Genomic DNA, 144,179 nt, shown 5'->3' with positions numbered 1-144,179 from the left:
TTTGGCTTGTTGGCAATGGCATTGTCTTGTATTACAGTTGTTAAAGCGAATCACTTGTAACAACATTAACATTTCTGGAGTGAAACGATGGCCCACAAAATCAGCTGACCAGACTGCATCCCATGAACTGATTTGGTAAATCCATTTCTGGAACTGTACACACCACTTAAATCAAAAGACTCATATATGCTTTGATGTCTTTCTCAGTTAGCTCCTTCCAATTGTCTTTGTAAGTCTCCCCTCCAAGTGGGTCAAGTTTACCACTATGGTTTTGATTGACTCAGTCAACAACAGTTCAAAGCAGGATTTGATGTCATCAGTCCAGGACAGGGAACATTTTGTAGGCCCCATGATCATCCTGATAATAGTTTCAGCTGAAAGCCTACCTAGATTCTCAGGTGGGTATAGGTTTCCATGCTTTGACTAGAATTCAAGAGCAGCCTCAGATTGGCTCTTCATCACTGGATTCCTCTTCATCAGTCATATCTTGGTCTGGATTATTTTCTATGCCATCTTGAGCTTCTGACACTTCCTCATCTCGTCCAGTTTCCTGGCCTCTCTCCTCTTCATCAGAGTGGTGATCAAATACATAATCAAGAGGCACACTTAGGGTATATTGACCTGCTATTATGCTGCCACACAGTGGCCTGTGAGCAAGGCCTCAAAAAAGCATAATACACAAAAGCTACAAGAAAAGTTTAAATTCACTGAAACAATGTTGCAGCTGTCTGTGAGAACTGCCAACACATACATATATACTAACATCAACTGATTTAAGGTTAAAGTATCATAGAAGGAAGAGAATCATCATCAAAAACACACGTTTTGTACACATTTGCACATCTAGTGACTGTATTAGATTCAGCTGCAGAAGAGAGCAGTGAGTGTGTATCCATAAAGTTTAGCCCCTAAATCCAAATAAAATGTGTGTACCTATTACACAGCAGGTGCTTTTCATTAAAAAAAAAGGAAGTTAGGCATTATTGTGTGTTAAAGCTTTTGTAAATAAGGCATGCTTCTCTTTTCCTCATCGCACCTGCTTACTGTCTGACCCAGCTCCTGGCCTTTCTGCCCCCACCTGCAGAGAGTGTGTCAAACAGACATCTGAGTTTCGTTCTGGGTCACTCCTCCCGATGAGACTGTGGGTCACAGGCATGTAAAAATGAAAAGGCCCTGGCATGTGTGTGGTGTAAACGCACCCTAATAACTCATTTTGCTGACACATAAGGACTTGAGTATGAAGATCAAATTTTTCAGTGCATATTTTAGTTCTCATACTGTGATGACCTTTGTTTGTGTTTTTCTGGTATTAGCCAAAACTGCAGTAATTGCAGAGAAATTGAATGGATTTGTTATACTATTAATCTTATTGAGCTGCACCTCTGTGAATCATTAAATATAAAATATAGGAATGTCTTTATATGTGTGGTGAGGTAAAGCTGTTTGTTTCTAGCCAAAGTAAGAGCTCTTTGTTTCTCTTAATTAATTAATTTAATACCTTTCAAATTAGTTTGTTTATTGATTTATTTATTTTCAGCTGTTGGGGTCAAAATTAAAACCAGCCACTTGAGGGCAGTAAAAAGAAAAATGTCACACAACAGTTTGAAAACAGATGTATGACCAGATGAAACACCAGTCTTAACCAGCTCCTGGGTTTGACTGTTTAGTTTCTAATTTTTAAAATATTTTCACAGGCTTGACTGTCCCCTTGTATGTCTCTTGTTTAGTATTGTAGCTCTTTAGCTTCAGCTTTAGTCTTCAGGTTCGATAAAAACATGGGTTTACTGTGCCAGTAATCTTCATCCTTTTGTTGTTGGATATGTTATCATAAAAATAACAATTAAAGCCACATTTTCTTTGAATTACTACCATGTGGTTGTACCTTATACTCAGAGGGAGGAGATTTCAGAGGGCCGGTTAAGGCCCAAAGTCACTCACATTTTCCCATGAGCCCCCAAAATTCCATCAAGACCAAAATACTTTTCCTGTATAGACAACACAGGACATACCTCTGGAGAGGATGAAGGGTTTGGTGGACAAAGCTTTCTTTCAGTGCTCAAGCTGAGAAACCAGGTGAAGGGAGAGAAGTTGGTCATTTGATTCCCACCCTTGGTTTTGTCATGGGAAAGTGGAAGAAATGAACAGTGTTGCCAAGACTTAGACAAAGAAAGAGGGAGGGAATGGTGTCAACAGGTTACGTGAGAAAGGGAAAAAGAGAGCGATAAGTGAAAGGTAGTTGCGTGGTCTTGAAATCAACGATAAATGAACAAAGAAAGAGGAGTGAGAGTGTATGAGACAGTGAAGGGGCTGCCGCTGCGGTTCGGGGCAAATGAGGAAAAATGCAGAGGGGGTGAGTGGAAAAAGAGAAGGGAAGCTTAAAGCACAAAAAAGTTGAGGAAAGGGTAAGATGTATTTGCCTCATCTTCTTACACTTCAAGTTTCTCTTTTAGCTAGACAGCTCAGTTTAACAGCCATGACGTTGGTAAATGCATACCACATAGCTTATTGGTTGAAATAGTCCACTCCACTGATTCAAATAATTCTGCGAAATTACATTTAAAACAAAACTTGTGGGCAGCATTCGATGATGTTAGAAGCATAAAAAACTCCACCATGCTGGATGAAGAGGTGTCAGATGACATTTTAACCACATTTATGGCACAGTAATCTGATTCAAGATTCAAGATTCAAAGCGTTTATTGCCATGTGTACAAGTATTTCTCTGTACAATGAAATTCTTTCTCTGATGTCCACACGCAGATGCTGGTTAATATGTTGTTACATCCCCACGAGGAGTGTGTGTGGGGACTGGTAACAAATAGGTCCAGAACGGAATGAAAGGAAAACAGAGACAGAGGTATTTAGTAAATAAAATAGTTTTTATTATAGATCATCTTAACATAAAGAGCCAGCAACGGCGTTTTTCCAATAACACTAGAAAAAGAAAAAACAACAAAGAACACAACAACCAAACAAAAAACTCCACACCACGAGGAGGCACTTCCAGGGGCCCACAGGTCCACCCTGTCACTAGCAGCAGCTAGCTTTACTGCTGCTGAGTCTCACAAGCCCACACTACTCACATGAAGCAGCTCCCCACTGCTTCCACAACTCCACACCATAGGACCTCTTCCGACATCTAGGACATAATATGTAGACACCAGAGAAAACCACCCTCTCTCATCCAGTTCATCCTTAGCTTATATGACCTCAGAGAAGTTATTGCTGACTGGGCCCAGGTGGTAAATGAGGCCAATGAACAGCATTGTGTCCCCTGTGTCCTGGGGAGAGAGAAGAGTGAGAGAGAGACACAGGGGTGGAGCAAGGGAGGAGGAGGTGGAGAGAGACCACACCCCCACAAGGGAATTTCAAGAAGAGGCCCTAGCCTCTTCAAGAAGAGGCCCTAACATATGTACCAATAGATAAGTATTCTGATGGAAAGCATCTACGGGCCATGCCTTACTGTACATGGTTTCTTAATTATCCACCAATGCCTTCATGTGTTACAACAAGCGTTTCTGCTCTGACAAGATATATGTCACCGCATTGTCCCGCATTATCGCTTAAATTTTTTCAGTAAATGAAATGTAGGTGTCCTCAACTAGAAGTGCACATTCCATTAAGGAAAAAGCCCTATAAATTAAAAAATCCCCATGTTCTTCCAATGGAAACTTTCAGTCTAGTATCCTTTTTTCCCCATGATGATATGTTGTGCAGATGTTGAGAAAATCTCTTTCCATCAAAGAATAACAGCAGCGACGGAAGTCCCCCAGGAGAGATTCACGTACTAAAACTTGCTAAAATGCACAGACACCCAAACACGTGAGCACCTTAATGTGAGTGTGCATACAAGCACAAAACGTATTTCTTTATGTTTCAGAACATTGTGCCAACATAACATAAGATTTCAAGGTTGAACTAATGATTCTTTTAAAGCATTCTTTCGCCATTGTTGTGGAAAAAAACAACGGGGACAATGCTTCAGACCAAGTTTTACAAATTTACCAGAGAGTTCATCAAATTGAAACAGTGAGGAGTGACTGACTTTTTAGCAACTTCAGCCACATGTTGGGTCTTACATTTCCCATAACAACCACCAGCATCCTGTCTTCAGATCCTCCCTGCCCCCTGCCTGTATGTTCATGTCCTTTAAACACAACACCTCCAATGTGTCTCCATGCTGCCAGTTAACTCTTACATAACTGTATTAGGGTTTCAGTTAATATATAATATACATTTTATATTAGAGAGGAAATGTTATTTTACTCTAGATGCACAAAGGACAAACTGTTTTCACACAGTGAGTAGTGCTCTTCTTCATATATAATTAATTAACACTTATTTGTTTTATGCATAGATTAGGAAGATTGGTTAAACGCAGCAATCATGGTGAAGTGAGTTCAGATCTCACGTATGCCATGGTTTTGCATTTATCCCTCCACCTTTGTCCAATGTGGCCAAACTGACTCCTTTAAAACTTCAAAAAAATCGCATATATGAGACAGCTATTCATGAAAAGCTTCTCAGTGGTATGCTATGCAATGCATGCCTTTAAGTGAATTTTAATAGAACTTAATCTTCTCGAGCTGCCGGTGACTGGAAAGTTCACCATAAAAATTACAGATGGAGTCAATTTTAGGATCCTCTTTTCCAGTAGTCAGCGGGAAATCAGAGCTTTGCTTTCATGCTCATAAGCTGAGCAACAGTTTTACTGAGAAGAAAATTCCTGAGCTTCCCTTTAGTCACTTTGTTGAAATGTTTGTAGTTTACCCTCAATAGACATTTGTTACCTTTTATACTACAATAACAGGGAATTTAGGTGTGCAAACTTTCAGTTCCATGGTTTTTGGGAAACACTTGAATGCTCGTTTGCCTTCATTTCTGTGATTTTTATTTTTTTCGTCTGGTATTTAATGACATCTTAAGAAATGCAATACAACACTGTGATGAAACAAGGTTTTTGATTTTATGAACAATTTATCAGGGAAAGATACAGAGAGTATTTTATATGAATTTACCCTTAAGATACATCAGTATTGGTAAAACTCCAGGAATTCTAAGAGCTGCAGGAATCCCTTTGAGTGTTTTCCACTCTTGGCTAACGTTCAAGCTTTTCCATGATGTCACTGCAGGCTTCAAGATATAGAGAGGATCCTTTGTTTTCTAAAGATCTGCTCTCCTAAAGCAAGAAGAGAAAAATATGTGAGGAGGCTTAGTGGGGGAGTAGAAAAGGCAAGCATCTATCAAAGAACATAGTATCACACTTTCATTTTTTTTCTTTTTTTATCTGACCTGTGCTGAATAAATCCTCAAATATCTCTTCGTTCTTTCACTGTTGGTTATCTGTTTATTTGTTTTTTGCCAGTTTAATTTTATCAGACAGCGGAATTGATTTAAATTAGGTTGAGAGCAAAGTGGCACTGCTGTGATATTTGCAAACATTTAGGTGAATGGAAATAAAAGGTGCTGGCAACTAGGAAGCACCTCTAAATGCTCACCACGTGATGAACACCTTTGCAACAATGTGTGGGACAGATGTCCGTCTGTGGCACGGGACGTGGATTAGAGCACTGCAATGATCTTTTTTAAACACTTCAATCCTTTCCCTCAAGAAAAAATAGTAACAAGTCTTAAAAGGAAAAGATGCTGTGCTGTAGGTCTCAGGCACATATTTACAGAGGAATAATCACAGGCTGTGTTGCTGGCATGAAGCTGGCTGTAAATCTCAACCCGATCTAATGCTAATGAGGTTTTGTATAAAGACACTGAGCACCGGTTATTTGTTATGTACAGCCTTTAATTGTTTTCAGTTGTAAACTTTGGATCCGGGTTTACAAGATCTGTCCAAGTTCCTGTCTTCACCTGGCTGCTTTTGTACACACTGCCATAACAGTAGCAAAGTATTACCTCTGTGCAAGCACTGGCATAGATAGACTGACTGTGGAGTGGGAGATTGCAGGTAGATGGTGTGGGTCTGATGTTTCACAAAGGTATCGCTTTCAAACATCACACAGGAACAGAGAGACAGATAGCTAGCATTTTCATTATTTCCCCTCTTAGATCCATATTAACCCATGTGTTAACTGAGTATTCTTCAAAAGTGACTATATAACCCTCTACTTCACACAGAACACCCCCGGATATTTTCAAAGTGTAAATACTTGTAACTCATAATTAATGGCCTATGTGGGGAATATCTTCAGATATTAATCTTCCCTACACTGCACCGCCTTTAGTCGTCTTTGCTCTGAACACATGGTGTATTAATCAAATAATGCCCTCCTTTTCAGAGAGAGGAGGTTGATAGAAAGAGGGTGGAGTATTAAAGTGATAAAGCACATCGTTGCTTCATATTGTAATGTCGTCAAACACTGTTTGAATGAGTATGGTACACTTAAAACTGCAAGTGAATAAATGTATGTGCTTCCGCAAAGAACAAAGTTTAATCAGTATGAAAATTCAATGAACATCTTTTCATGGCCTTGGCAATCACTGACTCTCAACTCAACTGAACACCAGCGGGAAGTTTTGGAAGGATGTCAGCTCTCTCCACCACCATAATCAAAACCTTAAAAATATGGGAATGTACCTTAGAAGAATGGTGAAGAACTGCATAGCAATGGGAATTTATGACAAGAAAAATTGAAGCTGTTCTGTTTTTTAAGACACTAAATTTAGCTTTTTTTATTTTCGTATGTTATATCTTTAATTGATCATCCTGCTTGTATTTTAAAGTGAAAACCCAATGACTTTCTCTTGGGTGTTTAAGTGGAGTTTGTTAAGTTAAAGAAAGGTAATTATAAGGCAACTACTTGTTTAAAACTGCTTGTGGACCAGTTTTCAATCATTTAAATGTATTAAGGTATGCATTTAAATACGCTCTATCCTGAATTTCCTATCATTCAGTGTTAGCCACATATACAGCTTTTCAAATTTGAGGATCATTTGATGCTTCTGGTAAATTCATTATAAACTGAGGAAATACTATAGTTTTTTTCTTCTGCCACACAAAGTATTATAAAACCCGTTGGACTTCGTAAAAACAAAACAAAACATAATTACAAGGCTGAAAACAAGGCTATTTTTCTCAAACAAGTTTGAAGAAAGTTAACAATTTAGGCACTAACAGTGTGTGCATGTACTGGTTCACAAGAGTTTGGGTACTAAGTTTGTACTTAGGACCACTTGTCATTGTTTGCTTATACTGATTTGCTTTTCTTGCTTTTCTCTTCATACATGTTTGGAGTCATAGAGAAGTACTTTACAAGATAAACTACAGTTCAGAGAAATCCCCCAAAAACACAAGTTTAACTTTGAGTCTCAGAAACATCACAATCTTGCAACTCCCACAATTTTTGTTACTTCTAACATGTTACCTGGTTGCTACCTTATTGTTAATACATGCTTTCTAATCCCCTTTTTCTGTTTTCAACATGGATTTCTCTTTCTCTTTTTTCTAAAAACTGGGACAAATATCTTTCCACACAGAGCCATCATAAAGTTGGCCCAGGTACTATTCTGGTATGAGAATAGCTATAGACACAGAGGTTGTGTAGATCATTCAGGAAGTTAATTTTGGAGAACTTCCATGAGGCGTTCTGGAAAGATTCACCACCAGTCAAATCAAATTAGAAGCTCCAGATTTGTGAGTGTTTGCAGCTGAATGAGATTCACCCCGTATGACTTGTCTCTTGGTGTGCATTTACAGTCTTTTCTCAGCTTAGAACAGTTTCAGTAAAAGGAGATCATCATGTCTGAGTGTACTTAGAAGTTTCTAACACTAGGGGTCTGTCTTAGGATTTGCTGAATGAGAGCGAAATTGCTCAGTAAACAAACCCACAATTAGAACACCCCTTGGTTCCAAATTAAGCTCACCTCATCAAGCACTGGCAGGGCAAGTAGCTAATCTAGCACCCATGACTCCATCAGTGCAGCTTGGAAGTGGGAAGCAGATTTAATGACTCTTTAAACTTACAATGGAGACTTACATTGAGATTATCCCTTTTCTCTCTTCTCTCTCCTTGCTCTGTTTCTGTTGTTTGTTTGTTTTTTGCCAGCTTATATTTTGAAAAACGGTGCAAACATGTATTAAGGAAATATAAAGGCTACTAAAAAAAGAAAATAAATAACAAGAAAAATTCTAAAGATTAGTGGGAATGTATTTGATCAGGACTGACACCTGATCTATATACACTTTTCAGCTACACTTCACTTTGTTTCAAAATGAAATACTGAACTATATTTACTTTGTAATTTACAATTCACTTTAATATTTCCCATACAAAAGATAAAATATGTACTATAAATTATGTGAGCAAAGGCTTTGGAATTCTGCAGGTCAAATTTTCATTATTTTCACTGATTTGGTTTATGACCCAAGCAGATAAATCAATTCCATCATCATCAGCTGTACATTGTTGCTTGGAGCTAAAAGCAAATGATATCAGGCTAAACTAGGCCTTAACACCAGCAGCCTCATTTGACGTTGGTAAATATGGAGCTGCTCAAAGCTAACCGCTGTAGACTTTTAGTCTTATTAGAGCATCCAGGATATAGAGAGTATAAGTGACATTTGACCTGCTGACACTATTATGGAAACTGAATTTGAAGACTGCACATTTATAGCTGCACCTAATTTCATGACTACGAACCAATATTTAACAAAACATTTCACCCAAAAAATTTAAATCCAACCTTTTGATACTGTAGAGAAGATAAATGGAGTTATAACTAAGTTTTGTGTGGTGGTAAATTGCGAACACTGCTGGCCCAAAATGCTGAATTTCACAATGCTTTTCTTTAAACCTACAAAGCATACTTCTTCCACCACAGCAATTCTCATGTCAAAGATTAAAAGCACCAGAATTAATGCTGGCACAATCAAAGCCTCGTGAATACTTCAATAGGTCAAGCCAAAACACAAAACTTTACAGAACCTTTTTATGAGAGAGCTCATTTCGCGCTGAGGTTGTTGTGCAAAACTTCACAGTCACTTATCAATTTTCAACTCATCATAACTTCCGTGTTGTTAGAAGCGCAATAAAACATTGCAATAAAAGTGGTCTGTCAGTTAGTTGTATTTGCTGCTTTATTGAGTGTGATCAAGCTTCAGCCAAATGTCTGGAGCCAAACTTAAGCCCGGACGATTATTAAGTGTATGTGTAGCACACATCTAGAGCTTGTCAAACAAAACCACCCAATATAAGGAAATGTGGGTGACAGCAACTTCTGTTAAACAGCTGCAGCTATAAGACACTGATGTGACATCAAGTTTTCAATTTTACTGACAATATGAGGGGCTGAAGAGTCCACTTGTCACATTTTTCAAAGCAGTAAGAGCTTTCTATGAAACCATTTTTTCCTTGCTGACAAACAGAACATTACTTCTTCAATATGTCCTATATATAAAAGCAGAAGATTCTTTGTATGTACATCACTTTTTTGTGTGTGCAAGTGCCCTTTTCCGTCATTTCAATCTCTTAGAAAGCCCTCAATCTTCGAATCTTATTTTAGCTTTTTCTCCTCGCAAACTTTTCTTAGAGACTGAACAAAGTGCCCACATTTCTCACCCACTTACACCTAAACAGGAACTTTGAAAGTATAGCCTGTAACTTTGTGTGTATATGTATGTGTGTCACGTGTGCATCTCCCTCCGCAAATGTAGTAGCACATGGGTGTGCGTTTGCTTCATAGTTTACGCGTATATGTGATTTTCTATGTTATATTTGTTCCAAAGTATCAATTTGGTGAGCAGGGCTTGACTTGGTGGCCAGTAATAAGCTTCTATTCCCGTTCTGCCTGTGCAGTGGTGTTCACCACAGGCAACTATGTGGCTAGCCGCCCATGGCACCACAAGGGGAGCCATGGATTTGACTGATATGAGTCAACTGCAACTCTCAGACACAGGGCCACAAAGGGGTGCATCAGGTTGTCAAGCTTCAAAGCAAATTTTGGTTTTAAGTGGAGGTGGTTTTAAGTTAAAGACATATCTTTCACAAACTTTAATGACATAATATGACGTTACTGAACAGAGATCCATGGGGTTCATAGAGGGCAAGTCTAGTGTAATATCATCCTCGATTAGATCAGACACTGAATAAGCTGGGAATTTAGATTTTGTTTTTCAAAGCTTCTTTAGAGTAAGTAATATATTTAAGTGGTGAGGGAAACATAGCCAGAAAGATAAGTAATGTAGATAGGAGTATTGGGAGGCTATGCATATGGCAAAGAGAGAGGTGTCAGAGACAAAGGCTTATAGTGAGTCGTATGTGAGGCTGGACGTTAAAAACTTGTATCTATTGGCTAGGGAGAGAGATTGAGCTTGAATTTTTGTGCAGCAAGTTAGAGTGATTAAGAATTGAGATGGAAATGTGCTAATGTGTGAAGAAAGTGCGTTGAGAAGGTGGAAAGAGTACATTGAGGAGCTAATAAATAAAGAAAATGAGAGAGATGACAGTTAGTGAGTCAGGAAGCACAGAGAACTAATAAGAGGAAGAAGGGAACTGTCCAGATGACCTGTGGAGGTATGGAAATGTCTATAAGAGGGCAGTGAATGTTTTAAAGGTATTGTTTAATACAGTCTTGGAGAGTGAGAGGAGGCCTGAAGAATGAAGAAGTGTAGTGGTACCGATTTTTAAGAACACCCTTGTTCTTAAAAATCGGTACCACTACACTTCTTCATTGTGCAGAGTTGAAGTAACTACTGGGAGATGAAGTTGATGAGCCATACCACAAAGATATGGAAAATAGCTGTTGAAACTATATTAGGAAAAGAGGTGATAATCAATGAGCAGCAGTATGATTTCATGGAGAGAAAGAGCACTACAGGTGCACAAAAGAGATGAAAAAGAGAGTGTAGTCAGGGTAGAGTGGGTGGAGATGAGTGTCAGGGGTGATTTGTGACAGAAGGATAGGAACAAGAGTCAAAATAGAAGCTTTATAAGATTGTAGTAATATCGAATATGATGTGTGGTTTGGAGATGGTGATGCTGAAAAAATATCAGAGGCAGAAGTGGAGGTGGCAGAGCTGAAGATGTTAAGGTTTTTTTTTACTTGGAGTAGCCAGAATGGACAGGATTAGAAATGAGTACAACAGAGGGACAGCTCAGGTTGGCGTTTTGGAGACAATGTTGAAGAGCCAAGGCTGAGATAGTTTGAACATGTGCAGAGTAGGGATAGTGGATACACTGGACAAAAGATGTTGAATATGCAGCTGCCAGGCAGGAGGAAATGTATACGATCACAGAGATGATTCATAGATGTAGTGAAAGGGAACGTTGCAGGGGGCTGGTGTGACAGGGGAAGATGCTGGGTGTAGGGTGAGATAGAGGCTGATGATTTGTTGTGGCAACCCATTAAAGGGACCAGCCAAAAGAATAAGATGAACCAAGTATGTTTTCCTTGCTGAAAAACAGAACATTATTTCTTCAATATGTCCTATATATGAAAGCAGAGGATTCCTTTGTATGCACATGCATGTTACTGAGCTTTGACTGTCTGAAGATAGATTGAAAGTAGTCCTGATATTGGAATATTGAACATGGTATTAGTCTTTTTATGAATAAGAGAAATATACTAACTATGACATGATCCTACCAACATGGATCATTTCTGCTGATAGTTATTGGAAGTTCCCAGTGAACCAGAGTGAGAGGAAACCTGAGGAATGAAGAAGTGTACTGATCCCAATTTTTAGGAGAGAGTATGCTGTACTGAATGACAGATTTGTTACAATAAACACATGCGGTTTACGTCAAGTCAGATACACATACATATCCTGGAGTTGTAAATGCTCACTAGAACATCAAATCCATGACCAAAAGTACTGTTAGACAAATTCACACATTATTGCAAAACTTTTTAGGATTAAAATATTGAACTAAAAAAAAAAGATCCTCAAAGGAAATCTAGCATTGGTTGATAAGGTGTTCAGAGGTTCTGTCATGGGATGTTTTTTATGAGTAACAAAATGAAAAGTGATCTAATAATTCAGAAAATATCAGCATTCGTTGTTGTATTGATCAGTTGCAGAGCTGTTGCTTAAATTTTATCTGCTTATTAAACTGTGTCATGTCATCAAAATTTCTCATAACCTACAAAACTTTGGATTATGTTTTTCTTTCTCAGTTTCACCAAACTGGGTCATCACAATAGTTACAGTATATCTTCAACGTGGATCCCATCCTTGCATTTTTGTGGCCTGCATAACTGATAGGAAGTATGAAAACAGTGGAAAAATGCTACCTGAATCATAGTGGAAGAAGGCTTTGGAAACAATGACAGTCCTGTTGGGAGGAGTGATTCCACATGTGGGAGTGAGTTCTCGCTCTGGTTAAATGATTCCAGACATGTTGCTTTTCTTATCAGATTGACTTGGATTCACAGGGAGCAAGCCAGCACGTGCAGGAGTATATCAAAAAATATACAGAAGCATGAATGCTCCCATCTCACCCACCCTCTACACAGAAAGATACATCAGATATAGCATAAGAATAATCAAACATACACCCAGCTGTTCTGTCCCTTCTGCTCAAAGTATAAGTACCTCCTCTGGAAAAGCGCTGGATGAGCATCACTCAAATATCTTCATACTGGTCTTTTATGTCATTGTATGTCCACCCAGCAGCCTTCTGCTCTTAAACCAATGAGTTGGCATTCTTAGACAGCCAGATGTTGTTGATGTGTTGAATAAAAACATGAAAAATCTTATTTGAAGTGGCTTAAAGTCAAACAGAGTTTTTGCATATAACTGAGTACATGACAGCGGTTAGTGGTAGCAACAAATCCAGTGAGAATTATGTCTAAAACCTGCAGTTTGCCTTAGCTCTGGGACATTTTAGCATTTTTGTGCTCGTTCTGGTATTTCCACTAGCTAATTTCCAAGCACTAAGCAGGAGGTAGACAAAGTTACTAAAGTATTTAGTAGTTAAATTAGAACTGGTTTAGGGCGTACGTATACAGAACCATGTGGTTTTAAGAGTTTCTGTATTAGAGTAGCTATCTGTACTGTACATCCACTATCATGGTTTGAGATTGCTCTGTACTCCTTACTCATTTTCATAAACTTATAAAATACTTATATTCAAGTTTTGCATTAATTAGTTTCAGGTTTTGTATTCTCTAGCGCATCTGAGTTTGTTATTTCTGGTTCTTATGTTAGTTCCCTTTCATATCCAGTATGTTCCTAGTCTCGTCTCTATGTCTTGTCATCAGAGATCATCCCTGTGTTTTTCGAGCTCTTCTGTCTAAGTCGCTCAGTGTGTGTGTGTGTGTTACTTCCTGTTTTATTTTGATAGTCTCCTGTCTCAAGCCAAGTCGAGGTAAGTCAAGTGGCTTTATTGTCATTTCAACCATGTGCAGTGGTACACTACACAGTGAAGCAAGACAGCGTTCCTCCAAGACCATGATGCTACATAAAACAGACAATCAACACAGGACTACATAAAGTGCAAGAACAACAACAGCAACAGAACAATGCAGACACAAGGCAGTGCAGACACAGTGCAATAAAAAAGTATCTGTGTTATTATGCAGTTATTCAGTTTGTATTATGTCCTGTTATTGTTTAGTTTTGTATTTACCTTCTAGTTTTTATGCCTTCCTTCAGTTGTGAATTTGAGTTTAGTTCCATTTTGGTAAATCCTGCAGTCCACACCCTTTTTACCAAACACCTGCTTACATGACAATACCAAACTGTAGTACAGTATAGTTTTATTTGAGCTGCTTTGAAATAACAGTTGTTCAATTTCTGAATTATGAGAAATGAAGCTAATGCACAAGTTCAAGAAGCAAGATGTATAAATACTCACCTGCCTGCTTTCCTGGGTGTTAGGGTGCATGAAACCATCTTCCCATGCTGTCAGTCTTCATGCTGACATCATTACTCTAGTCCAATCGTCTTCTTGCCTGTATTCTTTGAGCCAATCACACTTTCTGTGTTTGAAAGAAACTTAGAACATAAATAGCCAACATTACAACAAAGAAAAACTACATTTAAATACTAACAGAGGTTAAGGCTTAGACATTATGTCCAAAACATAATCCAAATGAATGCTGGGTCTATGTGTGTAAGGAGACTGCTTTTTGTTAACTTGTTCACTGCTTTACTTGTAAAAGTGATGCAGCATTTACTCATATATTGGCAACATCCCCATTATTGGAAACATTTAGCAATAAACGTGTAAATGTTAATTACTTAAGTTCAGTTATTTTTTTGACTGCAATTTTGTTTAAATAATACGTATAAAATAAATACTGTATCAGCAATATAGAGTTATGCTCAAGTGAAATAAAAACGAAACTTTTAATAAACTGATGGAAAACTCGTATGGTTCCTCTGCTCCCCACTCTTCCACTCCAGTTTTTAAGAATACAGAATTTTGATTGGCTTGTTAAAGAAGCTTGTGGATGGACGCACAATATTCAGCAGATTACAGGCACTGTGGAAACAGAGCTACATCCAGCTGGCAAGTTCTTTAACCCAAAACCACTATGATGGAAATCACCCAATGAATACACTGTGGGAGGTGACCGTGGAAAGTAGAAAGCTACTGCCGCTACTGCTTTTACCTTTTCCACTATAACTGTCTCTCTAAATATAATTAACAATCAGGATGGAGGAAATATATTAATAAAAAAAATATTGCTGTAAAGATGGATGACTTTGATGAAGGCTATCTTCCAAAATTACTCATCGACCAAATTTTATGGTATTTTCCTCCAGCCATGTATTGTTATAGTGCCATCAGTGGAAGATGTAGTCAGTGGAAACAAATGGCCCATTCATATTTTCAGCATTGTGGATGATATGAGTGATCTACTCTATAATCTGCTTCATTTGTTTTTCCATAATTGTAACCACAGTTGTCTCTTCGGCCCTCAGTGGAAGTATACACTGGTGAAGGCAAGGGCTTAGGCCAGTGTGGTTTGCGCTTTAGCCACTTCTTACTTTGAGGTACAGTGACATTGTATCTTGGCCACAAATTCATTCAGTGCTTCACATTTGAATCTTTTTGGTTTGATGGTGCAGCATTTAGCTATCTATGTGTATGACAAGGTTTTTTCATCAAAAAGGCCAAGAATAAAAGAACACCACTGAACTGATTCCAGAAACAGTAAGATTAGTAAAAGAAACCTGCAAAAAAAATGGGAGCATTATTTCAGCAATTTAATCCTTAATTTGCAACATTTTCCTAACACAATTATAGTTGGACAACCCTTCAAAATGTGACTAAGCAGAAAGAAATGCGGTCCAGTGTGTGCAACTTGGAAGCCAAAATCCCGATTTAAATTCTTGATACTTAAATTGCTCGTTTAGAGGTCAGATTCAAGTCTTGACTTCTGCTGTAATCCACATTTTTTGTACTTTTTTATTCATATTCAACTTCTTTTTCACATGTACTTGTATTTTGGGTGCTCAAATGTGTACTGGCAAAGATATCAACATGACTTACATGTAAAAATAAATAAAACAGCATGTGACAATTACATTTATTAGTCATGACAATAATAATTAGGCAGTGTTTGAAGTTGCATAAAAGATAATTAAAGAGACTAGTGAGAATGCCAGCCGGAGCTGCAAATACGTAATTACAACACAAAGCTCCTTAAGAGTTACTCAATTACAAGTTTATTGTATTTCCTTTTATGTTACTCTCCATTCAGTGAATAATCTAAGCACCTGGAACCTTGATCAAATCCTGAAGTTGTTTGATAAATAAACCACATTTTGAGACAGTTTAAATGCTGTTAATTTAGCAGACAAAGCTCTATAACTTATTTCTGTGCTTTGTTCTTGTTTATTTAGACAATAAAAATTATTCAGTCATAAGAAAAAACATACGAAGCTAGGGAAAGTGTTCAGCTTTATTTGAGAACACAGCTGGAACCCCAGTTGTTACTGGTTTCATTCCCAGGATTGAGTCCTGCAATGTCAAATTCTTTTCTAAGAACTTATGAGCATGCATCCAGAAACCTGCGACTGCTAAAAACCAAGTTAAAATGAATCATCAGGATGCAGTTCAGCACACAGCTGGGTTCAGTAAATGCCTATATGTATTTGAGTGCAAGTTTTATCTTAAAAAGTTGATGGCTGGTTGGAAAAGGAGTTTCCCTAGCGTCTGATTTTATGACTGGAAACCTACGTATGTACTCACTCATTAAGATGTCAGAGGGGATATACCTGCTGCAATAAAAAGCCAGCAGGCAAGCTTAGTCACTAATCTGTGAGAAACAAACTCTAACTCCAGCATCAAATCAAATCAAATCAAATCACTTTTTATTGTCACATCACATGTGCAGGCACACTGGCACAGCACATGCGAGTGAAATTCTTGTGTGCGAGCCCCACAAGCAACAGAGATGTGCAAACACAACAACACAAACGAGCAAAATACAAGAATGGCCAACCTGAAACTAATAAATATATGTACAATATATAATAGTGTATGCATTTCTGGATGTGTATACTAAATATTTTCCTACGTGTGTGTGTGTGTGTGTGTGTGTGTGTGTGTGTGTGTGTGTGTGTGTGTGTGTGTACACATTTTTACAAATTAAATAGTAAAAAAATAAAATAAAATAATAATAATAATAATAATAATAATAAAATATATAAAATATACAGAGTTGAATATGTGCAAAACAAGTGGCATTTATATACAGTGTGGAGTGCATTAAGTAGTATAAGAGCAGCCTTCAGCCAAACAATAGATAGAGTAGACCTCTAACACTTGCTTTGGGCTATCATGCTGTTTTTTTTTGTTGTTGTTGTTTTTGAAGGGGAGGGTCAAGTGCATAACAGAAAAGAATTGATATTTCTGGGCACTTTTGCATTTTCTTTTGGTGCTGTTTGGAATTGGCCACTTATATTTTCAGGGCTGGACCAATCTTTATCTTTCTAGGTGTAGGAATAGCTGTGATGTTTAATATTAGCAATTATGCTACAGTAAACACCTTAATGCAAATATACAGAATTGGTAAATATATATACACATGTGATATGTACAACAGATTTGTAATGAATTCTAAAGAGAGCACAAATAAACTGAAAACTGTAAACAAAAACGTTACAGTGCATTGATGCTGTTTTTTTATAAATGTACCAAATACTTACTAGTATAACTTTAAAGAATGCTGAATGTTGCTGATCTGCTGTTATATGCTTTGAAAGATTTATAGTGTATTCCCAGACCCCATCCCTCTCTAAAGACTGATCTACAATTGCAGACTGTTTATGAGAATAGTCTCAATCAAAACAGCTGCTATTGTAGAAATGTCAGAGTGAAACTGAATTCTGTAAATAAAAGTTTTAAGCAAAGGATCAAAGATGACTCGGAGATTTATGTTTGATCACAACAAACAAAAGTAATGAGAAACATTCATGGCCTATGAAAACAGCGACTCTAAGTGCTCCAAATCCAAAGAGATTCATGATTTCAAGCGTCTTCGTTGCACAAGCCATGTATGCACATGTGCCAAGTTCCCAGCAATGTCATTATTTTTGGCTCTTATTTCTTTTACTTTATTTCTCTTGTCTTTTCTCATCTTTTGCAGCATCGTTTCAGTTATTTTTGAGTGTGTCATTGGTTGTAGAAGTTTAAAAAGCCAAAAGTCAGTTGTTGCTAAATGAGCTAAGCGTTCATATTTTTATTTTATTTCCCTTGAAGTATAATAAAAAGACATGACTTAGCAGTACAGTAGGGTTTTTTTTCCCATTGCCAAGCTACGATTATCAGCCTCTACATTCAGTGTCAGCCAGTTCCTCTCCTCTATCACTTTTTACTGCTGTCAGCCAGAGAAAGGCCTCCAGGAGACTTTTACTCATGAAATGTGAGCCACTTCAGGCATGTTTAGATTATTGCAGACCTCTCCACTTAACTAGCCATAACACTCTGTTGACTGCTGAAAGCAGCAAAAGCATTCATCACATTTAGTTGACAAGAAACATGAAAATAGGATGGCCTCTGTAAATATCGAGTAAACTTGTAGGTTGACTTCTGCAATAACTGGATAAGTCTAGAGTGCAACCCTTTTATCATGGTTTTTCCCTTTATACAGTAGATTATGATGCACATTTAATATGAGCTGCAAAAGGGTCAGTTTTACCGTCTCAGCAACTATGACTGATATTTTGCACAGTCTGTTTGTGGTTCCCGGTGGGTGATTACATTTTTTGCATAACACAACCAGCATTGTCTTATGTAGTAAAATTTCCTACATTCACTAGATTGGTACAAAAATGCACTTACACACACATGAAAGCCAATATGTAAATGACACTGGTGTCCCACAGAGAATTCCTCTTTGCTATCAGAGAAACTGTTATTTTAGCCGTTCTTCTGTGTGGTAATCATCCAGAAATCTGAAGCTTTATTTTTAAGCATCATGTTTCTTCTCACAGTACTCCTGTACATTATCACCATGCAACTACAGCATAAAATTGCAACCTCAGCGTTTCTGCAGTAGACTTTTAAAATATTATTTTCGATTTGTACAGATGTTATGATCAGTATTGCTGATCTCCTTTTTAAAAGGTTTGCAGTAAGAGACACTATTAGCCTGTAATGACTTTGCAGTTTAAAATAGGTAACTTTACAACATTGGAAACTGAAAGTACACCTTCCCACAACTTGACAATCTCCCACTAGGTGAAGCCATCTGAATGCCACATGAAATTATAACAAACATGCTCAGACAAACATACATTCCACTGAGTGGTTATGTGGTTTTCAGCATCTAGCATGCGTCCCTCACCACCCCCATCCAGCCAAAGAGGGCTTTCTAGCTGGATAATTTGTAGCAATGAGAGGCTTGACGTTACATCGACTTAGTCTGGTAGAGAAAATCTAAGATTGCTTCGTTCTTATTGCAGGTCATGGCTTACTTATGAAGGGAACTGTGATTCAAAGCCTCCTTGTCGCTCCAGGTGAAGTAACTCTGGGTACTCACTGAAGTTCTCCATGACATTTCCAGGACAGCACAAGATGTTTCATGCCTCCAAAGTGAAATTTGACTGTATGAAAGTATGTTAGGCCCTATTTAAATTGCTTTGTCATTAGATATCTGTATGTTTATAATCAAATGAACAGTAAGAAAAAAGTAGGTCATGGGGGGTTATTAGTGAGAAGGATTCCTTGGCCACTTTGGCTAGAAGTTACAGACTAGACCACAGAGAGCTTTCATAAGAAAATAGTTCCAGAGAAAACTATAAACACTGCAATGTGTGAATTTGCTGTGCTACAAACTAAATTCCTTTCACAGCCATCGTTTGGTAGAATTTCGGTTATATATCTTCTATTAAATCTACCTGTAGCTTCACAATGGTTCCAGTAACTTATAGGCTCTACATGATGTCTTACATCTTATCTAATTTTTTTATTGACCCAAATTACCTTGTAAGTTCCATCAACCTAGTAGCTGCAAATATTTTTGTGATTAGTTAACAAAAATGTGAAATTACATCAAATAATCTACTGTATTTGACAACTTAATGTGATTCTGTAGAGGTAACAATAAAAATAAAGTGCTCTGATTTAGGCTAAAATTATACATAAAATCACAATGGCATGTCAGAACACACTGCGATGCACATAGAGCAGCATGTGGAATGTAGAAATGTTTGAGTTGATTTTTGAGAAAATGTATGCCATATCAAACTGCTAATGGTCATTTTATTGCAGTGTGTCATGGAGAGAACTTTGGCCCACGCCTTGGTTTCCTCACTTCTTCAGGCTGAGAACCCGTGAAAAAGGAGTTATTTTTCAGCAGTGCAGGAGCCTTTGCAAATCACGTGTCCTGATCCTTCAGTGTGTGGGTCTAAAGTTTTATACTTTATTAGTGAAGGTGTTGACAAACTTTGTGTTACCATAACTGGTACCACCCCATTTTGCATCATTTAAAAAGCGCATCTCATATGACTGTTTTTGTGGTCTTCATTATCTGCAAACCAGTTATGTGGAAATAACATTTTCCATCTTTAGTGTATGTTAGAGATTGCCCTCCAGTGCACACTGCCAGTGTTGGTTCACCGATTTTTCCAACATTACAGAGATGGTTTGATCTGTGTCTCTAATATTCCAAGCATCTCTAATAAAAGTGATGTTAATTTTTTTGCAGTGTATTTTGCAGTCGCTGAAATGTACATTTCTTCAAAAACATCTAAAATGTGTATTTGAAATAGCTTTGATTCTTAGACTAGAACTCACTGGCTGAATATCTACTCAGAGCGGCGTCTTTCCAATCCTATCTGTTTCTGGAAAGCAGAAAGAATAATTTGAGTTTGAAACTTGAAAGTACTCTGATTAAAAGCTGCTTTTGATAGAAAAACAAAGCCACAGGGGAACATTTTCAAGACATTTTTGTTTTTATAGCTGCGTTGGGCTGAACCATGCATAGAGCAGAGACTTATTATAGAATAATTATACAATGTCATCTTGGTACACACTGGTAGCAAATGCATCAGTTGTAATAATATGGTTCCAGCTACAAAGAGGCAGCTCCAAGGCTAGGCCTTTCTGAAAATTGTAGACTGCCCAAGAAACTAGAACATATAAGGAGCAACTGGACGTCTCTCAGTACATTTTGTCGGCTGGCTGAGCCAGTCTGTTTGAAAAGCGAAGCTGAAGACATTAGTTTTGGTTGTACATGTTTTCAGTTCCAGTGGAGGGCTACACGAATTAAATCAAACATTTTGGGCTAGAGTCCCAGGAAGCAACATGAACAAGAGGTTAGAACATTCTCCACCAAACAAGTTGAAAGAAAAAAACAAGAGGAAAAAAAGGGCCAGCCATCTGCCTGAAACAAATATGCATAGCCTAGCAGGCTGCTTTCAAATAGGTTTTCTACTGCTGAGCAAGCACAAGGTCACAAGGCTATCAAGCTGGGTTATATTAAAATACAGTTAGGTTCATACATATATATATATATATATATATATATATATATATATATATATATATATATATATATATATATATATATATATATATATATATATATATATATATGGACACTGGAGCAAGGTTTTTTTGGGTTTCTTTTTTACCTGCTTACTTAAACAAATTCCAGTTATAGTTATATAAAGGACATGGAAATTATGTGTAGTCTCTCAGCTTTCATTTTCTACAGTATCCACATTTAAACTGGATGAAGGGTTTAGCAGTTTCACCTCCCTAACATGTGCCACCCTCTTTTTAAAGGGACCAAAAGTAAATAACTCAGAGGCTATTTCCTGGGCAGGTGTGGGCAATTCCTCCATTATGTCATTATCAATTAAGCAGATAAAAGGCCTGTAGTTAATTTGAGGTTTGGTAGTTGCATTTGGATTATTTTTCCATAAACAGACAACATGCAGTCTAAAAGGCTCCCCTTGTGAAACAAGCCATCCTTAAGCTGTAAAAACAGAAAAAGCCCATCCGAGAAATTTCTACAATAGTAAGAATGGCAAAATTTACAGATTGTTACATCCTGAGAAAGAAAAAAAGCACTGCTGAACTCAGCAACACAAAAAAAGACTAGATGTCAATGGAAGACAACAGTGGTGGATGATCGCAGAATAATTTCAATGGCGACCCCCCTTCAACACAGCCAACCCAGTGAACAACACTCTCCATATCGATATCCAAGTCTACCATAAAGTGAAGACTGCATGAACAGAAGAGGTCGAATTAATTCTGAGGTGTTCAGAGACATACTGTCTGCTCAAATCCAGCTAAATGCTGCCAAATTGATTGGGTGGCATTTCATAATCTAGATGGACACTGACCCAAAACATACATACAAAGCAATCCACGAGTTTATTAAAGCAAAGGAGTGAAATATTCTTGAATGGTCAAGTATTAATCCAACTGATGATGCATTTTACTTGTTGAAGACTAAACTTTGGAGTGAAAGGCCCACACACATACAGCAGCTGAAAGCTGCTGCAGTAAAGGCCTAAAAAAAAGGTAAAAACCCAGAATCTGGCAATGTCCATGAGTTCAAGACTTCAGGCAAGATGTCATTGCCCGCAAAGGATTTTCAAGTATTAGAAATGAACATTTTATTTCCAGTTATTTCATTTGTCCAATCCATTTTATGCTATAATTAGCCACAGACCTAATTCAGTCAAATGTGACTGAATTAGGTCTGTGGCTGTTTATATTTCTTTACTGCTTATATTTCATTCTTGTAGGATAAGATTTACATTTTATGAAGGCTATTTCTAAGAATTTTCTTATTTTTTCATTCTTTAATTGATGGTTTATTTACTTTCTTGTACATTGTGCATTGGCACTTTGTTGCAATGTGCTTCTGACGGCTTGACTGAGATATGGCAGAGTGATTTATCATGAAGTTTGTTATTACTGTTCAGAACTACATCAGGTGCATGTTTGATACATACTTTTAATATTAAATTCTGTTTCATATTTCCCGGAGCTTAATGACACTGTTGATTTTTTGACTTTCAGAGAAGTCAGCAAGGCTTTTTTCTTTTTTCATAAAATATTTCAGCATCAACTAGGCAGGCATGAAAATTTAACTGAACCTTTAGGTACCTCCATAGATTTGATATTTTTTTATCGCAGTTTATTGTTTTGGTAATTGAAGGATTGCCATGGAATTTGGCACAGTAATTCCTGGGAACGTGAGGAAGAACTGGAATGATGTTACTAACCTTCCCATTTTTTAATTGTGCCTTTTAAAAGAACTACAATGGTGGTAGTGTTGGCTTAGGGAACATCTTAAATGCAATGCACATTCAAACACAGGATCCAGAAGGCCATTCCATGTATGGATAGATGAATACTTTTTTAGGATCCAGAAGACAGGGGTCAGTGTAGAGTGTACAGGTATGTGAATTACCCACAATTCCTTTTTTGCAAGAACAAAAAAGGCAGATGAGTCTGATCCAGAGGGAAAGCTCTTTGGCTGATAGGATGAAACTACTTGAAACCGAAAGAGATGATGTTGGCACAGGCAGCTTGCAAAATAACACAGACAAGCGCATTAGAGAGCCTGATTAGTGCAACCATAGACAACAAACTGGCAGAGAATAGTTGTTTGAGATGGTCTTTAAGTGCTGTTGAGTTATGATTAGATGAAAAACAGGTGCATCAGCTAAAGAGCAGAAAAACAGGTGGATCCAACAGCAGGCATAATCCAGGGTGGAACCTGCCCACTCCCACCTGAGAGGAAAGGAAAGATCAAATATATGAGCAGAGAGGGCTCTTTGCCTTGATCGATGTTAAAAAAAGGTTGAACAAGGTTTAAAAAAAGCAACCAGTCGTGAAAGACAACAAATAGATTTTTTTTTTAAATCCCATGTTTGTGGGACCTATTATCAGACCACTATTCCTGCAACCTAGAGTTTAGAAAACAAGCAAAAACACGAACATGCAAAAATGGTATGTGACCTCATTTTGAAAGGAATTTTAGTTGTGCTGCAATTGCTTTCTGCAGTTTTAATCCTAATTCCAGAAATACATTAACTAAATTTGGTCACAACTGCAAATCCTGTGCAAAGCCATCTCTTCCCAGAACACTAAACATTCTCAGCCAATAGCTCTACTTCCTACATTGTGATAAGTAAATATTTGTGCTGACAAATATTATAAAATGTGGTTTCTTCAAGAATGGTTTCCATTGTACTGTTAAATCTGTCTGGCACACAAGAAAAAACAAATCAGGAGGGGAACTATAGTTTCCACCTGTGCTCCCATTCCTTGTTCCAGTCATCGTTTGCCATTAATTATCAGGCAGCAGGGGGAAAAAAACCCGAAAGAAAATCTAAGTGCTCTGGAGGAAACTCCTGGAGTCTGGAAAATATTCCATTTTGGCCACAGAAGCTTTTATATTAACCATTGGCCCATGCTGGAGCTATTCATACTCTTTTCACATTCTTTTGCTTTCAGGAAACGTCTAAAATAACAGCTCCACCCCACAGCTTCATTTGCATTTAGTGCCTCCACTTCTGTATCTCCTCTATCATTAATATAAGCTCTTTTCTTTCAGGTTAAAATTTAGGAAATGAGGGAATTCTCCTTATTTGCCGCTTTTTTTCTTCTTTTTTTCCATAACTCCATAAAGCACAGTCTTTAAGGATAGATGCTACTGAGACTGTCGGGCTGTAGTATCTCTAGGGCATGTACTGTCTTCTATAATTAGTTTGCACTGGGATGTAGTGATGCTCTACGTGCTGCTGTTTAGACCTCATCCAAAGCACAAGGGGCGGGCCCAGAGACAACTTTCCCAACTGGTGATTTGATGAAGGAAGGATTTTCCAGTGTCAGTATCTCAGAGCCGGTTCAGGTTCAGTGTTGCGGCGTTAGTCCAGCCTCCTCACGGTGCACAACTCTCAGGGAACGGAGTGGCTTGCGCTTTTTTCATGAAAGCCCTTTGCCACCAGTGCGAGAGCTGGGCTAAAGGGGAATCGGATCTGAAGGGCCCAGTCTGGCTGTAAGAAGCATCCTTGTACTTTCCCACATGGCGCTGTAGTATAAGCACATTTTTGTGGACTGTCGACGGGATCAAATTGTAAAGAAAGTCGCCCGTTTTCCGTATAGCTGGGGGCGCTCACCATGGAGATGCAAAGATGGACCACCAGGTGGAAAACGAAAAGGTGGCTATGGGATTCAACGCTAATCGTTACGGTCACAGTTATTTTAATTCTCCAGGCTGCCAATGTTAGAGCAGGTAAGATGCTGTTCCTATACACCTCAGTCACTGTGCCGGGTCTAGGGCATCCCTGACAGTTTGAAAGCGCCTCATGCTGGCAGGCAGCCCAGATGCCAGTAGGCTTAGTCGGTAGCTATAAACGGTCTCAGCTTTCATTTCAATTAATGCCCGGTGTCATCACTTAAACTCACCTTAACTCAGTTTATATACATTTTTAGTTGCCAAGTAAACATTTTCCATCTCGTTGCCTGTTTTGTTATTTGTTTGTTTTTGTCAACGATATTATTTAAAAAACGTAAATACATTTATCAGAAGTATCATAAGAATTCCAAAGATTCTTCTTTTCATAAATGCTGACACCAAAATGAAGCTGTATCATGTGACTTTCCAACATATTCAAGATTTCAGAATCTTTAAGGTGGTCTTCCCGGTCACATGTGTCTGAACTTTGTATAATTATCTAAAGCTACATATAGAGAGTTATATAGTTTTGAAACGACTTTAAAGTCATCTAAAGCTATATATCATTCAAGAGCGCAAGTGCTATAGAGTTGATTCTTGGCACACATAGGCGAAGATGTCCCTTTCCTCTGAGTATGTGAGTGAGTGATGGATGCCATCCAGGTGTGGTCAGAGAGGGCTCTTAAATCCTTCTTCAGACAAAATAAACTGCAGGTTTTACGCAGAAATTTTACGCTCGACTTTAGGTAGTAATGACCAGGAGCCCACGGATAATGCTTTAAGTTTTTACAGCATAAATATGTAGCAAGAGTCCAATGCTTTAATCAAATCCACAAAATGGTTTAAATGTGGTGGAAAACTTTGGTTCTTTTGATTGAAAAGTTGTAGCCTACCATGTTTATTTCACAGTCTGACAGCTGTCAACGGAGTTTACAGTAGCACAGTATAATTTTAAACATATAGGTTTTGTGATGGGTTTTGTAAGTTTATATAATAACTGGGCACGAGACTGTGGAAATCTGGGAGGGAGACTCATATTCTGGCCTGAAGGATCACCATCTTTCCACATTATCTGGGCTCCTAGTCCAAGGAGGGGGGAAAAGAAGAGGGAGGGGAGGGAGGTGGAAAAAAGAAAGGAGTATTTTTCTTTGTTTTGAAAATACATATGTGGGTCATAAAAACGATGAAATTGAAGATCAAATGAAATCACATAGGTATTCATAGTGAACTGTGGCTTTTGCCAAGATAAATTTGTGTGTGTTTCAGAACTATGCATCTGTTTGGGTAGACTTATTTAAACACTTGTATTATTTTGATACCAGATATGTGATTATTGATCCTTTCAGATGGCGACAGAAAATAAAAATGTGTCTTAAGTGGCTATGCTAATCAGAAGATGATATATTGTAACACGTAATTTTGGCTAATTTATGCTAACAGGACAAGCCCACCACTGTCTAAATCCATCATCATTCATCATTGTTTTTTGTGTACTGTGATACACAACAAAGTGATTCAGCAGAGGGAAAATTGCAGAGAAGCAAAATGAAAAGATTATGAAAGCAAATATCTAAGTGGCACAGCTTTCGCACTGCCCATCTTCCTTCATTCTGACAGATATTTAAACTTACCATAATTGCATGATGTGCTAGCAAACATTTACAGGGTTTCCAGTGTACACTAATTGCTGCCTATGCTGCCAACTCTCAGTAGATGGCAGCGACACGAAAAAGACCGACAAGTCATCCCAAGATGCCGCTGCATGACCACAGAGCCACAAAAGACATTAAGTCAGAATGTCACAGATTAAGTTAATCACAAGTCTAAACTTAAACATCAAAATGTATTGCTCTGAGAAGTGTTGGGATGAGGAGAGTTGGACATTTTGCCAAAAAAAATGTATTTCATAGTGTTAGAGTCTGCTGGTTAAAATGCTTTAATGAATGTAACAGAGGTTTTTCATGTTACTGCACGCTTTATTGCCTGAGGAAGAATCACCAAAGTTTGTCATGTTAGTAGATCGTTAACATGGCAGATAGTATATCACAGGTCCCAGACAGCAAATAAGAAGATCTGTCATTAAAAATCATAGAGACCGACAAATTACCCCTCAGACTAGACTGTGGAGAGTCTGAAACTGCGTTGGTACCTTTAGCACGAGAGAACTGTCTTCTCTCTCTTGTGGTTTTACATCCTTATCATTAGAATATGGTTTATTTCTTTTTAGGGTGGAAAGATGGGAATCTTTTTTCAGTATACGCTATGTTGGCTCGACCTCCTTGGCAGGATGAAGCTGTGCCCACTCATTTGGGATCTTTAATGGTTTTGGGATATTGCCTGTTTTTCAGGGCTTCTGTGAAAGAATGGTTGTGGAAGGAAAGGAGCTGAAAAGTTTGGGGGAGGACAGGGGGGTGATGGGATGCTGGTGGGTGGGTCTGTGGGGGGTTCCTGGCCAATTCAGCACATCTGGAATATATGAGGCCTTGAGGTATGCAGTAATGCAGAAAGGCATTCTGAAACTCACAAAGAGACCTTTAGTCCAAGCTTGACTTTTTTCAAGAACCAGTAGCTCTGTACTTGGGACAATACTCAGAAGAGCTACAGACTGTATTGCTTTTTATGAGGCATTTTTTGTGAGGTTTAAAACCTGGCAGTCAGTTCCTCTCTTCTTTTTTTTTTAAGTCTGTCTGTGTTTGAGTCAGAAGTCGCTCCGTCTGTTAAACAGCTTTTTGTGCAGTGTCAGCAAAAAAAAAAAAAAGCCTTAAAAAATAGATTCTTAGTAGAGCAGCTTGCCTAACACATGCTCAACAAATGAAATTCAAGAATTGTGCACTGTGGCACCAGATTATCTGGAGCAATATCAGCATAAATGCCTCGAGGAGCAGATCTGGAAAGCTTCGCGTGATCTAAAATTTCAGACCCGACCCCTGAGCATGAGCGGGTTGATTCTCCACTCAAGTTGTTATTTTTCTGGTCACGGGAGAAGTAGCTACAGGGATGGGGCCTTCTCACTTTAGTCTCGTGTATGTTTTAGTTGGGGGGGGGGGGGGGGGGGCTACAGGGAGTGGTGCCAGTATAAAAAGCCATAATGGTTTCAGCATGTCAACTTATAGCACCACCCATTAGACCTTTTCTTGGTTCCTAAAAGTGAACAGGAGCTGCTACATCAGCACTTCCTGTCTTTTTGTGCCACATGACTAAAAAAATGGAAAATGTACAGCTGAATATTTATATAATAATTCCTTCAGCATTATGTTTTTATGTTTTGAGAAAAGACAATCTAAAGGTATGGTGAAAGGCCAATTCAAATTAGGCTGTGGTTTGCCTAAAAAACCCCCAAAAAAACCCCCCAAATGGTTGTTTTTATGAAACTTTACATTAAAGTTATTGAAATATGATGTATGTGTGATTTTGATCTTTACTTCATATGTTTTAACCAAATTTCCCTCCCATGTCATAGAGTTTAGCTGAGTAGTGTAAGTTCAATGAGGAGACTTTCGGCACTGTAAACTTCATGAAAGGCTTTTGTCTGATCCCCTTTAATAATTTTCCCACAAAGTTTTCTTGCCAGTATCAAACACATTAATCTAGGCTTTTTTCCTGGCAAGGGAGAGTTCCCTTTAAGCCTATTATCTCCCTTTCTTTAAAGTCCTTCTGGTCCCTGTGAGATTTTAAGCTGACCATTCAGACATTGTTTATCATTACTGGGCCTTTGAAGACTCATTCACTCACTCATCCTTGACTCATTCAAAAGACAAATGTGTTGTGTGATATCTGGACACAGTTGTCCTGGTTTTTATTTCTGTGGTTTCTGTAGCTGTTAAAGGAAAGTATATACTTGGTTTGTAATGGCGGTTGAACTGCGCTGAACCCAAGTTTAAAGGAGACCTATTTTGCTTATTTCAACCTATGCGCTTTTATTCATAGAGTCTACCAACTATCATTGCATGATTCACAATTTGCTTAATTTATTCAGTATCTGAAACAATCTGTTTGAGCTCCCTTATACTTCCTTAGACCAGCTCTTCTTCGTCTGATTGGTTGGCCCTTCCAAGGTGTGTTCAGCAGAAGTTTGGGGCATCTGTGCTAACAGCAAAAAACTGTGCACCTGAAATGACCATATTAGGCAAATCTGCCCAGAGTAGAAAGAAACCCGTATGAAATGGAGCTCCTGGAAGGTTGTGCTTTTGGCTCATAGGGATTACTTGCAAATACCTCATTGTAACACCCACTATAACAATACACACAAGACCGAAAATAAGCAAAAGCACGATAGTCCCCATTGAAAATTAAATATCCACTTTTAATGTTTCATCAAGATTTGGTTAAAAACATGTTTCTCGCCAATACTGCAGAACATTTGTAGCGCTCAAGTTTTAATTTGTCTCAGTAAACTAACATTTACTATGCAGAGATTATATAACATTTGGTGTGCGTCATTAAAAAAGCTAAATTATGGGAAGTGTTTGATATTTAAATTTTTGTGAAATGCTTGTATATTATTAGCAACTAAAATTTCAAACGTAGCGCTAACAAACAAAAATCAATCAAAGCTTTATTATTGACTTCTTATATAAAGCCAGGCTATGTAACTTTTGAAAGAAAACGACATATTTAGGACTGAAACATTAAAGCTGTTCCACTACTTTCGGGGGTTTTGTTGTTGCTGTTATGGTATTACCAGTAGCTTGTGGTAGCTCATATTTATGTTAGCTAATATTACCTTCAAATAGCTTCTGTGTAACTGGTTGGCACCTGCATTTGAAATTTGAGCTGTCCATTACTAGCACAAGATTGATGAAGTCAGGGTGTGATGGTAAGGGTAATATTAGCTTTTTGTAGATACGACTTAAGTTTTGTGTGTCAGTCTAAAATACACTATGTAAGCCAGCCTTAAAAACACATATCGTTGTTTTAAAACGGTCAGAAAGTAATGTTGCAGTATTGAATGTCTGTAAAATGAATAGACTGCATTGGTGATTGCTGATAGGCCTACACATTTCTTCCATTTACTTTCCCATGCAAGACAGCACTCATAATTATCTTTGAATGCTGACTTATTCTTACTGTATATTTTTCAGCAAATGCAGCCTCGGGCAGATATGCATTAATCAACAAATTACGTTCTTCTGGACGTCAACCCTTCCGTATATACACAAACCTTAAAGATAGACTATTAGGCTACCTAAATCCCCTGTAATTACAGTGTAACTAATGATGTGCCTCAAGATAGGGTTTTAAGAAGAAAAACTGTTTGAGAAGGAGACATGCAAAAAAAAGACTAGGTTGGAGTAAGCGTTTGATAATTGGAGGAGAGAGAGCAAATGGGAAATAGTTTTTATAGCTGTTCTGTGCAGTTTCACCTCTGACTTTCAGATCCATTGATAGAAAAGAGCTTAGTAGTGTTAAGAAGCTTGTAAAGCTACCCCTTGCTGTGTTCTCCTTATTCCAAAGACCCTGTGATCAGCAGCAATGATTTTTACCATCCCATAGATGCTGTGGCTTTTAGCTGTGGGGGTAACCGGGGAGGTAAGGAGGGGGGCAATTATGTCTGCTGGTTCCTAACATTTTTATTGCTCCTCTGCCAAGGCAGCTCATAAAGCAACAACTGGTTGAACTGACAGGTTTGGCCAAGAAAAAGCTTGAAAAAGCAAGGGGTGTAATGAGTGTAAATGCTGATTTATCATCAAAATGCCAAGTTGGATTAGACTTTCTGTTAACTATGCTTATAGTGTACTGTAAAGTTACATGCAACATAGACACTAAAAACATAATAAAATAAAAATTAAATTAATCAATAAATCAGCTCAGCTTTCATTTTGTTCAACTGGTATTTTATTTAACTACTTATATTTACATAGCAGCAGCACTTAGTATAGGTTTAGCAATTGGCGATATGGTCATTCAGACTGAGGACTCACTTATTCACTCAACTTTTAAGAGTTGCAACTTTGTAACAGTATCTCATTTACAGGGCTTCTCATCATGGAAGTAGTTTTATTTACAACTACTAAAATTTACAACTGTACATGAAAATCTGACATAAATTTTGAGTCTTAATAAAGTAATGATTTTATTTTTTGTGGTGGCAAAAATTGTGTTTTAGTGCATTACTAATTGTTGTATAAGAAAAATTGTTGATGATTTTTATCAATTCATTGTTCTCTCTCTCTACAGCTGAACCCGTGGATGTACTGAAGGTGCTGGACTTTCAGAGCTCTCCTGAAGGAATAAGGAAAACAGCAGGCTTCTGCACAGTGCGGAGAGGATCCAAACCCGACGTAGCTTATCGAGTGGGAAAAAGGACTCAGCTCAGTGCTCCGACTAAGCAGCTTTTCCCAGGTAAACTCCTCACTTCTCAGTATTTACACTGGAACTGAAACAGTAGTACAATAGTAGGTCTTCCATAAAGCAGATAAACAAACAAACACTCCCAATTTTAAATGCTAGAGACCATAGAATGATTATAAAATGAGTCTTGAGGATTACACAAGTTGTTGAGAACTTTATTTATTGATCACATATGTTTGTGGTAGTGTGGAATATGCACTTTAATTTGACTGTTTTTACATAATTTGACCAGTTCATTTCAGATATTAGTAATGGAAATTGCCATCATATTGCATAAAAACTTAAGCACTTAAAATAGCCTTCCTGTAAGATAAGCTACAACTAACATTGTACAACAATACTAGAAACTTTGTGAGGCTTTCTAGACAACTGCTAATATATCCATTGTAAAATTATTGCAATTGAAGGCATCAGGTGATGTAAAGTGTAATGTTAATGTTAAGTAAGGTTGAGTAAGTAAGGTTGATTTAAAAAGTTTTGGTGCTTTTAGGTCAAAGACATTGTAATTCTGACTCAATTTGGGGGTGAAACGTTGCCAAATTAGCAGTTTTTAGAATTCATCCAACGTGGAAAATAAATGAATGTATTATGGAACTTCATCCAATGCTGGCATAGAGATTTTAGCTGAGAAAAAAGTGTTAGGGTGGCAGATATCGGTGAAGCTATGGTGCTTGCATGGCTGCTCAAGCCAATTGTTGTTTGGATTAAAGTATGATGATTAAGTTTTATTTTCTTGAACCACTGAATAATAAAGTTTTAAAAAAGAGTTAAAGATGATTGTATTTCACAAAAAATAACAAAGAATGATTTGATAAATGACTCATAAAATCCTTTAGTGTTAAAGTCTGTCATTTAAAATCCAGTGCAGACTTTCCAGAATCATTTTCTAGAGGATGGCAATGAATTTCAGTTTGCTCCAAGAACCCATAGGGGATGGTAATCTACAATGGTGCGTGTAAACACATGGCTAAAGTAAGCGGAGCAGCACCAGATTTTTGTTATTTGATATTTTGGTAAAACTGACAAATCTGTTACAAAAAAAACAACAAAAGCATGTCTATTGTTTTGTACACTGATCTTGTCCAACAAAGTGTCTTTCCTCAAGTTTAATTGCTGGCAGATGTGGATGCTCAGTCTGTGGTTAAGGTAGTGAAATTTAGAAGGGTTTTTCATATTGTACTGTATGTGCATTTGGAGTGTGTTGCCCTTCTGTTTTTGAGAGGCCACATTTATTTTATTAGGCTGTTTTTGAGAACTTAATCCATATTTATTTTATTAGGAAGTAGATTTTAAACAAAACTCGGCAAATCCCAATTTCAGTAATCAATTGCAGAGAACAAAACCTATTATCTACTAACAGAAGCAAATTTGCCAAATGTCAAATTTTTAGTTGATTTTTTAAGTCTGAAATATTAGAAAATCATGGTGTTCCTGTAAAACATAGGGCAACCTATGGGAGAGAGAAGACAAAATGTATTCACATGCAGGAGTGACCTATAAAAGTATGGAGAGTGATAAGGGGAAGCGGAAATGCTCAGTGTATCATAGGAAGTTCCCCAGCAGCCTGAGCTTATAGCAGCAAAACTAATATGTGTGTTCTAGTTTCCCCATCTGCAGGTTTGCTAGGCCTCTCTTGGGTCTGAGTGGCATAAATGTTGTCATCAGTTGGTGAACAGGAAGCTCTAAGCAGACATCCATGTGCCTGCCACTTTTTGTAACCATGTGGACTTGTTCAAAGAGACTTTACAATGCACCAACCTACACCCTGTCACAGGGAAGTGAAAGGAGTCAGATAGGAATGAATCTGGGCTAGGGCCACGGTGTCTGTTTCCACAATAGAGTATCTTCAATGAAGGGATCGTTCACCTGATTTAGACCTAACTATATCCTTTATCAAAAAGCAAAATTTAAACTGACTTTCAGAAGTAGAAAGGAAGTCTGTTTTTCAAACCCAAACTGGAAGCTTGGTGCAGGAGAACCATATGTTGAAGCATCTGCCTCCCAATCTACCTTTTGCAAGCTTGAGGAACCACAAGTAGAGCTGCACACTGAGACCTCTGGTTTTAACAGGGAGGCAGTGAGGAGAAGCTAATCTGGAAAAAAAATATGAGATCTCTTTCTAGTCCCCCAAATTATAATATACCACTGCTGCTTGCATGGCTGCTCAAACAAATCATGCCTCCCTTTGCGGCCTGTTATTCATTTACTACTAGGGCAAAGTTTAGAAATGGTCCCCAGTTGCTTACTTACTCAAAATGGACTTCCAGCAAAGTGAGAGAAATTTATTAAGGATTCATTGCTGTGAAATGAAATGTCCCAGTCAGTGCAGTGTGTGTTACTCTTTTTGAATCTGGCTACATTTCAAAGAGCAAAAAGAAAGACTAAAATGCAGTAATTGAAGGAATTAGAAAATAAGCCTGTGTAATTTTTGGCTTAACTGGACAGCATGCTCATGTTCACTAATGGAAACTTGAGTAATATAAGTGAGCCTGAGAGGTGAGGTGTTGGAGGTGTCATGAAGTAAAGTGTCAAAATGTCCTCAGTCAGAATAATTGGACTTTTATTTGGCTAGTATTAGTTATTTTTTCATTGAACCAAACTATTATGTTCACAAAAATATGACATTTGTTTGAGTTGCTGTATTTATAGCCCTTATAAAGTTAATACGGCTGCATCACCACTACCAAGGCCTTTCAGGACATGCCAAGGTTTCGTTTAACTTCCCCAGTAAAACGGACTCGCGTCCAGTAGTCTAGACTTTGTGGGTTAATCTGAGGAGAGAAAGTTGGAGCAAAAGCAGTTCTCTCTACTAATTACAATACAATTGCCCTAGTTATAACATCAGAAGAAGGTTTGTAAGACAGGGCACAAGGTAAAAGGAAGTCTCCAGTAGCACAAATGCTTCTTAAGGGAGGACAGTTTGAAAGTTTTTAATTATTACAAGCAAAATACACACTCTGTGCCCGTGAGCAAGTAAAAACGCTGACATGTTTGTTAATTTATCATGTCCTTCTGTTTATGTTCATTATATCATTGTACACAGTGAGATGGCAAAAAGAAGTGTTGATAAACACCAAACAAATGAAATAATAAAGTTCCCATAAGAGATATTTTTTATCAAACTATTAAATCTATCTTGGTTCTGCTATGTAGCTTTCATGTCTGCTGTTTTATCGTTACATTGCTCTTAATCAGAATATTGGTGTAAAACATGTTCATTTCAGCAATTTTAGGACTATATAAACTCTATATTCATCTTTACTAATGTGACAGCCCAATATTTCTCTTACGTGTTCCACCTTTAGGGGGGGTATTCCCAGAGGATTTCTCTATAGTGTTTACCATCAAGCCCAAGGCTGGCCTCCAGTCCTTCCTGCTTTCTGTGTACAACCAGCAAGGCGTGCAGCAGCTTGGAGTAGAGGTGGGCCGTTCCCCTATCTTCCAATATGAGGACCAGCATGGCAAGCCTGTCCCAGACGAGTACCCTTTGTTCCGTTCCGTCAAACTTTCTGATGGCAAGTAAGTGACGGAGCGCTTTAACACACTAGAAGAGAAAATGTAGATGAAAGACTTTTGTGTCCCCTAAATAGTACATTTTCTATGCCACGTGCAGTTATCCCATTATCTCAGCAATATCTCAAAATCTGGAGTTTGTTTGTTATGGAAATTGTGAGGTTAGCTCACAAGCAGCACATTTAGGGTAATTTTTTCTATTTTAAAAGATTCAGGTTATATTTTGTGCTAAGCAGAACCGCTCTGTTAGTATTTTCTCAGGCACTCAGTGCATACTTAACTCTTCCAGCCTGGTAAACTGACACGCAGCTCTGCACATTTATTATCATCATATGTTGTTCAGTCATTAACACCATATGGAACAACTCAGACAGTAATGGCAAATAAATTGCTGGCAACAATTTAATGACAGCCTTTCTAAATTATTTACAGCTACACTGCAATACACTGATATGCAGTAAAGGACAGGATTCTCATAGCTGTCCAATGAAGCTGAAACAAATCATTGTTAAAAGTTGCCAGCAATCTTTCATATAAATGCCAACAGAAATGCCTTGCAGCGATTTCATGAGTTGTTCTTTGTTGGTGATAAATAGTGAAAATATACAGCTCAATCAATGTGGATCCATTCATAGGACTAGTCCAACTAGTTTGAAAATACTCACATGCTCTTCTGGCAAAAACTGAAGAATACTTTCATAGTTAACAAAAAAACAACTTTTGCATGTACTTCTTGGAAATTTATGCATAGCTCTCCAGATGCCACAGGGCAAATAGCACTGTGCCAGTGCAAGCTGGTACATTGATGCCAGGCTAGCTGTTTTATCCTTCTACACATTAGACTAAGTTAAGCTAAGCTACATACGCTCATTGGCCACTTTGTTCAGTGGACCAGCTCAACTGCTTTTGAACTTCAGCTAATCCTGATAAGCTGTTGAAGTTTAAAATAAGCATAAGAATGGAGAAAAAAGGCAATTTAAGTGACTTTGAGTGTGGTTGTAGGTACCAGGTGGGCTGGTTTGAATATTTTAGCAACTGTTGATCTAGTGGTATTTCCCTATATACAATAATCTATAGGGTTTACAGAGAATGGCCTTTGATCTGATTGGAAGCAGCAGCATCATTTACAAGTGTTGTTGCTGACCATGAGTATCCCTTTATGATCAATGTGTATGCATCTTCCGATGGCTGCTTCTAGCAGGATAGTGTGTCACATCACAAAGTTCAAATAATCTCAAATGATTTCTTGAACAAGTGAATAAGTTCACTGTACTGACCTAAAGATCTTAGTCCGATAGAGCATGTTTGGGATGTAGTGAAATGTGAGATACATATGATGGATGCTGTCCTAGCAATATGGACCAAAATCTCTGTTTTCAGTACCTTGTCAAATTTGTGCCTCAAAAGAATTAAGGCAGTTTTGAAGGCAAACGGAGGTCTAAACCAGTACTAGCTTGATCTAGCTAATAAGTCCTGTGACTGTATTTACCAGTATAATCATATAGAGCTTCATATCCAACTCCAGATGTGATAGCAAATACTGGTAAGCGTTTCCACTTCCTAAACTAAATGTTAACTATTCCCTTAGCCGTGGACTGAAGCAGTTTTCCTAAAACTCAGAGGGTCATTGTTGTATTTCTGATGTCCTTCTTTGTTAAACAGATGGCATCGTGTAGCTATCAGTGTGGAGAAGAAGAGCGTTACCATCATTGTGGACTGTAAGAAAAAGGTGACAAGACCACTCGCCAGAAGTGACCATGCCATTATCAGCACAGAGGGCATCACAGTCTTTGGCACCCGAATCCTAGATGAAGAGGTCTTTGAGGTATGACGGCCATATTGAATATCTTCTCACCTGAAGTATTTTCTCTGTGTGGTTGGTGGTGTTTATGTTGTGAAATTATTTTAAAGACCGTTGTCAAATTTGGGACTAATTTGTTTTACAGCAAGCTAGGTGATAAGACAAGAGAAACTTATACCATGTGGTGTGTGAATAGCTGCAAGCCTGTTGCAGTCATATTGTTGCTTTATTGCTTTCCTAGGCTGCATCTGGGCAGAAGACTTGAATACAGTTTTTTTTAGAGTATGATCATTTTTATGGAGTTATGGGTGTACAAAGTTTGCAAAGATTCAGTGCTATACAGGTAAAAACCTGCTTACACATAATTGCAATAGGAATGTCTTACATATGTGTAATGCAGACATTCACCAATAGATTGCATTCATTAAGCCTTGAAACTATTACAGAAAACTGACCTAGATGCCAACAATTTCTCTTTTCTGTTTAAGCTTAATTGCACGCACATTGTGAGTATTATTCTCAATGATTTCCATTTAACACTGTGACAGTTGTAGTTTGTAATACTTAGAGTCCAAAAGCTTTAAGGCCAGACATTTTATTTGCCTTTCATTCTGTGTGCATATATATAATAGGGAATTTTATTGGCCAGAACAACAATATTGGCTTTGTATACTTGGCAAGAGCCATAGGCAATGTTATTATGAAGGCTACTTGCACAGTGTGCTACTCAATGTGTTTTTTTTTTTCTCTCAGCACTAATTTGATTTGGATATTTAACTACAAAGGAAATAAAGGGGTCTGTTCGATGTCGACTGCCTAAACTATATTATGTTTTTTTATGAATTAATTGTGTCACAATTGATCAGTAACTGTGAGAAGCAGAATCAAAATTAAGAGGACAGTGATAAAATGGTTCTGGGAACTGGTAACTTTGTGCTCAGCAGCAGATGTGAAATAAATGATGGCATGAAACGCATTAGGCTTGCTTGGAGGCTAGCTGAATGTAGAATGCTTGCTAAGTTCGGCAGTCAGCAAAAAGTTTGCTTCTAGGTCAGAGATGCCTTTCCACAGTGAAACCACTTGAAATTGTGATGTTGCTTCTCTTCACTTATATGTTTTTTCCCCATGTAGATTTACAGCTTTATTTTTATGCATATGTCATTAACTATAATGAAATAAATTAGTTTTAGGTCATAATGAATGAATGAATTCCAAAGTGATTTCTGGTTAATATAATTAAGGTGAATAAGATTAAAGGGGATAAAGTGAAAACTTACCACAGTCATTCTTTTCTGTTTTTAAGTCTGATTTAATAGTTCTCATTTGGCTTGCGTGAGTGTTCTTTGTTTCAAAATACAATAAGCTAAATGATATTAAATTACAGAGCAATGTAGGATGCGCTCTTTGTAAAACCTAGAAAGAAGAAAATGATTCCTTGTGTTCCAAGACGTTTTTTATGATTTGCAAGGTGTTTTTGATCAGTGCATCACACAGTAAGCTCCAGCTAGAATTGTATCTTAAGCTGTAATTATTTCCACTTCAAGTGTAATAACACAAGACGTGTTGATTTTAAAATTGCTACTTGTGGGCAAGCTGCACTGTTTTTGGAAAAAATTCTTACTGGCCACAAAGTTGTTTGTTAGCATATTCTTATAGATAAAAGCCTGTTTGAAAGTATATGAAAGCCATGTGCTATGTTTAGAGTTTGCTCATTAAGTTATGCATTGGGATTCTTTGTAAATTTACAGCTGTTATAGGCATATCACAGAATACCTTGTAGGCTGCGGAAACTTTCCGGACTATCTCGATAAATGTATTGTGAAAATTTAAAACAGCTTTGCAATCAGCAGACCAGTTCTTTCATAGTCTTTTATATATAAAATGTACTCATGTTAAAAATTTGTGGAGGTACACCAAAAATGATGTTTTCACTCTAAAATGTTGAATTCATTTCAGTTGGATTTCTATCTGACTTGATTACATAGCTGGTGGAGAAGACATTGTGTTTTTTTAAAAAATGCTTTCAGTCTAAGAGGTGCCTGATAACATTCATGCCTGTATACTGAATACAGAGCTATGAGTCATTCACCTTAGTGTAGCGTGACGGCTGGGAGTAAGAGTTACGCCTGACTTGCTTTGAAGTTTTAAAGGATGCCTACCAAATCCTCTAAAGCTTCAGATATAGATAAATTCATTAATTAACTTTCTCGAAGTTGCTCCACGTGTTTTAAATAGATCATTTGTTCATAAAGAAACAGAATGTAATTTGTTTCCATTTATTTAAAGTTCTATTAAGCTATGGTGTCCACGTTTTGGTCTCACACTCACAAAAAGTGGACACCATAGACTTAGTTTACTTAGTTTACCTGCAGCAAACCTTCAGATAGGTTAACAGATTTGATAATGTGCAATTCTAAGAAACAATCTTCTTAGACTGAACAGTCTTCTTCAATCTAAAATACTAATTGTGGCTGGTGAGCAAAAAAAGCTTGTGTTTATGTGTAATTACACTATGATGCTTTCTCATTCCAGTTGCTGTGAGTAGGTTACCTTACTGCAGTAGATTGCATAAGCAGGTGTCAAAGCTGGAAGCGCACCGAAGAGTGAACACTAGGGGAAAATATGATCAGTGTGTGCTTAGTCTTGGCTAGGATTGTACAGCTGTTTAAGAGATATGCTCACTGACCGGTTCTCCAAATGCCTTTCCCCCCCTCTTTCTTCTTTGAAATAAAAGCCACAAGATATTCAAAGTAAAATCATCTCCTCTTCTTGTTTTTACGCAAATCGACTTTTCAGACTTTAAAGGATTCTTTGTTTGTGCCAGATGTCTGTCTCTGTGTTTACGTTTGTGTTGTTTTGTGCGAAAAAGTGTGAGCGTCCATGTGTGTACGTCGGAGAGAGAGAGGCGGAGATGGTTTGTGTATGTGTCTGTCATTGCTGCACAGGGACAGTGTTTCATTCCAAAACACTGTCCCTCAAGCAGGACAGTCCTTGGCAGGGGAATATAACAAGAGTCTGATGTGCTCTTAGCCTTAAAGTGAATCATTGTTTATGATTGGCTTGAGAGAAGTTGAGCGCTGTGAGTGTTTCTCATCTGCCTCAGTCATTTTCACCCTCTAATATCTGTCACAAAATGTTTTGGTAAAGATTGTGTAATAGGAATGTTCGTATTTAATGTCAAGGTTGATGAGAATGTCATCAGTCACTGCTTATGTTTTTTGTTCACTGTGATTTGTAAATGAGAACATTTTTGTTCTGTAGCATTTTCCCTATAAATTAGCCCTAGTTACATATATAATTGCATATAGTTCAGTCCCACCATTTGTTACCTTTGTATTTTGAGCAAAGTAATAAAAAAGAACTGCCTGATAGAAAAGAGCAGATCAAGGAAAAAGTGACAGAGAAAGAAGTGAGGAAAGTGTGGGCAGACAGGCAAACAGATGGTTCAAATAGTTCAACAGTTTTGTGAGCTACTGGCAGGCCAAATGTTTTAATATTTGAAGGGTGCAAGACATTTGTATGCCCCCAGTGCTTGAGAAGAAACGTTATCCCTGCGCTGACCACAGTGGCTGCATTTGATGAAATACTGTAAGAAATCTGGAGAGTATTATACACTTTTCCTCCTTTGTGCTACTTGGTTAATTGTTGTACTTGTACAGTTTTGAAATTCCATTTGTGTATTGGCTCTTTCAAGATGTATTCCCTCCCCAGAGTTTGGAAAAATAGGTGTTGCATATGATCAGTATGCCAAGCTTGTTCAGAGGTATGTGTGAGAAGTTAAGTAAAGAAAATACTCGAGTGAATTACTGTGAGAAAAAATAAAATAATTATATGCAGTGTCTATTTAAAATGCTTTTTTTAATTTAAAAAGCTAAAACATCTGCAATAACACCTATGCACGATGGACATGGTGCCCTCAGAGGTTCACCTGCTGTTTTATTGAAGTTTTATTTATTTTATTCTACAAAGTAATTCCAGTGAAAAGTTTTATTGGCTCAGTGAAATATTTGGAGCACCCCAAATTTTATGTTAAGTAAGGCTAGCTGTTAGCTTACATAGTGTTTTCATAACTATGTGTTCTCTGTGTATTAATTTTCCCTCCACAAGTTAAAACTACCTGGTATACCTGTCCACAGGCAGTAACATTTAGTGCCATATTTACCTACTTAGTTGCTGTCATAGAGGAAACTATGGATCATGTCTTAGCACGCTTACAAGGTCAAGTCTTTTTGTGTAAGTGATTGAGCATATGGTGGCAAATTCCGTTTTCTTGGTCAGTCATTCTCAATCCCAAAGACAAAGAAAAATAACCTGTCGTTATATTGACTAATCAGAACAGATACCAGACTACATCACACTACATTCACATCTTTATAGGACAGGTCTTTTTCTCTGGCAATAACTCATAAATTAAGTTGAATTAAGTCTATGTTTTAGGATTGCAGTTCATTCTAGTTTTCATATTTTTAAATACTTTAAATACAAACAGATTTCTCTTAGAAACTGTGGACATCCACCTTGAATTTAATATCCTGCACAGCCTGACTCGATGTCATTTTATTTAACCAATTGCAGATATACACAGTCTGCAGGAACAAAAATCAAGGCAGTATTACGGTTAAGAGTAAAAGTCTTCACAGTCTTAAAAATATATGTGAAATGAGAATGAATAATGTCTAAAAGGATGCACAATGAAATTAAATAAATAATGAATGTTGAGACTTATGGATGAAGAAATGTGTGCTAATTATCAAATATCATCACAATCAACACCATACCTGTGTTAAAAACAACGTGCTTTATGAAAAAAGACAAGATATTATACAAAAGAGTAACAGTTTAAAACTTCAAAGCAGGGTAAAGCATTAACATAAACAATTAAAAACAAAAAAGATTTCTGAGGCAACATAAAAGGGGCACACTGATTAAAAACATTTTAAATAATGCAGCTAATATTACAACTAATTGATACAAACCCATACAATAAATCTGAGGTTTAAAAGGGACTGGAAAGAGGCCAATCTTTAGCAGGAGATAATTCAAGATGTATCTGTAGCACCAAACTTTATGGGGAAATATAGGTGGGTGTCATCTGCATAGCAAAGAAAGTCAGTTTTAAGGGCTAACATTTCTAGGAAAAGTAAATATTTCATAACAAAAAAAAGTAAGGATGGGTTTTATAGATAAGAAACAAACCGTCCGCCTGCATGTAATTTTCCATGTGCAGTTCTTTTTCCTTGTTAGCAAGGGCGACTACTTGCAGCAGATGTTAGAATTCCCTGGTCATAGACCCAAGGACATCTAAGAGTGTCTGTCTTCTGTTTTATCCCTCTTTGCTTAAAATCAAATGTGAAATGTGCACATTTAAGAAACAAAACAGCCCACATTTATTTTCCTTACTCTTGTGTAAATATTTAGTGAATTAAATGGTTTTCCTGTGCATTAAAGATAAATTTGCAGAGCTTTTCTTTGATTAGTGGCTCATCCTTTTTATGTCCTGCTCTTTGGTTAAAGTTTGCTGTGAAAGCAGGAGATGACAGTTAACATGTATCGAGGCTGTTGTTTTACACACATGCACATTGTCCGCGGATCCATTCATTGATTTATTCTAGTGTGGCTTAGACAGATGATTCATCCCATTATGTCCATGCCAACTCTGAGGAGATCCACACCATTGCTGTGGATCATTCCTATAACTCTGAGGAAGAACTAAAAAATGCCAGAGAGCTGTGCAATGCAATACAGACACTAACATCAACAAATGCACCAAGATGAAGACAAGGAATAAATCCAGGGTGGGGTAGAGCAGGAGGGCAAGGAATGAGAAGCTGATTGTGGAATTTGGGGGTGACTGAATCACTGTCAGGCTTCATAAATGGGCCAAGTGTGTGTGGTCTTTTGAAAATCCCTGGGTGACATTTTTGGACTCGTGCATATTTTCTTGTTATAGTAAATATATTGTTGCCTTGTCCAGTGCCAAACTATGCTTAAGTGAAGGAACTGGAAAAGCATGAAATTGAAAAGTTACTGTCTACTCATAGAAGAAAGAGGAAACAGAAAGAAGTTCTGCTAAAATCAGTATGTCTGTGTTATTAACGGTTCTATCTTCTACCATTGAGTTTGGATACATTTGTAGTAAATTATAAAAAGAACAAGCAAGCAGCTAGAGTATTAGTTTGAGGGGGGACTTGTCATTGTAGCTTTTGTTGTTCCTTTCAGTCAGTGTTACAGCAGGTGCAGGTAATCTCTTTCTTTCCTATTGCTTTACCAACATTTACCACCAGCACCTTCTTTCTCTAGACAGGTTATAGTCTTTACATGGAAAATCTATGTATGCATATGGAAAGATGGATTTTCAAATGAGTCATAGGCAAACATAATTATGATAATTGTAGAATAAATGGCACATATGCCATTAACATCCTTTCATTAAGCCATATGTCAAATTTATTTACGTATGTTAGTTGTTGTTGTTTTGGTTGTTTAATAGGCTGTTGAAATATACTGGTCACATATGATGGGAGCACAGGGCGGTTAGTCTCTAATGTGTTCCAGAGATCTAAGCTTATACAGATGTTGCCTCTTGTAATTTAATGCAACCCTGTTTGTGGCCTCTCTTCACCTTCATGCAGCACTCAGGTTATGTTCCTTGTTTGTTTGTCCACTGAATTTCTTAGTCCACGTGGATTCTGAAAAAGTCAGCTGAGGTGCCCATATGGTAGATGGGTATAGATAGAATGCTTCATATCAGTAGTAAAGCAGTTCCTGGTTTAGAAATTCCTTCGGAGACGATCATGGAAAAAGAGCCTTTGGCTGATGAAACAGTTGGGAGCGGGGATCTAATTTCCTTTTCCAAAAGCTCATGAAAAACAGACAGCCTTAGATAAGTACAGGCCTTGGTTATTTATCTGCTGTGTAAGGGGACTTGCCGTCCCTCACGGCTGAGTTGGGGAGGAACTGTACAATAGCTCTTTTTAAAAGCTTACAGACTCCCCTAAAGCCTTAATTAATAGTCAAGAGACTACTGCCTCTGGTACTGCACAACATCTGCCTTGTTGTTTTATTGTCACATTTTATTATCACTGTGCTGGTGTAAAGCTGAAGAAATAGGTGTATGCTACATGGGCGTTAACATTTGGTTTCTATTTGTAATTGTGGGGGAAAAAAGACAAGAGAAAGAAACGTTAGTGGTGTCTGCAAAGAAGACTCTCTGAAAGATTTGACATTAAATTTGTTTTTCTTTCCTTTTTTTCAATAAGCTTTATGTGATTGACAAAAACAAATGACTGAAAGAAAAGGGATTATTGATTGAAAAGGTCCAAGATGTAATCCTGCAATGGGAAATGTGAAAAGCAAAATCTTAAATGCAAACCCCATGGAACATTAATTTATTTAAATTCTCTTCTGTGCTGTTTAGAGACCTGGACAATACAGTTAAACTTAGTGGGCTGGATTCTGGATTAAATGAAGATAGATTAGGCTACTGTGCTAAGCTTTTTGTTTCCAGCTGCAGATGGGAAGTGGTCTGTTCAGCTCTTTTTCATGCCCCTGACTAGCTTCTACTCAGCAGTGTCTGAGGCTTCCTGGTATTGGAGCTATTTGCCAAACCAAACTAGAAAAAAGCTGCTTTCGCAGAAACTACACTGAACTAAATAGCACTACTGACCAACTCATATAGTATTGTGAATTAACAATCAACAGAACGTTTATGTTGAGGGATACGCAGAATAAAAAAAAAAGTCTGGTAATTGAATTTGCAGCAGGGAAACGTGCATCCTAATTCGTGACTCTGTCATCTTAAAACTTTGTTGACTTGTCTTTCGCTGAAAGTCTTCTTCTCCTCCATTTCCAGGGTGACATCCAGCAGCTGCTGATAGTGGCAGACCCCAGGGCAGCCTATGACTACTGTGAACACTACAGCCCCGACTGTGAAACCCCCAACCATCAAGACACCCCACAGGCTCAGGAACCTGAGTATGAGGTCAGTACTGGGGTAGCTTTAGAAACAGAGATCAGGTGGGAGCACTATCTCCTGCTTAACTGAAGCAAAAAAGAAAAAGAAAGCTGGGAGAGAGGAGGGGGAAGTAGGGAGGATTTTATAGAGAAGAGGCAGGCAGAGAGAAATATTTGTGGTAAGCGAAAGAATTAAGGAAACAGGAAGGGAGGAAATATGTTAGTAGTAGCAGGAATTTAGAAACAGGGTTTTATTCTTTGATGTTTTTAATAAGAGAGTCAAAGATGAGTTAAAAGGACAAAAAAGGAGACTGGGATAAATGACATTTAAATTTGTAAAATGGGAAGAATTGAAAGGCTGGGTGTAAGGTGTAATTACATACCAGGTGTCTGTGCAGTTTTGTATACTTGCCCTGGTTTAATGTAGCTCAGTTTCAGTCTCTGAGAAATAAACCAAAAATAATAATAATAATAATAATTTCAGCAATTTGTGTGGAAACTTTTTACAAACAGTCCTCCATGAATAAGAACGTACGTGCACGGGTTTCTGTGTCAACTCTAAATCTGTCATTTTCTCCACTTTGTGTTTTACTAGTGGAAACATGCTGACATATCAAAATACATGGTTTAGTTTGAAATGCAAGTTTTATTACCACTGGCTCCCAAATACCACTTGTTGTTTCTTTAGCCATATTTCTTAATTGAAATACAGTGCTTTGTGTCAGGTAGTGATGGGATTTCCGGCTCTTTTTAGAGATCCGGCTCTTTCGGTTCGGCTCACTAGAAAGAGCCGGCTCTTTCGGCTCCGAACCGGCTCTTCAGGTTGTTTTGTTGCTTTAATTAATTTATTATTAACAATAATATAAAATTATGCACAAAAGGAATTACTAACGTAAAAAAAAGTGGTTTTATTTATATATGTTTATATATAAATATATGCGGTGGCCCCTAGAGACAAAACACGTACAAACTCCAAAACACATTTCTAGCATGAACTGAACTTCCAAAGCAGAGCTACTAGATCACTTAAATTACACAATTGAAAGCATGTGTGTATTGTTTGTGTATTTATACACAGGCACTCATATATATTCAAATAATTTAAAAAAAAGTTCATTTACCTGTTATTACCACACACCAAATCCGGTCGTTGGTACTTGCTGGCTTGTGTAGCCACAAGATAACAAAGGCTCAACACTGTGCCCAGCATCCTGGAGCACTTCTGTTGTCTTTTGTACGTGTTTTGAGTTTTTATGTGCTTCTGAGTTTTTATATGCTTCTGAGTTTTTACGTGCTTCGGAGTTTGTACGTGTTTTGGAGTTTGTACGTGTTTTTACGTGTTTTGGAGTTTGTACATGCTTCAGAGTTCGTACGTGATTTGAAGTTTGTATGTGCTTTGTCTCTAGGGGCCACCGTAAATATACTTTTATTTATTCACTCCACATAAAATGTAATAAATAAATCATATAATACAAAAATCAACTATTCACATTTCAAGTTTTAACTATTTAAATTTTCAGCTTTTTCCTTTTACAAATTTAAAGTGAAAAGAACACAAAACACTGCAAACCACAACACAATTAAATATAAATTATAATATGAAAACAAACAGAAGATGCACATTCTCTGTCATATGGACCTGCATGAATAAACTTTCTGAATCCTTTATCATCTGCAACCGAAAATAGTTGTGGATGATTACTATACCTTTCTTATGTTGTTGTCCCTGCCTCTCTTTCTCTCTCTCTGTCTCTGTTCCTGTGCTACTGAGTGTAACTACCGCCCCTCCCCCCCTCTGCCCAGCGTAAAGCACAAGGCTCGCGTGCAGAGTGAAGCGGGAAAAAAGTGCGAGAGAGAGGCTGAGAAAAAGAAAAAAAAAAAAAAAAACCCACGTGACGGCTCGCGATAAGGAGCCGGCTCGCGTCGTTCACGTCAAAGAGCCGGCTCTAAGAGCCATTTCGTTCGCGAACGACCCATCACTAGTGTCAGGACTTCTTTTTTTTCCATCTTCATTTTTTTGTTATTTTGCTAGTTCAAGCTGTTCTGCCGGCTGACATTTTCCTTCAGTATTTCACTAAATAACTGATGAGCTCACACTGGAAACCTTTCTTTTTTCTCTGCCACAAAGTCTGAGCCCACTTTGGAGTGGCCCCGTGATTTATATCACTAACGAGTTCTGCAGGCTCTGCCCAAACTCCCAGGGAAATTTAAGCTATCCCTTCCCCAGCTAGACTTCCAGTACCTGGAAAAGTCGACTTTAGATTCTTGGTTTTTAAGAAAAAAAAATCAGGAGCTGGTTCTCTATTCAGAAATATTGGCTGTAGAGTGGGTATGGGTCTTGGAAAATGTTGCTTCATCATCAGGTTAGTTCTCGGCAGCAACACAAGGAGCTTGTCAATTCAAATAGACTGCAGGGAATGTTTTGGCTTTAAAAACCTTGTAAATCTGGTTTATTCATTGTTGGTTTCTGTACACTTATAACAAGAATGTTCTTCCTTCATTCCAGATCAGTATTTTAAAAAAAGTTATGTACTCATGCACAACTGAAAAACATTTCCTGAAAATGACAAATCACTGTTGAAAAGGATATTTTTGTGATCTTTTAGCCCAAACTGTTACATTTACCTTTGTTAGGTGAAATGATTTTGTCCTGAAGCAAGTGGTCATGAACCACATGTTACCAGCTTGGTTAAAAGAGCAAGCGGAGTGATGGAGAAGGAAGCTGGGGGGAGTGCTCTTTTTTATAAGCACCCCTTAGTATTTACGTCTTTCATCCATGCCTGTGGTGAAGGCCTTCAGCTCAGCCAAGCACTTCAACACCATAAATCTTTATAAATTATTTCTTCATTCTCTATCTCTCCCTCTCTTTCTCTCCCTCCCTATTTCCATCTAACCCTGTCCCCCCCCCCCCCCCTCTCTCTCTCTCTCTCTCTCTCTCTCTCTCTCTCTCTCTCTCTCTCTCTCTCTCTCTCGCTCTCTCTCCCTCTCCCTCTCTGCCATTTCAGTCAGTCTGGCCAGAACTTCTCTCTTCTGTGACCTCTCCCTCTCTGGGCCGCTGAACGGACGCCAGGCCAGCCTTGCAGCAGGCCGTGGCTCTTTTATTGTTTTTATGAGCTTAGCAGTTGTCCAGGGACTAATATTTATTCCTGCGCATAGAGTGTAGCATTAGGGGCTGGTCTGGTAACTTAATCTACTTTGCCTCTGTTTTGACAGTGTTAGGACAACTAAAAGTTTTCTTTTTTTTTCTTTTAAAGGACTACAGTGACTCATTTGCATAACACTTTGTTGGTTATGGGCAGTATCACAATAAATGCCCATTAAATGGTGATTTTAAGTATTTAAACATATAATACACATCTGCTTTCTTTGGTCTAGGGTTAGATGAGAAGAAGCTAGAAGTAGATAGAAGTCTGCTCTTTTTACTGTAAATATGAAGTTAAAGCCAAAAGATGATGAGCATAATACATTTTAAAGATAATTTAGACCATATGATTTATTGATTTGTCTTAAGTCAGCCAAGATAAAAATGTTTCCTTGTTCCTTGAGTGTTTCTCCTAAGCTAAGGCAATTTTCTCCAGGCTGCAGCTTGATATTTAATGACAAGCTTTAAGAGTGGCGCTCATCTGCTCCTCTACCTCATCTTAAGGAGAATAAGATAAATTTGACTCAGTCTTGCAGAGTGTATATTATGATATTTCCTCAGGTTCAGGTCAGGGCAGGTTGAATTAATGTTTAAAATGTATATAAACAGCAACATAATGCACACATCACCATTATCACCATCTGAAGTTGATGAGCACACATTGTTCAGATAAATGCATTGTTTTCACGATGACTATTCCAATACCCCAGTGGGTGTGTGAGTGTTTTTCTTTTTATAGGAGTCAGGTTTTAAAATAGAGGAACAATGGTTTTATCCCCTGCTGCTCTATCCTGTATGCTCCCCATAATTTACCGTCTTGCGGTGATTCTGTACAGCTTGAGTTTTGTCTTTTAAAGAGCCACTAATGAAAGCCGCCAGCAATTGTTGGCATTCAAATTAAGCGGCAGAAGCAGATACATTTTCACTGGCATTGCATTAACCTATTAACCTCCTGTCAGCAGCAAACAGGAATTTTAATTGTTGTTTGCTTGCTTATGTTCAGGAGGGTCTCTCAGAGGAAGGGGAAGGATAAAGGAATGTTCCATTCATCCATGTGCTAAAGGATTTCATTTCCTCATATGGATGTAAAATCTCCCCTAACATCAACCAGCCATTGCTATTTTTAAAATAGCAAGAAGCTATATATTTAATGTTTTGTGTGGTTTAAGTTTGGATTTTAACCAGTTTTGAGAAGCATGAACGCTTACTTGCCATGTAAATGAAGTACATTGTCTGTAAATGAAGACATCGTGCTGCTTTATTTACATGATCGCACCAACTAATTGATTGTGGATGCCTCTTCTTTTTCCTTTTTTTTTTTTTTTTTTTAACAGTATCCTAACTATGATGTCTATGACTACAGTGAGGGAGAGATAACCACTGACCCTTCCCCTACTGAAGCAGCCAAAACTCAGGTAAAACTTGACAAGCAGTTATTATGGGTGTCACCAAGAACGACATATATGTATGGTTTCCTTTTTTCCCTTATTTTTAGTTTTTCATCGTCTCATTTTTGCCCTCTCTGTCTCTGTTGGTTGTATTTCTTGGCTACATTTCTTTTATTGGAGCAATTGTTAGTTGCTTTTATTGCTCATTATGATACATATTCTGGATATACTTAATTCTGTAGCAATAATTTTCACATGTCTATTACAATCATAATTATAAAATTAGCTCTCTTTGTGTTTCTTTGTTTGAGAAAGGGTGTGCTAGAGGCAGATGAAGACATCTACATCACCAAGATTGGTGATAATTACTGTATTTTACCCGTTACAAACCTTCCCTGTGTTGTTCTTGCTCCAATTTCAGACAAATGTGGGTGGAGACTATTATACAGGTGAGTATGACTACACCGTAGTGGATGGAAGTCAACCTGAGAATCCCACTGATACTGCAGGACAAGGCGAGGTAACTTTTTAAAACTGCTTATTTTTAAAACCCTGAGATTTTAAAAATGTTTGATAACTAAGCTATGGGAAAATGTCCTGAGGTCTATATCTTATAAAATTACTTTAATTCTATAACCATGTTTGATCACCATCAGGAGGTACAGGCACAGTGAAAGTTATTTCTGGATACACACATGTCAAATATGGTCATTCCACACAATATGATGCTAGTTATGCAAAATGTTTATTGTGCTGTACTTTTTGCTTTTAAGAGCAATCAGCAGGTTTTAACGAGGAACCTTGGAAAGATTACCATAGATTGTGGTGAAGAGCTATTAGAAACTTCTGGGAACTATCACAGATTTCTACGTAAACTTGTTTGTGACTGTACATAATTAGTGGTTGGTTGATAATCTCATTAGGATATTAAATTTAGTGTTACCTTAAATTTTGGTTTTATTAAATTAGATCAATTTCATAACCATGAAAGTGTTTGTTAAAATAAGCCCTGCAGGATAAACTTCCTCTGAATGTAGAAAATTATCTGTGTCATTGATTTGAAATTTAACATCTGGATTCCAGTTTTGTTTCAATTCCTGGTAAATGGGTTTAAAATGAAATGCTAGTAAAACCGTAAGGCATCACTGGCAACAAGACAGATTTTTATGATCATCTTTGGAGGTCACAATCCAACACGGCATCATTAACATCAAACAGCCTACTCCACTACTTGATTTCCATGAGAAACAGCCTCCATCAAACAGAGTTTGAATAAAGACAAAAGCAGGAAAAGTTTGTCATTTAATGAACTGTAACCAATGGAAAATCACTACACAGGCACATCCCCGATATTTCTTCCATAGTCTGAATTTGGCAGATCCTGTTTTAATTTGTGCTAAACCATCACACAAAACACAAGATAATGAGGAACATTTGGGGGTTCAACCAAAACAATATGATACTGTTCTCTGGCAGCCAAATGATCGCTGATTGCTTTGTGTGTACCTTAAGATAGACAATGCAGCTTCAATTAGCTCAGGACTCAGGTTAATTTAAAATGATGGGATGGTGGAGTATCCGAGGGAAAAAAATTTTTTTGTAGGAATGCATGCCTAAATACTGAGGACAGCGGTGTAGTCGACAGACAATGCTAAAGTACAAAAGCGTATTGGTGGAAACTCCTGTGCTTATGAGATGCTTGGATATTTTCCCATTGTGTTTGACTGTGACTGACATCAGTGCAGTGCTTCAGTTTCTGCGCTTACATTACTTTTTACTGTTTTAGTCCTGAGTTATTCTTCATCGGATCAAAGTTCTTCAAAATATTTGTATATACGCATTTGCATTATTATTATTAATTGGATTAAATTATTGTTTTTGTTGTCTAAATTACCCCCTTTTTTGTTTTGTTGTTTTGTTGTTTCAGCTTTTAGTTTGAATCATATTGTGCCTATGTGATTGGTTTTTAAAAAAAATATATCAGTTTGAAATTACTCCAGCTGTTTTGCAAGGAATAAATAATTGCTATATTGATGATATATAATGTAAAATATTGGTATATTGATGTGATTACAGATGTTAATCTTAGTAACATTGCTTACTAACAATACACATGTGGATTTGTACATTTAGCTGTACCAAATTAGACATGTGTGTAGAACTAACTAGAAAATTAGTTGCCATATAGTACTTTTGCTCAAACAGAGTGCTTATTACTGTTTTGACTTTGTAAAACACATGAATAATTGTCATTGGTCCCATGGTTTCATTTCACTAACCAAACCTTGTTGTTCCTTCTGTTTGCATTGCCTTGAATGATCCCAGGCGTACGTAGAGGAAATAGTGGATGATTACATCACTGGTGTGGAACAGGTCGGGGTAGATCCCACTACTGGTGTGGAAACTGCTGCCCCAGTGGACACCCAGGAGAAGGTGGATCCAGGGACTGACGTGTATGAGTTTAAGGAATACGACCTGAATGCATATGGCGACAAAGAGTTTACAGAGAAGCAATATAATTATGAAAGCTATGATGAATTCGACTACAACGCCAAGCCTACATCTGTACCACATGAGGAACATGTTGGCCCTGGTGCTCCAGCTGAAACAGATATCAAAGAGAGCAGTGTAAGTGCTGGACTGCTTAGGAGTCATGCTGAGAGGGATGGGGGTCGGGCATGGAGGGGGTAGAGGTGGTGTTCAGGAATGTGGAAGGATGGAGAACATGTTGATAGCATTTGTTTGATGGAGTATTCTCGGTGCCCTTTGTGTTTGTTGTTTCTAATGTTAGCTTGGATCGTTCTGCCTACTCAGGGACAAAACTTAAATACACAAGTAGACCACAAACACACACCTTGTCTTTTACACATAAGCAGATGTTGACCTTCTATGACCTCTTGAACTCAGTGACCTTGAATGTTTACCAAAGATGCTTTACACTAGTTGTCACACCAATTTTGATTTTAGATCATACTGTGTAGTCAGTCAAAATCTACAAATATGTCTTTTCTTCATTAAATCCGTCTAGATCAAACTATAAAGCCAGACAGAAATTGCTGACCTAGTGTCTATTGTTACTTGTTTCCAGCCCTGTACTTTGCCTCAGGATTCTCAGTATCAGGAAGTGACACAGGCTCTGTCTGGATCTTGGCTTGGGATCTGTCTCCTTAGGTTCAGTCTTAACTGCTCAGTTTTTGCTTTCTACTGCACAGTCTCAGCCTTTCTCTATGACTTTCTCATTAAGTACTGGTTTCCTCTTTAGGTTGAACTGTACAATCTTGTGGGTTTTGGAAACACTGTGGTTGTTTCTTTGTGAATTCTTCTCATGTTAAGTCATTGTATGGATAGTGTCAGTTAACGACCTCTACATTCATGCTCAGTAGGGTTTTTTTGGGCAGTTCCTGGCTTTTGGGATAACTAATAAGTAGTAGTCAGACCATATCCTAAATTATAGCTTTTTGCAAAATGACATTTGATATTTTTTTTCCAGTAGAAAAAAACACCTTTTTTTGCCTTGAAAAAATATGCAGGACACTAGTCATCATTTTGGTAAAGTTTTACTTTTTATGGGCAATTTTGTCACTATTTTAAGTATAGGAGGCTTCAGGCAAGACATCTGCTGTTCATTGATATCACAATTTGCATTTTTGTTCTTTAAACCACTGATGGTCTGTCTTTAGAAACAAAAAGTCAAGCTTTTGTTTCTATTTTGTAAAGAAATTCACCTGGTATGTCCTATGTCTTTAGGTGCATGGAGGTCAAAGGTACCTGGGAGAAAAAGGAGAGAAGGGCGAACCTGCTGTCATAGAGCCCGTAAGTGAAAAGTCTTTCTCATCTTTCTCTTATTGAGAATAAACCTTTCCATTAAAGGTTCAAGTTAAATAAATAGGTACATACTAACTGAGTAAAATATTTAAGAAACAAACATATTGCTAAGAATAATTTAATTGTAGAGATCCTAATACTCTAATACTCTACACTGGTCTGTGTCTGGTACACTATATTTTCTTTGTTATTCTAACCAACATATTTTTCAGACAAGTAGCACATTTTCATAATTATTCTCAGCCTACTTTCATATCTATTCACTATGTTACTTGCACGCAGTGATTTATATGTCACAATCAAATTATTTTGCATATTTTTTTTAATTGTTTTAGAGGAATTTCATCAGATCACAAACATCTTTCAGACTTGATTTACTCTTGTCTGTGCCTTAATTTACTTCAGTGCAAAGTAACTTTAGCTGTTTGATTTTACTTAGGGCAGTGGCAGCCATGGGTAGCTTGCCTTCTGGAGAGATTTACATATAGGCTGTATATACAACCACAGTCACATAAAGAAGTCCCTCAACCTATACAGTTTAAACAGGCTAAACAGTGTCCAAAATAGCAGCAGTAGTTAACATCTCTCTTCCCATACTGTTTGTACCACCACAGGCTCCCATTCAAGTATTTTGACCACACACACACATTTAGAAGTATCAGATAACTAGAGCACTGGTCATTTAGCTATGAGTAAGATCCTCAACATCAAACAAGCATGTCTCCTATTTTTTGCCTCACTCTCCATTGCCTGTGGGCAACAACTTACAGGATGCCCTATAATGCTACTGCATCCACTTTTTCCTTTTTCAGGGGATGCTTGTAGAAGGACCCCCAGGAGCCCCTGGCCCAGCAGTGAGTATCACGTTCTCCCACACTCCTGTCTGGCTTCCACAGATGGAGAACAGCTAAAGAAGGAAAAAATGTCTTTATGGAAAGAGCGTCAGTCCTGATCGCCAGTGAAGCTTGAGCTGGGAGAGACTGTCAGAATGTGTACTTGTGCATGAATGTGTGTATGTCTGTGTCTGTGAAATGCAAGGGGAGGAAGGGGGTATGAGGCTGTTTCATTTTGAGGCTTATGTCTTTCAAACCAGTGTCTTTGCTTCTGTCTTTGTTGGCTTATACATATAAAGCGTTGGATAGACTGACTGTGGTGGGAATGCTGGTTAGCAGTAGCTTGGATAAAATGCTAAGTGTATCCACGTCTGGTTTCAGGGTGTTACTGGTAACCCAGGATTGCAAGGTTCCCCAGGTCCACCAGGAGACCCTGGTCAGAGGGTGAGTGAAGGTTGCAATAATTGTACAACTAATTAAAGATGTATTTGAAAAGCTTTTGTTTTCTCCTTGTTATAAAACCTTAAAATACACTTGTTGTTAAATTAAAGATAACATATCTGCACCTTTGACTAGTTATTTACAGAGACGTTGTTATAAAAATATTTAAATTTATTACTTTATTTATGTTACATTGTGAAAATATGGTAATCTAAGCTCTAGATAGCCATTAATTCTTCATGCGGGATAATTGGGTTCAGTACAATAAAAAATGTCCCTGTGTTTGTTATCCTTCTCTGTTCTTCTCTACTGGAAAGCTGTGGAGCATAGTTTCAGTGCCATGGAATGAATAATACCATTGGACACAGCTTGCTACTGTGGCAGTAGGAGGGATTAGTGAGGAGTGGTGCAGGGAAATGAGATGCCCATAAACTGTCAATATAGCAACAAAGAAAGGTTCTGAGAAGTAGGCCTGGTATGCTTAAGGATTGGTGAGAAATGCAAGGAATTGGCTGTAAAATATGTAGAAGCATAAATTATCCCCAAACATTTCTTTTCTCAGCCATGTGGCTCATTTATTTGATTGATTGGCTGCAACATAATAAGTGTCTGTCCCCTCCAGAAAGCTGGAGCTCAGCTTGCATTTTTCCAAATGTGATGAATGCTCTGCAGCCCCCCTTTCATCTGCCTTTTAGCACATCTACTCTCTCACTAGAGATTAACCATATAATTGTCAACATAAAAATACACCAACACGCCTCCGTCAGTATGGCCAGTACAAAAAGGCCTTTTGTTCCATTGACTAACAGTGATCAAAAATATTTTGTTAGTCCAGAAGTCCTGTCCCCCTCCCTTAACAACCCCATGAGAAACGGTCTTGCTTAAGATTGACAGGGGCATTAAAAGTGACTTGTTTCTTAAGTCTGGTGGTTTTCCGTTGCGTAGGATCTGCCTGCACTCAGCGTTTGATCTGCTCATTTTTTTCATGATCCACCTCCCTAATTTCCACTGAAACATTTTCCCAGCCATATAGGACTTTCATTAACACTAGAGGCCACTATGCTTACAATAATGGTAATGGATGAAGCATATTCACAGGAACTGAGAAAATGCAGATCAGAGCACGGGGAACACATGGCATCAATTTAAGTAGTCTGAGATTGTCGTGCATGACTAGACTGCAAAGTCGATGCTGGTTTCCTGAGAAGCAGGAGATACTATTTAGGCTTGATCTTATTTTAGATTATTTCTTTGTTTTGTTTTTCTTTCATCAAAAACATGTAAAAAATTGACACTTCTGTTCATACTGTTATCTTTTATGCCGATATATTTTTTTTTACATATTGTGTTTACAATACAGAAAAATTTGGCACAGATGCTGACAAATCTTAATCAAATTTGTAGTGACAATAGTAGTGATTTTGCAAGCTTACACCATAACTTTCCATGCTTGTCGGTGGCATCTGAATATAGCAAGGTAGGAGTATTACAATGCAAAGCTGAAGTGTGCATGTTGGTGCCTAAGCTGAAGCAGACAGTATGTGGATATGAAAGAGATGGAGCTAAAGGCTGACCAAACTCAGTCTTAAATTAACAATGTCAGTTTGGCCAATGGCATTAAAAGAATCTATCCCTTTCAAATTATGTATTTCCTCAGATTCTACCCGTTGGCCACAAATATTCTTTCTCTCTTGGGGTGAACTTTAAAATTAGCAAAACACTCTCCATTTTTCATTCAATGAAGAAATTTTAAATCCCTCTAATTTAATGAGCCTTATTCCTCTCAAGGCCACGACTGTGGATATTTAGTCTTGGTAAAGTCAGTGATAATAATAAATAAATACTTTAGTTGTGGTTGAATTAATCTTAGTAGGATTAGTCAATTTTTGTTTTCAGAATAAAGAACAACAATACAGAAAGAAGACTTTGGCTTTGAAGTGATTGTTGGAGATAAACAGGGGTTTACTGTGAACAGAGATTTCTTTAGTTTCTGCCTTGTAATTATTGCAGATGTTATTTATTAGGAGTTTTCTCTTATTATTATTATTTGGACTTTGCTGCAGCCCCTTCAGGATATGGGATTAACTTTGGGATAAGTAAAGTACTGCATATCTTATCTTAACCACATATTAATTATTCATAACAATGTTACATGCTTGCTTACAAGTTAACTGAAGCACTGGCTGATTTGAATTCAATAATTTGGGGGGTGTTAGTTAACTGGACTCCTGTATATTAAAATCTTTTGAATTACAGTTTTGCAGTTAATTGGTATTCTGTTACTTTAGCTTGATTGTTGATTTCTCCTCTCTCGTGTGGTTCTCCAGGGCTCTCCTGGGCGTCCTGGTATTCCTGGTTCAGATGGTGTTCCTGGGCCTCCAGGGACGATTCTGATGCTTCCAGTAAGTCTTCCTGCTTTCAGAGCTGGTCATATTGCACTCCTTTCATCTCAGGCACTAGCCTGTGAACTTGCTACATTTAGTAAGTTTACCTCATTGCATCAACAGTAGGCCAAAGGATTGCAGCCTTATTTTCTTTGGGTTACAAATCACCTACCTTGTAAATGTCAGCCAGTGCAATGGAGTAGAACCAGTGACTGAGGCCATAAAGGCTAGGTGACAGATATTTGACTGTGGTGTGTGTAAGACGCTTTACCAGAACACAGTGCAGATTTGAACACACTCACCGGGGATGACCATTGGACGTGTCACACTGTAAAAACAACATAAGTCAGTTTGTTTTTAATCATGTTGCTTTCTTCCTTTTGTGGCTAACAGTTCCGCGCAGGTGGTGAAGCACACAAAGGACCTGTGATTACAGCCCAGGAAGCTCAGGCTCAAGCCATTCTGTCTCAGGCTAGGGTGAGTATCATTGGTAAATATGAGCCCAGAGTTACTAAAATTAACTTGAAAAAAATATTTAGAAGGAAAGGAAAAGCTTATGATCTGTGACATACTGCACCATCTAGCCAACATGATGGAGACAAAGTTATAGCAAACTTTGCCGCGGCTGCCACTGCTTCTTGGCTAGTAGTGATTTTTGATGATGTCACTGCTGATAGAAGTAGTAAGATGAATACTGAAATGTACAGGGCTAAAGCCTCTGCACACCACATATGACCCAACGTATCCTGCAAAAGCAGTCCAAGAGTTTCTCTAAGCAAAGAAATGAAATATTTTTCATTTACTAAGTCAGTCACCTGATCTCAGCACAATAGAGCATCATTCGTTGTTACTAAAAAGAGAATTGGAGGCAGAAAGACCCATAAACAAGGAGCAGCTGCAGTGAAGACCTAGCAGAGTTGCAGAGTATCTCAAGGGTGAAGTATTTAGTGATCTCCGTGCCGTCTAGACTTTACTGACTTGCTTCACTGATTCTAGAGTTTGGACTTGAATGAAGGATTTTCATTCAACAATTAAAAACAATCCTTGTATTTATAATAATTTTATTATGTTTAGTTATTTTTGAGCATCTGAAAATAGGGCACTATGTATAAAAATGGCTGTAATAGCTAAACAGTTAGTCCAATAATTTTGTTAAATGTGAAAGTCTGCACTCCAATCACACCTTGATTGGTTGATATTGTGAACGAAGTAGCTTATAGGTGTATGTATGGGTCAACTGGAAGGGCACTGACTGTTGTGGCAAACGGTACGTTTTCAAGGATGACAGAAGTAGGTTACATAGAACTGATACAGTAACGTCATGTAGACCATGAAAATGACCATTAAATAACAGAAATTATAGTAAAAAATACCAGAAGGAATCATTATTCATAAATCCTGAACTCCAAGATATGGACCTGTGTCATGTTTGGTAGTATATAAATCCAGCACAGATGTTCACACCCACTCAGGGATCCAGACAACCATAACACTGTTGAAAAACAGGTTGAACACATGGAGTTCATTAAGTATTGCACAAATACTATATATTAACACATTCTGTGGAGTTGGAGGGCTACCAACACTGGAGTTTAGTAATGTCTAGAAAGCACTTGTCACCTTTCTATATTTGTCTATTATGCCAAAGGTTTGGTCTGATGGAGGAAATAAACAAAAAGGCCCAGAATGTTCTGAGCATGAATTATTTTCACAAATTTTAATTATTCAGGGCCGATTCTTAACCCTCTCAGGCTCAAATTAAGTTTTTTGTTGCTAATGCACAACCAAGTCCTGCAGTGGTACTTCTGAGTAAAAAAAAAAAACTCATAAAATATGTATGTGGGGTAATCAGGTTGTTCGTTTTTAACTCATTCACTGCCAGCCATTGGCAGTGAATGAGTTAAACCCATTGACTCATTCACTGCAATTGACGGCTATAGACGTCAATGGCAGTGAATGAGTTAACTGTTGCAAATCGGCAACGTCTGCCTTGAGAAGGTTAAAGGTGAAGTGCTCTTCAGTGCTTCTGTATTTAGTTGTTTTCCTGAAAATACACATAAGTTAACAAATTTCATGATTCAGTCTTGGTATAGCATACTAGTATAGCTAGCATTCTTTAAATTAGCAATTTATTTCATTCAGTAGTCACACTGCAAATAAACTCCAGACATCATTTTTGGCAGTACAATGCTGTGGTCAACCATGAGCCGAGTGGCAAACCGTGAACAAGAACAAAGTAAAGTTTGCACTCTGTAAGGTTCCATGTCCGACAGAGGCTAAAAGAAAGAGTTCTTATTAGCGTTTTCTTTAATAGTTGCAGAACTGTTATGGTGCCAAGATAAATTCACGCTTTAGTACAGGTATTTTTTTTTGCATGCAAAGCCGATTCAATATAAATATTTGAAACAAAGCACTTCAAGCTCTTCTAGATAGATAAATAGACAAATGTGGATGCAAGAGTGCCTCTGCAGTTGGTGACAAGCTGTTTATAGGTTGCTTCTGTCTGATCCACAGCTGACAATGAGAGGTCCTCCAGGGCCAGTGGGCATGGCAGGAAGATCTGGGCCTGTGGTAAGTGCTGTTTAACACACATTTGCACATTTTAAGCTTGAGAAATACAGTCAATAATTTGAACTTCTTATTGTCTACCATTCTCCTTAAATCCTTTATTGCTTCCTTCCACACTCGCTGATAATGTATCGACTCACTCATACCCACACACTACCACCAGTTTTGATTTAATTTCATCGATCTTTATCCATTTTAAATAATTGCAAATGACTTGCTTGTGATTTTTTTTTTATGTCTTGGTTGTGTCTTGGAAACGACCAGTGCTGTCATCCAGATGTTACATTTTGTGTGTTTACATCCACATTAGTTTCCATTCCAACCGGGATTATACTGATTTCCCAGTGAAATAATGAAATGACAAAATGTCTGACATCACTGAAGATGTGTTCATTCACTAAAACAATCTTGGTGTGTGTTTTTGTATCTGTATTTTTTATTTTTCATTCTAAATAGGGTGGACCTGGTGCTCCTGGACTTAAAGGTGACAGTGGTGATACTGGGCCACAGGTAGGATGAAAATGCTTTGTTATATTATCTTTTCTTTAATTTTGTTATTGCTTGATTGAAATATTTATATATCTTTTCCATAGGGACCCAGAGGTCTACAAGGCCCAACTGGTCCACCAGGAAAATCAGGAAAAAGGGTAAGAGTACTTTCCCTAAGGTCTTAGGTCTCTATACTGTCAAGTTTTTAATGGTTAATCTTCTCCAGAACAATGTTGCATTATAATAGAAGAATATGTTTAAATTCCTCATATTTAATAAAATATGAACAGCACATACAGTTTCCAGAGAGAAAAGTCTGTTTCGTTTCAGGCATGGCTCCATTTCAAATAATTCAGCTGCACCCAATAATTGTCTGTTTAAACTAAAAGTTGTGTTTATTTAAGCATGAAGTAGTTAAAAAATTTAAAGCATCATCACTTTGTTTATTTTCAGCAAATATCTGCAGTAACTGAATATTTTTCGAATAAGATTTCTGTAGAACTTTACGTGATATCTGCATGTTCTCCAGGGTCGAAATGGAGCTGACGGTGCACGAGGAATGCCAGGAGAAGCGGGAGGCAAGGTAAACTGGCTACGTTTGAAGCATTGTTTGGGCTTCGCTGTGTCTTCAAAGTGATACCTGTCATACTGATTGATACGCCTTACCAATTCTTGCCGTGCCTTTTCAGGGCGATCGAGGTTTTGATGGTCTCCCTGGTCTTCCCGGAGAGAAGGGACATAGAGTAAGTATCAAAGGAGCAAATCTGTCTCTTGTTAAATGCATAAAGTCAGAGGACAGACATCACAGAAAACTTATATCTGACTCCAAAAATAAAAATCCCAGAGTCCCAAAGTCATCTTTAGGCCCAAACACTTATTGCCCTTGAACGACGCATCGGTGCTGATTTGTCATTTAACGGCCACTCCATCCAAGTCATGTGCACCCCAGTGCTGACAGACATAACTTCTGAACCAGTGGAACTCATTAGGGCGTTTGACCCAGTTATGAAAGATGGGGTTAACTCAAAAACCACTTGGGCTGAGTTTAACCGGTCCTGGTGGTAGATGAAGACTGCTGATTTTAGTGTTTGTGTAACATGGGCTATATGGAGAGCCCAGAAAGAAAGGACAAAGATCACAGAGAGGTATTTCTAGACAGGGTTTCATGTCTTATCCTATACTAAGTAATTACAAGGCCAATCCCTTAACAGTATATAAATAGTGCAAACCATATAGGTCCATGCCAGTTGTGGTAACCGTGCTTACTGTAGATTAAAGGCAGCTTTGTTGCTGATTTTTTTTTTTTAACAGCATTTTCTGTGTTTTCTCAATTTTTGGCTCGTGTTACGCCTTTTTAATTAAAGGATTGTTTCTTTTTTTTTTCTTAGTTACAGAGATTCTTTCTTGACCCTAACATCCTAATGTTTTTTGATATCTCTCTTCTGTGATTGTTTTCCCCAGGGAGACCAGGGCTCGACAGGTCCTCCAGGACCCCCAGGAGAAGATGGCCCAAGAGTAAGACTCTAGCACTTTATTCAAAATCTAGCTAGTCATGTTGACATTTTTCTTCAAAATTACATAACATCTGTTAATAATCTACTATTTTCTTTTCTGACAAAAGGGTGAAGATGGCCAGGTTGGACAGAGAGGTGTGGCCGGAGAGATGGTAAGTGCATTTATTAGCTGTCAAAACAAGATTAAACCACCATGTCAAACATCAGAATTTGCTGAAAATATAACCATGTGCTCAATTTTCATACTAACACAGGTCTCATTCATCAACTTTCTTCTTTTCTTTTCTTGTTTAACTGATATAAACCTATAGCTCTGCAATCCTCTCTTTACTCCAGCTATAATGACGTTCCTCTCTGGGAAGGACCATTACCATTGTATTCTCGACCTTGCCATGGCAGAAAGGCTTTACATAACAGATCAGAAAATAGAACCATGAATGTGTTTTTCAGTCATTACTTTCCAGAAACTGACATATTCTGCCCAGTGCTCTTCAAATGGAGCATAGAGTTGCAATAGAAATAGTTTGCTCCCTGGTATACCCAAAAATAGCACAATCTTTTTAAAGGGCCAGTTGTGCAGAATTTCATCATCCACTGTCAATAGATGAAAGACTAAGTGCGCTCATTCTAAGTGTATAATTTTAGGCTTTTGACATGAGAAATTGCTCTCATGCGTATTCTGTGCAGTAGTTTTCATAGATGACCACATGAGGTCAGCATTTCACATGTGTGGGAAGTCATAGAACATTGATGCCATAATTTAGGCATTTAATCTGCACAGATACACTGGAAATGCAAAAGCAAACAAATAAACAATCAGTATAAGAACTTTGTGTTTATGCATTAGTTTATACAGTTTTCTTCAGTTTATATTTGTCTTAAAATACAGGGTCCTAGAGGTTTGCTTGGCCCCAGAGGGTCTTCTGGCCCCGCAGGACAGCGTGTAAGTATAGTAAATCCTCATCACTTAATCTCCAAACTGTTTATCGTGTCCTATTTCTTCTTAAACAACATCAAAAACTGATCTCTTTAGGGTCTTCCTGGTCTTGATGGGCAACCTGGTCCTAAAGGAAATATGGTAAGAAATGTTTTCTTCATATTAAAGATCAATGAATATGTACAGAACCAACTAAGCAGTTTGAGGTTTTTTTTCTTTTTCTGCTGTATAACATGTCATTGGCTTTTAACCCCTGTTTACTCTAACAGGAATCAGGCCCTTTTAGTCATCAGATAATAGTTAAATCATGCTCCTCAGAGTTTCTGCCGTACTTTCTGCGCACTCAAGGGTTTAAATGGAAAAGTCTGTATGTCAATGGTCCCATCATGGATTTATCTTCCTGTAGGGTCTCAGTGGGATGTGTGAGTGAGGTTTGCAGATCAATGGTCAAGACAGTGAAACAAGCCCACATACTGTCTGTGGTCACTGAGTCAGCAAGGCAAAGAAACAACCAGCTGAAGAGGAGTATAGAACAATAGGCATTCAGTGTGTTTCTCATTAACGTCTTAAAGTTGGTGTTGAGCTCAACATTCCAAAAAACAAGAAACCTAAAATTACCACTACGATAGGACTTCCAGGAGGGTTTCTAAACAATTATGGCACACACAAAATTCTCCACCATATGGGGGTTTTTAGAGCACCTTTTACCGGAGGAACATAAGAACAGTGGGTGAATCTATTTAAATGCACTGTCAGGGAACCTGGAACACTGTGAATAGAGCCTCTTTATTTTGTTTGTTGTAACAGCTGGAGTAGATTTCACATGGGTCTCTTCTTTTGTTTTTTATGTATTTGTGTTGTGACATACTGAATCCCAACAGAAATGCCAAACAACTCATCACCATTCCGATTAGTTTTATACCTCATCACTTTCTCCATTTCGTACTTTGAGTGAATCAGATTGTTGTTTGACTGTTTTCAGTATGAAGTATCCAATTTCCCCTGGACTAGTTATTCTTCCATTGATAGTCGTGCGTAACAAAGCATACAGTTGGGAAAAAAATGCATTCATTGCGATCACTGGAGATATTTGCAACTTCATTTTTGTTTTCTTTCGTAAATGCAGGGTCCACAAGGAGAGGCAGGGCCTCCTGGGCAACAGGGTATGCCTGGTCCAAATGTAAGTTTTTTTTCTTTGCTTTCTTGTTTTCTGTATCTGTCTCTTTATTTAAAACTTTACTGATCAGTCAGTCTCTCTGACTGCTTCTCCAACTGTCTCCTTTTCTCTCTCTCATCCTCCTTTTGCTCCCTTCCTTTTAATGCTCTATCCTCTCTCTGCCATATCCACTGTGCAGCAGGGAACCCGATGACCTCAAATGATCAGTTGCACCTCTGCTTTTTCAATCAAAAGTCCATAGATGTGTTTTTTTCTTTTCCTTCCTCTCGCTTCTCCCTCTATGACGTTCATTTCTTTAGCTGCTGTAATTCTGACAGAAAACTCACACTGAGGAAGAGTGAAAGATTTCCAATAACACTGTTTTGTTATTTCCACAAAAAAGAGCATCTCTTGTGTCCAGTTAAGATTGGACATGTTGTACTCATTTGACAGAACTTAACCTAATTACAATGTCCAGTTGGTGAAAAATATTCCATTATTGAGTCATATTTAATACAAAACAGTGCTCTCGGTATTTTATCCAGGGCTAAATGGCCATTGCCAAGTAAGATTTTCAGTCCTGCTGACACTTGCAGCCTGAACAGGATGACGTCATTCTCTTGGAAAGTATTAGTAGGAACCTGTCCTGATGGTATACAGGTTGAATAAATAACTCTTTCTTTTTAGTTAATACCTGGCTAAAGTCAAACTGATGCCTTCCAGTGAAAGCATTGGCCCCTTGAAAAATAACACAGCTTGCTTCTAAGAAAAACTGCTATTAACATTTTATTCTTTGCTGGTTGAATTGTCAAGAAGTCTCCAAGAAGTGTGACTTTAAAATCAAGCAAGTGACGCATAGCACACCATAAAATAGGGTATATGTTTCCCCAAATGGACATATCAGGTGTTTGTTTTTATTCAAAATGAATCACTTCTTTTCCCACATCATTTAAGCCTTCTTAAATATGATCTGCATTACCTTTCAGGGTCTCATTGGTCCTCAAGGTCCAATCGGGCCTCCTGGTGAAAAAGTAAGTAAAGCCAGTTCCCTCTTAGTCCTCCCCCACAACTGCAAATGTTTCAGTCAGGACCTCTTAAGTGATTTTGCAGACATACTGCTGAGCTATAGGCCTTACTCGCCTCTCTAAAAGTAGCTATCTGTGTGTCTGTATCTCCCCCTCTATCTGCTTCTCTTTCTATCTGTTTCCTTTCTCTTTGTAGGGACCTCAAGGGAAGCAAGGTCTGCATGGCCTAGCTGGTGCCGATGGCCCTCCTGTGAGTAACACATCTGATTACTTTTTCATTTTTTCTGTCATCTTGACAAAATCCTAAAGACCAACTGTTGAAAATCTCTAAACATCCTTCCGTAGGGTCACCCAGGAAAAGAGGGTCCTCCAGGCGAGAAAGGAGCAGCTGTAAGTATGATGCAAGTTGGTGCTAATTTAGTGTTACAGAGAAGTGTCTCATTACAGCTGTTCCTAAAATGTATCAAAAGTAGCACAACAAAGGAAGGGAGGTCTGGCAGTCTTGTCAGATGCAGTTTAGTCTGCCTCAAGGTTAAATGTAGGCAGGCAATTCAGATGCTATCACGTAAATTGCCTCTGAAAATACCAGACCCACACATAGTGGCTTGTGATTAGTCACTTTGTTCTGTGTTACAAACCACAGTAAGCTGGCATTAACATACTCAGAGTTTTTATTGAGTGAGTAAAGAGGTTTTACAGTATTATTTCATGGATTTTTAAACACTAAATACTCTCATTTTAGATAGCATGATAAAAACTGAATAAAAGACTGAATAAAAGATACAGTATTACTATTCTTTATAAGTATTAATAATAGTGTAATATGTTAATAATACGGTATTATCAGTGTTAATATTGAAATTGTGCTATTATATGCAATTTGCAGTTTAACTTGTGAAATGTCTTTTCTTTCCTATCCTGTCAAATTAGCATTGTTAGCTTTTATTTATTAACCTAAATATCTACAGAGTTACAGAATTTTCTCATTTTTTCCTGTTTTATTTCTTTAAATCGTTAGGGTCATCCAGGTCCTATGGGATCTATCGGCTACCCTGGGCCTCGCGGTGTGAAAGTATGTGCCATTGCAGACATACAATACCACTCTGCCATGAAAAGTTTCCCTAAAGTTTTCCCTAAACTTCTTTTTTTTTTCACTTTTTTCAGGGCGCTGAGGGAATTAGAGGCCTTAAAGGTGACAAAGGAGAAAAGGTAAACACTGCTCCAGCCTCTTTTTTTACCCACCCTTGTTGACAGATGTCATTCTTTTGAAAATGGACCCATCAGAGTAGTAATTTCTTCCCAAATGAGGCTTTCTTCGAATCCAGCAAGTGGAAAAACTCTTAAAGGCCCATCACACTGGCAGTTAAACCCTCGTGCCACTGAGCTGTAATGGAGTGTGGAACATTAAACTAGAATGAGGCTGCTTTGTAGAGCGGTCTCAGTGCAGATGGATCTGTTTCCATTCTTTCCTGAGATTGCATTGGTTGAACTTATCCCATTGCTCGCTCTGTGTAAGTTTTAGGGTCTTTTGTCAGATTATTAAATCCCATTTTCCCATCACTTTAAAATTCATAGCATGTTCTTAGAAAATCATCTACTTTCATGCTTCTGCCTTAATAAAATCCAGTGGCATAGCTCTTCTTACCCATGCAAAGTTACGATTTGACTTAGTTGTGATTTATTAGTATTTGGTTTAGTGGTTTCATGCATCGTGATATCTCTGAATACTGACATCAGTAGCGGAAGCAAAGAATAAAAACGACAAAATATTGAAAACTGCTTTCTCAAGTTGAACCACCAGGTGTCAGCAAAATAACTTCAAAACTCCCTGTGTCAATGCTTCATTTAAACGACCACTAGATGTCACTATAAATCTTTCTTATAGAGTCCTGACACTCTTCAACATGTAACTTTCATACACAAAGCCTTTTGTGGTAAACTGTCACTGTGATTTTGTCACTTAAATAACAATACAGCTAAGTGGTTTTTTTTTCCACTATACATATCTTAGCTACTTATAGCTAACATAGCTTAGCTGTCATATGATATATTATATTTGATCAATTTTGTATCTTAAACTCTTAGTTTTAAACATGAGTGCTTGGCGTCTTTTGTCTTTAGGGAGAAGATGGATTTCCAGGATTTAAAGGTGACATGGGGCTCAAAGGTGACAAGGTAAACCATCATCTCCAAAATGACAGCTGAGGTTTGCAGTTACAGAGTCTGACAGGACAATTAAAAAACATTTTTTACTTTTGTTTTGGCTGTCTTTAGGGTGAAAATGGCGTACTAGGGCTCAGAGGAGAGGATGGCCCTGAGGGTCCTAAGGGAAAGTCAGGACCGACTGGGGAGTCTGGCCCTATGGGGTCAGCTGGAGAGAAGGTAAGGAGCCAATACCTACAGGAACTAAAATATAAAATCTCAGATTCCTGTTTAATGTTTTTTGTTGTGCTGAAGTTGAAGTTCATCTATAACTGTGTAAGATAAAGTTGTGCGAGTGCAATTTTATAACTTTTCATTATAACACATATTACATAAATACTTTATTATCCAGTCTTCAGACTTTATTACTTTGCAGCCACCTGTCTTCAGCACTAGAACAGTCCTATCCATGAACTTTCTTCATGGAGCTGTCATCTTTCTTACGTCATACTTTAGTCTAACACACTCTTATTGACATAACAAGTAAATAACACTATAACTATAACAAGATTTACATCACAGTTGTGTATCCTAAAGTAGGTAGGCACTCTTTCATACTAGCCATATTCTAATGAAAAATACAGTAATAAACTTGATCAAGAGCTTATCTGTAAATATTAAAAAGTTATCTTTACCTCCTAGGACCTGGCGTCCACATATGTGGACATCACATTTTCTGTTATTTAGACCAAAATACTCAAGGGCCTGATATCCACTTACGAGGACATTATACTGCTACTGTTATATTGAAATTTGAAACAAATATCCTCATATGTGGCTCTCATTTTTCTTAGAAACAAAAATCAGGTTAAACATTTTTTTTAAAAGCATGTGGGATAGTTGCATCAGATTCTGTGTAAATCTTAATGACCATACGCCATCCGAGATGACCAGATTGGACCAAAGTGAATTCACAATTAGCAGAAAAGCCTCTGCATGGATCATGTCAGTTTCATAAATGTGGGATTGAAAACCTTCACATGCCAGAAATAAAATTTTATATTTTACAATGCTTCTGTGAATTTCAATGAAGTTTACAGGTCTGACTGCCAGTGTTTGTAAATGTCAATTGATTCCCTTTATGTTGTTTTTTCTTCTTTTTTTTAGGGAAAACTTGGAGTTCCTGGATTGCCTGGTTACCCTGGAAGACAAGGGCCAAAGGTGTGTGACATAGATTTTCCCTTTTTATCCAATACTGAAGATAATTTCCAGCTTTTGGTGTTCAGTGTCTTGGTCAAGGGCAGTGTAGATGGTTGACAACACAGCATGACTGTCACTGTGTTTACTCACTATTCAGCTTCAGTATCAAGCTGTTTGTATGTGTGTATCTGTGCACAGACTCCATGTGTTTACATATATGAATGTACAGAAATCTATATTGATTTTCTCTATGACTTCACAACATTTTGTTGGCTGATCAGCACTGACCCATATCTAAACCTCTTACCACGTGCCTTTCAAAAACCTGATGACTCACACATTCATAAACACAAATCCAAGCAGACACCTACTGTACACTCTCCAGGCCTCTTTTAGAAGCCGTAACTGGCACGGTCACCTGCTGTAGTCATCAGCTGTCCGCCCTCCTTAAAATCCAGGAATACTCCAACAGCTGACCATTGTGCCACAGCATCACTATCACAATGTGCTGCTGCAGCTGGTTCCTCTCTGCTGCTGTCAGCACTGACACCCTCGCACTGATACGATGGGTCAGATACAACTTGTCTTAGAGCATCCATTTAGGAACTGCTCTGTTAATGTCAGCAAAATGTGAGCTGTGGATATTCCTGAAATTGAGTAAGCTACAAAATACATTTGAAATTTCTAAACTGTATATTTCGGTAATTTGTATTTACTTTTTTAAATCATTTACTGTCTATGCTAACTAGAATGGAGCTTTTCAAGATTTGACATTTTACAATTGTGTAATAGACAGAGTACAGTAAAGGTTATTCAGTGCTAGTAATCATAGCAAAACCAACAAATATAGTCCTCAAAGGATAATAAAGACATCCTGACTTTTCAAATACATAGACTAAATATTTTTAAATAATTTTTTAATATATATTTGTCTGGAACCCAACCGTCCTTTTTGGACTTCCATAGTTCCCAAAAAGTAAATTCTGTTCCCAAAATAGATCATGTGCTGTATGAGACAGAACCTGCTCGTCCCATGTTTCCATTGCAAAGTATCAACAGTGTTATAAAATGTCAAATCGTCCTCAGGAGTATGTTCAGGGTCAAAGTCTTGGCCCATTAACAGCCTTTATCCCCCTCAATCAGCCTGTGCATGAATCCCTCCAATGGCTGTGTTTTTGGCTGCTGCACCCCATCACTCTCTGTTAACAGCTTTCCCACACTGTTAATTCTGGATGCCATTTGCAAGAGCTTCAGTAGTCTTATCTCCATGGTGCAAGTCGTGCTTGTCCAGTACCAGCTCTCCTTTCAGTTTACCATAACTGCACCTCTGTGAAAAACAAATTAAGCAGCATAGATGTCCCTTTCCTGCTATCTCCACAATGTTGAGCTGTTTACTTCTTGCGTTTCTGCCCACGCTGCCCTGTTGTGGCGCCCTTGCCCATACTGCACAGAATTATTCCTTGTATACATATGCATGTGTGCAATAATGAGCACTATAGTGCATCATACTGTGCATCAGAGAGCGTTTTAAACTCAACACACCCATACATGCCCGTGACCTTGGAGCACAGCTGGGTCAGAGAAATGTTTAACTTAAATTGGTTGAACGTATAATTATGCTGCCTAATTCTGCATGAAGGGAAGCTATATTGGTAAGCTGCTTGGTACTCCTGTTAATTCATCCAACAGTGATTACACTCCTAGTATTTGTTTGACTGGCACCATTCTCATTAGACAGCACAGCCTGCAAAAGTCCACTAACTAAATTGCTGATGGGTAACAAAGAGAATCCACCGTTTCCGTTTTCTTTGTCTTTATTTACTCACACTGCCAGTTTTATCTTCCTCCTCACTAGACACTTTGCTAACAACCTAACAACACCTTTGTCTGTCTGTCTGTGTGTCAGAAAGTGTCAAAGTGACCGGGTTCTTTTGATGCCTTAAAAAGAAGGTGTTCATTTTTCTAAGGGGATGACAAACTATAAACTGCACACCCACTGATATGAATCGGCTGGCAAGTTAGTCTTTTATGTGGAAGGACTGTAAAGTTTCTTATTAATTAGCCCTGTTCAGTAAAGTGCAAAAGGACTGCTGCTACTTCTTCTATAGTCTCACTGACATTGTTACAGGGCAGAGTGTTATTTTATGCTCTCGAATATGTGAATGTATTTCTCCTTTTGCTCACTCAGTCCTTCTCTCTGACTTTTTTTCTCTACTTGCCCTGCAGGGCTCCAATGGCTTTCCTGGATTCCCTGGGGCAAACGGCGAGAAAGGAACAAGGGTGAGGAAAAAAAAAAATTAAATACATGCATACAGAGTCACTCAGCTTTCCTAGTGATCAAGGGGCATCTTACATCTTAAAAGGACACACATACGATTAAACTTTGACACTGCTAGCCTGGATATGGTAGAAAACAAATAAATAGATCTGCCTACTCTACTGTGTGTGTTAAAAAAATCCCAACTTGATTCCAATACATTCAAATTAACTCTGAAATTTGTACAAAAATATGTACATGACCATCGGCTTCCAAAACAATCAATCTGCTGCTGTAAGAGCCTTCTGATATTGACTTGATGCATGCTCAATCATCCAGGTGAGTGAATCCCAAAATGTTTATTCTGTTCATCTGGACATCTGGCCATCCAACTGACTTCTTCAGTCTCAGGTGACTGCAGGTTTCCCCAACCTTATAAACAGTACATTTGCACAATAACTGAACCTAGCCTACCAAAGGGTCTGATTTTGACTCTTATAGCAATTTACTTTCTTTTAGCCACAGGATCAGTGAGGACTGTCATCCTATTTTATAACAAAGCTGTTGGAATGTCTTTGAGGTCAAGGCTCAGTGCAGGCTTTCAACACTAACTCTGTCGCGCTACAAAGGCCGTACCCAGAAGACTGCTGTAAAGATGTACTGTAGGTCTTCATGGAGGACTGACAACTATATTCAGCTGTGTGAATGAAACTAGTGAGTGTTTGAGCCAAAGGGATGAGAGTGAGGGTTTCAGAATGAAGCTGGTTATTATTGACAAGAGAAACTGCGCTCATACAGACATTGAGAAGCAGACATGCTCGGCCCCAGCATGCTAGAACCGACAGCTAGTTCAAACTGTCGAGTGTCTATGGGTAACCACTTACAGCATCAATTTGTTTATTTATTTTTGTCCTAAAGTGCTGTTTCCCTGACTCAAACTCCTGGAACAGTTGCTTCTGTCTGATGATGGCTCAGCTAAAACTTCCCAAACAGGATATTAAGAAGTATTAAATTAGGTGATGCATGGTTTTTGTCCTAAATCAAAACTTTTGTTTTTCTGTTTTCAGGGAATTGCTGGCAAATCTGGCCCTAGAGGGCAACGTGGCCCAACGGTAGGCAATTCATCTGTCTGCCAGCTCAGCCTGAGCTCTCCACATAAATGATGTATTGTGTTTAAATGAAAATCTCATCCTTTAAAGGGCTGTCTATGGGGTTTATGTGTTTTTTGTTTTCTGAAAAAGATATGCAGTAGGTAGAGAATTTTAGAGAGGGGCAGGGATGGCAATTGCCCTTAAATAAAATTATTCTTAGGATTTGCTTCTTATTGTTTTACGCTTTCTAAAACTGAACTTATTATTTCTGTAAATATATTTAATGAATTTAGGGTCCACGCGGTGGCCGTGGTGCTAGAGGACCAACAGGAAAGCCGGGTGCTAAGGTAAGTGCCCATTTCAGGTTTTTAAAGGCAGTTTGCCTGATATAAAATATCTCTTTATGTTTATGTTTTTGAATGGGGCATGATTAAAATCAGTAGTTTGGTACAGCTGCTATGTGAAATACATGTTACTGTGCTCACGTATTATACATAAGTTATTATACATAGTACTGTATGTGTGTCTGTTGAAAGTCTTACATAAATATAGAGCTACCTAAATATAAAATTATAGTGTATCAACATTATAAAACATAGTTCCCCTTTGGTAAATAAATGTGCATGCATGCACACCTTGACTTGATGTGTAACCTCAGTATCAATGATTTGCATGAATTTGATTCATATTTCACACTACTTGTGTTGATGAAGTTCACAAAATTGCTCTGTACCCTGTCTATCTCCTCAGGGCAACTCAGGCAATGATGGACCTCCCGGCCTGCCAGGGGAGCGGGTTAGTATTAGATTTTGTTTGATCAGCCACTCTTGTTTTGCACACAGACTCTGTGACACCAAAAGTATATCAGGTGGATTGAACTTAAACTTGAACTCAGAGTAAATTGTAACTTTTTGTAATTTCAGTGAAGCGCTTAGATTTTAAATCCTTCGGCTAGTTAATTTTAAATGAGCAACCTTATACTTATTTGTGTAACTTAATTTGTGTCACAAAAAGCCAGCAAATTCATAATGAACGAGGCAGTGCTATTTATTTCTTAACAGCAACAGTGAAACAGCTAGGTTTCTCAGTGTGAATCTAATTATATTCCATTTACATGTTGTGGTTGTCATTCGCTATTCTGACTGCTTGATTTATTTTCTTTTCATTTCAGGGACCTCAAGGACCACAGGGACCTGTCGGTTTCCCTGGACCCAAAGGACCTAATGTAAGTAGCTGCTGTCAAGCTGTCAGTGAGCTGGCACCATCCACAACCATGTTGATGCTTTTCATGCAAGCTTTTCAAATATTAATACACACCTGATATCTTGATTCTTATGAACTATCCACCTGTTCAACTCCAGGGCCCACCAGGGAAAGACGGGCTACCTGGTCATCCTGGACAGCGGGGAGAAACGGTTAGTGGGTAGTTTTGTACATTAACACCTTGTGTTGTGATGTTGTGAAGTCACGTATTGCGTCTTTCAGCCTCTCAAATAGCTACAGTTAGTGTATTTCAATGATGTTGAAGTAAAGATTGGGGTCTTTTTACTTTTAATGAATACTTTTTTAAATGTTTTTTTACAAAAGGTAAACAAGTAACATCGCTAGGAGTAGCAGAAATAGGATATTGGCATGACAACGAGCTGATTAAGTGCAGCATCTGTAATGCTGAAGTCCACTCATTATCTTTTCTTGCTTCTTTAGTGGTATACAGTCCTATATTGTCTAATTGGTTTTGTGTTTACATCTCCATAATTTGCTGTATTATGAGAGTCAGCACCTCTGATATTTTTAAGCATTACATTTTGTATGCATAAGGACTTCTTCTGCTTCTGAAGAAAGAACAACCAAACTTGGATCTTGTTTACTGCACAGGTTTTACAGGCACTTCATACTGAAAAAGCAAGTGACTGTCTATGTGTGTTTTTTTTAGCCTTCACTGAATAGTACTTTAAGTATTACTATGCAAGCACTTTTACAGTGGTATTAAAAAGGTTTGAAAAAGTCAAGATTTAACTTGCTTATACCTGCAGGTGCCAGATTTAGGGTGTGAGAAATATTTTGTCAGCTTAACTATACATTACAGTGTAGTGTAGTTAAAACTGACTTTCTTTATGACCTAATGTTTACCTATTGTACAACACAAAGATGTCAGTAAATCAAATATTAAAATTTGTCCAGTAATATCTTTGATATCTCTGACATCTTCCTCAGGGCTTCCAAGGGAAGACTGGACCTCCGGGGCCTGGAGGAGTGGTTGGACCACAGGTAGATATTCAGCGAATGTCATCATTACCTCCTCTGTTGTGCACATATATTCTGTGTCTCTAGTTTAGGAGTTATGGATTACAGAAATCTAGGTATATATCAGTAATAATAGCTTATCCTAAAAATAGTAATTAGAATGCATTAGATGGTGTTGCTGATCATCAATTTGGAGTTACTATGAAGACCCTGGAATTATAGGAATTATATTTTACATACATTTTATAGTTGATTAACCTTAATGTGTTGTGTTTGTCCTTGAAAGGGACCAACTGGAGAGACAGGACCAAGTGGAGAGCGAGGACACCCTGGCTCTCCTGGTCCACCTGGTGAACAAGGTCTACCTGGAGCTGCTGGAAAAGAGGGTGGAAAGGTAAATGACCATGCATTCAAATTCAAATAAATATAGGTCAAAACTTCTTTGATTATACAGAAAGCCTTGTTAAACAGTGCATCTGTCTACTTTAGTGTTATTTAAAATTATTGTTCTTTTAGCAACTTACAGAATTCATTTTTGTTCTTAACATGCTTTTTTCACCCCAGTTTAACAGCTTTGTAACCGACATATATTGGTATAATAGTGTGTAGGTAAACTGAAATACACTGATAAAACTATTTAACAACCACATGTTTCTTTTTTTTGGGGGTGGGGGGGTTGTTCAATATCCAGTCTGTGCTAGTCTTAATTATTCTTTGGATAGCTCTATGTTTACTGGCCTACATTTTCTTTTTTTGCCATTACATTTTAATCACTTGCTATTGTTCCCGCATAATTACGTATAATTTTAGCTGTTATCACGAGATCAATCTTTTTTTTTCTGTCATTCTCACAGATTGAGCTCTTCTTTGTTTTCACATAAAGGAACTCTGCCTTTCATGATTACCCAATGTCAGTTAACTGACTTATTCTCTTTCCCTCTGTAGGGTGATCCAGGTCTTCAGGGTCCTAGCGGCAAGCCAGGACCTGCTGGCCTGAGAGGTTTCCAAGGTGCAAGAGGTCTTCCAGGGGCCATGGTAACACAGAGACCTCCCACAGATTAATACATTAACGCAAACATACTTAACATGTCCACATGAAACTGTGCCATCCCACATCCTGAGCATCCACCCAGCTGAATTTAGCTCCAAACTCCAATTACCAGGCTAACAACCTGCTGTTAAACCAAATGTCACACTTGGCAGTGGACCTGACTGAACGTTACAGAATGGGCTTTCATAGAACTGAGAGGATTCAGTAATACACAGATTGATTTATTTTATCATTACTGGTGTCAGCAATTTTAAAAATATGTTTTGTTTTTTTCCAATGTGGCTATGACATAAAGAATGTCCCTCTAATCAGCACTATGCTGCATGTCGTAGGCATGAATTTCCTCATTTAGAATTGCACTAGTGGAGCTTATAAGGAATTCGTGTTTAGTTTTCTATCGAAGAATGAGTCAGAGCCCTTTGATTCTGATTCAAACCCACAACTTACTGACTGTATCTCATGCACTCTAGCCTTCTGCATAACCTGAATTAATTCTCAATAAGAGTGGGTGTGAGTGAGAAAAAGTTCAAGGTCAGGGAGGATGCTGACTGAGGATCAACTTGAGGAACTGTGGTTGAAGCTCATTTCAAGGCTGACCATTAAGAGAGCGCATGACAGCACTGCTCAGACTTATTGCAGCCGTTATGTTTGTCCCATGTGTGCTAAGGAATGGCTTTCCTTTTATAACGGGAGTACACATATACTGTGTGAAAAAAAAACTCACACAACCTCCCACTCTGTCAAAGTGATTTCATCCACACAAAGAAACAGACACACATGGATATGTGCACTTCTTGTATTAGTGAAAATAAAAGCATAAATCTTCAATTCAGTTCAGTTTTATTTATATAGTGTTAAACCACATCAACAGTTGCCTCAAGGCACTTTATATTGTAAGGTAAAGATCCTACAATAATACACAGAAAACAGAGAAAACCCCAGCAATCATATGACCCCCTATTAGTAAGCATCAGTGGGAAGAAAAAACTCCCTTTTAACAGGAAGAAACCTCCGGAAGAACCAGGCTCAGGGAGGGGCGGCATCATCCGCGACTGGTTGGAAGTGAGGGGAGGAAGACAGGAGAAAGGCATGCTGTGGAAGAGAGCCAGAGATTAATAATAACTAATAATTAAATGCAGAGAGGTGTATAAATGCATAGTGAGTCAAAAAGGTGACTGAAGAAGAAACACCCAGTGCATCATGGGAATCCCCCAGCAACCTACACCTATTAGAGCACATAAGGAAGGATTCAGGGTTACCTGATCCAACGCTAACTATATGATTTATCAAAAAGGAAAGTTTGAAGCCTAATATTAAAAATAGAGAGGGTGTCTGTCTCTTGAATCCTAAATGGAAGCTGGTTTCACAGAAGAGGGGCCTGAAAGCTGAAAGCTTTGCCTCCCATTATACTTACTCTAGGAACCCCAAGTAAGACTGCAGTCTGAAAGTGTAGTGCTCTAATGGGGTGATGCGGTACTATAAAGTCATTAAGATAAAATGGGGCCTGATTATTCAAAACCTTTTATTTGAGGAGCAGGATTTTAAATTTGATTCTGGATTTAATAGGGAGCCAGTTAAGGGAAGCCAATATAGGAGAAATATGCTCTCTCTTTCTAGTCCCTGTCAGTACTCCTGCCACAGATAAACTCAAGGCTTTTCAGGAAGTTTTTTTTTTTTTTTTAGGACATCCTAATAATAATGAATTACAGCAGTCCAGCCTAGAAGTAATAAATGCATGAACTAGTTTTTCAGCGTCATTCTGAGACATGACATATCATTTCTCAATATTGTACAATATGGAAAAAAGCAATCCTACATATTTATTTAATATGCACATTGAAGGACATATTCTTATCAAAAACGACTCCAAAGTTCCTCACAATGTTACAAGATTCAAAGATAATGCCATCCAGAGTAAGCATCTGGTTAGATGCCATATTTGTAAGACTTTTTGGACAGAGTACAATAACCTCAATTTTATCTGAATTTAGAAACATAAAATTAGAGGTAATCCAGGTCTTTATGTCTGTAAGAAATTCCAAGTTTACCTAATTGGTGTGTGTTATCTGGCTTAATAGGAAGATAAAGTTGTGTGTCACCTGCATAGTAGGGAAAAATTATGCTATACCTTCTGATGCCTAAGAGAAGCATGTTAAATGTAAACACAATTGGTTCTAGCACATAACCCTGTGGAACTCCAAAATTAACCTCAGCGTGTAAAGAGGACTCTCCATTTATATGAATAAATTGGAGCCTATTAGATAGATATGATTCAAACCACTGCAGTGCAGTACCTTTAATACCTACAGGATGCTCTAATGCTCTAAAATGTTATGGTCAACAATGCTGAATGGTGCACTGAGGTCTAGCAGGACAAGCACTGAGATGTGTCCACTGTAGGAGGCCATAAAAAGATCATATGTAACCTTCACATACTGTTTTACAGCTAGTTTTTCAAGAATTTTTGAGATAAAAGGAAGGTTGGAGACTGGCCTATAATTACCTAAGACAGCTGGGTGAAGCGATAGCTGTTTAAGTAACGGTTTAAGTATTGCCAGCTTGAAGGCCTCTGGTACATTAGAGATAGGTTGATCATTTTTAAGACTGAAACATTCGTTATTGGTAGGACCTCTTTGAAATGACTGAAATTAACTCAGAAAGATCAGTTTGAGAAAAAGAGTTTAAATCTTTTTCCTTTTGCAGAGTAAGTGTAGACAGACACACACCACACACACGCACACACATACAAATATACATATTGCCACTGAGCACACACAGTTTATTTTTCTTTTTTTATTGGCATAGAGACACACACACACACACACACACACACACACACACACACACACACACTCTTCATCACATCGCTCAGTCTTAAAGAAAGGCATAGTGACGATATATGAGCCAATAAATAACTTTTTGTCTGTCCAGCAAAGAAAGATCCTTCCAGTCTTCTAATGCACCGTGGTGAAATGTGGAAGTGGAGAGCCTGCTTGGCAGCCTCTGCACCCCCTGGCTCTGTTGAAGCTTGTAAATTAGTTATTATAATGAAAGTCTTTACAGCCTCTGGTGAACTGTGTTTTCCATAAGCAGTCTCAGCCTCCTGGCGCTGTGATTCAGCACAGGATTTGACATTCAAGGACCAAGATCTTGAAGAGATGACAAAATGCCAGAGATAAATGGACTATACCTGAACTTGTAGCCCACCTTGGCCTCGTTTTTTTTTTTTTCTCTTTTTCATTTTCTCTGATGCTTCTTGAAATTATTCCTGTTATATTAATAATGTAAATATGCCTACAGAAGAAGCTGTATCACGAATTATTAACTAAGAGATACATTTTCTCTGGTGGAGAACTGAACTTAAGTAAAAGTTTCGTGCTATAATGAATTAATTTAATCAGTTCCTTTTTTTAGCATGGATTTCAGGCAAATCTCCTCACTAACTGTTACTCCTTCCAAATAATCATTAACAGGATGTAAATTACCACCAGGCTGAAAATGCCCTTTCTGATTGAAGTTTCATACCACTTTTACTGAGTGTCATTAAGTTTTGTTTTTTCACGGGTATTCATTTGCTTTATTAAAGCTTTTTGAAAGAAAACCTTTAAAAGACTCTAAAATTGAGGATTAAAAACATGCACAATTAGCCAAAACTGGCTACTATTTGGTAGTCAATTCAATCAAAGCATCCCATAACTAAAATGTACAAACAGATACTGAATTAGTAAATAGTTGTTTCATCCTTACTTGATTATTTATGATTCAATTTTTCTCCTAATTGCCAGTTATGCTATGATTTTCTAGAGCCAAGCCCTCCTTATGTGCGTGCTCATACACAGTTCAAGCATGCGTATCTACTTACATGCATACATCCACACAGTAATGTTCAGAGGCCCATTTGACAGCTGTGATTACTGCTCTTTGAATAGCATTGAGTGGCAGCCTGCAGTGAGTGAGATCTAACCCTCTCCTGTCCTCTGCTTTCAGGGTCCAGGTGGCTTAAAGGGAGGAGAAGGGCCTCAGGGTCCCCCTGGCCCCATCGTAAGTAGCCTGTTACTATGGTTACCTCATCTCTCTTGCTACAGAGATTGCAGCGAAAAGTAGCTGGTGCTATTGGAGAATGGAGTCACACATGCTGTGCACAGCTCCGTACTTTGGTCATCCAGCAGCACGTGCTATATAAGCTGCAGTGTGGAGGGTGGTAGAACCAAGTGGGGTGGTACGATCGAATTCTGTGACATCATTGCTTAAATGATGAAGTACATATTCAATATGAATTCAATTCAATATTCAGGGCCAAATGGCATTTTTAATTTCTGTTTTCTTTGTTTAGTTTATTTTATGGCTAAGAAAGAAGTAAAGCTACTTCTTTTGTCATAAACTGGATGGTAAAAAGTCTCTGTCCTAAGTTACGCTATAGAGTATATATGTCTTTGCTAATGCTGTTCTTTCTTCTCACTGCATTTCACGCCTCAGACTGGTGTTTATTGTTCAGTATAAAAATAATATTTTTTTAAATTTATGTAGCATATAAATCTCTGTACCACAATTTGAGAAAAAAAACTCTGCTTGATTTATAGTGTTTTGTCCAACACCTTTGCTTGAATAATGATCTAACCATTGCCTAATTGCTTAATCGAACAGCAATTCATCCCTGTTACTCGATTGGTCACAAATGTCTCCCTCTAATACTTATTCGTTGCTATAGCAACTGCCGTTGCACAGTTTTCACTCAAATGACAATTCCAAGAAAAGAAACAAAGTTTATCTTTCTGTAATGAACTCATTTTTTTTCATTCAGCATCGATCACAGTAAAGAATCATATACACTATAGCAGGAATGTCATCGCACTTGCTCATACATACTTTGTGGCCCTGAAAAGAAGCAAAATTGGGTGGGTAATCTAAAAAAAAAGATAGGGCACTTTTACTCTGCCTTTGTCTCTAAGCCCCTCAGTTTGCGATATATGCAATGAAAAGCCTCAGGAGCTCCAGCGGTGATTTTGTACAGAAAGCTGACTGACAGGCTGCTTTGAACTGGCTGACATTTTGTTCAAGCGTTAAACGTGGGCTCCCGATAATTGCCCCTGCTCACCAGCGACAGAGCAACACCAGATTAGATGACAGCGGATATGCAGAGCACTGATGAAAAGATGATGAAAGTGAGAAGAGGGGCGTTCTCTGAAGGAGTGAAACCATTTCCACAGCGAAATGAGATAGTTTTCTTAAATTGGCTTGAAAGCAAGCCATTGGATGGAAACGTGTGATAGAGTGTTTTGGTAGATTTCAAAAAAACTCCTTAAAAGGAGTCCAGTGTGCAATGCCCACGCACACAAGAGATGTGATATTTTCCTTCATCGATTTCCTGCCAGAGTTTGAGCTGCTGTTGTTCTGTGGGAACGTGTGTGAGTTCCGTGTGTGCGTTTCTTTTCTCGTCTGTGTGTTTGAAAGAGACTGATCAGGAAAGAATAGCACAGGAAAAAAAGAAAGGATGAATGCGACAAGTCACAAACTTTACGAGAAAAACATGGGTGAAATGAAAGGGCGGGAAATGGACTGAAAAAGTATAAAGTTATTTGAGTCAAAGGAATGTGTGTGTGCTTGTTTGTGCATGTGTGTCATCGTGGCCAAGTTGGCAGGCTGTGGATGACAGTTTGGAGCTTGGAGTGTGTCACCAGCAATGTCTATCATGAAACGGGCCAGGCATATGAGTGCCAGGTGGCATCTCACATCAGCAGCTGAATCAGAGTGTGTGTTTTTCGTGTGAATCAGTCCGAAGCTTTGGCCTGTACACATGCACATTTAATTTTATTTGAAAGCGGCTCTACCCAGACCTTCCCTGGGTAAGGGAATGCCAAAAAGACCTCGTGATCAACAATGTAGTTGCAGTTCATGTGATTTGGGGTACCTACACAGTGATGAGCACCCACCTGGGAATAGTGAAGAGCAGGGTAATAAGGCATGCTGATGTGGGGAAAATGGTGAGACCTTCCAAAAGGCCTTGGCTGGGGAAAGCAGCTCCGGCCTATTAAATAGATAAGAGTGTTCATCAGTGGCTCCCTTCATAGGTAAGCTTTGAGGCTGTCAGCAGGGTCAGTGTAATTTTAGAATGGTTATCAGTTAATGGCTATATTTCTAGCATGTCACAGCTTATAGTAATGCTGCGGTTAGTTACTGTGGTTAGTACTTCTAACAATGAAATAAAAACTTAAATATTTGCACCAGACTGCAAATGCTACCATCGTCTTGAGGGAAAACTTAGTTGTTGTATGTGCACAGATAATAGGCTTTTATGTTTGTGATGTTTTTCATTCAAATCTTCTTCACATTATCGTGACAATATTCTCCAGGAATCCTATTCCTTCAAAATTTCTTTAAAGTAAACTAACAGGCTAGAGCTAATCCAGTTAAAAAAAAAACATGGCGTTTAAATGTCTTGACTCTTTTTTTGTCATTTGTGGGTCTCGTAATAGGGACAGAAAGCGACAATAATATAACCGGCAACTGTGAAATGGCTGTAACGTAATCTGACAGAGGAGTCCAGCAGGCTGAGATTGTTATTCTAAGTGTCTGAGATTGCTTTTTGACATTATCCTGTCATGCACGTCATGCATGTCATGCATGTCGCATATACTGATGCCACGTCAACAAAATAGCTTTAGCTAATAATATTATCTCTACTCTGTCTACAAAGGGTCTCTTTATTCTTAGAACCAAATGTGTTTTTGTTGGAGTTTTTTTATTTTACTTTTTTCGCCTGTTTGACAGGTAGTAATCATTTCAGTCAAAAGGGTCATAGTGGTCTACTAGTCCCAGGGTTGTCAGATAGGAATGTTTCCATCCATTTGTCCATCCACAAGTAGACACAAGTGAAAACCTTAAAATATATTGGGAATCAGTATATTGCCAACCACGCACAAACATGAACTGTGATTTAACATTTTTAATATCTATCTATCTCACATAACACACGTAAGATTTCTTTTTGCTCTCTAACTCTATAACAGAACTCTAACTGTCTTATTTAGACAGCTCTCTCAAACTATCACTCGGGTTTATACCATTGTCTTTCTATAGCAATTAGCCTCTTACAATATTTCTGATTCCTGACTCTGAAGGAGTCCCTTACATTCTGCTTTTAGAGAACAGTCTAAACATGTCTTATATGCAGCCAATCCAGTCAAAAGTATTGTGTTTTTTGCTTAATAAGAGACAGATTTCAAGTATTGCTCTCTTTGATACTTTAGACATGAAAATGTGCCTTGAAGTTTAAAATACCAGAATTTTCTTTCTAGGCAGACTTTCAAATCAATTTACCCTTTTAAGCTTAAGTCTGGACAAAACACACTTGCTTTTTGCTCAACTGTTTCTTAGCTTTACTGTAGCAAATTGCATTTTTGAGTAAGACAGCAGTGACTGATGAGTGTTTGTTTACAGGGTTCTCCTGGAGAGAGAGGTCCTGCTGGCTCCGGAGGTCCCATTGGTCCCACAGGACGCAATGGTCCTCAAGGACCACCTGGCCCTGCTGGAGAAAAAGGGGGTCCTGTGAGTTTTTTTTCTCAATTTTACTTGGTGAAATACCTATTTAAGTTCAATATATCAAGATTTTACAATATTGTGCAAATTATGTTTTAGGGAGAGAAAGGTCCCATGGGTCCTGCTGGCCGTGATGGCATTCAAGGTCCTATTGGTCTTCCTGGTCCAGCTGGTCCACAGGGTCCTCCTGGTGAAGATGGTGACAAGGTGGAGCAAAGTTTTAATACCTTAAAACCTAGAGTTGATTGATCTTTATATTTGCTACAGGGAGTTATAATGTTTTGTTTGTTAAAAACAAAAGCTTTTAAGTTCTTGGTTAAAGATAAAAACAGAGAAATGAAAAAAAAAACTATCATTTTATAACCTCAAAGAGAGCTGTCAGCTTCAACTATGAACTCCTCTTTATTCTAAAGTATTCTTGTATCAATGTGAGGCCAGCTGTCCGACAGCTAAAACTTGGCCAAAAGTGGGTCATGCAACAGGGCAATGATGCCAAGCACAGCAGAAAATCTCCACAGAATGGCTGAAAAAGGGAAAAAATCAAATTGTTACAGTGGCACAGTCAAAGTCCAGACCTCAGCCTGAAATGTAACCTTAAGAAAACTGTGCATAAATGAATGCTCACAAAAATCAGTGAACTGAAGCAAGTTTGTAAAGAAAACAGAGACACAGTTCCTCCAAAACAATGTGAGAGACTGATAAAGTCATACAGAAAATGAATATTTGAAGTTATTCCTGCTAAAGGTGCTACAAGCTATTAAATCTGTTCACAGGACTATATTTATTCATTTATTTATTTTTTTTTAACTATACTTAACCACAAGCTTGTTATGACAGCAATTACTCCCGATAGAATCTTACATTAAGTAAACAAAATAAGCACACACTAACGGCTTTAGAAATCTTCTTAAATGCAAATAGACAAACAAATCCATGTACTGAAATAGCCAGTTGTTTACACATCCTGTGTACCCTGAGGCCAGCAAATCCCACATCCACACTTGATACACTGAACCAGAAATTTGCATTTTTACATTTGTAACCATGACACCCTCTTCAATCCCAGTCACGTCTTCTGCCACAGCATTTTGTCAATCATAGAGCCAATGGGGTTAGACAGGGAGCCAATCAATTAATTACAAACACTCACCCAAGGTCTTTGTGGGCCAATCAAATTAGATTCTCTTGAGAAATATTTACTGCCTAATCATGGTAAAGGTGACACTTTAAGATATTAGACTTTGACTAAACATGGAGGAGAGAGATTTGAGCTCTGCTTTGTCTGTATGTGCTTGTTACACTGCAGGGAGAAGTTGGTGGACCTGGACAGAAAGGAAGTAAAGGAGACAAGGGTGAACTTGTGAGTCTTTTTCTTTCCCTCTCGCTCTCTTTTAATGAAGTTTTATGTCACAGATTCATTCAAATCAGTGAGTTTTATTACAATTCATGTTAAATAACCAAAGATGCTGATTTCACCACTGAATTGAGTAGAACAAAAGGAATAGATTGCTAGAAAATGTTTCTTATTTTGCCCTAAAAAGTCTGCAGCATATAAAATACTAGCTGAAGTGCTGCTATGTTTACAAAATGGTTACTTAGTTTGTAATAAGAATTGCAGCGTGTTCTGTCCTCATCTTAAACGCTTGTATTTTTTCAGTTGACTTTTGTTTGTCCTCACACGCATCACGTCAAATACATTCCAGATTGAATTAGATTTTTCAAATGTCATTATTCCAGGTAGACAGTGTGTGATGGAGATCAGGTTTAGCAGGCAACTGCCCTATATTTCATTGCTCGATTCAGATGGCGTGTCTATCATGTACATCTTAATAATCAGCTTCCTCCTGTTTGTAGGGTCCACCAGGCCCAACTGGTCTCCAGGGTGTAGTTGGAGCTCCTGGTCCAGCTGTGAGTATCTCATCCTCTGACCATCTAATGTCAAAGTTTATTCTCTGAAGTATTTTCATACACCGATAAGAATGTAATCCTAAAACATTAAAAGTTACACGAATACCCATTTATACTGTACTAAAATCCACTCCGAATATTGCTTTCTGTTTTCACAAAACTTTCCAACCTTTATTTCACCTTTCGTGAATTTTTAAAGACTTTCTTACCATCATTTGTGATGCCTACAGAAGTAAGTGCTGTCTTCTTAATGTCATCTCTTCATTACCATACTGGCTTCTGGGTAAGAACAGTGAAATGGGAAATCAGATTTTAAAAAAAAATTTTTTTCAAAACAAGCCCCCATGAAGACAGGGAGGGTGTAATAAGACCAAAAGGCTGCCGGCTGAAACTTGTTATCTCCAGACCTGCAGTCCAATAATGACGTGCCATTGAATCGTGTCTCGTTTTGAAGGACGACACCTTTTTATTGATTCATCATCAGCAACACTCTGATATGAGCAAAAGTTACTCTATGCAGGTTTTTGCTTAACCATTTCTTGCCGATTGTATGATAATCAGTTAAATGGGTTGTTTAAGTGTTTAGATATATTTAAAAACTGGACACTTGAGTCATAATTGTGCTTGCTTGGAGACCCTTGGTTTAATAAACAATATTTCATTTCCCAGATGGACAGAAATTAACAACTGTTCAGGCAGGTCAGGGCCATATTATGCAAGCACTATTATTTTTTTTACTCTTGCCTCTGCAGTCCAAAAACCTTTGGCTGCAGTCCCTGTTCATTTTAATATTCCCCATCCTTTTATCATTGTAATGCTGCACAAATTTCCTTTTAATTACAACTTTTAGTCCTGTATTAGAATAGGGGTACCAAAAAGACTTTTTCATAAAAGACAGCTTTTATCCCCCATCAATTAAAATGCAATTACAAATTTGGTATTTGTTATCCTGGAAACTCATGCAAAGCATTACGCTTGTGACCTTGCGTTTACAAAACAGGCTTGCACACAGCAATAATGTGCCAGTCAGTGCACCAGTCATTTCCTTATATTGAGTTCTATGGCACCAGACCTAGCTGAGAATACTGCCTTGTACGGTGCAGAACATCCTCTACTCTTCCATCTCATTAACACAACAGGGGAAGTCCTGTTTCTACAATAGCTGATGGCCCGAGGGCAACTAACAGCTCATTGCTGTAAATTATCAGGCCTTAACAACCATTCTAGCACAAATCCAGCATCTGCAGGGCTCTGTGGGGGCTAGAATAGACCTAGTGAGACGGATTGCCGTGAGCAGGTAGTGCTCCCGAGCTGCATAACAAATTATTTAACAGTTGTTTGTCCTGGTGAGTCAGTCTGCTCATGTGTATTCATATCTTCATAACTGAGTCCTGACTCGTGCTGTGTAGTTTTAACATCGTCTGCTCTGTTTTTATTATTGCATGTCTGAATGCTGTTATCACTTGTGGCTACACTATGTACCCCACTTTTCAATCCTGGAAAAATGCTTGTGTATGCTGGCAAAATGAACGATCCAATTTCCTTCTCTGCTAAGGCTTAACAAGATTTACAGCAGCTCAGTCACTGGTGCTGTTGTCTTCAAGATGCAACTGAGGTCAAGCATTCGTAATGAAACAGTCTATGGCAAAGCAGTATTGATCTTCATCAGGATGTGGTGAACATCCTGTCCTACAAATGTGCTCTTGTTTAGCAGCGGCTTATAAGAAGACAAAAAAATGAAGTTGACAAGAGCAATCTTGGAAATGTCACTTTTGAGAGGACAACACATTTTTAAGATATGAAAAAGCTTATTTCTAACATAATGTAAGGAAAACAAAAACCCCACAAGAGCCACTTAGATTTATTTCATGAACAATCTAAACATAAATTTTGCGAGATCCATTTCAGGTATGTCATAAATTACACCTCCCCGAGCATGCGTTTGGTGCCTGCAGATCTAAGCACAACCACAAGTAACTATGCTGAATCATATCTCATTCAATTGCACCAGCTACACTTTTTACATTTAAACAGATCCATGCAAAAATTAGTACGGAGTCTTAAAAATATAAATGCTCTCAGCTAGCAGTTTTAGAGCACGTAATTATGCACCGACTTGTGCTGATTGAAGTCCTACCAAAGCATTTTTCTAATTAGGACTTCAGTGTGAACTGAAAATTTCAAGTTGTTTCTGACTGAGATCTTTAATTCAGAGAGCAGAGAGCAGTATGTAAGTTATGCTAAACATACTGTTACAGTTCATAGTTAGCTTTTGCATTTCTTTTCATAAATTACACTTCAAATAAAACTTTATTTATATACTAATTAATTAAGACTAGATGAAGGTCAATCCAAGGTAAAAGATGGACAGTACTTAAAGTGTCTCTGCAGACCTTTTTTATTTTTACAGCCCAGTTTTTCTGTTTAACTGGAAGGAAAAGTGGAGAGTTTCAACATAATATAGTATTCAGTAAAGGTTTATACTTGTTTTTATACTTGTATTAAGTACAATTGTACCCAAAAATTGCCATTTGTTTCATTGCTTATGATGAATTGACATAAGAAATTCATCAGTGTTGGACTGTTTTCACGTGACACAAGAAGTAAGCTTCATACTTAGATGGTGAGCTGTTATTGCGTTTTCTATTTTTTTTGGCAGGTCCGGATAGTTTCTTCCAGCAAAAGCCTCTATTGCTCTGATTCAAGGGCACGGATGGTGCCAACACATATACGGAGGTTGCAGGCTGTGCATGCAGTGTTACAATGAATAACAAATTATGTAGCAGTTGAGGTCAAGCACTCGACATAGAGACACAATTCTTTTCTAGTCTCCCCAAGGAGATGTTCAAACAGTTAGATTTGTGACTTTTTTTTTTCTTGAAGTCACTTTAACTTTAGTCCACCTCCTTGTAATCACCTAATATTTCCTTCTAAACTGTTCTGCATTCAGTACCATAGCCTGAAGCATCCTACATGTCCCAGGGCTCAGTAAGAGCTCCTCAAGCACTTTCAAGTGCTGACATGCGTTTGAACTGAAAACTCCCAGTCTGTCAGCACTTCACTCTTTCCCCACAGTCTCTTATTTCCATCCTCCGTAGCTCTGTGCACCTCTGGCTTCAGAGATGAAGTCAGCATCTTTCACATACGCTGTTTACCATAACCCTTTGGCTATACTGTACTCCATCCTGCATTCCCTGATGAGAAGCTTTGGTAGGATGGCTGCTCCCCTGGTAGACGAGCAGCACAATGTATCAGTGTTTAGAACTGTTGTCTCTCTCTGGTCCATTCCTGTCGCAAGTTTAATTTTCCTCCTCACACAGTCCTCTGAAAAACCAAACAATCAAACTTCCACATGTTGGTTGACTGTGCATTTTAAATAGTCTGTGAGTGAAGTGAGATAGACCGTTGACCTGTCATGGGTGCATTCTAATCACTCCAAGAACCCTGGGGAACAATATGTTGGTTCTCAGCATTGATGGATTGATAAAACTGCAGTAAAATGTCCTTCAAAAAACCATTCAAGTACTGTAACTGTCCATCCTAATCTGTGATTGAATGTGCGTATCGACCCACCATCTCCCGTCTGAGCTTGGATATACTCTGTAACCATGAAATTGATTAGAAGAATGAGAAAAAAATCCCAGTTAATGATTGTAGAATTGCACTTGGTCAGTGGGAGTGAGAGTAAAGGTGTTTGCATGTCTTGCACTTTAACCTCTAACAGGGCAGTGATGGTGAAGCTGGACCGAGAGGACAGCAGGGTATGTTTGGCCAGAAAGGAGATGAAGGACCAAGAGGATTCCCAGGTTTACCCGGACCCATTGGACTGCAGGTATTCCCAAAATCTGAGGAAATCTGAAACTTTTATATCTATATTTTGACTGTCTAACTCTCGTTCTCTAAACGCATGACAACCAGGTCACGTTGAACAGTGCCTCATAGGTATGTTCATTTCTTTCCCTTGTCAAAGCCATCCAGAGCAGAATGACTTCCTCCACACCCCTAAAACCGACAACATTTCATCTCTCCTTACATCATTTACATTACATCAAAACAAAGCATAATTTATTAATGCAGCCTTGACTCCTAATAGCACTTTGTATTGCTCCTGGGCAAATAATGCTTTTTCCCCTTCAAGGACTTTTCTTAGCATAGACTGTGCTAAAAAATCCATCACCATTGTGAACATTTTTGCATTTGGCATTTTGCCGCAACATTAGTGGTGGAGGAGAGACTGCCATTGGTTTTTCCACTCAGGCTACATTATTATCATGCAGTAAACCGCTCCCCTCTAGTACTCTCAGGTCTAAGTAAGAGACCAGCTGCTGTGGTATTTGACCAAGTATTTAAATCAATGTACGGTAAATCCATTTATCTTTTGCAGATGTTTTTTTAATGGGCATATTACAGTAAAGATAAAATATTTGGTCCTTAGAAGATTCAGAAAAAAAGGACAGCAATTTGCTTTCAATGAGAATGTCAGGGGTGTTGTAGGACTTAGACCAGGGGGTTAAACATAAGGCCCGGGGACAGATGCAGCCCAGCAAACACACCGGTCCAGCTAATTGGACAGTATGGATGTTTTTTGCAGTGGGTTCATAGAGAAAAAAAGACAATTTTCACTTATTGACTGTAAACTTTATATTTTATAATTATGGGACACAGTGAACAATGAACTACCAGAACTTTTATTATGTAGTGTCACTGGTCTGGCCCGCTTAAGATGAAAGTAGCCAAAATGTGGCTCACAATGTAAAATGAGTTTGAATTGACACACTTCTTGTTTTGCATATATAACAAGTGACCTTACAAATTACTGGTGTGTCTGAAAATTGCTTTATAAAACTGGACTGGCATATTAAATATACTTATACATGACAGTAATATTTTAGGGCTTTTGTCAATAAGTAACCTTCATTTTTGGTTCCACCTCCATGCACGTTTACCTATGTCTACTTCTATTTTAAATTTAAAGCACAACCAACAAATAGCACCATTATTTGGTTTGATATGATCAGAAGTGATTAATGTTAGCTCAATTTATTTGGATATTGCACATGTGGATAGTTTAGTTTAGGCTAATTTGGTTTATTCAGAAGGTTAGCATTAAGGTTACCTTATCTTCTTAGTGGAAAACTTCAAGGGAACCATCAAGCTAGTTATAACTAAACATCGCGAGAAAAACATAACAAACCTGATCATTTTGAAGGCATTCGTCTCCAAGCATGCACTTCTTATTTATTAAATTACCAACAGCAAATCTCACAAATAGCACCACCGTTATAAGCCCTTATAGCAAAATAGCAGGTAAAAATATCAGCATGTCACCTATAAAACATCATACAAATATGAAATAGTATAGTAATCAAGGATATAGTAATCCTTCACTATTGGTTGTTGTGCATTAAATTCTTTTTAAAAAAAAAAAACTTGTTCTTGTTAGTGTTGTAGCTGTAGATGAAGCCAAAGCTGTTTGTCGCTGAGGCAAAAGAGCCCTAATTACATTTGACCATAACAAGTAAACTTAAAAGTGAAGAAGTTTTTCCCATACATAACTGAGAGTTTGTAAGATCAAGAGTGTTCATGTTACTGTTGCACTGCTCTATTCAGTCCTCCCTTACTCAGAACTCCACAGAGTCAAAGGAAGAGCGAAGGGGTCAAGCGTTCGCTCATTTAACCCAGTGAACCGAAGTTTTGGGAACTTGCTTTGGTGGCAAAGAATAAAGAAACGGCACACTTTAGAATATCTCAAAGTCAATTATCCAAGGACTCACCGAGGATGAAATTAGAGCAAAACCCTGCTGGTCAATAGGGCCAGATAACGTTGTTATTAAGTGCAATTGGCTTTTAATTGGGCATAATGCACTCGATCTCAACTCTTTTAATTATGTTTGGCTAAGCTGCCCTTCAATAGATGGCAGCAGCTGCTGCGAGCTCAGCTCTTCAATGCAATTATCTGTAGCATTAATGATTTTTGACTATGGGGAATGAATGGCTCCAGTCTGAAAGCCCTCCATCATTTGGGGCCATGTTTGCCGTGGAATATTGGAGTCCTCACTGAGCGCAAGAAATCTTCAGATTAAGAGGTTAAAATGGGAACACAGAGGAGAGTAAATATCAGATTTGATTATACCAGAGTGTGCTCATAGCTCAGGGCTAGTGTGGAAAATAAAAGGAAATGGCAGTCATAAGTAAATATTTATTGATTACATGTGTTTGAATGATGCTTGTTAATTCAATCCGGGCACCTATTTTGATATCAGTTCGAATATACAGTTTAGAAACAAGCCTGAAAGTCCGATATTGATCGACGCCTGTCACTTCAAAGCATTAGACATGGAATTGTTTGATGCTTGATTTATTTTCCCATTAGTACAACTCTTGTGCTTTATTACCATGTCTAAATCCCAGTCACGCTCTGTAATAAATAAGCCTTTCCTGTCATTACAAAGGTACAGTAAATCAACAAAATGGACTGAAACTACACGTATGTTTTTGCAGTGATCGATATGCATGTCATTTTCATTTTAGAGTAACTTATCATTACCGCTGCTTTCCACCCACCTTATGATTATGCATGCTCCATCACCGGAGTTAAACCAACACAACACATAATATCCATAATTATGCCAATACACAATAAGCTACAACAGCAAGTGAGAGCTTCTTCATTTCTGTTAAAGATCCTCCTTCCCAAGGTGTATTCATACTGTTTCAGTCAAGCATGATTGAATCCCAGAGCTGGATAATACGCATCGCCTCGGCTGTCCCCTTTGTTTCCACTTTCCTGTGGACGTAGATGGATGGCGTTTCCACCCTGCAATTTACACAGGCTGATTATACCCAAGCCTCCAATACCCTTTAATTACAATAGGTGTCCTTTTTGACTAATTGTGTGTTTACTCGCTGGGGTTCTGCTTGTATTAATGCATTCTCCATTGCGTTGCACACTACAACCCCACTATTCAATACACATCATCTGAAAGTACCTGTTAATGAGCAGCAAAATTGTATGTGTCTTTACATTAGTGGATTTTCGAATGTACAGTTTTGTCTCGAGTGCTGCCTCGCATGACCTTTTCTCTGAGTTTTGAAAAATTTGTCTGCTTTCCAGGGTTTGCCCGGCCCTCCTGGTGAGAAGGGAGAGAATGGAGACGTCGGACCAATGGTGAGTGCAGCTCTCTTTCGTATTGTTTTCACGAATAAGCCAGTGAAGTGAGAAATTGTGCTGATTGTTTAGAAGTTATGGCTTGGAGCTGAGTCTGGCGGCTCCACCAGCTGCATAGCATATGTAAAAGAACTGAACATAAGCATTCCAAATATTTAAATTTGTGTGTGGTCTGTTTCTGTGCACTGTGTTTTGCATCGTGTTTTATCATGTATTATTTGTTCACTCTTTTAAGAGTCAGAACAAACAAGCTTTTGCATGAAGGGCTGTTTTAATCTCACACCAGCACTTACACACGATAAACACAGATGCAGAGCAGCTTAGTTTTTTCTCTCCCTGTCTGTGTCTGACACTGACAAGGCACAATAAAAAATGTGGTAAACTACAACAGTGGGTCTGACATGTCTGTTGATGTTGTTGCTACTGCATCTGCAAGTAAGACAGCAGCTATGACAATGCTATTATTAAAGTTACATCCTATAAAAGAAGAAAACAATGTGTTAGAGTGAAGAAGTGATCGCTGAAGGGGGCCGTTTATCCTTATTTTGAACTCCATATTTTTTATGTTAATTCTCCGAGAGTAGCTTTTACCTCAGTGCTGCCTCTCACTTCATACTCTTTTTGAAACAACGCGTTTTAATGCCCTTCTCTTGGGACACTCTTTCTTTCTTCTGATTGGTTGCCTCTCACCAACAAAAGGTTTGAACAGCAGTCGTATGCCCCAAGTTTACCTAATAAAGGACATACGCTCTCTCCTCGCCTTTTGACAGGGTCCACCTGGTCCTCCTGGCCCCAGAGGTCCTCAGGGTTCCGGTGGAGCCAGTGTAAGTTGATATTTGTTTTCTTTGTCCTCCATTAGGCTTCAGTTACAGTTAGCTTTTTTAAAAATTACAGCTTGTTAAACAATTTCTTTTCATAAGATTCTTGTACTCACTGCTGTCTCTGTGATTTATCTGCAGGGTGCACAAGGTCCTCCTGGGAGTATTGGTACAATGGGAGGTGTGGGTGAAAAGGTAAGAACCAAATATTGCTCATATCTTTTTCAGCTCCTAGAAATAAAATTCTATCTTTTTCTTTGGTAAGTTTTGCCTGAAATTATGTTCGTTATATTTGCCGTTTCTCTTTCCACTTCTCAAGGACACTGCTATTAAAACACAAACTGAAAAAACACTGAGTTGTCAGTTGATACGCTAATTAGCTGATAAAGCTGGACTGTTTGATGTCAGTGTGATAATAAACTTTTCACAAACTAATTCACATATCACTGTGACATCACAGGGAGAAACCGGCGAGGCTGGCAACCCAGGACCACCTGGGGAGCCTGGTATTGGAGTAAGTGCTCTTTCTTGTTTCAATCTAGACAGCGTTTTTAACATCAAAGCCATGAGAACTGACTACTTATACACATCTAAACAGAGATTGCCACACAGTCTAGCACTCTGCGTTCTTGTGCAACTGGGACTGTTTTAACAATCAACCTATAAATATTGCTTAGCACAGCTAATTAAGTTGTGTAATTAGATGACACTTCAGCTGTCAGCTGTTCTACGGTCCCTCTAAGTATTTTTTACCTCTGATTAATCTAGTTCAATGTGTAGATATGCTAGCAACCTGAGGGCTTTTAAGCAGATAATTAGCTCAGCCGTATTTGCTACGCTCCACCCTTGATTGTGTCATTCATCTACCATCACATGCTAGGCTGCAATAAGGGTAAAATTCTGAATATCTTATGTTCTGTGACAAAAGTATGACATTTGTTGATTACATTTTTATGGCGATTTCATTTACATAATATGCATAAAATGTGTTCTATGATGCAGCACCTTGTGTTTGCCCGCAAACAAGGTCTCAGCTTTCCTTTCTTACGGTATAAAAAAGGAAAAGTTTTCACAGTAGTCATCCCGAACATCTTAGATCAGAGCTTTGCCATCAATCCAGACTAAGCCACTGCTTCTGTAAAGCAAGGGACACCTCACCTTGAGTCTGTCAGGATGTATTGACTTATCCGGTTGCTGCCTCGCTTCTGTGTACAGTGACAGATAGACTCCAGCGCTGCACGTCACAATGAGGTCAACTTTAAAGATGCCATGCTGGTATTTGCTCCAGCATTGCTCAGCTCTAGTGGACCAGTTAATGATTCTGGGCTTGTAATTATGCTTCAACTGCTGCTCTGAGTCATAGCCAATGCTTAAAGATTGCTATTACTACAGTCAGACACTATGCTGGACTAATTTGCTTTATCATCTGCTGGATAAAATAGAAATTTTCATTTGAAATAGATGCTCAAAGTTCAGTCAGTTGGGCTTTTTTTCAGTTTTCTCCTCTTCTGGGCAGTTTTGTGAAAGTTTTGATGGTAGTTGGAGTGACAGCTTTAATAACATGTTTGACTTGTTCCATATTTAGTATCCTATTGTCAAAGTAGTATGGATGGCTCTTATGTGGTCTTCATGGTGACAAGACATTGATTTATATTTCCTTAGGGCCCGAAAGGAGAGACGGGTGAGAAGGGAGAAACTGGGCCCCCAGGAGCTGCTGGACCCGCCGGTGCACGTGGACCCCCTGGAGATGATGGTCCCAAGGGTAACCCTGTATGTCAGCTGCACAAAAACACATACACGCATCCATGACTGATGCACTATTAGAGCTGCCAGCGACAGCGTCATTGTGTCATATTTCTCAGTCGAGCTTTCTTCTGCCACAGCTGTTGTTGACACAATGTCAAATATGTGAAGCAAGCTCACTTTTTTCAATGCCTCGATGTGTCTGCAGGGTCCTGTCGGCTTCCCAGGAGACCCTGGCCCCCCTGGTGAGCCTGGTGCTGCTGTAAGTGCTGCATTTATCCCTCAATCAGTGGCTTCATGTTTGCAGTATCACAGAATTTGATGTATATGCATCATAATAATTATGGTTATGAGTTAGTGGATTTTAATGATTGTCAGTTAACTCGAAAACAAAGAAAATATGATCAGTTTTTCAGTATTATAACTTTACCTTTTCTTTTTATCTGTGAAAATTCTTTTTGATATTATAATATTGTGTCTCAGGACTATAATTGATTAATGGTGTTTTGTCTGCCTCATTTGTGTATTTTGTTTAGGGTCTGGATGGTTTGCCTGGAGACAGAGGAGATGATGGAGAGGCTGGGCAGCCAGTAAGTCCAACATTATCATATTACTGTAAATGTGAGAGAACGGAGCAGGATTTACTCTTTCATTAGTTAGTCGCAGTCTTTCTTAGAGTTTAACATTAAAAATAACAGTAATGGAAAAATGAAGATAAAATTTCTAATAGTGTCTATTACAAACAATTTCAATTTACTTCTGCTGTAATATATACAGTTTACAATGAGGAAGCTCTAGTAATAACACAGTGAAGTGAGTGTAAAAGAGACCAAAAAACTGTTTCATATCCATCCTTTAAAACTGGGTATCTCTTTTTACAGATGTAGAGATATCTCATTATGTAACATCACCCTCCATTTTTATGAAGTGGAGTTAAGTGTTCTGTCTATTCTACTTTAGGGCCCTCCAGGTCCATCTGGTGAAGCTGGAGTACCAGGACCTCCTGGCAAAAGGGTGAGTACATTTCAAAAATGATGCATGCGATGATACTTTGATTCGAGGCACAGCATTCTTAACATGCTTAGTGCTACTTTACTATCCACGGCACGGTGATACATATTTATGATCACATACTCGGGTCTTTAATTGATCCATGGTTTCACAGGAAATTTGTTCCGTTAGTTAAATCCTAGAGTAACCAGTAATTTCCATGAGCAGTCATACTGCAGGACAGTATTGGCGTATTGTGAATTTGACTGGCAGCAAGAGTGAAAGAGTAGGACTGCTGCTGCTGCTAATGTCAGTAAATGAACTTGTCACTATAATTTCAGGCACTCTGCACCCTTTCATTCACACCAGAATTCAGCTGAGATTATTTCATTTCACTTGGGCTGCTTTTTTTATGATGCCTTTCAATTACGGTAATAATGTTTTACAATTATCAATAAAGCATGTTGTTAATGTACCATATTAAAAGCTGCCACAGTGTGACAAGAGAGAAGGACACTTTCATATTTCAAGTTCTTTGGGGTTTTTTGTTTGGTTTTTTGCCAGCAGTGTGGTGCCAGTGAATATGCCCAATCAAGCACCGATTCCACACATTTCCAATTCAATTTTATTTATAAAGCACCAAATCACAAGGTACTTTATATTGTAAGGTACAGACCCTATAATGATACAGAAAAAACGCCAAAACTCATATGATAGAGGATTTGGCATAAAAATATTGTGGCACCACAAAATTGACTCCCTCAAAGCTGTAACAACTGACCTCAGTGCCTACGAGATGGGCTGTAGGACAAAATATACCAATGATTAGGAGATAGCACTTGCTTTTATGGAAATTTCCAGAGTGTTTCATAGTAATGTTACATAATATTTGTTAGGTGGTTCTGAAAAAGGCACCAAGTCAGGACTAATTGAATGCCAGCATCACCACTGGCACAGATTAGTGGCAGAAAAAAGTATATTTATATCTACAGCTAAGGACCTCGAGGAATAACTTTTGCTTTAAAATGAGCAGTCTGATATTGTCACAGGGGAGAAACATATCTCAGTGCCATTTTTCTGTACTCTTTTTTTTGAGCAGTATTTTGACTGCAGGAATTGTGATTAAAAAGCTCTGATATGGCTTAAACACATTCATTTCTCAGTCCTATCAGCAACAAAGGGCTTGTGTGGAGATATTGTACAGCCCTGTGGGTTCTTGGACAGAAAAATGATCACTGGATAGATATTGCAGCATTATCTGAGATTGAGGGTTCCAAAAACTATATCTACCTGTGGTGGTGGTGCTTTACTGCTAGAAATGTTATTCGTTAGGCATCAGGCGCAGTAGTTTGGATGTTTTAGATGCGATTCTGTGTCTTGGGATAAAATGGATGCGCGTGCATTTTAAAAACGTTGGCCTGGTAAACATTTTTTATCCAGAGAATTTGTATTCAAAGGGGTAGTTTGGTGGTGGCAGAGGCTGGAGAACAAATTAGACCCCAGTTGCATGTCCATATTAATAGACTTAGCGATATGATTTTTCATCCTTCTCCAAGGTAATTCTGCGTTAGTTTCTTGCCCAATATCTCCTCGAAATTGACTCAGGTTCGGTGCTCATTGATGCATGTGGCTGCTTGCCTACATTAGCACACATACGCACGGGTGCACACACACACATGGCCGCATCCACACAGTCAGACACACATTCACTAATGCACATACGCAGTTGCCAGTGCTTGTAACCTACATTGAGGACTGGTGGCTTTTGTTTGGTCTATTTGATTATGGGTTGTAATGGCAAATGTCAGCCCACTTACAAGGTTTTGACCAGAGGCTGTTTGGTGAAAATGCTGATGCATTTTTATCTCAGTATGTTTGGAATGTAGGACAATTTTCTTGCAATGATGTTGCCTGGTCCTGCGTAACTCAAGGTCAGAGCATGCTTCAGATAGATAATTAGTATGTATATGAAACTGCTGTGTGTTTTGCAAATGTTGGATCATTTTACTTTTAGGGACAAAGTCAGTTGGTGTGTGCTTTTTAGCAGGTCTTACAATGATTTGTTTTCCAAGTATGTGCTTACAAAATCCTCATATTGTTTAAACTTTGTTTTTCCCAGGGACCCGCTGGACCAGCAGGTCAGGCAGGCAGACAAGGAGAAAAGGGATCTAAGGTAAGTTAGAGAAAGTAGGATTTTGTAAATTATAATCGTGTTTTGAACGGTGTTAATATATACTGTTTAATTTTTTTAAAAGTTTGGGTAATTATAACTATATTACAGCATTTAACCTAACTTATGAATATAATAAACGTGTTGATCCTATGAAGTATGAAAGCTATTTCTCTTACTGATGAACAAAGATTTGTCATCTTAATCTTCACCTTCAGCTTATATAGTGATTTTCAACTTTTTTGAGTACAGTAATTTGATTATGTTAATATGTCAAAATGTTAGCATGATTTCAGTTGATTTCACTAAAAAAGGCTAAAAAAAATCCATTGTTCACAACCACATGGCAGATAGACAAATCTACTGAATAGCTACTGAACATAGTGGACCATTTAAAGAGTAAGATATTTCAGTCAGAATTTGGCAGAGACCAAAAACAGCCAAGGGATTTGCTAGTAAAAAAAGGACTCCACATGAGTAATAAGGCTGCTCCAAAACTGCTGGATGTGTCATAAGCAACTGTGAGCCAACAAGATTGTCACAACTCCTTAATGTCTTTCTTTGCATGTTGAAATAAAATGCCAAATTTTTAAAATATTTGCAAAAATGTTTTCCAGCAAAAAGAAATGTCTAGAAATTCTGGAAAGAACAAGCTACATCCATTCAAAGCTTTTGCTCTAACATTTTCTTCAGCTGAATTGCACACAAATAGACAAATTAATAGCAACAACTTATTTCTGAGACTGTCAACAGATTTGATTGTTTTGTTAAAGTACACAATTTTCTGCACAATCAAAGATAATGATTGAAAGAGTTTAAAAATCATTGAAAGTTTTAAATTGTGTTGGGGGTTTTTTGTACACAAATCACACGGTTTAAAGAATTGCACAAACAGAAAACATGACAAATATCACTTCTTTTGTATTTTTGTCAGTCTCCATCTCTGACTTATTTTCAACACACGCACACACTCACAGACGGACATATGGACAAAGTGCACATTCTATCCACACTGAGGTAAAGGATTACACTTGATTTGACGGAGACAAGCCAAAGCCTGCGTGGTGATCCTTGAGTGTCAAATCCAGGCCTAATTAGTTGTCAGAACAATCTAATCCGCTCCGCCTATCATCCTAGTCAATATGACATCTCTGGAACTTCAATACATAAAAACCTGTCGTTCCTGCTCAGAGACAGCAGATGTGACCTGGTAACATTTGGTCTGTTTTGACGTCGCAAATCCTCAAATCCCTCCACTCTAAGCTTTTGCAGCAGAGAACATTCAGAATATCGAAATGTATGACTTTGAGATACAGGATTAGTTTAATTATCAAGTTGGACAGAGGTCATATAGTGTTGGTACCACAGGATTTTGCCTGTTAGAGCAGGGCGATATGACCAAAAATATTTATCACAATATACTTTTGAAAAGTTGCGATAACGATATAACTGACGATATAATTGACACTAGACAAAATACTTTACAACTCCTCAACTTTATTAGTGCAAAAAAACAAAACATCAATGTATTTTCACTTTAACAAGCAGCTTTTTTAAGTGCATTAAAGTTATATAAAAAATTAACAGTGCAAATGCAAATTCCTTGTTGACAGTTTAACGAAAAGGCATTTCCAGTGGAAATTGGCCGACATATCCTCAGCATAACCATGTATAAAATCCACAAAACTTAAAAAGAGGTTATACACACAATACGGTAATATTATGTTGAAGCACAGTACGTATCACTCCGCGAGGCACCTGTCTACCATAGCCGTAATGCTCCGACAATCCATCAAGCGGTGTGGCTTCGTAGCTTAGCAAAGACATACTGAAACATTTGACAGATTTTCAAGCGCCGTGTACCACATAAAATCGTTTCGAGGTCAGTAAACACAACCAGAATTCATACATAAGGCACATGGGATTATAAGGGGCACTGTCGATTTTCAGAAAAATCAAAGGATTGATTTTAAGTGTGCCGTATTTTCCAAAAAACACGGTAATAACGACGACCTGCTAGCATGCTCTACCAAAAATAGTGCTTTGTTGTGTATCTGACGGATGAAAGCTAAACCAGTTCCACACCACTGAAGTTGCAGCATTTTTACAAACCAATTCTGGTTCATCCGTTTCATTCAACGATCCACTTTCGCTCTTCTCATTCTGCGTCGCCGCCATGTGCGTATGTAAACAAAGGCACTGCGCATGCGTGTTTTACCCATATTCTATCGCGATATTTCATTTTCCTATCGTTGCCCAACATTACACCGGTATTACCGTGAACGGTATGATATAGCCTATTGCCTGTATTGCAAAGCAAAGGTCCCTGCAAAGTTTTGACAATTGCCAGAATAAATATGTGGGTTCTTGTTTTGTTTGGATCTGCTACCCATGGCTGTATATAAGTGTGCATAATATCCAAAGACCATCTGTTTTATACATTTGATGAGAAAGTTAAATACAGTTAACATGGATTTGTTTGTTTTCTTTTTCTTTCTTTTTTTTGCCTACAGAATCAGAATCAGAATCAGAATACTTTATTGATCCCTGGGGGAAATTATTTTTTGTTACAGTGCTCCAGAAGTTTGCTTTTCAAACGGTACACTACTCGTGAATGACTTATGAAGATGATGATAAGGACTGATGTTACTTTGTTTTACAGGGAGAAGCTGGAGCAGAAGGACCTGTTGGGAAAACTGGACCTGTGGGACCCCAAGGTCCCCCTGGAAAGTCTGGTGCTGAGGGTCTTCGTGGAATCCCTGGCCCTGTTGTGAGTGGATCTTTGATAATCACATTTTCTGCACCATTATACATTTTATAAGCAAGTATTACTGGCAAATCTCCTAATAATTGTTTTATTTAATTATAAAAAATACTATTTTTTCTTATTTTCAGGGTGAGCAAGGACTCTCTGGTGCTTCCGGTCAAGATGGCCCTCCTGGTCCTATTGTAAGACATTTCCTTGCACCGCCCCCATATAATACTTTAATATCTGGAATATGAACTGCTTTCTAGTCATAGTATTTATAAATCAGCCATTTTCAACAGGATTGTTATGACACAATAAAGTTTTTGGTGTGATCGTTAGTTTTGTAGCTCTGCAAAGAAGATACTGAATAGTAAACACAAATGCAGAGACCAGTGTCGGCTGTCATTGTAAGACAGTGTGAATTCATTTCACACTGACAGTTAGACTTGACAACCTGATTCTCTCTCCACAGGGACCACCTGGACTTCCTGGTATGAAAGGTGACTCTGGATACAAGGGAGAGAAGGCAAGACATTATTACGATGCTAATCTCAAATTGCTTTATTTTATATTTCTTGTGTCTGCTTATGCACCTTATCTGAAGCTCCCGAAGTAAGCAAATATCTCGGCCTGTCTCTTTGTTCACACTCCCAGTGAGAAGAAGAAAGGCTCTGATTTGTGAGGAGTCTTTCACACAGTGATTTAATGCAGTGAATGAATATGTATAAGCCCAATAATATCATCTTCGTAATGGTCATTGGTTTAATGCCAGCATGCAGTAGTCAGAAGCAGATGGTCATAACATTGCTCACCAGCAGGTGCTGAGACAGACCACCATTGTTAAATATGATGACTGCAATAAACACACTAATTATTTATATGCAGAAATAAGACAGCGTTAAGGCCATCTTGCCAGTCATTGTGAACAAACTCACATATGAATTAGCATATTTACTTTTCTTGTTGGTCGTAAATGTACAAACATTAAAATATTGCCGATATGAAAATGATGTAACATAATTAGTAAAAATATCTTCTTTTTGAATTGATTTCGTGCCCCTTTAATATATTTTGATTTGGCTTCTTCTTCTGGCTCTAGGGTCACCCAGGTCTAATTGGTCTAATTGGACCTCCTGGTGAACCTGGAGAGAAGGGAGACAGAGGTCTTCCTGGACCCCAGGGAACTGCAGGTGGCAAGGGAGAGTCTGTAAGTATCCCATAGAGTCATTATATTAGCTTATACAGTAAATGTGAAGCCTGTTAAGTTACACTGAACATCAGTTTGTTTGTGTTCTAATAATTATTCTTGTACTGCCACTTTGTTGCAAATAATCAATAATGAAAATGGGTTATCTGTCACTGCCTTTACTGCAAGACATTTTGAGTTGAATAGATACGACTTCATATCTTATTTTACACATCTATTCACTGCATGTTGATTGACATCATTTATTTTAAATTTTCAGGGCATTAATGGTCAATCGGGTCCTCTTGGCCCTCCTGGTCCTCCTGGAATTTCTGTAAGTTACAAATCTTGCCGAACAAACATGTTTTCCATCTTTGATTCAGTGTTGTTCACCTGTTAATATTGCCTTAATTCCCTTCAGGGCCCTCAAGGACAAAAGGGCGCAAAAGGATCAACTGTAAGTTGTAATCTTTCTTCTGCATTGTTTTTAAAAGAAGAGGCTTCCTTTAAATAAAATAAATCAATGATGACTTTTGTTTTCAGGGTTCAACTGGTCAGAAGGGAGACCCTGGATTGATTGGGCCACCCGGACCACCTGTGAGTTTATTGTCATTAAATTATACATTGTACATAATGCTCATTAACATTACATTACATTAACAATAAAGACTGTTACTAAACAGTTTTTCACAAACTAAAATTAGTGAGTTGCTGGTTTAGTAAATCATGGGGATTAATCAGCAAATATTTTTCTAGTCTATTAATTACTGTGGTAATTTCTAAATAAAACATGATGGCATGGTTCCGGCTCCTTAATTGTAATTATTATTGTGAATGAAGTACTTTGGTTTTGAACAGTTGCCCACAGGTCATTTCTTCACCTTGTGATTTGTGAACTTTTTAGACTTTTGTACTGTTAGACAGAAAAGTGTAGTTTACAAAAATTCCACTTGACCTTTAACCTCTGTGCTGCAGGGTCCACCTGCTGATGTCATCCAGCCCCTGCCTATCCAGCAGTCTTCCCGAAAGACCAGAAGGCAAGCTGAGATGCAGGAAGATGAGCCACTGGCAGACTACGGCGTTGATGGCGTGGAGGGAATGGAGGATGTTTTTGGATCTCTCAACAACCTCAAACAGGACATTGAGCGCATGAAGTTCCCAATGGGCACCCAAGATAACCCAGCCAGGACCTGCAATGACCTGCATCTTAGCCAGCCTGATTTCCCAGATGGTAAAATTGAGATTTTAACATTTAGTTATATATTATAAGTGACTTATAGTAGAAAAAAATGTGTATTTCTACATAGTTAAGCAGTCTTTTTCAAGCTGTTCATCATACCACCTCCTTATGTATGTCCCTGTTTCTCTCTTAGGTGAATACTGGATTGATCCAAACCAGGGCTGTATAGGAGACACCATCAAAGTGTTCTGTAACTTCACAGCAGGTGGAGAAACCTGCATCTACCCAGACAAGAAATCCACAGGGGCAAGTGACATTGACACCTGATTATATACAGTTGAAGCCAACATATTATCCTTTTCTCGCAGTCAATCAACAATTGATCTGCTTTATTCTAATAATAATAATCATAATAATAACACATTATAATTACATAGCCCTGTTCAGTAGGGTATTGACAAAGATTAGTGCTATTTGCAGTTATATGTTAAATGTCTGTTTACAGCAGTGGCAATACTAGCACTTTACTAGTTTGGTAATTCATTTAATTAATGTGTGATATTTATTGCAGGCTAGAATATCTAACTGGCCTAAGGAGTCTCCAGGTTCATGGTTCAGTGAATTTAAGCGTGGCAAAATCGTGAGTCAACCCGCACAGCTCTTATTTTCTTTTCTATTACCTCCCAGTAGACATTCACATCCTTTTCAGATAAGTTTTTCAATTTTGCTCCTCTATCATATTGTCTTGCTAACAGTTACTCTTTCCCACCAACATCTCTCCTTTCTTCCCCTGTTATACATCTCCCTCTCATATGCTTTGCATTTTACCTTTCCTCAATTTCCTTTTGTTCCTCCACTTGTTTCCTGTTACTTCATTTTTTCATTCCTGTCTCATACTATTTTTCAGCTTCACTCACCTCACTCCATCTCTCATTACCATAATTATATTTCTTCTTTCCAACTTTTACCACATCCTTTCTCCCTCTCTCAGATTTTTTCATTCTCTCCATGTTTCCCCAGTTAAGCTACGTTGATGCAGCAGACAACGCCATCAACCCAGTGCAGATGACCTTCCTGAAGCTGCTAAGCTCCTCAGCTCGGCAGAACTTCACCTACATTTGCCATCAGTCTGTGGCCTGGCACGATATAGATGCTGACAGCTATGACAAGGCACTGCGCTTCCTGGGCTCCAACGACGAGGAAATGTCTTATGACAATAATCCCTTCATCAGGCCGCTGATGGATGGCTGCTCGGTAAACACTAATTTTCTAACTTTCAGTTTGTAATTAAACTTTTTTTCTAAATCCCATGAAATCCTATTAATCCTCACAAATATGTAGACTGCTGTAGAGAAATCTTAAGTAATTTTTATCCTGGAGAGAATAGAGTAAGAGTGAGATCAAGTGCAAGGTTAATAGACTCAATGAGGGCATTTAAAAGTAGATACATGCTATAACTGGATCAGTTAGCACTGATCTTTAACTAAAACGAGAGCCTGTTTCAAAATGGTGATCAGTTTAACTGGATCCAATGAATTAATTCTTAGTGAAACACATTTTGCTGTGTGTATAGGAGGTCTACGGAGTGTCAGAGGCTACAGCATACATTGATTAACAAATTTATTAGACCACTGTCACAGAAACAGAAAAACACAACTATTTTACAAATCTGTCAAAAACTAAAGATCAGAGAGTTCACAGCGTACCGTTTTTATAGCATAACTTTCAACCACCAAAACAGATTAATAAACTTTAACTCGGCATCTTGATCAAAACGTAAGCATAAAAATTGATTTCTGTAATTACTGATATTGTTAATTTGGGACATAAACCTTACATTGGGTTAAATTTGGTAAGCACTGTATAAATATGTATTAGACTAAAAGGCAAATGTCACTTTAGGTTTCACTGGATGTAATCGATACTATAATTATAGAATTCAGTACGTGGGTACGAATTTTTATAATATTACATGTAATGTGTTAGCTATTACAATTTAAACTATATTTTTTCCACTATTTTGGAGTTGCATTAATTTAATAAGGTTTTTATCAGGTAGCTTGAAGACTAGTTTGTTGATGTTGGTTTTTTTTTTTTGTTTGTTTTTTCGCAATGTTTGACTAATAGACTAATTAGCTATGAAATTATTATTTGTTGTTTGTTATTTAATCAGTCAGTTGTTTCAGGAGTATCGTGTGCCAAAACCATCTATATTTTAAATAATGTTATATTATTTAGTACCTTGCGCTAACATTCAATTCAATAAAACTTTATTGATCCTGAAGGTTGACCATGAAGGAAATTGGGTTAACATGGTTAGTTTACTTTACTTGAACCACCTTAACAAAATATCTGCCTCCCTGTGCGCCCTTTTGTGTTTGTAGGCGAAGCAGGGCTATTCAAAGACGGTGTTGGAGATCAACACTCCCCGCATCGACCAGTTGCCCATCATTGACGTCATGCTGAATGACTTTGGGAAATCCAACCAGAGGTTTGGCTTTGAGGTCGGACCTGTGTGTTTCCTTGGCTAGACACACCCCTGCTCCCCGCTGAAGGACAGGGTCAGAGGGTATATATTAACACCCACATGCTGAGATCTGACAACCTTCATCTTCTCTCCCCGCGAAGCGAAAGCCTGTCTTTTCTTTTGTTGCCAAGAAGATCCACTCCAGCAAGGAGAAGAAGAGTCCCCCAGGCCCTGTCATGAAAGCGCTGACCAGGGGAAACTGCTCCTCGCCCTTGTAGGGCCAGAATCACATGACTTTAACTTACTAATGGGAATGACATCAGGAAAAGGACATTTGATGCCATGGTGGACGGTGGCACACTTACAGCAGCAGAGAGAGGCTCCACTCCCCCTAAGCCCAATCCTCCCTCGTCCTTCCCCTACAACCACGCCTCCCTCTCTCGATGCTCCCAGTGCTGCTCTGAATACAACCACAGATGTGCTTTTGTGCAGAATCACAAAACACTCAAGGTGCTACAAATTTTTTTTTGATTAAACTGTAATTATTATTATTATTATTTGTACAATACTGTTCCTTTATGAATCCACTCTAAAAACCTGCATGTGCCCCGCCTCTGAAATTTTCAATAAATATTTGGTAAACAGCATTAGAATAAAACCTATTTAATGTCTGTTAAGAACAAATCTGATGAGAATTATTTTTTATTTTATATTTGACAAGAGCAATTTGTAAGTATGACGTAATCTTTTTGTAAATAACACAACTTTCGGAACTTTTATGTGATTAAAAAGAAACTGGAACACCCAACACAAACACCATTTTTTATTTTTTTTGTTTATTAAAACTCAGTTTGGAAACCAAGCCATTAAAAACAATTAAACGGGAATATAAATATTACAAAAAATGGCTTATTCTTTAAGACAGAATTTATTCCGTTAGATGCCTCTGTTACAAATGTGGACACATTTGGCTCTTCAGCCTTGTTTATAATCAAGTTTGAATACTTGATTGTGGTTTCTAACTTTTACAAAGAAATAATTCCAAGAAAAGCCTTGTTCATGTTTTCTTTGTAACAATGGACAAAATGTTTTCATGTGCCTTGAATTGTTCATTTAAAAATATTAAAACTGGATTCTCAAAAATGTCTGTGTTGCTATTTGGGTGAAGAAATAAGTAGCGATCTTGTTGTGATTCTGCGCTGCCTTCTACATACTACCTTAACTTGGCCATTATAATTTAAGATTAGTGAGGATTAGTGGTTCCAAGAGTTTGGGTTCATGTGATTGATTCTGCCGAGCCCAGGCGCTGTGATCTCTTCCAGCTTTTCTCTCTGACTCAGATTTGACTTTGATCAAGATCTGTTTGCCTCTCCACATCGTTAGCTTAAAGCTATGATAGCAAAGACTTCAGAACCGCTTTGAAACCTGTGTAATAGCAGTATGTTTACAACCTATGTACAACTGAAATAAATGTCTGGTGCTTTGCCAAATTCATGTTGCAATCATTTGGATCCACTTACAGATAAAACGTCATTTATAGAAAAATGAATTTATTAATTAATCCAACCAGTGTGTGTTGCTAAAATCCACGATTTTGCAGTGCATAAAATCGGAGATCTTGTCAACATTGAATGACAGTAGTTTCCTAACTGTACCACTGGCATCTATAGTAAATACTGAGGAAATGTTAAACACCAAAACGTTACAATACTTACCTAAAAAACAACATGCATTATCAAAAAACGGGAAAAAGAGAAAGCACATCTACGACCAAAGCTACATGTTTTGTCCAACAACATGCTGAGTCAAACCTTTAACCTCTTAAAACGGGCAGCAGATATGTTTTGAGAGTTTGATATTTCAATTTCTTATTTTTACTGTAAAATAAAACGCTCACAGAGATCACAAGGCTGCAATTTACAGCACAACCCGCATAATGTAGACATAATAATAGCTGAGGACTGCGTGCTGCTAAAGTGTCTACAACAAATGCAAATTGGCGATAATTATCTTTTCTTCCCAGGGAGTTTGTCATTTTAGCAGTGGTGAGTATGAAAGAACAGATTACATTTATGATAATGAAGCACCTAAACCATTGAATACGTTTCACAAAACCAATGTGACAGACCAAATATGACTTCCTATCTCACAGAAAACAGGAACAACAACACAAATGTGGTATGTTGTGCAGCTTCCCAAGTGGAAGGGTTTGTTACTAAAAGCGGTGCAGGTTAAGGTTGTGAAGTTACAGCACAGTAAAGAGGCAAAAACAGAATGATCTCATTTGTGATTCCAATTGTTTTCATTGGGCTGTTTTTTATTATTATTATTATTATTCACTTTATGACAGACTTTGGCACAACACATGTCCCTATTTATTTAAACGGTGTCTAAATGTTGCTTCTGCTAAAGTATATGCAAGCCATGTCAGCCATTTTTCCCTCTAAAGTAATTGGACACACTGACAAAAGACATTTTTATTTTTAAGTGTGATTAAAATTCCTTTGTAGTCAGTGACAGCCTGAAGTCTGGGACTGATGAATATTGCCAAATGCTGAGTTTCTTCTTTTAAGAAGCTTTGCCAGGCCCTTACAGCAGCTGCCTTCAATTACTGCTTGTTTGTAGACATTTCTGCCTTCAACTTTATCTTCAGTAAGGAAAAAATATATATACTCAACTGGGTTAGAGTCAGTGGGGTTTGCCATTTCATTTCTTTTCCTTGTCTTTCTTTTCCTCTTTGATTGCTTTCACTGTTTTCTGCCAGTTCCCATCTGTCCTGTACTGCAGCATTTGATTGAACAGAAAATATGCTATGAACTCCACCATGTATTGTTGACGTAGCTATTTCTAAAATTTCTCTCTGTAAAATCATTGGGGGGAGGGGGTCCGCCTAATCACAGCCTTCTTCCCTCGCATTGTCACCTTTCTGAACCTCATATTGAGAAGTCTAATGAACAGCTACCAAATGCAACAATTGAAATCAACTCAGAACCATTCGCCTCTGTAATTTTTCATGAAATAATGAGGGAACCAGCTACACCTGGAACTGAAGCTACTTATCAGTCGTTTTTCCAATTACCTTTGAGCGTGTGAAAATGAAGGGACCTTGTAAAAAGTGGCAGTAATTTCTGCACTTCAGTCACGTCTTGACTGCTTCATTCAAAGTTCATTCTCAGAGACAAAAGTATGAAAAGAAGAAAGGTGAAAGGAGTAAGGGTTAGGAAAAAATACTTAGTTGATCAGCTCGTTGAGATTTTACTCTTTAATCAGTCATGTGGAGAATAAAGAATCTAAAATCCACTTATTTTTTCTTAGTACACAAACTTCTGTCCCACAATATTGTTTTCAAAGTATTGTTTTTAACCATACAGAAAAGCTACAACACTTTTTAGAGGCCTGTTTTCGTTCTGCTGTGTGAATCATCAAATCTGTTTACAGAGCTTTCTGTGTACTTCTCAAATCTGAATGGCAAGTGGAAGCGCATATGGTGATGAGTCATCACCAAGTTTGTTTTCCTGACAATTTCACTTAGCTAATCATTTCACATTTTTTAAAAAACAATATAGGGTCACCTATTTTCCATTTTTAAACATATTTTCCTGTGAACTTCAAATGTCCAGTCAGAAAACTGTAGGCTGTTGCTGGGGTATGTGGGCTACTTAATCCCCCTGCCAAAGCCAGCTAGTCACAGCCAATCTGTTAGGATACCTACAGTGTAACGGTCAACATGCTGAAAACGTTCTGTCCAAACTCCAGAGCTGCTGTGGCCCTACGGTCATATTTGAAGAGGGAGAATGATGGAAGTGAATAAAGGAAAGGGATGTGTTGTCTATTCTGAGGAAGTGTTAAATTTTCCACCCACTATTCTTGTACATCCTCTCAGCCCATTTAATCCTTTCCAGGGTCATGAACAGCTGGACCTTATCACAGCATGAATTAAGCCTGAGGACAAGAAAAATTCTGCTCTGTCTGAGGACTAACACAGTGAGACACGCAGTCACATTTGAGGCAATTGACAAGTCAGAATCTCTGATTCACCTTAATTGTCTGGTTTAAAAAGAGAGTGAACAGCTCCAACAGACACAGATGCAAAAAACAAAAGAGTACACTCTGAGCCACATCAACACACTTATTATTGTTGCTGGTATATTTACTAACACAGTATACAGCAGTGATGGTAACCTTAGTGTGCTTCAGTAATTCAATACAAGTAGTTTATTCTAGTGTATAGATTTAGTTTTCCCCAACACTTTCATTTCCTAAAATACTGAATGTTTAAATCCAGAATCACTTAAAATCACTTACTTTAATTAATGAGTTTGATACTATTTCAAGAAATCATCTAAGATCATCTATACATCTGAAACTACTCTAGCTAGAAGACAGCTGTCTAAGTATTAGGTTAGTTACAGGACGAGTTGATTTCTCTCCATTAAATGATTTAATGATACTGGTGATTTTTCACATGTGGGACAATAAAATTATGATCTTATAAATACGACAATTTAGTGAAGTACTGTATTTAATTGATAAATATCACAAATAAACACTGAAGACAGCTATCAGTGACAGACAAGAGTAGCTACATATCATCCTGCTGCAACTCCTTACCAAAGATCCAACTGCTTTAGCAGAAAAACTAAGTTGTACTAAAAAAAGATACTCTGTGTAAAAGTTTAGAAGGAAAAGGGAAAAACAAAAAATAACAAGTGTGGACTTCACTGAATAAAGGGAGATAAAGCTGACTTGCTTAAAGTAGCTCACTCTGTGTAATTTTCAGCTTTTTGGAGCAGGAACACTAGAAAAGCCTGTATCGACTGGTGTCTCTTTTATAGCAAGATAATTGCTTGTTTTCTCTGTTGATATTTTCTTGAAAGGCAGAATTCCTAAAGAAAATAAATCTGCTGTGGTAATAGCATTAGCATTTTCAGTAGTCTATGGATTTCCCCCTCCTACTTCTGTATATACTCTGAGACAATTCTGAAAGTCTATTTGAAGTGAAAAAGATACCCTGGGCTCATCAAATGTCAAAAGCAATTTGAACTGAATTGAGCCACAAAGTAAGCAGCAGCCACTGTTAATGCTGGAGAGAAACTCATCAGAAATGCAGGTCAGGACTTACAAAACCCCTTTGTTCAAGTGTGCCAAGAAACTTCTGTCTATTTCTCCTGTCAGAGACACTTGAGTATTCCCTGTTCAAACAGTTTGACTAGGAAACACTCTAACAATACTGTGCTTCATTGCCCAACCCATCAACTCATTCCAACCTCCTGCTGACTGGTGATCTGAAAAGGGCCTGGAGATTCCCCTACTCCTCACATCTGCAGTTTATAGTGGCCGCTCTTACATCAGTATTTACTGGAGCACCCAGGAAAAAAAAACTGTAAAGCCAATCACCGCATCCTTTTGTGAAACCAAAAGTGTGTCTCAACACTTCTAGCATAAGATAACTTGGTACTGGCATAAATTTGCATTTGAGACCTTGTGTCTCTTTCAAACTGTCTATATTCCTTAAAAAGGAGGAAACACCAGTTGGCATGCAAAACTTGAAGTCTTCTTAGAAGGTTGAAGGTGACTCCTGCTGTCAAGGACATGCGCTTGTTGCAGACTGTGAATGGCTTCTGGGGGAAGTCTTGAGCGGCATTCAAAGAACACAGAAGATATGGCACAAGTCAAATATTATCTGAGCGAAATGTTTTTAGTATACTAGATGCAAAATAATTGCTATTATCTGTCTGGACGTTTTCAAATTGAAGGTGGGCCTCCTGATGGTGGTGGGAGTGTTGAAAGAAATGCATGAGGCAAAGATACTGCATGAGGGAGAAGCTCGTGAGTTAAAGCTACTGTGTTCTTATCGTATGTTGATCATGAATTTGTCACTCTAACGTACATAGTCAGGCTGTTACAGTTGCAACACAACTGTAACATATAGCACTTTGAACATATGAAGTCATTTAATTAGTTTAAACATATACCAAAGCAATGGGGAACTGCTTAACACATGCACGCCAAGGAAAAGGTTGCTGGTACTCTCATTGGTCCTCTGATTGTCATGAAATTGATGAACCCATATAGTTGTGTAGCAGCCACAAACTAATTTCTTTAAATGCTGAAGAACATAGTACATGGTTTAGCAAATATGGAGAAAGAACAGGCAAGATGATAAATGATAAATGAAAGCAGCCTGAAGGCCTATAAAAGAAAATATAAACATAGCCTATTTAAGTCTAACTTCAAAACAGCAAATGTCTGAAGGTTTAAAGTTTAATAAACTTGACTTGACTTGACTTGACTTATTTACGCCAATGCGCTCTTCCACTTCTCAATTTAGGGGAATCAGCTTGAGCACAGAAGCCAAAGGAAAAAACACCCCAACTGTGTGAAGTAGTCATGCCTGTGAACTCTATTTGTGTGCATAAAGAATGCCCAAAGCATTATTTAATGGATTAATTGAAAAACAATGTGTCATGTGAAGGCATGTGAGAGACAAAGAGAGAGAGAGATGTCATGATAGTACTGTGTCAAAATATAGTACTGTGTCATAACATTACATATTTGAAGTTAATAGTATACACGCACACGCACACACATACATACATATATATATATTTCAAATCTGCATATTCACTATGAATCCACTGTTTGTTAATTTTATCTTGTGCTTTTATTTTATTGTTCTTATTCTGCCATTGTTTTACTAAGTGTTTTATCCTATTGTAAAGTGTCCTTGGGTGACTTGAAAGGTGCTCATAAATAAAATTTATTATTATTATTATTATTATTATTATTATTATTATTATTATTATTATTATTGTATAGTACCATATCACCCTATTAGAGCACTTCGCTCTCACACTGCAGGCCTACTTGTTGTTCCTAGAGTTTTTGTTCCTAGAGTTCCTAGAGTAGAATGGGAGGCAGAGCCTTCAGTTTTCAGGCCCCTCTTCTGTGGAACCAGCTTCCAGTTTGGATTCGAGAGACAGACACTATCTCTACTTTTAAGATTAAAACTTAAAACTCTCCTTTTTGCTAAAGCATATAGTTAGGACTGGACCAGGTGACCCTGAATCCTCCCTTAGTTGTGCTGCAGTAGACTAGGCTGCCGGGGGATTCCCATGATGCATGGAGGTTTTCATTTCCAGTCACCTTTCTCTCTCACTATGTGTTAATAAACCCTTCTGCATTGAATCGTACCTGTTATTAATCTCTGTCTCTCTTCCACAGCATGTCTTTATCCTGTTTTCCTTCTCTCATCCAGCAGATGGCCCCGCCCCTTCCTGAGCCTGGTTCTGCCTGAGGTTTCTTCCTGTTAAAAGGGGTTTTTTCCTTCCCACTGATGCCAAAGTACTTGCTCATAGGGGGTCATATGATTGTTGGTTTTCCTCTGTATCTATTATTGTAGGATTTAGTGTACAATATAAAGCGCCTTGAGATGACTGTTGTTGTGATTTGGTTCTATATAAATAAAATTGAATAAAATAAAATTATAGTATATATATATATATATATATATATATATATATATATATATATATATATATATATAGTGCTAGTTAATGGGCGTAAATGGGCTTCCATACAACGGCCTCAAATTGATGATCAAGTTGGGTAGTAAAACAATAGCTTTATTCTATATCGATCTGACGCTTAAAGCAGCTATCAGTGCTTTTTCAGATCTTGTTTGCTCCGTGATTTTTTTTTAGTAAACAGGGTCTAGCCTTCAGTATGTTTCTCTGCTGCTCTCATAGTACCGTCTGGCGCGCCTTCTCTCTGCAGTGACAAAAACGCAGCAGCAGCAGCAGCTCTGATCTCTGCCTTCTTATTTTCTGTTAAATACTGCCAGCTGCAACTTTTGTCACCTCACAGCTGCCGGTGGTTCCTTCTCACACACGAGCTCATTAAAAGTCAAGAGAGACGTTTGGATGATGTCATATCCGTGAACAAGGATCCCTTTGACCAAACCGCAGCTCGGCTTTTCGCAGCTTGCGTGCCCACAAACTTTTTTCCTCCTTGCAGTGACGAGGTTTCTCCCCGCTGTCCATATGGCATGCGTAACGGGGAGCAGTGGATGGATGTGCCCCCCTCTTCTACGGGAAGCCGCGGTTGTTACCAGAGCGTAGTGGACGTGGTGGCCTGAGCACTCAAACAAAAACTTGCGTGATTTTTTTTTTCTTCTTCTTCTTGTGGGCGCGGAGGAGGTGGAGGAGGGAAACGTTGTAGCAGCCGACAGAATGTGGTCGCTGTCCGTGGTCCTGAATCCGCTGCTGTTTCTGCTGCTGTTCGGATACTGCCCTACGGTGGTGAGTTTCCAACACAACTGCCTCTCGTATTTCTACCAGGAACAGCACAATAAACGTGGGCATGAGCTTGTACTGTCATGTAATTCTGAGTTCAAGTGATTAGAGGTGTATTTAACGTGTTTACTGAAAACACAATAACATAAAGAAATTGTCAGTTTTCTGCCATAATTGCGTGTTTGGCTGGTTCTTTGCTATTGTTAGCATACACATACATACCATACACGCTCCAGCACTGGCAGGGGATTTACATTTACACACAGACCTAATGTGTGGACAAAATACAATTTTATTTTTAAAAACAAAAGATATTCCAAGTGGTGGCAGAAGTAGAACCACCCTCATAGCACTTTGTTTATTGCTTACATTAACAATAGAGTATTGATATCGATCCTGGAATATTGCCAGGCTTATAACTCACTTTTAAGGGAGAGTTCCGTCTTTGTTGAAAAAAATGGTGCTGTGTCTAAACTCATATTTTGCTGGTGGCGTTTTTCTGTAACAATCAAATCAAATCAAATCAAATCACTTTTTATTGTCACATCACATGTGCAGGCACACTGGCACAGCACATGCGAGTGAAATTCTTGTGTGCGAGCCCCACAAGCAACAGAGATGTGCAGACACAACAACACAAACGTGCAAAATACAAGAATGGCCAACCTGAAACTAATAAATATATGTACAATATATAATAGTGTATGCATTTCTGGATGTGTATACTAAATATTTTCCTACGTGTGTGTGTGTGTGTGTGTGTATACACATTTTTACAAATTAAATAGTAAAAAAATAAAATAAAATAATAATAATAATAATAATAATAAAATATATAAAATATACAGAGTTGAATATGTGCAAAACAAGTGGCATTTATATACAGTGTGGAGTGCATCACACTTAATCTAAATGTATTCATCAAATGGTCATGCAGTCATTTAAGGACATAGTCGGGTTTGGGAGTATTGTAACAAATTAGGAGGAGCAGCTTGCAGACCAGCAAGCCAGTTGGACAAGAACAATGGTCGATTAGGTTCATCCCACCCATGCAGAGTACAGTCCCCTTGCCAATGTCTTGATTGCAAAGCAGTGCCCTCACATAACACCTTGCCACGATTGAGAGTGGTGTACAGAAATAATGATGCTTTAAAAAAAAAAACAGGAAATTTTGTTGCACAGGAAATACTCAAAATTACCTTCTTATCAGTAATAATGAAAAAGAAAAGTCTAAATGCCCCAAACAAAAGTGGAAGCAGCTGTCTGAATTATTTAATGAAAGAAAAAATTCTTTGTGCAGAGTTCCTCATAAAAAAAAGCCTAATTGGAGAGTGCATCTGGCTTGGCTGAGCAACAGAATCATTTTAATATGAGGAAATGTGAGAGTGAGAAGAGTGGAAAGGATGTGCATCACTCAAGAGATAGGAGGAAGACCATTTTAACAGATTAGTCAAACTAGCTTCTTTTCAGGGGCCTTTCAAAGCAAAATAAGGAGACGAAGAGCTGAGGGTGTTTTTTTTTCTGACTCTTTTATCCCATTCAGCTATGATATACAGAGAGAGAGACAGTCATGGTTAACTATGCTATTTGGAATCTCTAATAATTTTCAGGCTGTGGCAATGTATCTCACATGAACTCAAGATATTCCATTGCACTTGTTTCATGTTCCTACTGATGCTTTTCACTGTGGTTTTGTTTTTTCATGAAATGCACACTGACCATACCAGGAAGAAGAAAATATTGTGGGTTATGAGATCATATCAGGGCCAACGTAGCATCAGAACACAGGCACAATTCACAGGGTTTAATTCCTAAATCACAAACTTTACAAATAACCAGTAGCAAATGTTAAAGGGAAACATTATTAAAAAATGTTAAAGGGAAAGATTTTGCTGATGAGTGAGGATGCAAATTTTACAAACAGAAATTGTGATGGAATGTAAACTGCAAAGGGAGATAATAGACCGCCTTATCGATTATTTCTTAAACAGCATGACTTTGCATGGTAGTAACAGATTACAGACTGACAAAAAGCGGCCTCTCTGTAGGTGAAAATGATGAGTCAAAGTCTGAGCTTTCTCCTTAGTGTGACGTTTTCGCCTGCTCAGAGGGGACATGATCTTTCATGGATGATTCAAAATGCTCTTTAAACTGCTTAGGATGACAGGCAGGGATGGGAAAAGGAATGGATGCCTGCACTTTAAAAACAGGGCACTTCACCTTTTAGCCATACACTTCAGAGTCTGGTGGAGTTCACATGTTTCACATGTTGTTCTCCATCCAGCTGTAGTTTTTGAATGTAAAAACAAAATCCAAAAACAATCGGCCGTCTGCCAAAGAGGCAGAAAAATTTCCTTTTCACAATCGAGGGTTGCCAGTATTTGGCTGCCAGTCCTGTGTTAATTTCCCATGCAGAGAATAAACAGCAAATATGGATCCCTTGTTTGTGTCTGATAACTATCAACTTTTCCTGCACTTCAGAAGAGTTTGATCAAAGTTTGGAGTAAAAGCTACTTTTTTTTTTACTGTGCACACTCCAACTTTAGTTGACGGTTTTAAATTTCTGCTTCGGCTTATGATGCATAACATTATGTTCTTTGAGCCTTATATGCCAGCACCGTGGAACATATTGACTGTAATAAAGAGCAGGATGAGCTCCCACAAATCAGGTTTATCTGTGTCGTTCAGCAGGACTTTCAGTTAGAGCACTGGAAGGCCTAGTAAGGAGAAACGGAGGAATTTCAGCTCTCGGGTTATTCATCAAGGCCAGGAAACACTATTTATTGTTGAAGAGGAAATTCGCTGGAGACCATACACAGTGAGCAGAGGAATATCTTACAGCAAAAGCACTTTGTTCTTTCAAAGCAGCGACTTTTTCTAAGTCAGTGGAATTGGTTGGTGTTGCAGCTTTGGGGCAGAAGGCAGAAGAATGGATGACCTATAATAAACAAAATTACAAAACATAACAGCTGTGTGCTGCGATGTCAGAGTCATGACATCAACTGCATGTCTGTAGAAATGTGTGCTGTGTATTTATGGCTGCATGTGTCTCTCTGTGCAGACCATCAGGCCAAAGGAAGGGTGGCAGGTGTACAGCTCGGCTCAGGATGCAGATGGGCGTTGCATCTGCACAGTGGTGGCTCCTGAACAGAATCTCTGCTCCAGAGATGCCAAAGGCAGGCAGCTCCGCCAGCTCCTGGAGAAGGTGCATTCAACACAGACACACACGCTTCTGTATAAGTGACAATGCACGCACATGCTCATTCTTCACCGTATGTGTTTACTTTAACAAAAGAGCACACTTGAATTCAAAGACATATGGCATCAATTTAAATTATTATTCATGCTTCTTTGCTGCCCTAATCCTTTGAGAGATTGCACCAGCCAGGTCCATAACCCTGTTTTCCACTTCTGCATATATAGCATGGATGACATCAGTTGAATGACTACTTGGGAAGATGAGAGCACATTCCATCCCACCTTAATAGAACTCGAGCATCCCTTTATTGTGTATCAAATCAATCAAGGATATTTTTAAGGTTTCAGATTTTAGAAGGCTTTAAGTATTTGACCAGGATTGTTATCTGTAAAAAAAAAAGTAAAATTAAATTGTTATCACTTATTTTTTCCTTTACATCTGCTACCATAGACATTTTTTGTAAAAGTGTGGATTTGGTCTTGATTACCTGAAATGATTTTTGGAACACGACAGCCATCATTGTGAATTGAAGTGGAAATCTCGAATGTAATTCCAAATGTTATTTTTGCCCCATGCCTGTCACGATTTAAATGCATTATCTACAAGCGAAAAAATAGCACAGCCCTAGAATCACTTTCCTCAATGACTATGTCACATGAGAAAACATGGCTGTAGCCTACATTTTAATGTTGTATGCCAAAGGGTGTTCTCTGTCATTCACTGGGCCCTCTGACACTAATGTACTAAGCTGCCTCAGGCCATCAGTGAGGCCATTTCAGGATTCCTCTACCAGAGCCAGACAAGTATGCAGAACACAACACACAAGCCCCGCGCCGCTTTACCGGGGTTGTGCACCAGTACTGTTGGTTCATTATAAGTTGAGTTAAAGAGAAGAAAGAAGGGAAGCTATCTCTTCCTCCTTCACATTCCCCATAAATGTAGCTTTTGTTCAACCACAAAGACACACTGTAAGGTTTCTACATTAAGTGTTTGCTCCTAATATGTCATTAAAATTCATCAGATTCAGTAGTTTGTCTATGACATTTGAAAAACACTTGAATTAAATCTGTCAAAATGGAACCTAAATTTAAAACTGATGAAAAACTGCTATGTGATAGTACTGTGCCTCTGAAAAAAATATCATCTGAAGCTCTACTCAGCTGAATTGTTAAAAGACAATCACTTTGGAGGTCAAAATGTTGATTTGTTCTTTGGGAAGTTAGAGCATGGCATCCTACCGAAAGGCTGAACATGGGGGACATTTTAATCTTGTGGTGGACGGAAAAATCAATGCAGCGCTGTTTCATTCTTTTCAAAAGGTGCAGAACATGTCACAGTCAATCGAGGTGCTGAACCTGCGGACGCAGAGGGACTTTCAGTATATCATGAGAATGGAGAGCCAGATCAAAGGACTGAGGTCAAAGTTCCGGCAGATCGAAGCGGATAGGAAGACGCTCGTCAACAAAAACTTTCAGGTATATTTTTGTTTGATGTTTAACTTTGTGAGAAACATCACAGGGAAGCCTGGGAAGGGACCTCTTCCAAGGATACCTGAGTTGCATCTGAATTAATCAACTTTCATTCCTGATAAGATCAATACAGGTCCACCACTGACCAGCCAAGGGCAACCCTATCATAAAAGCAAGACTAAATCTGAAGGCGGCTCCCAGGATGGATACAGAAAGATAACAAATATCTTAACGGCAGCATTATAAATAAACATTTATCCATTTATTTGGCATGTAAAACCGCTCTTTTTGGAGCCTTGATTGAGAAAAACAGTTGGAATGAGCAGAACTGTGGTGAGTTAATGTCTTCCTTGCCACCACTATAATTCAAAACTTTGCACCCACCTGTTGTTAATACATACCAGGATACATACCATACTAGGATTTTGTTTCCATAAAGATAAAGATTCTGGAGAAACTGATTGTAAAGAGTACTAAATCTGTCTTCACAGTGACAGGATTTCCATTAAATTATTAGTAGTAGCAATATCCATTAGTGGAATTTGTTTGGTTCCGGCTAGAGCGTGTCCCTGCTTCTATATTTGTTTAAGTTCCCTCACAACAGAAAGTTTGATATGGGCAAACATTCTTGTAAATATTAGATTTGTATTCCTCATTGTTGTGATTTTTTTTTAATTATTATTATGCTGTTTTTCCTGGACTCAACAATAAGAAGTGAATCTGCATTTTGTGTAAAACAAAACAGTAAGTATTGATACAAAACAATAAGAAAAAAACAATAAGAAGATGGTATTGCTGTACTTATGTGCTGAAAAACTGAGAGATTTGTTGAGACTAGTATTTCTAAAGTCCAAATACCTGTTCTGTTACTTATCTGTTGCAGGAGCTAAAGGGAAAGATGGAATCCTTGCAGCCGCTGATTCCAGTCCTGGAGCAGTACAAGACAGATGCCAAGCTCATCTCACAGTTCAAAGAGGAGATCAGAAACCTGTCTGGTGTGTTGATGGGCATTCAGGAGGAGATGGGGGCCTATGACTATGAGGAGTTGCAACAAAGGGTCCTAAACCTGGAAAATAGGCTTCGGAACTGTATGAGTAAACTCAGTAAGTCCAGCGATGGGGATAAAAAAAAGTCATTCGTGCGCAGTGAGATCGGATTATACAGTGGCAAAGGGATCATGGGCACATTTCTTGCAGCTACTAGGAGGCTGGCATTTTAGATCCAAAGCAGTGGACAGACAAGAACTGCTACTGGGGGCTAACAAACCCCAAAGTGAAAGAACATTCTCCCAAGCTAAAGATGAATGTGAAGCTTTGTACTCTGATTTTAAGTGAAAAAATTCAACTCAGGCTCACTTAAAGTGATGATTGATCATTTTAACTTATAAATTCCTTCTTGTGTCTTGTTTGCCATTCGCACTTATAGAAAATTTGTGGTTACATTGCTCCACCCATTGAGGTTTGATTCATCTAATAAGATCAGTTCTGCCCCCAGAGCAGCTTTGCCTTTGATAAAGGTTTGAATAACTAAAGCTCCAATTTGCCAACTGCCAGGTTATCAACAGTGATGGCTCCTGTCAAAGTGTCAACATAAATAGCTAACAGGGGAATGCTAATAGGACGTGGCTGGAAATCTGTTGGAGCCGGAGATGATTGCTTAAGCATTCATTGTGCGTGAGCTTTGATTGATTGGGTAAAATAGCACTTCAATACTTAACAGGAAACTTCAAAGCTTGTGTGCAAGTGATAGCCTACTGTCATTTGGCACCATTAAAGCCTGGCAAGATCATTTAAGTGTAATCCAAGTACTCTGAGCATTAAAACATATGGGTAAGTGTTCTCCCAGATTAGACACATTATAAGTTGTTGTTCTGTGGCACATTTCTTCTTATTCAGTCTACTTTATATCTTTAATAGCTGACAAAAGTACAGCTGTGTCCAGATGCTGCACACAAGCTGTCCAGAACCCACTTAGCAGTCCAGCACTTGGAGATAAATTCCAGTCATATAACATATGTGACCACAGCTGTATGGTGTGTTTTCAGCATGTGGCAAGCTTATGAAGATTACTGGACCACTGACGGTGAAAACTTCGGGCACCAGATTCGGAGCTTGGATGACCGACCCGCAGGCGTCTCCCAAAAACAACAGGGTGAGTTTATATGCATCTCTTTGGGTTGTAAGTCTTTGAAACAACACTGAGCAGTTTAATAATTTATATGTGGCGGCTTCCCTCCTTTTGTTCAAAGGGGAGAGATGTTGAAATACAGCATCGCACCTACTAAAAGCTTTCTGCACACTTGACTGCTGAGTTCAGACATTAAACTTAATGTTGCTTGTGCTCCTGCTTGATATACAGTAGCTGAAGCTGTTTATATGGTTGCTTTTCATCCAGCAGAAGTGGAAAATGTTGCACTTTGTTCACTACTGCTGTTCAAGACTGCAGAGACTGTCATGACTAGACACATTAATTGCTAATCTTACACATTAAAAGACAGAAATATTCAAAACAAAAGTACACAAAAAACTACATGTCAGTGTTTTACCCCTGACACTAAAAGATTAGAGTTACTGAGAAAAGGGGAGGACAGACTTTTGGAATTCCCATACTTAACAATCAGTGTTTGTCTCAAAATGCATTTTGTGTGTCCTTGTCAAATGTGTCGAAGTGTAAAAACTTAGCAAAGTCAGCTTTGAACATACGAAAAACTGCAGAGGTGGACAGTTTCCCGTAGTGTAAATGCATGCAAAATAAAATAAAATGTCATTTCATTCATCCATAACATCGCAAACCAGCTTTTTAGTATCACTAAAAAAAAATTCTTTTAGAAGTATACTTTTCATACTGAAAAAAGATTAAAAAGTAAAAGTGCTGCAAGGCTCTTACAAATATCCTAAACAGGTGTAGGGCGATATGGCTCAAAAAAATAAAGAAAATTTGTATGTAAGTAAAAATATTTTTAAGAAGTCAGCAAGGACAAGCTATATATATCGACTCAAAAGTCTTCATCATTTTTCTAGCTAGCTGCCTTCTTCTTTGCCTTTTTCTGACACTTGTCATGCATTTTCCTATTTAGCATCTCTATTAAGACAACAGCATGAAGCACTTTGAACTGCTACAGATACAGACTGGCCTATTCAACAAAGCACTGCTCATGTGACTAGATTACAAAATTTTCATTGGGTGCTTGCAGTCACACTTCCTTGGTTCTGGTTTGACCTTATTAGTGTATCATCGACCATCTGGCTAATAAAAAATTACTGGCCATGGCTGCTTTCTATCTTTCCTTTCATAGAGTTCATGTGTTCTGTGATTTCTTTATTTTGCTAAAAAATTTATTTCTATCACAATTTTAAATACAAACCACTGACCAATTACAATTCATTATCATCTCTATGTTTTTTTCCCCCCAGGTGTGGTACATGGACAGCTACACCAACAACAAGATAGTAAAAGAGTTTAAGTCCATCACTGATTTTGTCGCAGGAGTTGAATCCAGAACCTACAATCTGCCTTTCAAATGGGCTGGAACAAACCACGTAGTATACAACGGCTCTTTGTACTACAACAAAATGCAGAGCAACATCATCGTGAGGTACAGCTTTGAGACAGGTCGCGTGGTCACGCAGAGGGCTTTGGAGTCGGCAGGCTTCCACAATGTGTACCCCTACACCTGGGGAGGCTTCTCAGACATCGACCTGATGGCAGACGAGCTGGGACTGTGGGCCGTGTATGCAACCAACCAAAATGCTGGCAACATTGTTATCAGCCAGCTGAATCCAGACACGCTCCAGATCATCAACACATGGAACACAGAATATTCAAAGAGGAATGCCGGAGAGTCTTTTATGATCTGCGGGACTCTATACATTACTAATTCCCACCTGACCGGAGCCAAGGTGTACTATGCCTACTCCACTAAAACCTCCACTTATGAGTATACAGACATACCCTTTCATAACCAGTATTTCCACATGTCTATGTTGGACTACAATGCCAGGGACCGTGCTCTCTACGGCTGGAACAATGGCCACCAGGTCCTGTTTAACGTTACACTTTTCCACATCATTAAAACTGAGGATGACTCTTAGAGGCGGGGAGCGTACTGTACGCATAAAAGATTAAAATATGGAAATTTAAAGGTTGTGCCTGAATGTCAAAATAAATGTTATTTATTTATTAAATTATTAAATTCTCCTAATAAGCTTTGCCTTTTTTCTTGCATTTATTTACTGACATGAAGCTGTTTACCTGTTTTTTCAGAGTTAATTGAGTAAGATATTGTCTAATTGAAAATGTCACACTGCCTATAAAATAAATGACAGCACAAAATGAACCAATTCAGTGCATTATGAAGCATCCTGAAAACATTTTGGATTTAATAATGGCACTTGAAACTCTGAAACACTTAACAATGAACTTAAAGTAATTTCTCATGCCCTTTTCACTCTGAAATGAAAGCTTTTCCAAAATGAAGTCTTCAAAGTTTTCTCCGTTCAGTATTACATTTATTCAGGCCCTCTAATTTATTCATTTTTGAGTTCTGTGTTCGTTAATTGTTCGTTTTGTTTCCATTCTTTCTTTGCCATTTATTCATCATGATCTGCTAATTTATTCCTGCTTTTCACTGCCTGCATTTCGCTTTCAGTTGGTCTTTGTACTTTTACTTTAAAACTTTTGCACTTGACCTCGTTCAAGACAACGAGAAATGTGGTGAACCATAATGCACCTGTACAGTTAATGTTGGCTTTTTTTTTTGCTAATACTGGCTTTTTTGTGTCTATGAAAATCCTCAGACATTCAGGTCTTATGACATCTACATCGTACTAAGTCAAAGTACTTAACGCAACCCAAAGTCTAGTTGCCTTTAACTTAGTACTCTGAGACAGCAGCTTTTTTGTAACTTCAGCAACAGTTTGTATGTCTTATTCAGTGCAGTATATTCTGTGAGCCCGATGGTAACAGCTCTCATGCATGAATGCTTGTTGTCGTAAAAGCATTCTTACTGTAACTGTTTGTGTATTTTGCATTTGCAAAACGCTCCATTCTCCTCTCTGACTATGTTAATGGTAAATAGTAAATGGCCTGTATTTGTATAGGGCTTTACTAGTCCCTGGTAAAGAACCATTTATACAGAAGTAGAAAACTTTAACAAGGATTCATGTGTGTAAATAAGAAGTTATACATAACCCAAATAAAGTATTGTTTTCATTAAGTCATAGTTCTGTGCATTTCCTTTTCTGCTGTAAGGGTTTGATTGTTTCTTCTTTATTCCCTGCACCACTGTACTCATTTAAAATCACTGTATTCTTGATAAGAGCTTTGTAACTTTACTGTTACTTGAATACTTCATAAGCAACAGGGCAACATGTTTGAGCTGTAAATATCACTTTGTACTTGGTGACAACAGCTTGCAAAAGCTTCACGGTCTGAATTGTATCCGGACTTTAGTGGTTCTATAAACTGAAAAACTCCCATTTTTCATGAGTGACATCCATGTGTTGTATACTATGTTATGTTAGACCTTTGTGCAATACTATATGTCTGATCACTTTAGCTGTCAGTAGTAATACGATGGCACCTGTCCAATATGGCGGCCAACCAAACCGGTTTCGTGCGTGTGCGCATGCGCGTTCAGTAATTCGATGGCACTAGTCCAAGATGGCGGCCAACCAAACCGATTTGACCAGTTTCGTGTGTGTGTGCGCATGCGTGTTCAGGTGTGGAAATACCACAGGGGATCAGAGGGGTTATATGAGTTTATGTGTTTTTAACGGGGTTTTAATTTAATCAAACCATAGGGTTTTTAATTAAACTATTTTTTCACTTAGGTGTATCGCAACATTCAGTTATGCATGTGTTCTTAAAAGCAATTCTTTGTTTCTTGTTTCATTCTTGGCGGAGTGGAAGCTGTTTTGGTTCACAGTGCGCCTTAACAAAGAGGGTGTGCTCTAGTCAAAAGTGTTGGTAATAGTGTTTTAATCACACTAATTTTCTAAATCTGACAATGTCTCAGCTTGCAGTGAGGCATGCATTTTATTTTATAAATGGCACAAATGGGAATTTCTTCTGAATGGGTGATGTCAGCATGTTCACAAGCGTTTCATTTAATCAAACCCCTAGTTTTAATTTAACTAGTTTTTACACATCTACTGGGGTTTCTTTCCAGGGTTGATGCGATCATTTTATTTAAAAATCGGGATTTCGGAATGTTGAACTAAGAGTGAGACAAAGCCAGCCAGCTAGTTTTTAACACAGTAAATGTCACAAATAGCATTCAGTCCTTTAGAAAATAAATGCTATAAGCAGCCAGTATCGCTCTTTTCAAACTAATCGTCTTTTAAATACACTCATTCCGGTGTCACACCTTGCAGCGATGCAAGCATTTTATTTATTTAAAAACAGATCAAACGGGCCATTTCTTCTGTAAGGGGTTTCATGGTTTCAGAGTAGTTTTTAACACAACAGATAGTCGCAAATAACATTCAGCCCTTTAGAAAATAAACGCTACAGTGATACTTCTAAAACCAGTCGCCCAGACCCGCTCCAACTTTTCAACAGCTGGCTAATTGTTTGAATTTGTTCAGGATTGTAAAAGCACACCGCGGGTATCACATAGTTGTTGAGAGTACCATGCGAACAAGGGCCCAGCCTATTGTTTAAAGTGGCCGGTATTGGCTCTTTTTGTAATTCCTCGACAAGGTAAATGGGGCAGGTGTACCAGTCGGGTGGCGACCCCGCCTATTGTCTGAAGTATCGGTTCCTTTGTAATTCCTTGAGAAGACAAAAGCCCTGAAGGGTCTCATTTAAATTGATTGGCGACATACCTTTTCTTTTTGGAAACACCACCCTATATAAAAAACAGGCTCAGACCCTGAAACCCTGAACCATTTACGCCTCAAGATTCGCTGCAGAGCACACCATTTTCTTTGCGATCATCAACACTAACATCGTTCTTTATAACATGGCCATCGTAAACGGTAAGTAAAACAAAACCTATTATTGGATTTTTAAAAAGTGTTATGTTAACATATTATAGGATATTCAAACTATTTTTTTTTCCTAAAACAAAAGCTTAATTTTTAGGAGTTCGGGAGAACGGCCCAGGACCCTTTTCTTCAGAAACGGGCGCTTTTACAGCTGGAACTAGTTCTCTAACAGGCACAAGGTGTGTACAGCATTACTGGATTTTTAAACGTATGTATGTTTTAAACTAGCGATTGTTTTAAATTATGTAATAACGTTTTTGTTTGATTAGTTCCAGGGTTAACAAACTGAGCAGGAAAACATTCAGACCCCGCGACCACAGAGCCCTACCTTACATCAGGTGTGTATACAACGCGATGTATAGTTGTGTATTTTTTTTTTTAAAGGGGTTTAAACAATTACAAATGTTCTAAACTGACCGTTTTACACATACAGAACCACGCCAGAGAACCGTGTGTGTGGAGGAGCAGGACCATCCCGAATAACGCACACTACAAGGTAAGCATAGGCATATATAAATTAGATAAAAAGAGATAGAGAGGGAGACACGGTTATTCAGTTTGAAATGGGTACATGTATAAAATGTTTTAACACATGTCTATCTATCTTCACAGACTGCAGAACAGCACCCCTCCTCATAATGATCAGGACACCGTACGATTCCAGACGTTTTTGGAATGTTTAAGCAGTATCGACCTCCCAGAACAACAAAAACCTGGAGCTTTGTGCAGCAGTGGAGAGTCAGAACCGATCTTCATCAGCGAACCTGCAACACCTCCGAGTGAGTGGCTACATCGTGATTTCTCTGATGTTTTTGAGTACAGCATGTCAGATTTTGATCTAGTTCATATACCCACCACCCCAGAATGTGTCAGAAATAGCGTTGATTCAGAATCAGAATCAGAATCAGAATACTTTATTGATCCCTGGGGGAAATTATTTTTTGTTACAGTGCTCCATTTTAAACCAACATTAAGACAAGACAGACAATACGCTAACTAAGAATAGTACAATATATACATATATATACATACATACATACATACATACATACATACATACATAAGTCACTTATAAATAAATATTTGGAAAAGAAACATGTGTAGCTGTAGCAGCAAACAGTGTGTTAAGTGGATGCGTTGTACAGGGAGATGGCCACAGGCAGGAATGATTTCCTGTGTCGTTCACACATAGATTTCGAAGAAGGCGGCATAACAGACTCTCAAATATCAGCGGCGTATGATGCTTACATAAAGCTTCCAGACGCTCAGCCTGCTGAACAAAGTCATATAGCCTCAATAGCTGATAAATTATGTTTGATTGAAGCTAGACTCAATCAATACCACCAAGAAGCACAGGTACAAAGGCAACAGTTTACCAAACTCATAAACAAAGTGTGTAGTACATTAGACAACATCTGCAGCAAAATTTCAAGTCCCTGACTTTTAAAATCCAGACCATGGACCCTCCAAATAAATTATTTAAACATAATAACGGAACCTCCACTCCTGTTAGATGTTTTGACTTAGAGACTTTTATGCAGTGGGCTGAAGAAACAGATAAAAAATTAGACGATATTATAGCTAGACTTAATAGGGTGCCTGCATCAGCCTCATCCGATACACATCCTTGTCAGACTGTTCCTACGTCTGCTATTGCTGATGGGGCTATTGTTGCTAATAATAGTGATAGTACAGCAGGTGTTGCTCGGGCCGTTGCTGTTACTGATGCTAACCATATAGCTTGTGCTGCTGGTGATTTTGCGTCTGATGCACAATCTAGCCGGGTCACCTCTGCTGCAGCTACTGCAGTTGTTATTGAGCCCGTTGTGCAGTCTGGGTCCGGCAGCCGCTCTCAGTCACACATTAGAGAGATACCTAATTTTAATGCTCGCGAATTGCGTGAACGCCTTGATTTTAGGGGTATAAGTCTCGATCATCCAGAACAAGTGCCGGCGCGAGTGCGCGAGTGCTTAGCCAATGTGATAGACAGAGCTGTGGCGGGATCCCAACAGGGCAGTGTTCTAAACGTGGTCCTGCGTGGCCCCTCGCTGGCTTCAGATGTTCAGGCTGTTTTAAACGCTGATGATCGGTATGATCCGGAGCTGTTTCTCGATCAAATTGCACAAGTTATGCAGAGTAATGATGAATCTATCGGTGATGATGAATTAGAGTTTATTGTCACGGTAGCTCAGAACAGTAGTGGCGGGTCTCGCTTAAGACTGGCGCACATACCTTATGATGAGATTCTCTCAAAGAAAGGCAGACATTTATACACACCAAACAACACAAACAACAATTTGTGCTTCTCCCTATGCATAGCACATTCATTAAACTCATCATCCTCTGAGCATGAAAAACTTGCTACAGCTAAACAGATGCATGCTGAAGTAGGTCTATGCGACACACAGCAAGTATCATTCTCTGATGTCGGTAAATTTGAGAAGCACTTCAACATTAAGATTGTAATCTATTACCACACAGAAGGGCGTAAACGCCTGGAATGTTTTTACACACATGAAGAGCCAAACCCTAACACGTTGATGATGTATCTCCATAATCAACATTACCACCTGATTTTAAACCCGACCGCTTTTTTGGGGGGATCCTATGTGTGTAATTTCTGTTACAGTATATATAATACACCATTACAGCACAGCTGTAAACATAGATGTAACACATGTTACACACTCTGTCAACATCACAGGGGACCCACAGTGAAATGCAGCGACTGTAACCGCATCTGCAAATCACAACACTGTTACTGTGGCAGGATGAATGTTATCCCTCGGTCCAACCCACTTTTAGCCTGGCCCATTAGGGGGCGCTGGTATAAATAGTGGCCATTTGAGTGTCTCTGCATTGCTTGCCTGTGATCTCCTTTTTGGTCACCTGACTTCCTCGGTGTGGTAGAGATCGTTTGTGGGTTACTCCTCTAAAGTCTCCATCGCGGCTGGTCGTAGCTATAGAAGCCTCCTCTGAGCTATTCTGCTTACATTCTATGACCCGGCTTACTTGGTACGTAATCAACTTTTGTTACGCTCTCTGCCTTCTATTGTTCGTTTATAGTAATTATTTATTATGTTTCGCAGGAAGTGTGGACCTTAGTTTTGCGCCAAGCTACGCGAACTGAAGTGCTGCTGTTTTGCCTTGCTGTGCTTTTACCGTCTGTTCCCGTTGTGAGAATTCTTTCCCTGCTGCTGTCGGCTTTTACAGTGGACGTCGGCGTGGACAACGGCCATATGCATGCCGGTTATCGGAGTCAGCTGGCGTGCATATTGATCGACTGTTAACTTTCGTGTGGACGGCAAGTTGGAGCAGTACGGCGATTCCGTTTGCTCCAGATTTTAGAGTTTTATCCAGATTGTATGTTGTTTTATTGCTTTTGATTTGTAGTTTGGATTTTTGTTACACCACTGGTGGGAGGCCCTTTTTCTAGCTGTAGATCACCAGTGTGGTCCTGCAGTTGGGTTATCCCCCGGTGCTACACATTAGTTTGTTGTAATATATTAAAATTTTCTTTGTTTCTTTTATTCAGATGCGGAGTGCCGACGTGGAGGAGACTAGGGTGCCTTGGTGGTGGGATCCCTTGAGTGTACACACCCGCCTTGTTTAGTTTATTAGTGTGATAGTGTGTTGCACCTGTGTGTTGGTGTGTTTTCTTTCTTTAGTTTGTGTGTGGCATCCCTGCCCCTCCACTGGTAAGCCTCAGCTCTGAATACCCTTTTAAGCATATTTGTACTTGAATATTTATGATTGTGCTTTTATATGGTGTTTTAAATAATTATTAATAAATTGTTAATTTGTTTATTATTGAACCTCGTCTCTGGATTGAGTATAGCGAACCCAAGTGCCTTTTTGGTGATTTAGTGTTGTTTCCAGTATTCTCTGGGTGAAATTCCCAGGGTGGCGTTGTCGTTCTTTAAAACTGAAGAGTATTTACCTTATATCCCAACCTCGTCTCGCCACATTACCAACAACACAAATTACCTGAATTAAAACACAACATGATCCCCTGTGATAATATGAAACATTGCATGCACTGTGGCACCACATATAGAGAATCCAAGAAATTGCCACACAAATGTGCGCAGCCTAGATGCGAGCACTGCCGCGAACCTAAATTAGCAGGAGACTCCGACCATCAGTGTTTCATACAGCCTGTTGAAAAACAGAAGCCTAACGATAAATACATTTTATATGATTTTGAGACGCGGTACCACAACGGTAAACACGAGGCTAACTTTGTGTGTGCGTCTGATCTGAAGGGCAATAAGTTCACATTTAATACATTAAAGTGTGTGGAGGCGTTTGTGCAGCATTACAGACGCCCAAGGTTTCGTGGGTACACTTTCATAGCACATAATGCATCTGGCTTTGATAACTACATACTCCTCGAGTACTTTGTCAGACAGAGCATAACACCTAGTGTCATAATGAGCGGCAGCCGTGTGATTTTAATGCATGACAGGGACTATGACCAGCGGTGGATTGATTCGTTCAGCTTTTTGCCCATGGGCCTTGCCAAAATACCCTCTGCTTTAGGTTTTCAAGACCTGCAGAAGGGCCATTTCCCACACAGGTTTAATACGAGGGATAATGAGCGTTATGTGGGCCCGTACCCAGACCCCTCCTTCTACGGCTATGAGCACATGTCTGAAAGCGATAAGGTGCGATTCATGGAATGGTACCAGGTTGCCTCACAGAATCCCTTTGATTTTCAGGCTGAACTCAGGCGTTACTGTGTTAACGATGTTGATGTCCTGCGTAAAGCATGCATCATTTATCGTGACACGCTACTGGGTTGTACTCAAGTTGATCCATTCATGTATACCACCCTGGCTGCATTTAGTATGGGTGTGTATAAAACGCTGTTTCTGCCTAGAGACGCGCTCGCTCTCACGTATGAAGGGGCATACGTTGAGCAGAACAAGACGTTTTCTAACGTCTCTATTGAATGGCTTCAATATGTGTCCCACACCACCAACAAAGTGGCAAAACATGCTCTCAGAGGAGGCGAACAGAGGGTTGGACCGTATTTTGTGGACGGTTTTGACCCCACAAGTAATACAGCTTATGAATTTGCAGGATGTTTTCACCACGGTTGTGTTAAATGCTACCCCGAGAGTGAAGTTAATCCTGTCAGCAAAGCATCCTATGGACTGCTGCATCGCATGTTTTGTGACAAAGTTGATGCACTGAGATCACAACACAGTGTGAGCGTAATAGTGATGTCAAGTCAAGTCAAGTCAAGTCAACTTTATTTGTCAATTCTGCCACATGTACAGGACATACACAGAATAGAAATTGCGTTACTCTCAAACCCTAGTGATTAGAAAAATGCAAATAAAATAATTAAAAAGTAAAAATTTAAATAAATACAATACAATTTTACGTATAACAAAAAAAAGCTATGCAATATACAATATACAATATTCAAGTAAGAAGGCATAGTGGTGCAAAATAGGCAAATAGTGCAAATGGGGATTTAGTAGTGTACGGTAAGAGATAGTGTAACAACAGAGTCTTATGAGGTCCAATGCTTAAGCAGTCCAATGCTCCACAAAGTGACTGGAGCAGGCCAGTGAGTGCGTCAGAGAGTGAGTGTGTGTGTGTGTGTGTGTGTGACAGAGTTCAGTGAGACCGTGGTGGAGAAGAGGGGAGAGGGGGGCAGAATCGGGAGGGAGTTTAGCTTCCTGACAGCCTGATGGATGAAGCTGTCCTTCAGTCTGCTGGTCCTGGCCTGGAGACTCCGCAGTCTCCTCCCTGACGGCAGCAGCTTGAAGAAGCTTTGCATTGGGTGCGTGGGATCAGCCGCTATGCAAAGGGCTTTTTTAGTGAGACGGGTGCTGTAAATGTCCTGGAGGGAGGGGAGAGAGACACCAATGATCCTCTCTGCAGCTCTCACTATGCGTTGGAGGGATCTATGGCAGGACGCATTGCAGGCTCCAAACCACACAGTGATGCAGCTCGACAGGATGCTCTCGATGGTGCCTCTGTAGAAAGTGTACATGATGGGGGCTGGAGCTGGAGCTGGATGTGGGAGTGTGAATGGGCTGCCTTGAAGCAGACAGACCCTGCAGTTGTGGCTTTCATGCATACGTACAGAAAGCCAGAACGCCTGAATCCCCGAGACGCCCTTTTTGGCGGTCGCACAAATGCTCTAAAGCTGTACCACAAGACTGCTTGTGATGAAAAAATATTTTACTACGACACCAGTCTCTATCCCACAGTGCAGTCTAAAAAAGACTATCCTGTAGGACACCCTCAAGTCATTTACACCAACTTTGACAAGCTAGAAAATTATTTCGGCTTTGTTAAATGCACAGTGCTCCCACCTAAGGGTCTTTTTCACCCCGTCCTACCCTACAGATGCCATGGAAAACTGATGTTTCCACTCTGCAGCATGTGTGCTGAAGACCAGAACCAGCATACTGCATGCGGGCACAGTGACAGTGAGCGGGTGTTGAAAGGCACATGGGTCTCATTTGAGCTTGAAAAAGCTGTTGAGAAGGGATACAGGGTTCTTGCTGTTGATGAGGTGTGGCATTTCCCCAATAAGACCGACACATTGTTTAAAGACTATGTGAAAGCCTTCCTAAAACTCAAACAGGAGGCCTCGGGGTATCCTGAACATGTGAACACACCTGACGAACAGCAGAAGTACATAGACGAGTATTATGAGAAGGAGGGAATAATGCTAGACCCATCCAAGATTTGTGTAAATAAAGCTGTTCGTAACTGTAACAAGCTGTTGTTAAACTCGTTATGGGGTCGTTTCAGCATGAGGTCAAACATGGCATCATCTGAGCTCATTACAGACCCTTCCAGATTTAGCCAGCTAATGTTTAGCGACCAGTACGACGTGCGTCAGTTTTGTTTCATCTCTGACGACGTCGCAATGGTGCAGTGGCGCCACGCTGATGGTAGAGCTTCCCGTGTGAAGGACGTTAATGTCTTTGTCGGGGCCATGACCACTGCACACGCCAGACTCATGCTGTATGATTTGCTAGACAACTTGCAGCAGCGTGTGCTGTATTGTGACACGGACAGTGTCATTTTCACGGCACGCCCTGGCGAGTGGATGCCTCCTCTAGGTCCGTTTCTGGGGGATCTCACAAGTGAATTAGATTGTGGAGAGGATGGTGTGGAGGATTACATAGCGGAATTTGTTTCCGGTGGGCCAAAATGTTACGCGTATCACACATCGCTGGGCAAGACCCAGGTCAAATGTAAAGGCGTCACACTGAATGCATTAAACTCGAAAGTTGTCACCCACGACTCCTTGAAAGGTTTAGTCCGCAAGTTTGTAGCCAATCAGACATCAGACGCACACCTAGTTGCCGTGTCTGATAGCATCAGACGCGATAAAAAGAAGCTTCATTTGAAGAATGAAACCATTGTGAAAAAAGTTAAAGTTGTTTACAATAAGCGCCGTGTGCTCCCAGACTTCACAACCCTTCCTTATGGATTTTAAATTAGAACAGCGGTTTGACGCCCGGTTGCAGCATCCGTTCAGCATGGTGGTCAGCGGTCCCAGTAACTGTGGCAAGACTTTTTTTTGTTAAAAACATAATTGAAAACTCTTCCAGGATTATATCATGCAGCATTGATAACATTGTGTATATATACTCATGCTGGTGTAACAGTGTTTATATGGTATTATTCCACTTGCCACAAATATCAGTGCAATGGGGAAACAGCGCCCCCCCCCTCTCGGTGTGGCTGGTTAGGTGAGGCTGGCTGCAGTAATCGCTGCCAGTCTGCCGTAGCCATACGAGAGGTGAGTTGTATTGTTCCGCACACGATATAGCCAAGTAGTACAGACACATAAAACATGTTTGATTAGCTGATGAGCACCGAGTGTAATAAGTGCTTAGTGGACACATGTCCAACACCAGTTTTATGTACTTTTCATTTGTTTATTAATGTGTGAAACTGTATGCTAAAGCGGAATGCTAATGGATGCTCTGCCGTAGTGTGCTGTGCGGAGTGGTGTGTGTGGCGAGCCATTTGCACTGATACAACACCGTTGTTTCCATTCAGGTACATCACTTGTTGTTGCTGTTATTTTATTGTATACTAAAAATTGTAATATGGCTGCAGTAATCGCTGCCAGTCTGCCGTAGCCATACGAGAGTGTGCTGTGCGGAGTGGTGTGTGTGGCGAGCCATTTGCACTGATACAACACCGTTGTTTCCATTCAGGAAATAAAGTGGCAACGATCGATCAGAGACTCCTTGTCTTTTTAAAAACACAACACAACGCAGAGTCGAGGAGTCTGTTTGGGCCGAACTGTTGCAGCGGGATGAAGCAGAAACCGGTTACACTGGTGCCGTGACCCCAGCTCCTGCAATCCTGCGACCGCAACGGGGGCCGTCTACTTCCTGGAAGGTGGAAAAGTCGCGGGAGACTGGCTTTTCTTAGTCCCGCCATTTTCTGCGTTCTTTAGAGACATCGGGGCGGGGCTCTCTGTGTTTCTTTTTTTTGGAGAGTTAAATAGAAAAAAAAGGGAGGGACACATTGAGCCATGGCAGATTTCCCCAGTTTTGGCAGGGGAAGGGGGGCAGTTGGTTTTACCCCTCTGCATTCATTTGGCAGAGGCAGATCAAGGTTGCTGACAGCCCCAGTTTCCTCCACACCTAAGCCTGTCCTTGCTGAGTTAAATGAAAACCCTATTGATGGGAACTGTGATAATCTACAAAATGCTGGATCAGAAACCAGTCCCACAAAAGAGGACCTTTTTGCAGAGATTGCAACGCAAATTGGGTTTTCTATTGGGGAAAGCATTGCCTCTTGTCTTGAATCTCGGTTGGGCTCTGGAGTGGGAAACAGTGTTGTTGGGTCTGCCAATAATGTGTTATCTGAACCCTCACTATTGAATGTGATTGTAAAGTCTGATGTTAAAGAACCTGTGTGTTTTAGAGGGGATGGCTGTGATTCATGCAGTGTTCAGGAATGGGAGGAAATGATGATGACTTTTTTTAAGAGAAGAGGGGTACCAGTTGCTGAACAAGCTGATGATGTGCTGAGTAAACTGCTGGGGAGGGCACGAGAAATAGTCAAGGTGGGCATACGTAGTAAGCCATCTGTGTGTCTTGAGAGGGGCCCAGAGCCCATTTTTGAGATCTTAAAGCAGCACTTCAGTGACACTGCCTGTTCAAGCATGCCTTTAGCTGATTTTTATGCAACACTACCCAACTCAGGTGAAACACCGTTTGATTACTGGCTCAGGTTGAACAGAGCCATGGAGGTGACTGAAGACTGTCTGAAGAGACAAAATAAGTCCTTTGCATATCTGACAAAAGAGCTGACTGCTATGTTTATCCGCTACTGTCCAGACTCAGAACTGTCTCTTATTTTCAAGTGCAAGCCCCTGCAGCAGTGGACGGTTGCTGATGTGCACGAGAAATTGCTGGAGCATGGCAAGGACCGGAAGTGCACCCCTCAGTTTAGTGCAGTCAGTGCCTTGAGTTTTCAGCAACAGGAGGTGAGTCCTAATGTGCAGCAGGCGACAGGCAACAGTAAGTGTATTACACCATCACCAACCTCTCCCTCAGCATCACTTCCTGGCCTTCATGCAAAACCACCTACTGATCGTCTTGATCATGTGATAGCCCTGTTGGAGAAAGTCCTGGAGGGACAGCCTCGACAAGCAAAGCTGCCTGCTAAGGATGATGTAAGGGTCCCCCGTAACCAAACACACAAAATTGTGCCTTGCGTGATTTGTGGTGACACTGAACACTCTACGTATCACCACTGTAGAGCCCATCAGCTATGTTTCATCTGCCATGCTGGCGACCACACACGGGCTCAATGCCCCAGGGCCGTGTCTGTCAGAGTGAGGGGGCCTGACTCAGCCACCCAGCAGCTGGGAAACTAGATGGCCTACATGTGGAGGGGGCAAGTGTTAGGCCTGAAATCGCCTCCAAAGAGGATGATTTTGATGATTTAGAATCTGTATTACACACTGTTTGTGAGGAGCGCCAGCTTGGCCGGAGACCCGTTCTTCAGAACACACACAGACTAAAACAGCATGATGAGCTGTTCTATGAAAATGTGACCCTGGGTGGCAAAGTGTCTGTTAAAGCCATGCTTGACAGTGGCTCTATGGCCTGCACCCTCAGCACCAATATGATGCCCCAACTATTACATCATGCAGTGCTGCAGACCCCCACCTTGCAACCCACGGATGTCGTCCTGATTGGCTGTGGTGGTTCGAGGACTGTTCCATCAGGTGTGTGTGACATTACGGTGGAGATATATGGCTGTAAAGTTGTTGTGCCAATGTTGGTGATTGCAGGGCAGAGTGAGGACCTCATTTTGGGCAGCAACCTAATGAGGTATCTGAGTAATCGCCTGAGGGAAGAGGGACATTTAGGAGAGGAATGCAGCAAGACCCTGAGTGTGGGGGAACAGATTAATAAAAATCTGCTGAGTTCAATGTCAGGAGTGGTGGCCCCAGGGCATGTTGGTGATAAGATCGGAACTGTCAAGCTAAAGAGAGCTGTAACATTAGAGCCCTTGACAGAACACCTTGTTTGGGGCAGGCTGGAGCTAATGGATAACGGGGCAGTGGGCAGTGCTGTCGTTGTAGAGCCCACCGGGTCAAGGTCTGGACCGAGGTCAGTTATGGTTGGGAGAACTGTAGCGCATCTAAACAGTGATGGGTGGCTCCCTGTGAAAGTGCTGAACCCCTTTGACAAGCCGATAACACTGAAACGGAACATGAAGTTGGCTGACGTGTCCCCCTGTGCAGCAGTGGAGAACTTCAGCCCCACTGGCTCCTACTTGCAACAGAACATGCAACAGTCTACTGGCTCAGCTTGGTGCCATGATGAGCAGAGTCTAGTCACTGATGTTTCCACTCTGCCAGATGATTCACCCTCACAGGAGGTGACAAGTGGTTGTAGCCCCTTACATGCAGTGCTGCAAAATCTGGGGCTGTCTGATATCGACATTGATTCATGTGCAGTTTCGCCGGCTGGCAAAGAAAAACTGGTTGGCCTTATAGCCCAGTTTGAGTCTATCTTCTCGAGAGACAAGCTGGATTGTGGCAAGGCTAATGGCTGCCTACATCGAATTCGAGTTGTGGACGACAAGCCATTCCGGTTGCCATGCCGACGTGTGCCACCGACTCATTATGAAAAACTAAGACAGGCTCTGAATGACATGGAGGAACGGGAAATAATTCGGAAGTCTTGCAGTGAGTTTGCATCACCCCTGGTGTTAGTTTGGAAGAAGTCCGGTGAGTTGAGAATCTGTAACGACTTTCGCTGGCTTAATGCTAGAACTGTCAAAGATGCTCACCCACTCCCACATCCGGCTGACGCACTGGCTGCTTTGGGAGGGAACGGATTGTTCTCCACAATGGACCTGACTTCGGGTTATTATAATGTGGAGGTGCATGAAGAGGATCGTAAGTACACGGCATTTACGTCTCCATTTGGGTTGTACGAATATAATCGTATGCCACAAGGACTGTGCAATAGTCCGGCCACCTTCATGAGGATGATGCTAGGCATTTTTGGGGATCAGAACTTCCTCAGTGTGCTGTGTTATCTTGACGATGTTCTGGTTTTTGCCCCGACAGAAGAATTGGCACTGGAGCGTTTGCATATGGTGTTCCAGAGACTCCAGGTTCACAACCTTAAGTTGGCTCCAAAGAAGTGCCATTTCCTGAGACAGTCTGTGAAATTCCTGGGGCACATTGTAAATGCTGATGGGATACAGTCAGACCCTGACAAAATAGCATCCATTACATCCCTTGCAGAGGCAGACCTTATGGAAGCGGGTTTGAGTGTCCCATCCCAACAGAAGGTCCGCTCATTTTTGGGGATGGTAATGTTCTACCAACAATTTATTGAGAACTGCTCATCCATCGCAAAACCTCTGTTTCGGCTGACATCTGGGGATAAAGGCCCTCGTGGTTCACGGCGAAAGCACCGGCTGGTGCGTAAAAAGCTGTGTGAGGAGGACTGGACGGATGAATGCAGGGCAGCTTTCAATGAGCTGAAGCAGGCCTTGTTGGATCGAGTGCTCCTGGCCCATCCTAATTTTGAGGAGCCCTTTTTGCTCTCTGTTGATGCCTCCAGCAGTGGCCTTGGTGCCGTGTTGTCGCAAGTTCCTTCTGGAGCTTCTACATCAAGACCGATCGCCTTTGCCAGTAAGACACTCAATCATGCACAGTCCAAGTACCCAGCGCATAGGCTGGAGTTCTTTGCATTGAAGTGGGCGGTGTGCGACAAGTTCCATCACTGGTTGAGGGGTCATCAGTTTACCGTATGGACGGATAATAACCCTCTCACCTACATACTTTCTAAGCCAAGACTGGATGCATGTGAACAGAGGTGGATCGCAAAGCTAGCGCCTTTTCAGTTTGACATAAAGTACATTCCTGGTCCTAAAAATGTGGTGGCTGACGCGCTGAGTAGGGAGCCCTTCGTGCACCCCAGGGCCTCCCACCGGTTGATAAGGGTTCCATATAATGAACTTCTGGCAGAGGCAGAGGCAGTTGCCACTGGTGGGGTTCAGGAGGCCTTCAGATGGACTGTTCACTCAGCTGATAAGGCCTCAAGCAATGACCAGCCTGTTGTTTCGCAGTGCACGGCTGTTGCACAGACAGGAATGCTGACATCTTCTGAGGTGGGAGCTGTCTTCCAGGCCCATAGTGAACATGAGTTCAGGGTGTGGCCACATGCTCTCCTTCTGCCCCAATGCTCTCAGAATGTACTTACGCCAAACCAGTCTGACTCTGAACCCTTCTCGCATGATGACCTAGTGGGACACCAGCGGCGTGATGATGTGCTGTGCAGAGTGATCTCCTATGTGGAAAGGGGACGGAGACCCTCGAGGAGGGAGCGGGCAAGTGAACCGGTTGATACGAAGAGATTTCTAAGGGCTTGGGACAAGTTAACTGTGAGGGATGGTGTGCTGTATCGAGTCTCCAAGAATCCCGTCTCAAAGACAAAGACTCATCTGTATGTTGTTCCGCCAACCTTGCGGCTCGCTGTACTGAAAGGCGTCCATGATGAAGCCGGTCACCAGGGACAACAAAGAACACTTTATCTGGCCAGGCATAGATTCTACTGGCCTGGTATGGCCAAGCATGTGTCAGAGTATGTACGGTGCTGCAGAAGGTGTGTTGTTAGCAAGTCGCCTGAGCCAGAGGCGAGAGCACCTTTGGAGAATATCAGAACATCAGAGCCCCTTGAACTGGTCTGCATAGATTTTTGGTCTGCGGAGGATTCAGCGAACAAATCCGTGGATGTGCTTGTGGTCACAGACCACTTTACTAAGATGGCTCAGGCCTTCCTATGCCCCAATCAGTCTGCCAAGGCGGTGGCACACCAACTCTGGCATAACTACTTCTGCATCTACGGCTTTCCGAAACGCCTTCACTCGGATCAAGGAGCTAATTTTGAGAGTGTGCTCATTGCCGAGCTATTGAATGTGGCAGGTGTCCAGAAGTCTCACACGACCCCATACCATCCGATGGGAAACGGCTCCTGCGAGAGGATGAACCGTACCTTGGGCAACATGATTCGTGCATTACCCCCAAGAGCCAAGCAAAGGTGGCCTGAGGCACTGAAAGCTCTCACATTCGCCTATAACTGCACAGTCCATGAGACAACTGGCTATGCGCCATTTCTGCTGATGTTTGGCAGAGTGCCAAGACTGCCGATCGATGTGATCTTTGGCTCTGTTATTGAGCACCAAGACATCATGAACTATGATCGATATGTCCAGACATTGAGGAGGGACCTCAAAGAAGCCATGGATTTGGCGCAGGAGGTGGCACGCAAAAATTTGAAGCGTCACACGGACCTCTACAACCGGAAAGTGCGGGGAGCCCCAGTAGAGATTGGTGATCGCGTCCTTTTGGCCAACAAAAAGGGACGTGGCAAAAGAAAACTTGCTGATCGCTGGGAGAGTGTTGTCTATACAGTTTTTGACAAAAATGAAGAGAGTCACACCTTTAAGCTGATGGATGATTCCACAGGGCAAGTGAAAGTTGTGCATCGCAACCTGATAATGCCAGTGAACTTCCTCCCTCTCAGTGGTGCTTCAGTTCAGGATGATGGAGATGAGCTTTCTGAGTCTGGCTCGCTGATGATTGGATGCGACGGAGAAGCTGTCTGCAACTCATCAGTGGGCACGGCTGAATACAGGACGAGAGCTTGGGTGTCTGACTTACCGTCTGCAGTGTCCAGTGGCTCGCTGATGACAGGGGTTACTCAACCAGAAGGCAGCATGGTGGATCAAGAGCTTGCCTGTACCAGTGTTCCCCCTGTTGACACTGAGGAGCAGGTGGATGCCACCTCTGGTGTTCAACATTCTGACCTGCTTATGTCTGTGGCCCCAGTTGCAGCCTCCTCTGTTTTGGAGTTGGCAGCCATTACTGACGGTGACCAGGACAATGAAGCTGCTACTGAGGGTCATGTCTTAACCACAGTTGTTCTGCCCAACGCAGACCCGATTGATGTTAGCAGGGTGGTGGGGACCCGTGCTAGATCGAGAGTGGGACGGTTACTTAAGCCTGTTTCCAGGTTGATTGAAATGATGCATCAGAGACCTGTTAAAGTGTAAATATTGTTGATAACTGTGAGTTGATTCTATTGTTGTGGAAGTGGGACTTTGATCTTTAGAATTGAAACTGATCATTTGTCGTTGATTTTTCTGTGTCAGAGTGGCGTACAGTTGTGATGTGATGAAATATGTAACTGGCATATTTTGTTCTTTTTTTTTTTGGAAGGGGTCTGGCCAACTTCTTCTTCTACTTCCTTTGGGGATAGTCCTCTGACTGAATTTTCTTTGTGACTGTACGACCTGGTATTACTGAACAGATTTATCACATGTTGATAGCTATGGATTAGCTATTGGATTTTTTTAATGTAACAGTGTTTATATGGTATTATTCCACTTGCCACAAATATCAGTGCAATGGGGAAACAGCGCCCCCCCCTCTCGGTGTGGCTGGTTAGGTGAGGCTGGCTGCAGTAATCGCTGCCAGTCTGCCGTAGCCATACGAGAGGTGAGTTGTATTGTTCCGCACACGATATAGCCAAGTAGTACAGACACATAAAACATGTTTGATTAGCTGATGAGCACCGAGTGTAATAAGTGCTTAGTGGACACATGTCCAACACCAGTTTTATGTACTTTTCATTTGTTTATTAATGTGTGAAACTGTATGCTAAAGCGGAATGCTAATGGATGCTCTGCCGTAGTGTGCTGTGCGGAGTGGTGTGTGTGGCGAGCCATTTGCACTGATACAACACCGTTGTTTCCATTCAGGTACATCACTTGTTGTTGCTGTTATTTTATTGTATACTAAAAATTGTAATATGGCTGCAGTAATCGCTGCCAGTCTGCCGTAGCCATACGAGAGTGTGCTGTGCGGAGTGGTGTGTGTGGCGAGCCATTTGCACTGATACAACACCGTTGTTTCCATTCAGGAAATAAAGTGGCAACGATCGATCAGAGACTCCTTGTCTTTTTAAAAACACAACACAACGCAGAGTCGAGGAGTCTGTTTGGGCCGAACTGTTGCAGCGGGATGAAGCAGAAACCGGTTACACTGGCAGACACTATATGACCAGCTTCTTAAGATAAGAAACATAAACTTTGTTAACGGTATACCCGAATCTCTTGCTGATGACACCCTTCTGCCTGCAGAAAAGAACAATTTGTTAATTATAGACGATGTAATGAACGATGCAGCTAACAATTTAGAAGTACAAAATGTGTTCACAAAGTATGTGCATCATAGGAATTTGAGTTGTATATATCTAGTTCAGAATTTGTTTATTCAGGGAAAATCCAGTAGAACCATTTCCTTGAACACTAATTACCTAATATTGTTTAAAAATCCGAGAGATAAATATCAGGTTATGCTTTTAGCCAGGCAAATGTTTCCGGGTAATACTAAATATTTTATAGAAGCGTTTAATGATGCCACATCGACAACATACGGGTATCTTTTAATGAATGTGCTATGCATAGGGAGAAGCACAAATTGTTGTTTGTGTTGTTTGGTGTGTATAAATGTCTGCCTTTCTTTGAGAGAATCTCATCATAAGGTATGTGCGCCAGTCTTAAGCGAGACCCGCCACTACTGTTCTGAGCTACCGTGACAATAAACTCTAATTCATCATCACCGATAGATTAATCATTACTCTGCATAACTTGTGCAATTTGATCGAGAAACAGCTCCGGATCATACCGATCGTCAGCGTTTAAAACAGCCTGAACATCTGAAGCCAGCGAGGGGCCACGCAGGACCACGTTTAGAACACTGCCCTGTTGGGATCCCGCCACAGCTCTATCACATTGGCTAAGCACTCGCGCACTCGCGCCGGCACTTGTTCTGGATGATCGAGACTTATACCCCTAAAATCAAGGCGTTCACGCAATTCGCGAGCATTAAAATTAGGTATCTCTCTAATGTGTGACTGAGAGCGGCTGCCGGACCCAGACTGCACAACGGGCTCAATAACAACTGCAGTAGCTGCAGCAGAGGTGACCCGGCTAGATTGTGCATCAGACGCAAAATCACCAGCAGCACAAGCTATATGGTTAGCATCAGTAACAGCAACGGCCCGAGCAACACCTGCTGTACTATCACTATTATTAGCAACAATAGCCCCATCAGCAATAGCAGACGTAGGAACAGTCTGACAAGGATGTGTATCGGATGAGGCTGATGCAGGCACCCTATTAAGTCTAGCTATAATATCGTCTAATTTTTTATCTGTTTCTTCAGCCCACTGCATAAAAGTCTCTAAGTCAAAACATCTAACAGGAGTGGAGGTTCCGTTATTATGTTTAAATAATTTATTTGGAGGGTCCATGGTCTGGATTTTAAAAGTCAGGGACTTGAAATTTTGCTGCAGATGTTGTCTAATGTACTACACACTTTGTTTATGAGTTTGGTAAACTGTTGCCTTTGTACCTGTGCTTCTTGGTGGTATTGATTGAGTCTAGCTTCAATCAAACATAATTTATCAGCTATTGAGGCTATATGACTTTGTTCAGCAGGCTGAGCGTCTGGAAGCTTTATGTAAGCATCATACGCCGCTGATATTTGAGAGTCTGTTATGCCGCCTTCTTCGAAATCTATGTGTGAACGACACAGGAAATCATTCCTGCCTGTGGCCATCTCCCTGTACAACGCATCCACTTAACACACTGTTTGCTGCTACAGCTACACATGTTTCTTTTCCAAATATTTATTTATAAGTGACTTATGTATGTATGTATGTATGTATGTATGTATGTATGTATGTATGTACAACCCGTTCTCACTCCCAAAGCGTAACATTTTACGCTAGGTGACAAATCGTCACCATATTACGTTTTCGGCTACCCACCACGTTCCTAAATGACGACCTCGGAAAAAGAGGAAATATGAGAACCGTCTGGACTGAACCTACACATGTTCGCTCTTTTTCTTCAAATCGCTTAGAAACACGCTATTTAACATCACTAAAGACCTGGTTAAGGTCAGGAATAAGGTTATGGTCAGGGCTAGGGATAAGGTTAGGTTTAGGGCTGGAATACAGGTCTGGAACGTCTACTACCGCGGGAGCGTCATTGCACTGGATTCCAGCCATAACCCGCCGCGTACCATAAGAACGCCGAAGGTCTCCTTTCGCGTTCCTCAGGAACGCCGCGGGACGTGACAAAACGTCCACATGTTACGCCTCGGGAGTGAGAACGCTCTGGTATGTATGTATGTATGTATGTATATATATGTATATATTGTACTATTCTTAGTTAGCGTATTGTCTGTCTTGTCTTAATGTTGGTTTAAAATGGAGCACTGTAACAAAAAATAATTTCCCCCAGGGATCAATAAAGTATTCTGATTCTGATTCTGAATCAACGCTATTTCTGACACATTCTGGGGTGGTGGGTATATGAACTAGATCAAAATCTGACATGCTGTACTCAAAAACATCAGAGAAATCACGATGTAGCCACTCACTCGGAGGTGTTGCAGGTTCGCTGATGAAGATCGGTTCTGACTCTCCACTGCTGCACAAAGCTCCAGGTTTTTGTTGTTCTGGGAGGTCGATACTGCTTAAACATTCCAAAAACGTCTGGAATCGTACGGTGTCCTGATCATTATGAGGAGGGGTGCTGTTCTGCAGTCTGTGAAGATAGATAGACATGTGTTAAAACATTTTATACATGTACCCATTTCAAACTGAATAACCGTGTCTCCCTCTCTATCTCTTTTTATCTAATTTATATATGCCTATGCTTACCTTGTAGTGTGCGTTATTCGGGATGGTCCTGCTCCTCCACACACACGGTTCTCTGGCGTGGTTCTGTATGTGTAAAACGGTCAGTTTAGAACATTTGTAATTGTTTAAACCCCTTTAAAAAAAAAAATACACAACTATACATCGCGTTGTATACACACCTGATGTAAGGTAGGGCTCTGTGGTCGCGGGGTCTGAATGTTTTCCTGCTCAGTTTGTTAACCCTGGAACTAATCAAACAAAAACGTTATTACATAATTTAAAACAATCGCTAGTTTAAAACATACATACGTTTAAAAATCCAGTAATGCTGTACACACCTTGTGCCTGTTAGAGAACTAGTTCCAGCTGTAAAAGCGCCCGTTTCTGAAGAAAAGGGTCCTGGGCCGTTCTCCCGAACTCCTAAAAATTAAGCTTTTGTTTTAGGAAAAAAAAATAGTTTGAATATCCTATAATATGTTAACATAACACTTTTTAAAAATCCAATAATAGGTTTTGTTTTACTTACCGTTTACGATGGCCATGTTATAAAGAACGATGTTAGTGTTGATGATCGCAAAGAAAATGGTGTGCTCTGCAGCGAATCTTGAGGCGTAAATGGCTCAGGGTTTCAGGGTCTGAGCCTGTTTTTTATATAGGGTGGTGTTTCCAAAAAGAAAAGGTATGTCGCCAATCAATTTAAATGAGACCCTTCAGGGCTTTTGTCTTCTCAAGGAATTACAAAGGAACCGATACTTCAGACAATAGGCGGGGTCGCCACCCGACTGGTACACCTGCCCCATTTACCTTGTCGAGGAATTACAAAAAGAGCCAATACCGGCCACTTTAAACAATAGGCTGGGCCCTTGTTCGCATGGTACTCTCAACAACTATGTGATACCCGCGGTGTGCTTTTACAATCCTGAACAAATTCAAACAATTAGCCAGCTGTTGAAAAGTTGGAGCGGGTCTGGGCGACTGGTTTTAGAAGTATCACTGTAGCGTTTATTTTCTAAAGGGCTGAATGTTATTTGCGACTATCTGTTGTGTTAAAAACTACTCTGAAACCATGAAACCCCTTACAGAAGAAATGGCCCGTTTGATCTGTTTTTAAATAAATAAAATGCTTGCATCGCTGCAAGGTGTGACACCGGAATGAGTGTATTTAAAAGACGATTAGTTTGAAAAGAGCGATACTGGCTGCTTATAGCATTTATTTTCTAAAGGACTGAATGCTATTTGTGACATTTACTGTGTTAAAAACTAGCTGGCTGGCTTTGTCTCACTCTTAGTTCAACATTCCGAAATCCCGATTTTTAAATAAAATGATCGCATCAACCCTGGAAAGAAACCCCAGTAGATGTGTAAAAACTAGTTAAATTAAAACTAGGGGTTTGATTAAATGAAACGCTTGTGAACATGCTGACATCACCCATTCAGAAGAAATTCCCATTTGTGCCATTTATAAAATAAAATGCATGCCTCACTGCAAGCTGAGACATTGTCAGATTTAGAAAATTAGTGTGATTAAAACACTATTACCAACACTTTTGACTAGAGCACACCCTCTTTGTTAAGGCGCACTGTGAACCAAAACAGCTTCCACTCCGCCAAGAATGAAACAAGAAACAAAGAATTGCTTTTAAGAACACATGCATAACTGAATGTTGCGATACACCTAAGTGAAAAAATAGTTTAATTAAAAACCCTATGGTTTGATTAAATTAAAACCCCGTTAAAAACACATAAACTCATATAACCCCTCTGATCCCCTGTGGTATTTCCACACCTGAACACGCATGCGCACACACACACGAAACTGGTCAAATCGGTTTGGTTGGCCGCCATCTTGGACTAGTGTCATCGAATTACTGAACGCGCATGCGCACACGCACGAAACCGGTTTGGTTGGCCGCCATATTGGACAGGTGCCATCGTATTACTACTGCTGTCAACAAAATCATAGTATGGTATGTCTGTGTCTATAAAGAATATAGTTTAATGTTCACAGTGGACTTTCTTGGGAGTTATTAAAGAAGAAATAAAACTAAATAAATACAAATATCTGTGGCTTTTCAGAGCTATTTTCATCTTCAAAAAGATATTGAGATTTATTTATTTATTTATTTATTTTAATGAGCATTTGCT

The 144,179-nt window shown here is 39.1% G+C and overlaps 4 protein-coding genes across 8 annotated transcripts; 3 read left to right on the top strand and 1 right to left on the bottom strand.

Moving 5' to 3' along the window:
• Window positions 1-24,260: 24,260 nt before the first annotated feature.
• col11a1b (collagen, type XI, alpha 1b) lies at window positions 24,261-104,633 on the top strand. The gene is made up of 67 exons (XM_085388309.1): window positions 24,261-24,672; window positions 30,793-30,957; window positions 34,272-34,485; window positions 36,142-36,304; window positions 44,133-44,261; window positions 48,710-48,790; window positions 49,185-49,283; window positions 51,089-51,391; window positions 52,511-52,576; window positions 53,401-53,442; window positions 53,803-53,865; window positions 56,190-56,264; window positions 56,640-56,723; window positions 58,761-58,817; window positions 59,271-59,324; window positions 59,408-59,461; window positions 59,833-59,886; window positions 59,993-60,046; window positions 60,765-60,818; window positions 60,925-60,969; window positions 61,707-61,760; window positions 61,851-61,895; window positions 62,881-62,934; window positions 63,897-63,941; window positions 64,132-64,185; window positions 64,281-64,325; window positions 64,954-65,007; window positions 65,100-65,144; window positions 66,057-66,110; window positions 66,210-66,317; window positions 67,245-67,298; window positions 69,504-69,557; window positions 70,602-70,646; window positions 70,919-70,972; window positions 71,376-71,420; window positions 71,797-71,850; window positions 71,987-72,040; window positions 72,840-72,893; window positions 73,156-73,263; window positions 73,815-73,904; window positions 77,908-77,961; window positions 81,358-81,465; window positions 81,556-81,663; window positions 82,763-82,816; window positions 83,311-83,364; window positions 87,089-87,196; window positions 90,479-90,532; window positions 91,303-91,356; window positions 91,492-91,545; window positions 91,811-91,864; window positions 93,013-93,120; window positions 93,302-93,355; window positions 93,630-93,683; window positions 94,054-94,107; window positions 96,203-96,256; window positions 98,916-99,023; window positions 99,149-99,202; window positions 99,475-99,528; window positions 100,102-100,209; window positions 100,469-100,522; window positions 100,610-100,645; window positions 100,732-100,785; window positions 101,164-101,419; window positions 101,562-101,674; window positions 101,940-102,008; window positions 102,389-102,622; window positions 103,753-104,633. The coding sequence occupies exons 1-67, from the start codon at window positions 24,558-24,560 to the stop codon at window positions 103,897-103,899; spliced, it is 5,454 nt and encodes a 1,817-aa protein (XP_085244435.1). The 5' UTR covers window positions 24,261-24,557; the 3' UTR covers window positions 103,900-104,633.
• Window positions 104,634-111,770: 7,137 nt separating this feature from the next.
• On the top strand, window positions 111,771-121,876 carry olfm3b (olfactomedin 3b). Its single transcript, XM_085388686.1, has 6 exons — window positions 111,771-112,135; window positions 115,191-115,334; window positions 116,648-116,803; window positions 117,681-117,900; window positions 118,842-118,948; window positions 120,211-121,876. Exons 1-6 carry the CDS (start codon window positions 112,067-112,069, stop codon window positions 120,886-120,888), a joined length of 1,374 nt encoding a protein of 457 aa, XP_085244812.1. The 5' UTR covers window positions 111,771-112,066; the 3' UTR covers window positions 120,889-121,876.
• Window positions 121,877-122,443: 567 nt separating this feature from the next.
• Window positions 122,444-127,601, top strand: LOC146647802 (uncharacterized). 4 transcript variants are annotated; one of them, XM_085389888.1, is made up of 7 exons: window positions 122,444-123,777; window positions 123,884-123,965; window positions 124,056-124,124; window positions 124,220-124,282; window positions 124,399-124,565; window positions 127,000-127,094; window positions 127,322-127,601. In XM_085389888.1, exons 1-6 carry the CDS (start codon window positions 123,762-123,764, stop codon window positions 127,074-127,076), a joined length of 474 nt encoding a protein of 157 aa, XP_085246014.1. In that variant the 5' UTR covers window positions 122,444-123,761; the 3' UTR covers window positions 127,077-127,094; window positions 127,322-127,601. The 4 variants fall into 4 exon arrangements, 3 of the variants coding, with proteins under 3 accessions (XP_085246014.1, XP_085246017.1, XP_085246018.1); XM_085389891.1 differs by having other exon boundaries at window positions 127,000-127,103; XM_085389892.1 differs by lacking the exon at window positions 127,000-127,094 and having other exon boundaries at window positions 123,218-123,777.
• Window positions 127,602-141,542: 13,941 nt separating this feature from the next.
• LOC146647801 (uncharacterized) lies at window positions 141,543-143,826 on the bottom strand. 2 transcript variants are annotated; one of them, XM_085389786.1, is made up of 5 exons: window positions 142,561-143,826; window positions 142,373-142,454; window positions 142,214-142,282; window positions 142,056-142,118; window positions 141,543-141,939 (listed from the first exon to the last, which is right to left on the bottom strand). In XM_085389786.1, exons 1-5 carry the CDS (start codon window positions 142,574-142,576, stop codon window positions 141,558-141,560), a joined length of 612 nt encoding a protein of 203 aa, XP_085245912.1. In that variant the 5' UTR covers window positions 142,577-143,826; the 3' UTR covers window positions 141,543-141,557. The 2 variants fall into 2 exon arrangements, 1 of the variants encoding a protein (XP_085245912.1); XR_014908546.1 differs by having other exon boundaries at window positions 141,561-141,939; window positions 142,373-142,466; window positions 142,561-143,135.
• Between the last annotated feature and the right edge of the window lie 353 nt (window positions 143,827-144,179).

This window comes from Rhamphochromis longiceps, linkage group LG18 (assembly GCF_057381845.1).
Source record: "Rhamphochromis longiceps isolate RC_006_pf linkage group LG18, R_longiceps_female_GT1.1, whole genome shotgun sequence".
Taxonomy (NCBI): Eukaryota; Metazoa; Chordata; class Actinopteri; order Cichliformes; family Cichlidae; genus Rhamphochromis; species Rhamphochromis longiceps.
This window is presented reverse-complemented; position numbering and strand designations above follow the sequence as displayed.

Bases quoted from the DNA above. Each gene is read 5' to 3' on its own strand.
- LOC146647802 (XM_085389888.1), top strand. The intron at 124,125-124,219 runs GTGTGTATACAA...TTACACATACAG, and splicing joins AGAGCCCTACCTTACATCAG to AACCACGCCAGAGAACCGTG. The intron at 124,566-126,999 runs GTGAGTGGCTAC...CGGCTTTTACAG, and splicing joins CGAACCTGCAACACCTCCGA to TGGACGTCGGCGTGGACAAC.
- col11a1b (XM_085388309.1), top strand. From the start codon at position 24,558: ATGGAGATGCAAAGATGGACCACCAGGTGGAAAACGAAAAGGTGGCTA. The intron at 44,262-48,709 runs GTCAGTACTGGG...TTTTTTTAACAG, and splicing joins CTCAGGAACCTGAGTATGAG to TATCCTAACTATGATGTCTA. The intron at 53,443-53,802 runs GTGAGTATCACG...GTCTGGTTTCAG, and splicing joins CAGGAGCCCCTGGCCCAGCA to GGTGTTACTGGTAACCCAGG.
- olfm3b (XM_085388686.1), top strand. From the start codon at position 112,067: ATGTGGTCGCTGTCCGTGGTCCTGAATCCGCTGCTGTTTCTGCTGCTG. The intron at 116,804-117,680 runs GTATATTTTTGT...TATCTGTTGCAG, and splicing joins TCGTCAACAAAAACTTTCAG to GAGCTAAAGGGAAAGATGGA. The intron at 117,901-118,841 runs GTAAGTCCAGCG...GTGTGTTTTCAG, and splicing joins GAACTGTATGAGTAAACTCA to CATGTGGCAAGCTTATGAAG.
- LOC146647801 (XM_085389786.1), bottom strand. The intron at 142,119-142,213 runs GTGTGTATACAA...TTACACATACAG, and splicing joins AGAGCCCTACCTTACATCAG to AACCACGCCAGAGAACCGTG. The intron at 141,940-142,055 runs GTAAGCATAGGC...CTATCTTCACAG, and splicing joins CGAATAACGCACACTACAAG to ACTGCAGAACAGCACCCCTC.